A 137,225-nucleotide genomic window follows, 5' to 3' on the forward strand; every position below is an offset into this window, starting at 1 on the left:
GCATTGCCACCATCTTCCTGCTCACAGCTCAGGCACAAGTCCTACCTCGGACTCCAGGAATCCTGTAGCTCAGTGGTTAGAGCACTCGCTTTGCAAGTGAGAGACCTGAGTTCAATTCCAGGCAGAGGGCGAAACCTTGGGCAAGTTTCCTTACTCCACACAGAGCCTAATAATAATCCTCCAAAACCAAAAACAATAATAAATTGGTCATTTTCAATCCACGACTGTTTGTGGGACATTGCTGTGCGCAATTGGCTGCCGCGTTCGCCCACAAATTTACAGTCACTTCACTTTACAGTGTGTTCTGTGAAGCGCTTTGGGACGTCCTCCCGACGTGAAATGCAAGGATTATTATTATTATAGTCAAGACACCTGACCAAGCAAGAAAGAGCCAGGTAGCCACGCACTGGGCGGGGCTGCCACACACTGGGCGGGGCCGCCACACACTGGGCGGGGCCGCCACGCACTGGGCGGGGCCAGCACACACTGGGCGGGGCCAGCACACACTGGGCGGGGCCAGCACACACTGTCACGGGGAGGCGGGGTTTGCTTGGAACCTACATCTGCGGTTGCGCAATAGCCGCTCAACCTGAGAGACGGAGAGAGACCCCACACACTGAGCGGCCGAGACACAGACACTCACAGAGCGCGGGTCTGAGGCACTGAGAGCCGCACTGAGGGACTGACTGACTGACTGACTGAGGGACACAGTCGACACACAGAGGCGGCAGCGGGAGGCCACAGAGAGGCGGGACCGGCGATGGGCTCCCGGGCGTCCTGCCTGCTCCGGGAGGAGGAGATCGAGGAGATCAAGAAGGAGACGGGCTGTAAGTGAGGCCGCGGCGGCGGCGGGGCCTGGGGCACGGCAGCCACTGACCCACCCACTACCCCCCACCCCCAGAACCACCCCACCCCCCCACCCCCCAGAACCACCCCACCCCCCCACCCCCAGAACACACCCCACCCCCCACCCCCAGAACACACCCTCCACCCCCCAGAACACACCCCACCCCCCTCCACCCCCCAGAACACACCCCACCCCCCTCCACCCCCCAGAACACACCCCACCCCCTCCACCCCCCAGAACACACCCCACCCCCCCACCCCCAGAACCACCCCCCCACCCCCAGAAAACACCCCACCCCCCTCCACCCAGAACCCCACCCCCCAGAAAACACCCCTCCCACCCCCAGAAAACACCCCCCCCCAACCCCCAGAAAACACCCCCCCACCCCACCCCTCCTCCACCCCCCAGAAAACACTCCCCCCCCCCCTCCACCACACAGAAAACACCCCACCCCCCTCCACCCAGAACCCCCCCTCCACCACCCAGAAAACACCCCACCCCCCCAGAAAATACTCCACCCCCCCCAAAAACCCCCACACATGCCCCCAAAATACTCCCCGCCACACAACAACCCCCCCACCCCCCAAACGCACCCCCTCAAGACGCACACCTGTCCATAAAACAACCCCCACCCCCCCCCAACCACACACACACAAAAAAAACCCCACATTGCCCTTTAAACCTCCATCCGTGCCCAGACCGGCTCAGCTCCCCCCACCTCTGCCCTCAGACCCTTATCTACGCCTTCATTACATCCAGGCTCGACTGCGCTAACTCACCCGCTTTCCAAACTTCTCCGTCGCCCTCACCGTTCAAAAGGCCCCGAACAGTCGTAATCTTTCCTCTCTCCCGTGACCTGTTAAAACCCTCCCCCCCCCCACCCACCCCGGAGGGCACTGACCTGCTCTGGATCCTGCACACCCTGCCCGCTCCACCAACACCAGCCTTTCTGCTGCCCCCACCTTCCCCAACTCTGGAGCTCCTCCATCCCTGAGCCCTTTTCTGTCTCATCCCCTCACTCGCCTTTGGTCATCCTCCCTAACCCCCCCCCCCCCCCACCACCCCCGCGCCACATGAATCCAACCCCAAGATCGGGTGCAAATCCTCGTCTATCCAGCGCCTTGGGCTGTCCTCCCAATGTGAAGGGTGCTGTGTAAATAGAATTTGTGGTCTATTGTGCACGGCTCATTCTTTAGCTCACACACAGCGCCCACCTCACACGCACGCACTCGCGCGCAGCGCAGAATGTTCGGCCGGGAGCGAGAGTCTGTGAGGCTGAATGCAGACACCGTAAAACACATAGCTGTCTTTGTGTGCGATCGATGAGCCTAATATGCTGTTTCCTCAGCCTAAAATCTGTGTCTTGCCCCCCCACAGTCTCTCACAGCCAGATTACCCGGCTCTTTAGCAGGTTCACCAGCCTGGACAAGAGCGAAAATGGGGCTCTCAGGTAAGGCCGGGCAGGAGGCAGGGTTGGGGCCAGGCATGGCAGGGGCTGAGGGCAAGGCAGGGGCGATTGGATGGCATCGAGCTGGATAGGCAGTCGAATCTTGCTCAGACTGGCTGTTGGCTTGTTCATTCTGTGGAGCGAATGCGTTTAGAAAATATACATATAGAAATCCCAGAGATAGTTTATTGGAATGGAATGCGCACTCTCTCTCTGCTTACCTAATTCCAGAGAGGATTAGGCATAGGTTGGCAAGAGACAAGGCTTGGGGACCCCAGAGTGTGCATTGGGGTGACTGCTGGAGTCTAACCAACTAAAACCACATAGCTTGCCATTGAGAGAACTGCCTGGCAAGCGCTCCCACTGCTTGTCCAGCAAGTTGGGGCTTTGGCTTGCAGGGCGAACAGGAGGATTCCCTGATTGCAAGACCACCACACTGCAGTTGTGACCAGCCCTATATAGCTGGAGCTACATAACTCTGTATGTTTGCACCTCTTCTGTTATATTAAGACAGTAACGTGAACATACATATCTTGCAATGTTTCATAGTGATGGGCTTAGACTCCAAGCAAGGCAGAGGGGCAGAAAAGTAGGAGTAGAGGCGTGGCTGAAGTTTGAAAGTGGGATTTATAGTCGAACAGTGTGGCGGGGGGCTACTGGCTGCTGTTCTGGAGTAACCTCTGTCTGTCTGTCTGTCTGTAGCCGGGAAGATTTTCAGCGAATCCCAGAGCTGGCCATTAACCCTCTGGGTGACCGCATCATTAACGCTTTTTTCCCTGAAAGGTAAGAAGATGTGAGAGCCTCACAGATTCTCCTCTTACACTCGCAGCATTCCAGCACACACCACACCGGGGGGGAGGGGAAACTCACGATCTCGACCCATCCAGAAACCCATCGCCGTGCTTAAGCATATCCAAACCACACTGAGATTTCAGAGATAGATTGCTGGAATAGAATGCGCACTGTCTCCCTGAAGGAATGCTTCATGCTTAGCTAATTCCGGCGTAGGTTGGCAAAAGCCGAGGCTTGTGGAACCCAGAGTGGATATTGGGGTAGCTGCTGGAGACTAACCACATAGTTTGCAATTGATATTGCTGGCTGGCAATCTTTCCTGCTGCTTGTCCAGCTAGGATCACCCTACCCATTAAGGCTTTGACTTGCAGGGTTAACAGGAGCTGACTGGGATGATTCCCTGCCCCCAGTGACTGGTCTGCCGTTCCAGATCCTGCCGATGAGCCGGGCTGGGCTGTGCTGTTATCAGCCGTGCCCTGTAGTATTGCAGACCCGATTGGCTCAGGAACCGAACTAGAGACTGTCACAGAGGGTTGGCTCGATTCCAACATTCTGTTGCCAAACATGTCACCTTGGAGCCAGTTCAACTCCGAGGAGACCCCACTTTGCCCCCCCCAGAAGGACAGTAATCCCCCAAATAAACCTGGCCGCTTTATGGGTGTTTGTGAGACAATGCGTTATGTAAATTGATTTTCGTTTTTGCGACAAAATAAACAGTTACTGCACAAGAATGTGTACAGAGCGCTGAGTGAGTTTCCCTGTTTCTCCTCACGGCTCAGCGAGGATCAGGTGAACTTCCGGGGCTTTATGCGGACACTGGCCCATTTCCGGCCCATTGAGGACAACGAGAAGTCGAAAGACCCCAGGGAACCCGAGCCCCTCAACAGCCGCAACAACAAGCTGCTCTGTGAGTCCACGTGCCTCGCCCTCACATGTGCCCCTCCCTGAGCTCTGCCCCCAAACTCTTAACAATCGCTCTGTTTCTTCCAGTTGCTTTCAGACTGTATGATCTTGACAAGGATGACAAGATTTCCCGGGAGGAGTTGCTACAGGTAACAACCCTGCCCTTGGGACCTCATCCCCCCCCATCTACTGGAGTCCCCTCTGCCCACTTCCACAACGCCCCCTCCTGCTCACTGTCCCCACCTCACTCCACGCTCCCTGCTCCCTCGCCCTGCCCTCGCCCTGCCCTCCCTCGCCCTGCCCCCCCCGCTCCCTCCCCTGCCCCCCCCCCCTCCCCCCCCCGTCCCTCCCCTGCCCCCCCGTCCCTCCCCGCCCCCCCCGCTCCCTCCCCTGCCCCCCCCGCTCCCTCCCCTGCCCCCCCCCGCTCCCTCCCCTGCCCCCCCCCGCTCCCTCCCCTGCCCCCCCCGCTCCCCCCCTGCCCCCCCCGCTCCCTCCCCTGCCCCCCGCCCCCCCTGCCCCCCCCGCTCCCTCGCCCTGCCCCCCCCCCGCTCCTCGCCCTGCCCCCCCCCCGCTCCCTCGCCCTGCCCCCCCCCCCGCTCCCTCGCCCTGCCCCCCCCGCTCCCTCGCCCCGCTCCCCCGCCCCGCTCCCTCGCCCCGCCCCCTCGCCCCGCTCCCTCGCCCCGCTGCCCCGCCCCGCTCCCTCGCCCCGCCCCCCCGCTCCCTCGCCCTGCTTCCTCTTAGGCTCCCAGAACCTGGGGTCCACCCCCGCTCCCTGGCCTTGCCCGCTCCCTGGCCTCCCTATCCCTGCACCTGGCCCTACCCCCCCCTCCCCCATTTTCGCTCCCTGTTCCTGCCCCTGCACTCTCACCCTCTGCTCCACTCCAATGGCAGGTACTTCGGATGATGGTTGGAGTGAACATCTCTGATGAGCAGCTGGGCAGCATCGCCGACCGCACTATTCAGGAGGCCGACCAGGACGGGGACTCCTCTATCTCCTTCACCGAGTTCCAGAAGGTAGCACCCCGCTCTCCCCATGTCGCCATGTCTGTTACTGTGGTGTCTGTATGTGTGTCCCTGTTTCGCTTGCTCTATCTCTCTTGCCTCGCTCTCTGTCTCTCTCTCTCTGGGGCTCTCTCTCATACACTGCCTCTCTCATTTCAGGTTCTGGAGAAAGTCGATGTTGAGCAGAAGATGAGCATCCGTTTTCTTCACTGAGATTCTCTCCTCACCAGCACCCCCCACTCGCACACTGCGTACATCCCCCCCCCCCCCCCCGTCTCCGCTGGAGGCTGCCGGGACCTGGAACTGTGTGTGGAGGGAGCTGTTGCCTCTCCCCTTTGCGCTGGGCTGGGCTGCTTTACCTCCCCTATCTGGCCCAAGCCAACCTCTCTCTTCCCCCCCCCCCACCACCGCCCCCTCCGGCGGGTCCCTTCCTCCACCCCCTCCCATGGGTCCCTTCCCCCACCCCCTCCCGTGGGTCCCTTCCCCCACCCCCTCCCGCGGGTCCCTTCCCCGCCCCCTCCGGCGGGTCCCTTCCCCGCCCCCTCCCGAGGGTCCCTTCCCCCACCCCCTCCCGCGGGTCCCTTCCCCCACCCCCTCCCGCGGGTCCCTTCCCCCACCCCCTCCCGCGGGTCCCTTCCCCCACCCCCTCCCGCGGGTCCCTTCCCCCACCCCCTCCCGCGGGTCCCTTCCCCCACCCCCTCCCGCGGGTCCCTTCCCCCACCCCCTCCCGCGGGTCCCTTCCCCCACCCCCTCCGGCGGGTCCCTTCCCCGCCCCCTCCCGCGGGTCCCTTCCCCGCCCCTCCCGCGGGTCCCTTCCCGCCCCCTCCCGCGGGTCCCTTCCCCGCCCCCTCCGCGGGTCCCTTCCCCGCCCCCTCCGGCGGGTCCCTTCCCCGCCCCCTCCCGCGGTCCCTTCCCCGCCCCCTCCCGCGGGTCCCTTCCCCGCCCCTCCCGCGGGTCCCTTCCCCGCCCCCTCCGGCGGGTCCCTTCCCCGCCCCCTCCCGCGGGTCCCTCCCCCGCCCCCTCCGGCGGGTCCCTTCCCCGCCCCCTCCGGCGGGTCCCTTCCCCGCCCCCTCCGGCGGGTCCCTTCCCCGCCCCGGATGGTGATTGTGGGTTATTGATCACAGGTATTTATTGATGTGGTGAAGGATTGTGATTGCTGGTGTGTCTGAGCTCCTCACCCGGTGACGTCGCCTCTTTCCTGTCAGCTCTTCGGTCTCAATTTTCATCAATTAAAAAAAAAGTGTTGAATCTTCGTCACGTGCTCTTTGTGGGCGGGGCCCGGCCCGGCAGCTGACCAATGGGGAAGGTGGGGGGGGCGCGGGAGTGATGGCGCGGGCACTTCCGGTCGGACTGAGCGAGTGACGGGCCCGCGGACCAATCAGCTGCGCGCGGAGCGTGGGCCGGCGCTCAACTTCCGGCGGTGGCGGAGCGGAGCCAAGATGGCGGCGGGAGAGGACCGAGGCCTCGGGGGCGGCCCGGGAGGGACACTACCTGCCAGGATGGTAACCCCGCGCTCCCAACCCCGGGGACGGTAGCGGGTAGGGCGGCCCTGTCCGGGTCAGCAGCGGGAAAGCTCGCCAGGGAGAGCTCCCAACCGCCAGCGATGTGGGTATAGTGGGTTGGACTCCAGCAGTTGCCCCCAACACACACTCTGGGGGGAGGGGAGGGAGGGGGTCCCCCAGGTCTCGGCTCTTGTCAACCTGCGCCCAATCCTTTCTGGATTGAGGTAAACAGGATACGTCCCTCCGGAGAGGGGGAGAGGGAGAGAGAGAGAGAGAGAGAGAGCGCGTGTTCCATTCCAACCATCTGTCTCCGGGATTTCCATGTGTTGATGGGAATGTCTGGAGTTCTCGGTTTGGTTTGGATGCTCTTGAGCGACGGCGATGGGTTTAAACACAATCCCCATCCCCCCCCCCGCTCCCTCCGAACATGCCCCCGCCCCGCCCCCATCTTCCTTCACAGGGCCGGTGGTCCCCTCCCCTCCCCTCTCCTCCCCGGCAGCCCTCTCCGCGCCCTCTGCGCTTGCCGTCCTCCCCGACACTGTGCCGCGCTTCCCAGGACATTGTTGGATGTGACGGTCGCTGTGTTAAATGTGGCTGAACAAAGTCATCTGTTTCGTGGACGGCTGATTCATTCCAGCTCGTGCCGTTCCCTCTCTCTCTCTCTCTCTCTCTCCCAGTCTCCCTCTCTCACTCACTCTGTTATTGCACAGCCGGACATTACACAGCCCGGAACTACCCGTGTTTAAAGCTGAGGAGGAGACCCACCCCCCGCCCCGGTAGCTCCAGCGGCACCGTTATCGACCTCGTTCTCTCTGCACTCAGCACGTTGGAGCAGCGATGGGCAACCTGGGGTTGGAAGTGGCCCCCGGGGCCATCAAGCAGCGGCCCCTGGACATCCGCACGAGTCTCGGTCAGTCCGTGTTCAGTCATTTCTTGATTTAAGGCACTGTTGTCAGTGTGTGAGTATGACTTGTCAGGATGTCAAGCAGTCGGTGTGAGTGAGTCTGTCAGGGTGTGAGTGTGGCTGTCGATGTTATTGATTTTTCAGCTTGACACATGCGAAACCAAGCTGAGAATTACACAGATTGTTGAAATTGAATGTGCACTCTCTCCCTGGAGGGACGCATACTGCTCACCTACTTCTGGGAATGTATTAGGTGCAGGTTGACAAGAGCCAAGGCTTGGGGACCCCAGAGTGTACATTGTGGTAACTACTGGAGTCTTTCCACTGGCGGGTGGGTTGGTAACCCGAGGGCACCGATTTAAAATATTTGTTAAAAGAAACAGGTGAGGTAAGGAGAAATTTTTTCATACAGCGATTTGTTCAGATCTGGAATGCATTGCCTGAAAGGGTGGTGGAAGCCGATTCGATAACAACTTTTAAGAGAGAAGTAGATAGTTGTTTGGGGAGGACAAGTTTGCAGGACTATCGGGAGAAAACTGGGGCTGATTGAATTGGATAGCTCTTTTCAAAGAGCCGGTACAGACACGATGGGCCGTGTGATTCTATGATTAACCAGCTAAAACTGCATAGCTTGCCATTGATAGCACTGTCTGGCAAGCTTTCCCACTAGGACCACCCTACCAGTTAGGGCTTTGGCCTGCAGGGTTAACAGGAGCTGAGTGGGATGACTTCCTGCCCCCAGTGACTTGTCAGCCTTTCCAGACTTTGATTAGCCTGTGCTGTCAGCGGTGCCCTGCTAAATACTGCGGACATGCCAGTTCAGCTCCAAGGAGACCCGACTTAAGTGTGAGTGTGACTGACAATTATCAGGGTGTGAGTGTGACTCAGGGTGAGTGTGTCTGTCAGGGTTTCATTTGTGAGTGTGGCCACCATTTGCCCGCTGTGTAAAGTGCTGTGCTCTCTCTCAGGTTGGGGCTTGTGTTTGCTCTCTCTCTCAGGTTGGGGCGTATTGATGGTGTAGATGCCTGGGTCCCTGCGGCTCCCAGCTTCCTGCATTAGGCTGAGCTTTGCTGTTGATGTCCCGGGAGCTGCCACCACCGTCAGCTGTCATCAAAGCGATTTCCCGCGAAGCAGAGTGACCCTGGAGAGGCGGCTCCTCCCCCCCACCTGAGACTCGTCCCCTACCAAGGCTGTTCCCTCTGCCAAGGCTCCTCCCCACCCAAGGCTCCTACCCCATCTGAGGCCCCTTCCCTGCTGAAGTTCCTCCCCCTCACCAAGCTCCTCCCCTGGAGGCTGTTCCCCTCCCCCTGTTTGTCTGTCTGTGATGTGGGAGTGACAGTGAATAGAATTACTAAGTGACCAGAGGGCAGACCCCTCAGCAGGGTGTATATCAGTCTGCACAGCTCCGAGATGCTACCTGTGTGAAAGGCACTATATAAATGCATGTTGTTCTGTCTGTCTGCATGTGTCTCTGTCTGTGTCTCGTGTCTTTCAGTGTCTGTCTTTATTTGTTTCTGTCTGCTTCTCTGACTATCTATGTCTCTATGTCTGTCTATCTCTGTCTCTCTGTGTCTCTGTGTTGCTCACCTTCAGTACTTGGGCCTTTTACACTGAAGCTCAGCCTCACACCTCACCATCCCGACAGTCCATTAGATTCTGAACAAGTAGCAGCCACAAACAGCGACCCCTCCCTCACCCTCCACGCCCTCCAGTCTTATCCTCTTCCTCCCTGCCTCCCCTATCTATGTCCTTCTCCCTCCCCGACCCTCCCCATATCCTCTTCCTCCCCCCCCACCCCCAGTCAATGATTGAGTCACACAGGCGTGACAGTCTGTAATGTGGTGGCGAGTGGACTGGGAACAGGAGAGGGTTTGTGAGGAGACTAATCCTGGTCTTCCCCCCTCCCCCCCACCCCCTTTCCCTATGTGATCAGCACTGATACCATTACTCCCAATGCTCTTGTCTCAGTCTGTCCTGTGGTAACCAGGCTCTGCACTTCCAATTGTTCAGTCTTTGAAAATGACAGAGCCCAGGAAGGAGTGGGGGGGGGGGGTCTGTATTTCTGGAGGACGATCTCTGGGTGGGGGCAGGGAGCCCCAGAAATCCCTCCCCCCCACCCACCACCACCAGCGAGCTCTGAGCCAATCATATTGCTGTATATAGTGTTTTGCTCCCGCTGCGCGAGTGTTCCCTGATTTTGTTGACCCAGAAGCTTTACCTGTCATTTCACTAACCTTCGGGCTGTGCAATATTGTAACGTGTAAACAAGCCACGTCAAGTTTAAAAAAGAACAACAAAATCACAATGTCTTCCATTCGGAGATGTACAGATCCACGCCACGTTAGTGCTTAGTAGCAGCAACAGTAGTATCAAGTATAGAGCAGTGCATGAGGTTAGCAGAGCTTGTGACAAACATATTAAACTAGGCTAGAACCGGATTAATGAACTAATGACTTTGATAAGCCACCGAATGAGTGACTACAGCACATCCCAGCCTGGAACCATCGCCCCATCGCGTCTCATTTTCTCCTACTGTTTGTGTTGGCTTCAGTGCCGAGGCCCAGAGAGAGGGTGTGATTGTCTCTCGGGATGACAACTGTTGGAGCAGTGGGACGGGAGCAGAGTTCCCGAGCAGCAAATCTCTGGAAGGAAATGGATTTCAGCGAACCAGGAACCCGAGCAGCTGGTAACCAGCTGGAGTGAGGGGAGTGGGTGCTGCGCCCCAGAGACCTGCCGGTACTGACTGGAGAGGCAGAGGTGAATGTGGCAGTGATGGGGGGAGAGAGAGACGAGTGCCAGCCCCAGCTAAAACAACACCACTCTGTGCTCTGAGCCCCCACCTTGTGACTTTTCAAATCAACACCAATGTCAGCACCCCAACTGCAGAACTACACAGCATAGCCGCGCGGGGGGAGTGTGTGCTCATTCTCTGAAAGGCGTGTGCTTAGCGGAATAACTTAGCTTTGGATAAAATAACAAAATACCTCCTGAGTTTCTAAAGCCATAAAATATTAAGCATTACTAACTATTACTAGCAATAACTTTTTGTGCATGCATCAGTACTTTATGCTGTATAACAGAGGTGTAGAAGGAAGTGGCTGACTTATTTGGCCAAATAATCTTGATCTTAATCTAACCCTTAGGCACGGATTTAACTTAACAGCATTTGTTTTTTGTCTCTTAAAAAAAACTTTTTATCGTTTCTGAAGTACAAAATGGCCGACTTTTGGGGTCATTACCACTCAAAAGTCGCCATTTTATACATAAAAAATGATAATATTAACAAATGCTGATATTGTGTCAATCTTTTTATTTCAAAAAATTGAAAGCTGGTTACAGTAAGTAAGTGGGAACCGAGCCTCGGTGGACGCAGGCCTCAGATGGCTGGTTTGTTGGTTCAGGTCTGCCCCCAGGCCCGATCCCCACCTGTCACAGGAACCACAGCCAAACCAGCAGGTTACCATTCAACATGGTGTAAAGTGTGTTCGGTCAGGAGCTAGATGGAGGGAAAGTCAGGTTAATGTTCTAAGTCTGAGCATTCAGCAATAAGGATGCAATTTAGATTTCCTGCATCTTGCAGTCAATGGGAAACGGGTTGTGATATGGCCACTCTGTCCTTGACGTGACTCTGTAAACCTGCTCCCAGCGGTGGGGGTGGGGGTTGTTATTTCCTTGTGCGGTTGTGGGACTGGAAAATGTCGCATTAGAGTGGACGAGAGTCATTCTGAAGTTGGACTTGTTAGAGAACAGTGAAGAGGGAGCTTTACTCTGTGTGCAACCTGTGTTGCTGGAACTGGGTGCTCTGTACCTGGATGTGGATTAGCTGGTTAGTGATCGAGTAACTTGCTCTCACTGTTCGCATCCAAGAATTGAGGTGGCAGCTGAACCAGTTACTCTTTTTTGTGAGGAGGGGAGCTGAATCCTCTGGCTGCCCCGATCGGTGTGTTGTCAAGGCATATCCTGTCTGTAACCTGCTTTCTATATTATATTTTAATGGGGAGCGGAGTTAAAATGCAATGATTACAGTGCATGAGGCAGCTTGCATTAAACTATGCATTTCTGAGAGATGAGCAGGTTTGTGTGACTCATTCACTGTTGTAGAATGAGCTGTGGAGCAGTGATTGCTCTAACCTCACCTCTGTACAGAACAAACAGCAATAAAATACCCGAGTGCCAAGGGTCACTAGAGTTCAGTGTTTGTGCCTCAGCCTTTATTTGCTCCAAGATGGTACCCTGCCTGACGGCTGCTATATTACTGTAACTGCATGTTGTTAATTCTCTAAACCCTGGGCCGAGTGGAACATGGTACCCACACACAACTCCCAACTGATACCATAATCCTTTCAAGGGCATCTCAAAATGCTGCACACGATTCACTGCAGAGTGTAAAAACTGTTTGTGGGCAAACACGACAGCCAATTTACACACAGCAAAGTGGTGAAGTGAATGACCAATTTAATTTGGGGGAGCGTCAGTCACGGACACTGAGAAACCTTGTCTTTTGAAAGAGCATTACGGGTTTGAAGATTTCCACCCGATTTCCACCTTGGTTTCACCAAGGACGGCATCTCTGACAATGGGGCGGTCTCCCTGCACTGGAGGGTCCGCCTGAACTGGAGCTCAGATTCCTAATGTGGGGCTTGAATCTACAACCTTCAGACTCGAGACGAGAGTGCGGGAGACTTAGCCAGGCTGAGTGCAAATGTGAAACACTCCCTTCTTTAAATATACATCTTCAGACTTGGGTGTATTTGTGTCATGATCAGCTGCTCAGACAGCCATTGTTTGTGAGATGGGCAAGAAGTAGAGATCACTGAAAAGCCCACCCTGTCCTCACCCACCTACCGCTCAGGAAGGGGCGGCAGCCACTGGATAGCAATCAGGAGCAACATCTCCTGCTGATCTCTTCAGTTACACCCACACAGACTGATAACACACAGTCACATCTACAGTCACACAGTGTCTCTCACACCCACCGACAGCCACACACACAGTCACACACGCACACACAGTCACTGACACACACTCTCTCACACACTGACAGTCACTGACACACAGTCTCACACACACTGACAGTCACTGACACACAGTCACACACACACAGTCACTGACACACTCACACACTGACAGTCACTGACACACACACTCTCACACACTGACAGTCACTGACACACACTGACAGTCACTGACACACAGTCTCTCACACACTGACAGTCACTGACACACAGTCCCTCACACACTGACGGTCACTGACACACAGTCTCTCACACACTGACAGTCACTGACACACAGTCTCTCACACACTGACAGTCACTGACACACAGTCTCTCACACACTGACAGTCACTGACACACAGTCCCTCACACACTGACGGTCACTGACACAGTCTCTCACACACTGACAGTCACTGACACACAGTCTCTCACACAGTCACTGACACACAGTCTCACACAGTCACTGACACACAGTCTCTCACACACTGACAGTCACTGACACACAGTCACTGACACACAGTCTCACACACAGTCACTGACACACAGTCTCTCACACACTGACAGTCACTGACACACAGTCTCTCACACACTGACAGTCACTGACACACAGTCTCTCACACACTGACAGTCACTGACACACAGTCCCTCACACACTGACGGTCACTGACACACAGTCTCTCACACACTGACAGTCACTGACACACACTGACAGTCACTGACACACAGTCTCTCACACACTGACAGTCACTGACACACAGTCTCACACACACTGACAGTCACTGACACAGTCTCTCACACACTGACAGTCACTGACACACAGTCTCTCACACACTGACGGTCACTGACACACAGTCTCTCACACACTGACAGTCACTGACACACAGTCTCTCACACACTGACGGTCACTGACACACAGTCTCTCACACACTGACAGTCACTGACACACACTGACAGTCACTGACACACAGTCTCTCACACACTGACAGTCACTGACACACAGTCTCACACACTGACAGTCACTGACACAGTCTCTCACACACTGACAGTCACTGACACACAGTCTCTCACACACTGACGGTCACTGACACACAGTCTCTCACACACTGACAGTCACTGACACACAGTCTCTCACACACTGACGGTCACTGACACACAGTCTCTCACACACTGACAGTCACTGACACACACTGACAGTCACTGACACACAGTCTCTCACACACTGACGGTCACTGACACACAGTCTCTCACACACTGACAGTCACTGACACACAGTCTCTCACACACTGACGGTCACTGACACACAGTCTCTCACACACTGACAGTCACTGACACACACTGACAGTCACTGACACACAGTCTCACACACTGACAGTCACTGACACAGTCTCACACACACTGACAGTCACTGACACAGTCTCTCACACACTGACAGTCACTGACACACAGTCTCACACACTGACAGTCACTGACACACAGTCTCTCACACACTGACAGTCACTGACACACAGTCTCTGACACTCCCGGAAGTGACGCGGCGGTGCTGGAGGCCCCCGGAAGTTGGCATGTGGTGGCCGCGGTGGTGCCGGGCGCTGCGCCTGGAGATGAAGATGAGCGAGAAGGCGGCGGCGGCGGCGGCGGGAGGAGGAAAGAGGAAGGAGGCCGAGGCCGGGACCGGGGAGCAGCCGCCGCCCGTGAAGAGGCCGCGCGGGACCGGGGCCCGAGTGGTGCCGCCTCCCGTCAAGAGGAAAGCCGGGTTCAGCCTCCAGCAGCTGTCAGGTCAGAGCTCCCTCCTCACTCACTCACTCACTCACACTCCCTCACTCACTCACTCACTCACTCACTCACTCACACTCCCTCACTCACTCACCCTCACTCACTCACTCACTCACACACACACTCACTCACTCACACTCCCTCACTCACTCACTCCCTCCTCACTCACTCACTCACTCACCCTCACTCACTCACCCTCACTCACTCACACTCACTCACTCACACTCACTCACTCACTCACCCACACTCACTCCCTCACTCACTCACTCACTCCTCACTCACTCACTCCCTCACTCACTCACTCACTCACTCACTCACTCACTCACACCCTCACTCACACTCACTCACTCACTCACACGCACTCCCTCACACTCACTCACTCCCTCACACTCACTCACTCACTCACTCCATCCCTCCCTCCTCCCTCTATCACACTCACTCCCTCACACTCACTCACTCACTCACACTCACTCCATCCCTCCCTCCCTCCTCCCTCCTCACACTCACTCACTCCATCCCTCCCTCCTCCCTCACACTCACTCCATCCCTCCCTCCTCCTCCCTCCCTCACACTCACTCCATCCCTCCCTCTCACACTCACTCCATCCCTCCCTCTCACACTCACTCCATCCCTCCCTCTCACACTCACTCCATCCCTCCCTCCCTCCCTCCGCCCTCTCACACTCCCTCCATCCCTCCCTCGCTCGCTCACTCACTCTCACTCACACACTCCCTCCCTCACTCACACACTCACTCACTCACTCACTCACTCACACTCCCTCACTCACTCACACTCACTCACACACTCACTCACTCACTCTCACTCACACTCACTCACACCCTCACTCACACTCACTCACTCACACTCACTCCCTCACACTCACTCACTCCCTCACACTCACTCACTCACTCACTCACTCCATCCCTCCCTCCTCCCTCTATCACACTCACTCCCTCACACTCACTCACTCACTCACACTCACTCCATCCCTCCCTCCCTCCCTCCCTCCTCCCTCCCTCACACTCACTCACTCCATCCCTCCCTCCTCCCTCACACTGACTCCATCCCTCCCTCCTCCTCCCTCCCTCACACTCACTCCATCCCTCCCTCATCCCTCACACTCACTCCATCCCTCCCTCACACTCACTCCATCCCTCCTCCTCACACTCACTCCATCCCTCCCTCCCTCCGCCCTCACACTCACTCCATCCCTCTCCCTCACACTCACACCATCCCTCACTCACTCCATCCCTCCCTCCTCCCTCACACTCACTCCATCCCTCACACTCACTCCATCCCTCACACTCACTCCATCCCTCACACTCACTCCATCCCTCCCTCACACTCACTCCATTCCTCCCTCACACTCACACCATCCCTCCCTCCTCCCTCACACTCACACCACCCCTCCCTCCTCCCTCACACTCACACCACCTCTCCCTCCTCCCTCACACTCACACCATCTCTCTCTCTCCTCCCTCCCTCCCTCCCTCCCTCCCTCCACTCTCTCTCTATCCATGACATTCTCAGCTCGGTTTGGAGATTGTGAATCATGGCGATGGGTTTCCACCTGTGCCAAGACCCCCTGTTGGCTGAGCCATCACCAGGCTTCACAGCCTCCAAACCACAAGGGGATGAGAAGTCCCTGTGTCCCTGTGTCTACACATGGAAATCCCAAAGAGAGATTGTTGGAATGGAACGCGCGCTCTCTCTCTCTCTCTCTCTCCTTCTCCCTCCCTCCCTCCCTCCCTCGCTGGAGAGACACAATCATCAACAACAACAACAACAACAACAAGATTGCATTGATAGAGCGCCTTTCACGTCGGGAGGACGTCCCAAGGCGCTGGACAGTTGGGTCAGGACCCGAGCATTGGGGGGAAATGGTCAGGGGGAGGGAAGGGAGGGAGCGAGGAGGGGGGAAATGGTCAGGGTGAGGGGGGGGGGAGAGTGGAGAGGGGAGCTGAAGGCTCGGTCAAAGAGAAAGGTCTTGAGACCGGCCTTGAAGGAAGAAAGGGAGGAGGCGGCGAAGGCACTTGGGGATGGAGTTCCAGAGCCTCGGGGCTGAGAGGCTGAAGGCCCGACCACCGATGGTAGGGCGGTTGGGGCGGGGGATGTGGAGCAGACCGGAGCCAGAGGAACGGAGGGTACAGGCAGGTAGGTAGGGGGATAGTATTAGGGCTGAGGTCGGCGAGAGCCAAGGCTCGGGGTTTGGGGGGACGACCCCAGAGTAGGTGTTGGGGTAACCGCTGGTGTCTAACCAGCTAAAACCACATCACTTGCCATTGATATCACTGTCTGCCGAGCTTTCCCGCTGCTCGTCCAGCGAGGACCACCCGACGTGTTAGGGCTTACAGGGTTAACAGGAGCTGAGTGGGAGGATTCCCCGCCCCCAGTGACTGGTCTGCCCGTCCAGGTCCTGCCGATCAGCCGGGCTGGGCTGTCATCAGACAATACTGCAGACACACCTGGCTCAAGGAACCAGACTGGAGACAGTCACAGAGACGTGGCTCAGTTCTGACATTCTGCTGCTAAACATGTCACCTTGGAGCCAGTTCAGCTCCAAGGAGTCCGCACTTACCTGTCCCCCAAGAAGGATTGTGACTAGTTGGTCACTCGACACCTGACAAGCGCAGGTGTTAGCCCTCACTCGGTGGATGGTAGGTACCAGGAACTCCCTGCGAGCTTCCAAGTGGGCAACACAGCTCAGCATGAAATGCGTGAGAACATTGCCACCATCTTCTCACTCTCACTTGCCGTTTCTCTTCTCACTTCTTCTTTCTCACTTTTCTCACACTCTCTGTTTCCTCCCTCTCTTCTCTCACTCTTTTCTCACCCTCTGTCTCTTTTCTCATAATTCCTTCTCTTCCTCTCTCTCTTTTCTCATTCCATCTCTCTTACTTTTTCTTTCACCCTGTTTTCTCACTCTCTCTTTCTCTGTGTCTCAGAGACCCGCTCGTACCTGGAGGGTGGGCTGCGGAAGGTGGAGCCCTATTACTTTGATTTCTGTTCTCACTGTAAGGGCCGCTGGGTCGGCCAGTCTTTGCTCCACGTTTTCTCCAACGAATTCCGGGCGGAGCCCATCGAGTATTACCATCAGGCGGCCGCCGCCGGACGCATCCGGCTCAACGAGCAGCCGGCAGACCTCAGCACCATCTTACAGGTAATATAACCCCAACACACACATACCCTTCCCCCCCCCATATACCCCACCAACACACCATATACCACCCTGAGACACCCGCCCAACTCACACATAAACAAATTACATTTGTATAGTGCCTCACACCCTATGACTGTTACGGGGGTGTGGGGAGGGGGGGAGAGAAACCATGAAAGGTTTTGTTTGGTGGAGCCTGTGAGGGTGGGTGGGTCAGGGCTCACTGGAGATGGTGGGGGCTCCGGTCACGCCCTCTCGTCCTCTCCACAGAACAACGATTTCATGAGGAACACGGTTCACCGGCACGAGCCGCCGGTCACTGCTGAGCCCATCCGGCTCCTGGCCAACACGGAGCAGGTGGTGGTGGTGGACAAGCCGGCCTCGCTGCCTGTGCACCCCTGCGGCCGCTTCCGGCACAACAGCGTCATCTTCATCCTGGCCAAGGAGCACGGACTGAGCGGTCTCCACACCATCCACCGCCTCGACCGCCTCACCTCCGGGGTCCTCATCTTCGCCAAAACCCTCGCCGTCTCCAAGAAACTCGACCAGCAGGTTCGCGATAGACAGGTGAGCGTTCCGCCCAGCCCCCAACCCATCCCGCAACCTAGCCCCCCAGCTCGCAACCCAGTTCCCAAATCCCTGAGGATGGGGTAGCCGAGCTACTGCAGGTGGACACGTATCTGATGAGTGCAGCTAATATAATCCCCCACCCCCAATATACCCCAACACACACATAACTTTGAGACGTCTTGAAGATATAAGGTGCTATATCAAATTCTATGATTATAGTATTATTATAAATACCCTTATTCCCCCCCCCACTCTAAATACAGAGTTGTCTTACAGGTAATATATATTACCCCAGATTTACTCTCCAGACACTCCCCAAGCACCCCACATACACCAACAACAAATTACATTTCTATAGCACCTTTCATGTCAGGGCGTCCTCAGGCCCAGCCCCGCCCCGCCCCCAGGCTGACTCGCTTAACCACGCTCTCTCTCCCTCTCAGGTTCATAAGGAGTATGTGTGCCGAGTGGAGGGAAAGTTCCCGGAGGGTGAGATCACCTGTGAGGAGCCAATCCTGGTCGTCTCCTACAAGCTGGGCGTGTGCCGTGTCGACCCCAAGGGCAAGCGCTCGAGGACTGTATTCCGGCTGGTGTGTCATAGCGGGAGCTCCAGCCTGGTACGCTGTTTCCCCATCACCGGCCGCACTCACCAGATTCGTGTCCACCTGCAGTACCTTGGCCACCCCATCCTCAGTGACCCTGTGTACAACAGCCCTGCCTGGGGGCCCGACCGAGCGCGCGGAGGACACAGGGACAAGAGCGACTCCGAACTGCTGGAGGCCCTGATAGCAGCTCAGCGTGAGAAAGAGGGGCTCGACCTCCTGGGAGAGGGGGGGCTGTGGGGCGAACAGGGGAGCGGGGGGCTGGCGGGGAGTGAGGGGGTGGGAAAGAGTGGGGTTGTGCCTGGAAGCGAGGGGGCTGGGAACGAGGGGGCGGGGGCTGGGAGCGAGAGGGCGGGGGCTGGGAGCGAGAGGGCGGGGGCTGGGAGAGAGGGAGTGGGGGCTGGGAGCGAGGGGGTGGGGAGCAGACCGCAGGGGGTTAAGGACCCACTGTGTGGGGAATGTAAGCTGGTCAGGACGGACCCCTCCCCCGGGGACCTGATGATGTACCTACATGCCCTGAGGTACAAAACACCCGACTGGGAATACGCCACCGAGCTGCCCTCCTGGGCTCGAGAGGACTGGCCCGGGGACTGACCCTCACCACCCATCCCCCACATTCTCCACCCCTGCCAGGGCCACAGGACTGACGCCTCTCCCCCCCCCCCCCCACCCCACCCCACCGCTCTTTACACCAATATCAACAACTTTCATAAAGGGTTAATGTAAACCGGCTGGAGCTGCTTCCTGTGCTGGTACCGAGGCCAGTCAATCAGTGCCGGTCGGTCAATTAATGCCAGTCGGTCAATTAGTGCCAGTCAGCCTGTCAGTCAGGCCGCCGCCGGTGTCAGTGTGGGGATGTCTCGGCTCCGAGGCCGAGTGTTGTTGATGTAATAAAGCCTCACGTTTATGATTTGCTCCTTTGTCACAGAAATTTACATTCCAGAAACAGGCCATTCAGGCCAACCCGTCTGTGCCGCCCTCTCCCTGCTCTTGGGAGGAGGTGGAATCCGCACTGTGAGGGCAAATTAATCCTGAGTTCCTAAAAGCTGCTCAGTGGGGTGGAGGGGCGAGGGAGGAGATGGAGAATGGTGAGGCTAAACCAGGAACCTCTGACTCGCCTTGGAGCTGCCTTCCTAGTGCTGGTCAGCAGGACTATCTGAGGCTCGTCAGTGGTCCAGAGTGCAAACAACGGTGGTTTCTATCCACAGGAAAGTGGACCCTAGTGAGACTGAGAACCTACAGGCCCAGGAGCTCTAGTCCAGCGCCAGACACACAGTCATCACAGAGCCCGGCCAGCCCTCCCCCACCCACCCCAACAGCGGAACTGACCTCAGTCAGGGCTCCCTGCTCAGGATCTCTCTAAACATCCCAAAAGACAGTCGTGGTTGTAAATCAAGTTACACAGACCTGTCACTGAGAACACCATCACCAGCCGGAACCAATCTGACCCGTTAGCAATTTGGCTTACAGACATGACAACAATTTACATTTACACAGCGCCTTGCACGTCAGGAGAACGCCCCAAGGTGCTGGGACAGTCGATGGTTTGTACCCGAGCTGGGGGTTGGGATCAAGAGAGTGGGTGGGGTGTGAGGATGAATGACTGGAGTCCTGCAGCTCAGTGGTTAGAGCACTCGCTTTGCAAGCGAGAGACCTGAGATCAATCCCCGGGGGGTCAGGGCGAAACCTTGGGCAAGTTTCCTTACTCCACACAGAGCCTAATAATAATCCCTCCAAAACCAAAAACAATAATAAATTGGTCATTTTCAATCTATGACTGTTTGTGGGACATTGCTGTGCGCAATTGGCTGCCGCGTTTGCCCACAAATATACAGTCAATTCACTTTACAGTATATTCTGTGAAGCGCTTTGGGACGTCCTCCTGACGTGAAAAGCGCTATATCAAATGCAAGGATTATTATTATTATTTATTAAGGTGCGGGGATTGGTGGGGGGAGGGATTCTGACCACAACCAGCAAATCAGGTTATAATTTATTAAACAACACAGATATTAACAAGACTCACAAAGTGGCCAGTGAGTGAAACACGGGAGTGTGAGCACAGCACAGCGGCCCGGGGCCCAGGGACAGTCAGACACGCCTGGCCCAGGCCAGCGAGACAGCGGGTTCCCTGGGATTGGGCCGTGTGAGCTACAGTAACAGCAATCGCTGCACTCACTGCGGTGTGGGACAGAGTCGCCACCCCATGAAAAAGAACGAGAAAGAGACAAGAGTGAGTGACAGTAAGTGAGAGAGACAGAGTGAGAGGTGGAAATGAGAGACGGGAGAGAATGAGAGACGGAGAGAATGAGAGACGGGAGAGAATGAGAGACGGAGAGAATGACAGACGGAAACGGAATGAGTGAGAGGGAGAGAGGCACAGTGAGAAAGACACAGAGAGAAAAACACAGTGAGAGAGAAGTGTAGTCGCTGCTTGTGATGGGCAGGTGACCAGGTATAAAGTGACAAGAGTTAAATCCACAATTGTAAACAGTTGTACATGCTCTGCCTCCCCCTGGAGTGGGCTTGACCAGCCGCTTCCTACTCCCCCCTCTCGCCAGGTTGCGCCACCCGCTGCCTCCTGACATCATCACGACAAGAGTGGGGAGGGGGGTCGGGGGGTGGGTGTGGGGGGGCCGCTCACGTCTCGGCAGGACATGCAGTCCGGTCCTTGCAGCAGAAATAGTGAACGACCACAGCGTTGGGGTAACGAGCAAACGCACTGTGGAGAGAGAGAAAGAGAGTGTCAACACACTGCCACCCGCATCCACTCCGCGGGTCAGGGACAGGGGGTGCCAGGGTCAGGGGTGGGTGCGTGTGGGGATCAGGGGTCAGGACGTACCTGTTTCCGATCTTCTTTTTACAGACCCGACATATTTTCTCCTCGGTGATGATGCATTTCACCTCCTGATGGTAAATCCTCTCCTCCTGGATCTGTGTCACACACAGCGTCACTTACAACAGCTCCCCCACACACATGTATACCCCCCACACACCCCAACCGCCATATATTTACCTCCCACATATATACCCCACTCCACACACACACATTCCTCATGTCCAAATGACATGCCCCCCCACCCCCCACCACCCCACCTCCACCAACGAGAGACGAACCCGGAGAAACTCGGCTTGCAGCAGACTCTTGAGGATCTGGTTATATCTGCGCCGCTGAGCGTTGGCTTCCAGAACATTCTCCAGGAACAGACGAATTTCCTGGATATGAGTGTTGGCGGGGAGAAGGTTTAACGTCTGGGGGATGAGAGTGAGAGAAAGAGGGAGTCAGTGAGAGTGTGTGGGGGCAGGGTGCGGGGACGGGGCTGGGAGGCAGGGCTGGGGGTGAGGTGGGTACCTTGCTGGTGTCCAGCTTGCTGTATTGAAGAGCCAGTACGCTCAGGGCTGCTGGTAGGTTGGGCTGAGGCTCGGCCACCTCCACCCGCACAGGGCCTACACACTGCGGCTCGGGGGGAGACAGGTACATCCTCAATAGCGACAGGTATACCTGAGAGAGAGAGAGAGAGAGAGAGCATCATACCGTGTACATGCTGCCTACACACATCAACCTGAGAGAGAACATCACACCATAAACACGCAGGGTCACTGTGTGTACACGCACTTGCGCAGGGTGATTGTAAACACACAGGATCACTACACACAAACACACACTGCACACAGACCCACCGCTGTCCTCACAGTCCCTCGGCTTCACTTACGTCACGGTTTGTATCGTCGTTCACGTCGTAGTGCTTGTGGCAGTAACTGCGGAGAGCGAGAGAGGGAGGGTTACACACGGCGCTGTACCCCGGGGGGGAGGCACCTGGGGGTGGGGGAGGGAGGGGTACAGTACCTATTCCTCAGCCAGGCGGGTGTTGTGTATGGGGTGGGTGTTGTGTGTGTGGGGGGGGGGGGGCAAGGGGGCTGTGGTGGTGGGAGGGCGTGTGGGTGGCATTTAGTGTGTGTGCATGGGAGAGGGGTGGGGAGAGGGTGTGCGAGGGGGTTACTCACTCCTCGGCCAGGCGGGTGTTGTGGAGGATGTGGACATAGATGAAGAGCGCCTGCTCGTGCAGCCCCATGCGGCCGAGTAACAGCGCTCGCTCCTCCAGCAACCCTGTAATACAGGCAGGTTAGCCCAGCCCCTAGCTCAGCCCCTCCGCACCCCCCACACCCCCCCCCACCACCAGCTCAGCCCCAACCCAGGTCAGTCCTCGTCACCTCACACAAACACCCCCACCCTCGCTACGAGTAACAAGGTCAGCGACAGACACTCTTTTACGAGCCCCCACCTCGCTCATAGCTCCCTTCAACCTGATCAGCACTGAGCACCAAGGTTAGCCCTCCCCGCACCCCCACCCACCACCCACCACCACCCCACCCCCAGCTCAGCCCCTTCACACAACTCCCTGCTCCCCCCGGTGCACACACACGTGGGGAAGTGGCTTACCATCGAAGGGGAAGTCCGTGATGAGCCTGCTGGGCTGGTAATGTGTGGAGATCTCCAGGAAGCTGAGCAGTTTGTTCCTGTACTCGCCGAGCTCACCTTCCTCATCTCCTGCACTCACAGCACTCTGCCCTGTGAGAACCACACACACACACTCACAGCACTCTGCCCTGTGAGAGATATACACACTCACACACACACTCACAACACTCTGCCCTGTGAGAACCACACACACTCACAGCACTCTGCCCTGTGAGAGACACACACACACACACACACACTCACAGCACTCTGCCCTGTGAGAGACACACACACACACTCACAGCACTCTGCCCTGTGAGAGATATACACACTCACACACACACTCACAACACTCTGCCCTGTGAGAGACACACACACACACACACACTCACAGCACTCTGCCTTGTGAGACACACACACTCACAGCACTCTGCCCTGTGAGAGACACACACACACACACACACTCACAGCACTCTGCCCTGTGAGAGACACACACACACACTCACAGCACTCTGCCCTGTGAGAGACACACACACACACACACACACACTCACAGCACTCTGCCCTGTGAGAACCACACACACACACTCACAGCACTCTGCCCTGTGAGAGACACACACACACACTCACAGCACTCTGCCCTGTGAGAGACACTCACACACACACTCACAACACTCTGCCCTGTGAGAGACAAACACACACTCATAGCCCTGTAGCCGCAGCCCTGCGCACACAGCGCAGGGAGGGGATGGCGTGGGGCAGGGAATGGGAGGAGATCGCTGAGGGGATGGGAATGGGAGAGAGGGGAGTTTGAGCAGGCTCACCCTGTGGCAGTGAACACAGATATTCCCTCATGAGCGTCTGCACTCTCTCGCGGAGCAGCTGGATCAGCCAGTTGTGGAAGCACGGGCCTGTCTCGTCCCACTGGTGGATGATGTGTTCCTGGGGGTATGGAGGGAGAGAATAGAGGTCACAGGTCAGTCAGGAGGGCAGCCGGAGGGAAATGTCAGAGGAGTGAGGGGTATGAGACGGGGGGGGGGCGGAGTGGGGGGAGTGAGGGGTATGAGACGAGGCGGTGGTTGTGGCTGGCACATGTTCTCACCAGGTAAGGAATGGCCAGCTCCTTACAGTTGTCCCTCAGGAATTCCAGCACCTTGTCTCGAGGCAGATTCTCCACCTCAATCAGGTCCTCAGTGAAGATCTGTAACAGAGACGAACATAGGAACATAGGAACAGGAGGCGGCCATTCAGCCCTTTGAGCCTGTTCCGCCATTTAATTGGATCATAGCTGATCTGCACCTCAACTAATCCTTTCAATTCCAATTTCCTGCTTTCTCCCCATATCTTTTATGGAAATGAGAGAGAAGGAGACTCTGAGACTGAGGGAGTGAGACAGAGTGAGCGAGTGAGACAGACACAGAGTCAAGAGAGAGAGAGTGTGAGAGGGAGGCTGAGAGAAAGAGAGTGAGCGAGATCACTGAGAGAGACAGAGAGATGAGGAATGTAGACCAGGTTACAGTGAGAGACGGAGACAGACAGTGAGAGACAGAGATACACAGAGAGAGAGATGAGGGAGTGCAGACCAGGTTACACAGAATTGGCAGCACGGAGAGGGGAAGTTTACCTTCAGCCCATCCTCAGGGCAGGCCTTCAGCACCCAGAGCGAGAACTCAAATATCACACTCAGGCTCTCCTTCCCTGCCAGAGCAAAGAGCACACAGCACACTGTCAGGGTGGAAGGTGCAAGGGTGGGGGTGGTAATGGGGGGGGGGGGGGCGGAAGAGGAGGGTGGGGGAAAGAATAGGCAGGTGGGAGGAGTAGGCGGGGAGGGCATGCAGGGCAGGAGGGGTGGGAGGTATAGGAGTGACAGGGGCATGGGGTGAGTGGGTGGGGCGGTGACAAGGGCAGGGGGAGGGTAGGCGGGTGTCTTACCCAGTTGCTGTAAGTAATGGATGGTGAGGAAGAGGCTGGGGGCTGGCGGGGGTGGTGTCGAGGGAAGGGGGGGGTGTTTCTTACCCAGCTGCTGTAGGTACTGGATGGTCCGCTCGTGTCCTTTCAGGGGGGAGTTGGCTTTGGTGGCCTGATCCAGTAACACCAGCAATGCTGCCGGGAGAGAGCGACAGTGAGGAAGAACAACAACAATACCAACCACAGTGAGAACAGCAGCAACAACAGGAGGGGCTGAGATGGCTGAGCGTCAGCTTATGGATAGACAAGCAGAGGGACAGAGCCCTGAGCAACATGACAGGTCACCTTCAAGGGTATTCCTCAGAGCTCCATTCCTGCCTGTCACAATCCACACACCCCCTCCTGCCCCACACCCACTGCTCCAGCCCCTTCCCCCGCTGCCCCGTGCAACCCCACCTTTCTCATGCAGCCCCTTCTTCTCGTACAGGATGATGAGCTCGCTGTACTTGTGAGCTTTCTTCAGTATGTGCTCGCTCTCCTCGATGTGACAGTGATTGTTCTCCAACCGCAACAGCGGGGCCACCAACGCCACATTCGTCTGTAACAGCAATAGCCAGAGGCTCAGCGAGGAGGCAGCGGGGTCCTGGGGACAAGGGTGGGTGGGTTCGTGCTGTGTGTGTGTGGCGGGGGGAGAGGACGTTGCTATCCTGTATGCGGGGCGGAGAGGGTTCGGGGGTGTGCTGTGTGTTTGGGGGTGCAGTGTGTGGGTGCAGTGTGTGAAGGGGGGGATGCTGTGTGTATGTGTATGTGTGTGGGGGGGTGGAGGGTTCTCGCTGTGTGGGGGGGGATCTGACTTACGTGAAGGTAACACTTGAGTAAGGTGGTGTCGATAATCTGCAGCAGTTTTTTTTTGGACTTGATGGTGGGCGTCCCCTCCACCAGGGGCGAGGTGCTGGAGGGCTCCGAGTCGTGCAGCTGCTTCACCAGGTGGGCACGTTTCTAGGGAGAAGGGAGGGAGTAAGCACCGTACACATGCAAATCTGTCACACTCACATTCACACCATCACACATGCAAATCAGTCACACTCACACCAACGCACGCACACTAACTCTGGGGCAGGGAACTTATCAGAGCGAGGGAGGTGTGGTACCTGGGGCAGGTAGTCCATCAGAGAGGATGTTACCTGGGTAAGGTAGTCTATCAGCGCGAGGTGAGCTTTCTCCAGCTCGGCAGTGGAGAGCGTGGGCAGAGGGTTGGGGTATTGCAGCTGTTTCCTGTAGTCCGCAGGCAGCAGGTCTGGGTACAGCCCGATTACGTGCGTGGGGTCTGAGGAGGAGTCACACGGCAGAGAATCAGAACATAATAATCTTACATTAGATACAGCACCTTTCAGATCAGGAGGAGGTCTCAAAACACCGCATAGGATTTAGTGGAAAGTGTAGTGTCTGTGTGTTTTGTTGCCGAACGAGGCAGCCAATTTGTGCACAGCAATGTCCCACAATCAGCCAAAGAGTGAGTTACCAATTTTATTGCAGGATTGTTGGCCAGGACACCGGAAGAGAGAAACTTCCCTCTCTTTTCCAATAGCGTCACGAGACCTTTAATGTGCAAATGAACAGGCAGACGGGACCTCACCTGAAGGAAGGAACCTCTGCATTCCCCCAGCACTGCGAGCTCAAAGTCTCCTATAATAATAATAATCCTTGCATTTGACAGAGCGCCTTATCACATCTTTGAGATGTCTCAAAGCGCTTCACAGAATATACTGGGTTGAGTGACCAAAGTATTATTATTTTTTAATTTTTCTTGAACACACAACCTTCTGACTCAGAAGGTGTGATTCTCTCACAAATACAGAACTACAAAGGCATTGTGTCTCTCCCCATCGTGTCTGTGCTGGTGCTCGCTCCCCCACTGGAGCTCTCTACTCTAACCTCATTCCCCGCTCTCTCTCTCTCTCCCCATCGTGTCTGTGATGTGTGCGTGGGAGTGCTGGTTGATGAGGTACTGACCTATGGGAGGTGGCACTGACTGACCTGTGCCCAGTTTGGTGAAGACCTGCATGGAATCGTCAAAGCGTTTCTGACAGAAGAGGTTGAAGGCGAAGAGGTTCTGGATGTGGTGAATCTGCTGCCATTTGTCACTGTCTGTGTCATCCTTCATTCTCTGTGTGACAGAGAGAGTGTGTGTGATAGAAAGACAGAGAGAGAGAGACTGTGTAACACAGAGAGTCATAGGCAAAGTGAGAGTGATAAGAGTGTGAGTGAGAGTGACAGAGTGTGAGTGAGAGTGGTAGAGTGTGAGTGGTAGAGTGTGAGTGAGAGTGGTAGAGTGTGAAAGTGATAGAGTGTAAGAGTGATAGAGTGAGAGTGACAGAGAGAGAGGGTGCAGGCGTGGTCTTACCGCCAGTTGCAGTGCCAGTTCAAACTGCTTGTCTGGGAGCAGCTGTCGGATCTGAGCGGCGATGGAGACCGGAACCAGGCGCCACACAAAGTGATTACTGGCCACGTACACAATATTCATCCTGAGAGAGAGAGAGAGAGAGAGAGGAAGGGAGAGAGTAAAAATTTGCGAGAGTGAGAGAGACTAAGTGAGAGAGAATGAGGGAGAGGGAGTGCGAGAGCGAGGGAGAAAGTGGGAGAATGTGTGAAATCGAGTCGGTGAGAGAGCGTTAGGGAGAGATGAGAGAAAGTACACTTACCCCCCCGACGTGATGAAGCGGGGTCTCTGAAGCTCTACACTCTGGACCAGGAGTCGGGGATCGATGGTGCGAATCTCCACATAGCGCGGCAGCACAGCAATGATGTATGGTGCCTGGTGCTCTGTAACACACACATACACAGTCACACACACGCACTGAAACACACACACACTCTCCCACCCACCCACCCACTCACTCACTCACTCACTCAGATCGAGCACACACACACACACACACACACGCACGCACTGAAACACACACACGCTGTCAAGACACCCAGATAAACAAGCAGTGCCTCCTTTGGACACCACAGGGGTAGTTATCAGTACTACCCCCCACCCACCCAACACCCAGACATACCCATGGCGATGGGGATGTCAGTCCAGTTGAGGGCACACTTGGTGAGGACGCCCATTTCGCTCAGCACCACGGTCAAGTCATCCTGTCCCACTGCAACCTTCCCTTCCCCCAGCGACGTCACCAGCGGCTCCAGCTGCTTCCCCGTCGGGAACAACTCCTTAATGGAACCTTTGCCATCCAGCTGTGTGGGGAGAGAGAGGGGGAGGGAGTATGAGCGAATGAGTGTGTGAGAAAGGGAGAGTGAGAGAGTGTTTGTGAGAGAGTGAGGTGGGAATGAGAGAGAATGAGAGAGAGAGAGATTGAGAGAGAAAAAGAGAGTCAGGCTGGTATAGAAAGGCATCGCTGAGGAGCAGAATGGGGGTCAGAAAAAGAGGGGGAAGAAGAGACGGACAAGAGGGGGTCACAGACACACAGACAGTGTGAGATGGGAGGGTAGGGGGGGTGCGGTGTGTGAACTTACCCGGATCAAGTAATAATCTCTCTTGAAGCCAACACAGATAGAGCTCTCACACCAAGCCATAGACTTGGGCACATCGGGAACACTGAAATCAGCCTGTAACAAACAGACACTGTACATCACAGCCCGTAACACACAACCATACATCACAGCCCGTAACACACACACACACATCACAATGTGTAACACACACACACACATCACAGCCCGTAACACACACACACATCACAGTGTGTAACACATACATCACAGCCCGTAATACACACACATCACATCACAGTGTGTAACACATACATCACAGCCCGTAACACACACACATCATAGTGCGTAACACACACGTACACATACATCACAGCCTGTAACACACCACCATACATCACAGCCCATAACACACACACACACACATACATCAGTGCGTAACACACACACATATCACAGCCCATAACACACACATCACAGCCCCTAACACACACACATACATCACAGCCCATAACACACACACACACACACACATACATACATCACAGCCCGTAACACACATACGTACATCAGCCCATAATACACAAACATACATCACAGCCCATAACACACACATACTGTACATCAGTCTGTAACACACTGAGAGAGATAGAGAGAAACAGAGAGAAAAACACAGAGAGAAATACACACACACAAACATAGACAGAGAGACATCCAGATAGAGACACAGAGAGAGAAAGACATATACATACACACAGACACACAGAGTCAACCCCAAGCCTGACCTGAACATCATGAAACTCCCGATCTTTCCAGTAATAAAGCTGTAGCTTCTTCTTCACAGCCACACACATCCTCAGCTGGGCGTCCTCGCCGCCAGCGCTCTGTAACACACCACATGTGTGACCAGGGAGCACAGTAACAACACACGTGTGACTGGGGAGCGCAGTAACAGCACATGTGTCAGCAATGCCGGAACGCAAGACGTGTATCACTGGGGAAACAGAGACAAACATACACACACATAGGGACACAGACAGACGCACGCACACACACACAGGGACACAGACACAGACAGATGCACGCATGTGCACATAAACACAAAGGGACACACACACACACTCTTACCTGCACGTTACAGGAGAAGAGGCTGCTGCCCTTGGCCTTGGTAACCATGGTGATTTGTTGGAAGGTGAGCAAGTCATGGACATAAATATTATTTTCTGGAAGGAAAGAAAGACTTTCCTGTATCTGTCACAGGGCAAACGCCAACAACCCATCTCCTCAACACAATTCCCTCAATACAGCCAGACACAGGTATGATAACAGAATGTCAGAACCAAGCCCATCCTCTGTGATGGTCTCCAGTCCGGTTCCTGAGCCAGGAGGGTCCGCAGTATTCCAGGGCACTGCTGATGGAAGGGCAGACCAGTCACTGGGGCAAGGAATCGTCCCACTCAACTCCTGTTAACCCTGCGAGTCAACATCCTAATGGGTAGTGTGATCCTAGTTGGACAAGCAGCGGGAAAGCTTGCCAGGTAGTGCTCTCAATGGCAAGCTCTGCGGTTTTCGCTGGTTGGACTCGAGCAGTTACCCCAACGCACACTCTGGGGTCCCAGAGCCTTGGTTTTCGAGGTGAGCAAAGGGAGTGCGTATTGCTTTCCAGACACAGGAATTTCCGTGTGTAAGTGACAGACATATGCAAACTCTATGGTTCGAAAGCACAGAGATGGGTTTTGTGCGCGTGTCAGACACCCGCCTGATCACGGTGATGGGTTTCTGTGTGTGTGTTAAGGCACACGTCTGATCACGGTGATTGGTTCAATTTCAGAACCAACAGTGACACTGAAGCAGACGGGGAGAAGTTCAGCCGCTTGGTGTTAATCACAGTCTGACTGACATACACACACTGCCATTGGAGAGAGCTGAGGAGCAGGCAGTCTGGCTGATCTACCCTGGCTAATCTGGCCTGAGATCACTGACCAGCATACAGTGGGGATGTGCCTGGAATGGTGATGGGATCTGGGCATCAGTATGTGACAGGGGTGACTGCAGCCCAAAGCACAACACACAACAACAACAACAACAAGATTTCATTTATAGAGCGCCTTTCACGTCGGGAGGACGTCCCGAGGCGCTGGACAGTTGGGTCAGGACCCCAGCAGTGGAGAAATGGTGAGGGGAGGGAAGGGAGGGAGCGAGGAGGGGGTAGAGAGTCGAGAGGGGAGCTGAAGGCACGGTCGAAGAGAAAGGTCTTGAGACCGGCCTTGAAGTCTCCGACAAATCAAAGCTCCCCCAGCTCTGCACTGGAGTGTAAGACTAGATCTCCCACCCCCCCCACCCCCACCCAGACACACAGTGACTTACCCAGGAGAGAAACCAGGATTTTATACTGTGGCACCACACACAGCTGTAAAACAGAGACACACACATCATCAGTACGCAACTCCTCACATTCACACACAGCCGCACGCACACACACATTCTCTCTCCCCTGAACTCACACAGCCCCCTCCCCACACACACAGCCCCTGCACAATCTCATAGCATCCCCCCCACCCCGCAAACTCACACAAACACACAGAGCAGTGGGGGACGGCTTGGGGTTAGGCAGTGGGGAGGGGGCTGGTGGTAGCGAAAGGGCCGGATTGGGGGCTGGACGGTGGGGATGGGGCTGATGGAAGGGGAGGGTGGTGGGGGAGGGGTTGGGTAGTGGATGAAGGGCTGGGCAGTGCGGGAGGGTCAGAGGATGGTGGGTAAGGGCCAGGGGAAGTGGGGGGGGAGCTAATCACACCTGTTGAATTTTCTTCGAGAAGTTTTTGTGGGATTTCTCCAGTAAAACTTCAAATCTGTTGGACCCTGTGAGAGAAAGGAGATTAGTGATGCCTCACAGCTCCCACCTCATCCCCCCACTCAACCACCACCTCACCTTCATCCTCCCTCTCCCACTATAATAAATAATCATCCTTGCATTTGATATCGTGCCTTATCACGTCGTCGAGACGTCTCAAAGCACTTTACAGGATATACTGTAAAGTGAATTGACTGCAAATTTTGTGGGTGAAACGCAACAGCCTATTGAGCACAGCAGTGTCCCACAAACAGTCATGGATTGAAGTGACAAATTTATTATCTTTTTGGAAGCAATTATTACCCCCGGAAAAGTGATCCGCCAATCGAGTAACAATTGGGTTTCTATTTAGTGCTCCGTAAACAGAGGTGTGTGGAGTAAGGAAACTTGCCCAACATTTCGCCGTCGGGAATAGAAACCAGGTATCTCGCTTGCAAGGTGAGTGCTCTAGCACAAATGTTCCCTCTCACCCCCCTCACGCTGCCCACCCATTGCATCATTCCCTACCCACCTCAGCCCCCTCCACCGCAACTGTTTCCACCCCACCCCTCCCAAAGCACCATCTCACCACTAGCCCCGACCTCAGCCCCACACACCTGGCTCCTTCTTGATCCTGTAGAGCAGGAGGTGGCCGGGTTTCGTGCCAACGAGAAGCCAATCATCTGAGAGACAGGAAGAAAGTGTCAGTCACTACACCTACAATCAGCACCAAGAAGTTTACACCCAGGACCAGCACCAGGAAAATAAGCTCCTGAAAGAGTTGTCATGTGTAGTTATAGTTTTTGTAAGAAACCACAGCTCTCACCCCCCCCAGGATGGGACACACAGACAGAGGTGTCTCTCTGTATTGGGGGGGGGGGGGGGGGTCAGACACACAGAGGGCGAGCTGCTACAGACTCCGTCACAGACCAGGGAGATCTTTAAACTCTGTGAGTGTCAGACACCGGCTGATCACGGTGATGGGTTTGTGTGTGTGTCAGACACCGGCTGATCACGGTGATGGGTTTGTATGTGTGTGTCAGACACCGGCTGATCACGGTGATGGGTTTGTGTGTGTGTCAGACACCGGCTGATCACGGTGATGGGTTTGTGTGTGTGTCAGACACCAGCTGATCATGGTGATGGGTTTGTGTGTGTCAGACACCGGCTGATCACGGTGATGGGTTTGTGTGTGTGTCAGACACCGGCTGATCACAGTGATGGGTTTGTGTGTGTGTGTCAGGACACCGGCTGATCATGGTGATGGGTTTGTGTGTGTGTGTCAGGACACCGGCTGATCATGGTGATGGGTTTGTGTGTGTGTGTGTCAGGACACCGGCTGATCATGGTGATGGGTTTGTGTGTGTGTGTCAGACACCGGCTGATCATGGTGATGGGTTTGTGTGTGTGTCGGACACCGGCTGATCACGGTGATGGGTTTGTGTGTGTGTGTCAGACACCGGCTGATCACGGTGATGGGTTTGTGTGTGTGTCGGACACCGGCTGATCACGGTGATGGGTTTGTGTGTGTGTCGGACACCGGCTGATCATGGTGATGGGTTTGTGTGTGTGTCGGACACCGACTGATCACGGTGATGGGTTTCTACGCCCTTTTATATATCAGAGAGACACCTCTGTCTGTACACGGACGGTGTCAGAGACTTCACACCAGACATAGAGTTCTCCATCTCCTGCATCAGGTCAGTGTGGGCAGGGCAGGGCTGGGCCGGGCAGGGCTGGGCCAGGCAGGGCAGGGGGCCAGGCAGGGCAGGGCCAGGCAGGGCAGGGCCAGGCAGGGCTGGGCAGAGCTGGGTTGGGCAGGGCAAGGCAGGGCAGGGGGCAGGGCAGGGCAGGGCCGGGCAGGGGGCAGGGCTGGGCAGGGGGCAGGGCAGGGTAGGGCAGGGTTGGGCAGTGCTGGGCAGGGCAGGGCAGGGTTGGGCAGTGCTGGGCAGGGGGCAGGGCAGGGCTGGGCTGGGCCGGGGGCAGGGGGTAGGGCAGGGCTGGGCAGGGGGCAGGGCAGGGGGCAGGGTAGGGCAGGGCTGGGGCAGGGCTGGGCCGGGCTGGGCAGGGCTGGGGGCAGGGCAGGGGGCAGGGCTGGGCAGGGCCGGGCCAGGCAGGGCTGGGCAGGGCCAGGCAGGGCTGGGCAGGGCTGGGCAGGGCCAGGCAGGGCTGGGCAGGGCAGGGGGCAGGGCAGGGGACTGGGCAGGGCAGGGCAGGGGGCAGGGCTGGGCAGGGCAGGGCTGGGCAGGGCAGGGCTGGGCAGGGCCAGGCAGGGCAGGGCAGGGGGCAGGGCTGGGCAGGGCAGGGCCGGGCAGGGGGCAGGGCAGGGGACTGCGCAGGGCAGGGCAGGGGGCAGGGCTGGGCAGGGCAGGGCCAGGCAGGGCTGTGCAGGGCTGGGCAGGGCAGGGGGCAGGGCAGGGGGCAGGGCTGGGCAGGGCAGGGGGCAGGGCTGGGCAGGGCCGGGCAGGGCCGGGCAGGGCAGGGGGCAGGGCTGGGCAGGGCCGGGCAGGGCAGGGCAGGGGGCAGGGCAGGGGGCAGGGCAGGGGGCAGGGCAGGGCCGGGCAGGGGGCAGGGGGCAGGGCAGGGGGCAGGGCAGGGGGCAGGGCAGGGGGCCGGGCCGGGCTGCCCAAGGCTGGGCTGTCACCAGCAATGCCCTGCAGTACCGCAGCCCCGCCGGGGGAACAGGACTGGAGACCGCCGCAGCCGCTCCCTAGGCCCCGGGCTCTGTCCGTCGCTCTCTCCCCGCCCTCCCGCTGACCCCGGGCTCCGGTCCCGCGGCCCCGCTCCGCCCCGCCCCCCCCTCCCCGCTCACCCCAGGCCGCCAGACAGTCGATCTGAAGCGGCAGCTTCTCCAGGATGGGCAGCGGCTCAAAGGCGTCATGCATCACGGCCTCACGTACTGCGCCTGCGCCGCCCGCCGCCTGCTGGGAACTCGCGGGGGCGACACAAAGGGCGGGGCTTATACCAGGGGCGGGGCTTACACCGGGCGCGGGGCCGACACAAGGGGCGGGGCTTACACCGGGGGGCGTGGCCGACACGGGGGGCGTGGCTTGTGCGGGGGCGGGGCTTAGGCAAACTGGGAGGTACCCCCAGTGTGTGTCTGTGTTCACAGGGCAGAGAGGGGGAGTGTGTGTGTGAGTGAGTGACCGCTAGAGGGCGGGTGTGGTGGAGGCTGTGCGGCCGCTGTGGGGGGGAGTGTTGTTCGGTGTTTTTCTGTCACCGTTTCAGTGACTCTTTTGAGCGTCTCTCAGTCCCGGGGCCCCGGGAGGCGCCGCCCCGCCCGCCGCCCGCCCGCCCCCCGCCCTCCCGCCCGCCATGAGCACCATCCTGGATGAGTACGAGGACTCGGTGGCCCGGGCTCGGGCCGGTCTGCACCACCAGCAGCAGCAGCACCGCGGGGGGGCGCCCGGCATCGGCCTGACAGGTAGGCCATGGCGGGGAGGCCTCCGGGGCCTGACAGCGGGGGGGGGGGGCTCTCCTGTGGGGGGAGAGGGTTTGGGGTTTGGGGTGGGGGGGGTGAGGGGAGGGGGTGTGAGGGGAGGGGGGTGTGGGGGGTTTGGGGAGGGGGGGGTGAGGGGAGGGTGATGGGGGGAAAGCAGAGGAGGTCGAAGAGGAGGGTCTTGAGATGGGTCTTGAAGGGAGGGGGCGGAGGGTCTGTGGGATGGAGCTCCAGAGGGTGGGGGGGCGGAGAGGTAGTGGGGCGAGCGAGGCGGGGGACGTGAACAGCCCGAGGGTGGGAGGGAGGGAGGGAGGGAGGGGGATGATTCTGGATGGTCCGCAGCCTGTGTGGGGGGGCGGTGGAGGGGGTGTGTGGGGGGCGGTGGAGGGGGTGTGTGGGGGGCGGTGGAGGGGGTGTGTGGGGGGCGGTGGAGGGGGTGTGTGGGGGGCGGTGGAGGGGGTGTGGGGATGCAGCGCCTTATCACGTCTTCGAGGCGTCTCAAAGCACTTCACAGATTATACTGTAAAGTGCAGTGACTGTGTATTTTGTGGGCGAAACGGTGACAGCACAGCCGGCCCGGCTCCCCGGCTCCCCGGCAGGACCCGGCCCGGCTCCGCGGCAGGACCCGGCCCGGCTCCCGGCAGGACCCGGCTCCCCGGCAGGACCCGGCTCCCCGGCAGGACCCGGCCCGGCTCCCCGGCAGGACCCGGCCCGGCTCCCCGGCAGGACCCGGCTCCCCGGCAGGACCCGGCTCCCCGGCAGGACCTGGCCCGGCTCCCCGGCAGGACCCGGCCCGGCTCCCCGGCAGGACCCGGCTCCCCGGCAGGACCTGGCCCGGCTCCCCGGCAGGACCCGGCCCGGCTCCCCGGCAGGACCCGGCTCCCCGGCAGGACCCGGCCCGGCTGCCCGGCAGGACCCGGCCCGGCTGCCCGGGAGGACCCGGCCCGGCTCCCCGGCAGGACCCGGCCCGGCTCCCCGGGAGGACCCGGCCCGGCTGCCCGGCAGGACCCGGCCCGGCTCCCCGGCAGGACCCGGCCCGGCTGCCCGGGAGGACCCGGCTCGCACTGGTTTGATGGGGGGCTGCAGTGGTTACTGTAGGTGAGTGAGTATTGCGGGCGGTGGAGCTTTGTAACGCTCTCCGTGTCCCCCCCCCCCCACCCGCTGTAACGCTATGTATTCCCTCCCCCCCACACACAGGTTATGTCAGCGCGCGGCTGGAGGAGGAGAAGCCCATCTTCTCCAAACAGAGGATTGACTTCACACCCCCAGACGCCATCACTCACCTGGTGGTGTGTAACAACCAGCTTTGTCTGAGCCTGGGCAAGGACACGCTGCTCAGGTATGGTGGGCGTGGGGTGGGGGGAGTGCTTTGAGTGGTGTCTTTGGGTGTCAAGAAGGGTGGGGAGTGCCTGGGGGTGGGAAGGGGAAGCTGTTCTCTTTGTCAGTGAGTCGGGATCTCGCTGTTTGTGTGTCAGTGCCCGGGATCTGTCTGCCAGTGTGTGTGTGTGTGTGTGGGGGGGTGGGGAGTGATGGGTCTGTCTGTCTGTTAGTGACCATTTTGTGTGTGTGTGTCAGTGACTGGGGTCTATTTGCCAGTGTGTGTAAAGGTGACGGGTCTGGCTCTGTCCATCCGTCCATCCTTCTGTCTGTATTAGTAACCGTGGTCTGTGTAGTCTGTGTATGTGACGGGTCTGTGTGTGTGAGAGAGAATGACCGCAGTCTGTGCGTGTGAGTGTCCGCAGGTTGTGTGTGTGTGAGTGACGGGGTCTATCTGTGTGAGTGTGTGTCAATGGCCGGGGTCTGTATGCGTTTGGGTGTGTGAGTGCCTGGGGTCTGTCCGTGTCTCTCACCCTGTGTGTGTGTGTGTGTGTGTGCAGGATTGACCTGGGGAAACCGGAGCAGCCAAACCAGATTGAACTCAGCAGAAAGGACGATGCCAGGATTCACAAACTCTTTCTGGATTCTACAGGTATGTATGGTGTGTGGGTGGGGTGGATGAGGAGGAGTGAGTGTGAGGGATGGTGCTATGTTGAGGTGTGATGGTGAGTTCGAGTCCTGCTTCGCCCCCATTTCTGCTTGTCTGTCAGACATCAGGACCTGGATAAGCACAAACTTCCTGCAGCTGAACGTCAACAAGAGGGAAGCCATATTCCTTGGCCCTCAATGTCCTGCAGCTCTGACCTCCTTAATCTCCCCGGCCTTTCCCTAAGACTTACTAAAGCTGTACGTAATTGGTCCCTAACCAAGACCACTTCCCTCCACCTCCGTCACGTTGCCCAAGCGTACCTCACCCCCAATGCAGCCGAAACCCTTGCTCAAGCCTTCGTCACCTCCCTCCTCGACTACAATGCCCTCCTCTGCGGTCTCTCCAACTCCACTTGCCACAAGTACTACTGATTAAGAACCCCCCCACCCATTTTCTCACACACATTGAACTCCATACCCCCATCACACCAGTCCTCGCCAGGCTCCACATCCACTGTCAATTTCACGATCTTCACACTCGTACACAAATCCCTTCATGCCCTGGCACCTCACTACCTCTGCAGCAACTACCTGCTGCCTCCGCTCGGCCCAGCTCCCACCTGCTGCTTGTCCCTCGTCCCCTCCATTCCACGATCGGCGGCCGCGCTTTCAGCCACCAGTCCTGAAACTTTGGACTCTTCCCCTCTATCCCTCTGTCTTGCCCCCCCCTCTCCCCCTTTTTTAGATCGCCTCCTCCCTCCCTCAGCTCGGCGTCATGCTCAGCCACTGTTAAGCGCTCCGAGACACTGCCCTGCGTGAAGGGCGCCGAGTAAATGCAAGTGATAGTTGTTGTTGATTGCGTCTCTCTCTCCGTCCTCAGGATCACACCTGCTGATCAGCCTGACGACCAGCGAGTGCCTGTACCTGAACAGGAACACTCAGAAGGTGCGGAGCCTGTCGCGCTGGCGGGGACACCTGATCGAGAGCGTGGGCTGGAACAAGGTGGCGGGCACGGAGGCGAGCACAGGGCCCATCCTGGTGGGTACCAGCCAGGGCCACGTGTTCCAGGCGGAGCTGTTGGCCAGCGAGGAGCGCTTGTTCACATCCAGCCCTGACCAGTACTTCCGGGTGGTGTACAGCCTGGAGGAGGAGGGGCTGCCCACCCCAGTCTGCAGCCTGGAGATCGAGAAGGGCATCGACGGCCGCTTCTTCATCATCGTCACCACGCGCAAGCGGCTCTACCAGTTTGTGGGCCGTCCCCTGGAGCCCACTGAGCAGATGGTGTTTCAGCCGATCTTCAGCCAGTACGCGGACGCCCCTCCCAGCTTCCAGGAGTTTCCCGTCAGCCTGGGCTACAGCGACGTCTCCTTCTACACCCCCCGGCTGCGCTCATCGCCGCGCTGCTTTGCCTGGATGATGGGGAACGGGGTGCTGTACGGGACCCTGGACTACACCAGGCCCGACTCCCTGCTGAGTGAGGTGCAGGTGTGGGAATATCCCCCCGAGCTGGAGCTTCACACACAGCCGCCCAGCGCCATCGTGCTCACTCAATTCCACTTTGTGCTGCTCCTGCCTGATCGGCTGAAGGCCGTGTGCACGCTGAATGGGCAGCCGGTGCACGAGGACATCTTCCCCGACAAGCAGGGCCGGCTGGTAGGCCTGGTCAAGGACCCGGTGTCCGGGCTGATCTGGGTTTACACCGATCGCGCCGTCTTCCGCTACCACATCCAGCGCGAGGCCCGGCACGTGTGGCAGATGTACATGGACATGGACAGGTTCGACCTGGCCAAAGAATACTGCAGGGACCGGCCCGAATGCCTGGACGTGGTGCTGGGCAGAGAGGCCGACTACAGCTTCCACAAGCAGCGCTACCTGGAGAGTGCCCGGGCCTATGCCCTGACACACCGGCACTTTGAGGAGATTGCGCTCAAATTCATCGAGGTGGAGCAGGAGGCGGCGCTCAGGGAGTTCCTGCTCAGGAAACTGGGAACCCTGAAGGCTGAGGACAGGACCCAGAGGATACTGCTGATCACCTGGTTGGTGGAGATCTACCTGAACAAGCTGGGGGAGCTGGAAGGGCGCGGGGCAGGGGAGCTCCAGGCCACTCGGGAGGAATTCCGGGCTTTCCTGAGCAACCCGCGGAATCGGGAATGCCTGCAGGAGAGCCGTGCCACCCTGTACCAGCTGCTGGCCAGCCACGGCGCCCGCGAGGACGCCCTGTTCTTCGCGGTCATCATGCAGGACTACGAGCGGGTGGTCGCCCACCACTGCCAACACGAGGACTACAGCGCTGCCCTGGAGTGCTGAGTCGCTATCGCCACCCGGGCCTCTTCTACAAGTTCTCCCCCCTCCTGATGCAGCACCTCCCCCGTCAGGTGGTGGATGCCTGGATCCAAATGAGGAAACAGCTGGATCCCAAGAGCCTGATCCCGGCCCTGGTCAACTACAGCCAGCTGGGAGGCTGGGAGCAGGAATGCCAGGCTGTGCGTTACCTGGAGTTCTGTGTGTGTGAGCTGGAGGTGACGGACCAGGCCATCCACAACTACCTGTTGTCGCTTTACGCCAAGTACCAGCCCTCAGCCCTGCTCAGCTACCTCCAGCAGGCCGGCCCGGCCCCCAGCCCCGGCTCCACCCCCGGCTCTGCCCCCGCCGGCCTGCACTACGATGTCAAATACGCCCTGAGGCTGTGTGCCGAAAGCGGCCATCACCGGGCCTGTGTCCACATCTACAGCATCATGGGCCTGTACGAGGAGGCCGTGGGCCTGGCCCTGCAGGTACTTCACCCAGGGTGGGGCGGGGGGAGGGGTAGGGGGGCGGGGGCGGGGGGGAAGGCACACACTGCAGGTACCTCACCCCGGGTGGGATGGAGACACACACACTCCAAGGCTTGGGGACCCACGACTGTGCGTTAGAGTAACTGTTTGGGAGTCTAACCAGCTAAAACCACACGGCTTGCTATTGAGAGCTGTGTCTGACGAGCTTTCCCGCTGCTTGTCCAGCTAGGACCACCCTATCTGTTAGGACTTTGGCTCGCAGGGTTAACAGGAGCGGAGTGGGAGGATTCGCTACCCCCAGCGACTGGTCTGCCCTTCCAGGTCCTGAGCCAGGCTGGGCTGTGCTGTCATCAGCTGTGCCATGAAACTTATAAATAGATGTTTGACAAGTCCGGCTTTGCACCCAAGCAGAGGCTTGTAGCCAAGTGTTTCACCTGGCAGCCAACTCAGCCCAGGGAGAACCGCTGCTGAATGCCTGACCTCTCCCACGCTCGCTGATCCCCCGCCCCCTCCCCCTGTGCCCCTCACTGAGCCCCTGTTGCTGTCTCTTTGAAGGTGGATGTGGACTTGGCCAAGGCGTGTGCGGACCTGCCTGAGGAGGACGAGGAGCTGAGGAAGAAGCTGTGGTTGACGATTGCGCGTCACGTGGTGCAGGAAGAGGAGGATGTGAAGAAGGCCATGGTGTGTGTGAGCAGCTGTCACCTGCTGAAGATCGAGGACATCCTGCCGTTCTTCCCCAACTTTGTCACCATCGACCACTTCAAGGAGGCCATCTGCACCTCTCTGGAGGAGTATAACCAGCACATCACTGAGCTCAAGCAGGAGATGGAGGAGGCCACAGAGAGCGCCCGGCGCATCCGCGAGGACATCCAGGAGATGAGGAACAAGTACGGGGTGGTGGAATCCCAGGAGAAGTGCGCAGCCTGTGACTTTCCTCTCCTCAACCGCTCCTTCTACCTCTTCCTGTGCGGCCACATGTTCCACGCTGACTGCCTGCTGCACGAGGTCCTGTCCCACCTCTCGAGCACCAAGAAAACACGGCTGGAGGAGCTGCAGCGCTTGCTGGTAGCCATGGCACAGCCCAAGGCTCGGCTCCGCTCCAGGCCCGAGGAGGGGGCCCCGGAGACCGGATCGGAACCACCCTCCCGAGAGACGATCAAGAGCAAAATCGATGAGGAAATCGCGAGGGAGTGTGTGTACTGCGGGGAGCTGATGGTCCGCTCCATCGATAAACCCTTCATTGATCCCCTGCGCGATGAGGAGGAGAGGCGCAGTTGGCTGTGAGAGAGGCCACAGCCTGTGTGTTGTGTTTGTGTGAGAGAGCGGACGCAGCCTGTGTGTGTTTGCGTGTGTGTGAGAGAGAGAGAGACCATAGCCTGCGTGTGTTTGTGTGAGAGCGCGGCCGCAGCCTGTGTGTGTTTGCGTGTGTGTGTGAGAGAGAGACCACAGCCTGTGAGAGCGCGGCCGCAGCCTGTGTGTGTGTGTGTGTGTGTGAGAGAGAGAGAGACGAGGTGGGAGATGGTGTCTTCCCGAGGCTGAGAACTGCTGGAAATGTGTCTACTGTCCGCCCCCCACGACAAATTGCTTGTATATTGTTGTTGTGTCTGAGCATAAAATGTCACAAAACCTCTCATCGTTAGCGTGTGGCCTTTATGTGGGAAAGGAATGAACTCCCGCGAGCCCATCCCAATTTCTTTCTGTCCACCAGCACAGTTCCCATCCCCTTCAAAACAGCCACCAACACCCCCAGCCTCAAAAGGTGTGGGAGCGGGTGGGAGGAGGAGGGTGGGGAGGAGGAGAGGTGGGTGCGTGAGGGGGAGAAGGTGGGTGTGGGAGCTGGTGGTTGTGGGAGCGGGTGGGCGTGGGCGTGGGAGCAGGAGTGGGAATGGGGGTGCGAGCGTGTGAGTGTCACAGACGAGGACAGGTGGTGTGTGCTGACAGCGAGTGGTTTATTGTAAACAGACATTGCTGCCGATGCGTCAGCCGTGACGGCAGATTCCTGCAGAGTCACCGAGACGGTGGCTCCACTGGTTACGGTAGCTCCTGAGGTACTCGTCGCGAGCGAGTGAGCGAGCGCTCCTGCCGAGGCGATGTGGTGATCAGTCTGAGGTCTGGGTGTTCAGTGTGAGGTAATAACCAGGCACAGGAGAGAGAGAGAGAGAGAGAGGGGTGGGAGTGGGGGGGGGGAAGCACAGAGCAGCCTTCGCTCCACACACCTGGGTTCTTCATGCATACATGGTGAGCTGCAACCACTGTGGATAGAACACCGGGGATGAGGAAGAGCGAGGGTTGACGCGGTGGGTTGACGTGAGGACAGACATTGATATCACTGACTGGCAAGCTTTCCCGCGGCTTGTCCGGCACGGTCACCCCAGCGTTTAAGGCTATGGCTTGCGGGGTTCACAGGAGCTGAGTGGGACGATTCCCTGCAATGCTGCAGACGCACAGACTCTGCTCCTTTTAAGTGTCATTCCGTAACCAATCCTGTAAAATTCCTGTCTCACCTCCTCCACAGCGGCACCTGATTGTGGATAAAACCCCCAAACTAAAGGAGAAGTTGCTCACCCCCACTCCTCTCCCCCTCTCCCTCTCCCCCTGCTTCCCTCCCCTCGGAGCTCAGTGTAATGACAGTAAAGGGCCGCCTACCTCCAGGACACTGAGTTTAATGATTCCGTCTCCATCTTTGTCGAACGCTTGGAAAGCTCCTGTAAAGTTCAGAGTGACAATCAGTGCACATCACCCCTCGTAACCCCCAGTTTAACCCCACCCCCTCACTCCCTCATTCTCCCCTCATTCACCCCCAATCTAACCTGTCTCCCCTCGCCCCCCCATTCTCCCCTTGTTCCCAGTCTCCCCTCGCCCCATTCTCCCCATTCCTCCAGTCTCCCCACGCACCCCCCCTCACTCTCCCCTCATTCCCCGTCTCCCATCGCTCCCCCTGCTCCCCCACCATCCCTTCATTCACCTTGTCTCCCCTTGCTCCCCCAGTCTAACTCCACTCCGCAATCTAACCCATCTCCCCTTGCTCCCCCACTCTCTTCATTCCCCCCCCCCCCAGTCTCTCCTCGTTCCCCCACTAATTGAAAGACAAGGAGAAAGGCACAGGGAGACACACTCAGTTGGAGACTGAGTGACATGAGCAGGAGCTGTGGCTGGATGTTGCTGGTGGCTGAGCTTAGGGGCTGAGCGGGGAGTGACTTACTGAACATGCCCTCCAGCCTGACCAGGCAGCAGATAAAGCTGTCAAAGCTCAGGTTCATGTCCTCGTCTGCGTAGCGCATGGAGATGATCTGATACAGCTGGTTATTGAGATGGAAACCTGGGAACAGACAGAACAACAACACATTACATTCACAGAGGACCGAGGCACTGGACAGACAGGGATTTGGATCTGAGCTGGGGGTTGGGATCAGAGAGCAGCACTGTCACCTCAACACAGCCTTCGCCCAACGGCCGAACATCGCAGGACCGGGGGCCAGGGCAGGGGAGAGGCCAGAGATCAGGGCAGGGCCAGCGAAGTGCGAATCGAGGCAGAGAGAATAATTGGACACAATAAATATATTTTTTAAGTTTTCCAGTGCTTCCCAGGATATACTGTAAACTGCAGCGGCTGTGTATTTTGGGCAAAGCGCGGCAGCCATTTTGCACGCAGAGGTGTCCCACAACCAGCCACGGAGAGAGTGAGTTGGCCAGGACGTCGGAAGAAACTCCCTCCTGTTTTTGAATAGTGCCCACGGAATCTTTAACGTCCACCTGAACGGGTACAGATGGGACCTCGGTGTAACATCTCATCCGAGGCACGGCAACTCTGGCAATACGACGTTCCCCCCGGCTCTGTGCTAGAGTCAGCCTGGTCTGTGGGGCTGATGTGGGGCTCGAACTCATGACCTCCTGACTCAGAGGGTAGAGTTGTCAGCACAGGAGTCGCTGACCCCTTCCCCCACCCCACTGACCTGCAGCGTTCACTGCCGTCCGCATCTCATAGCTGTTGATGGTTCCTGTCTTGTCCTTGTCGTATTCCCGAAAGATTCCCTGCGAAAGGCAACAGGAGAGAGTGAGAGCAACGGGAGAGAGAGGGCAATGGCAGAAGGGAGAGCAGGGGTGGGGCAGGGGGTGAAAATATTCTTTGAGGTGGGGGGGCTGAGTAAAACCCAGTTAAAAGGATCAGTCCCCTTTAAGACAGGCCTGACTGATAGATCCATTGGCCATCAGAGGTGAGTACTCCCGCCGAGCAACCCATTGGACAACGAATGGCAGAGAGGCAAGAGGGTCCCATGGGTGCCGTGGGTTGGGGTCTGCTCAGACGACTGGCTTCCCCCTCCCAGCTCCCCTTAAAAAGTTGATGGTGGGTGCTGACTCCTCCAGCCTCATCCGTCCGCTGTCACCGCGAGGTAAGGAGGAGAGCAGGGGATGGGGCCAGGGGTCGGTCCTGGAATGTTCTGCAAGGTGTAGAGTTGCCGGTCACCTGCCACTGTTTAATCTTGTTCCACAGATGTTGGAATTCCATCAGGTTGAGTTTTCCCGTTCCGTCGGTCTGAGATCAGGGTGTTAAGGAATATTACAATGGATTCAGGTCCCCAACTGCCCACCCACTCTTAGAGCTGTTGCTCACTCAGTCTCTGCCTCTTCTCTCCATCTCTCCTCTTCACAATATCAGTCCAGATGAAGAAGAACCTTCGACCCATCCAATCTCCTCCCTCCAGAACACCCACCGGACCGTCCACCCCACCCCTATCACAGCATGGAGCTGCTGTTTCAATGAGTCCCAGTGTCCTGACCTCAACCTCCCTTCCTGGTAACCTGTTTATTACCAGTACTCACCAGTAAAGTCCTGGCTGAGAGTTTAGTTCAGCTCGAGCTCCAGTTGAACGCACTGAGCCAGTGTCCTGTTCAATACTTAACCATCCTTTAAACCACACATCCATGCCATGACCTGTTCTGCCTTCCCCACCTCCTCAACATTGCCCGAATCCGCCACTGCCTCTCCCCTCAGGCCACCGAGACCCCTGTTTACGTATTCATAACATCCAGGCTTGATGATGCTAGCTCCCAGCTTGCCGGACTTCCTATCTCTTCCCTTCACAGGCTGCGGGTCCTGACCCAACTGTACAGCGCCTTGGGACATCCTCCCGACGTGAAAGGTGCTCTATAAATGGAATCTTGTTGTTGTTGTTGCAAATCATTCCGAACTCTGCAGCTCATGTCCTCTCCCGCACCAGGCTCCGTGTCCCCATCACCCCCACTCTCACCCGGCTCCAGTGGCTCCCTGTCCTCCAGAGAATAGTTCAAAATCCTCATCCTCGCCTTCAAAGCTCTCCACTTTGCTCCTCCCTACTTTTCGGACCTACTAAACCTTTACCAACCCTCACGGGCATTGGCCTGCTCCACGTCTCCCGCCCTGCCCTGTGGGCGAGGGGTGGGGCCCGACGTGTGAGGGGCGGGGTCCAGACGGGAGGATACATCCATCAGGGCGACCATACTGCGGCAGGACTCCAGCGTGAAGCCTTCGGTCTTCATGTTGTCTGTGAGGAGATGGTATCAGTCAGCGGATCCGTTGCTCCGTGAGCTTGCCTGGCTTCACTGGCTCCCTCTACCTTCTATCCCAGATCTCACTCCCCCTCTCCTGATCTCACTGCCCGATGTCGCTCCCACTCCACTCGCACCCTGCACTGGGCTACGCCTGGTTTGCTACACGCCCTCTCCCTACCCCGAGCCACCATCAGCGACAAGAGCTTTCAGTTATGTAGCTCCTCACTTCTGGAACTCCCTCCCTCTCTGCATCTCGCCCCTCTCTAAGGCGTTGGCTACGGCCCCCTCCTCCCACTCTCAACCGGAAGTGCAGATACTTACACTTCTTCACCACACGGTTCAGGATGGACATTAGCTCTGCAGCTGTGATCTGCATATCCTGGGGCAAAAAGAGAGTGAAGTGAGTAATGGTGGGAGAGAGGGAGGGAGGGAAGTGAGCAGTGGAGGGAGGGCGTGACTGCTCACTCATTATATGTACCATGACAGAGTCACTCACCTCCCCTGCGATCTGCTGGAAGATTTTCTGGAACTGTTTGTCCTCCTCATTGTTTTGTGTGTCTGTGACCGGCTGGGGCTGCCCGGGAGAAACGGTGCTCAGCGTTATATGGAGTCACAACCAACTCCCAAGAGCATGCTTCAAAACACAATCTAAACACGAGGCCTCGCGAACGCTGGATAGTCCATTGGACAGGAAGGACGGAGTCCTGTAGCTCAGTGGTTAGAGCACTCGCTTTGCAAGCCAGAGACCTGAGTTCAATTCCAGGCAGAGGGCGAAACCTTGGGCAAGTTTCCTTACTCCACACAGAGCCTAATAATAATCCCTCCAAAACCAAAAACAATAATAAATTGATCATTTTCAATCTACGACTGTTTGTGGGACATTGCTGTGCGCAATTGGCTGCCGCGTTCGCCCACAAATATACAGTCAATTCACTTTACAGTGTGTTCTGTGAAGCGCTTTGGGACGTCCTCCCGACGTGAAAAGCGCTATATCAAATGCAAGGATTATTATTATTATTAAGGTAACCTCACACACAGCCTGGTCAGGAGGTCTCACGCACAGCCGGCTCACATACAAACTGGCCAGAAGGCCTTACACCACAGCCTGCTCACATAGGCAGTACTCCATGCAGCGGCATAGCTGTTAGGAGCATGTTTGGAGTAAGCTGCAGAGTAACATTGCTTTAATGAAACCGACACGTCTCTCTGCTCGAGAAGCATCCCTCCTCAGCCACTGACAACATGAACTCTGCCTCTCTCCCGCGATGAGGCTCGGGCTGAAGCCCCCACCCAGCAACATGCAGGCTGCAATCCTCAAAAACAGGCAAAGCCTTTACTCAAGAGTCCAGCCCGTCAGCGATAGCCTGAGGCAGACACACACAGACATAGCGGCCCACCACGGAGGGTCCTTGCAGGTGGACGATGACTGTCTACAACACTGAGAGATGGCAGCAATTCCGCCGTCCAGACGAAGCAATCACTGGGTAAATACAGAGCTAGACACGGCCTCACAACACCCGCCTGTATGGTCACCTCAACCTCGTCTCTCTCCTTCTGTGCCCCTCACTCTCTTGCCACTGCCCTCTGTCTCTGATCTGCGACTCTCTTTCTCTTCCACGCTCCCTCTTGCCCACTGCTCTCCCTCTTTCTGTCTCTCTCTTCCACCTGAACGCTCTCTGGCGCTCTCTCTGTGCCTCTCACTCTCCGTGCCCATCTCTCGCTATGCCTCTCTCTCTTTCTGTGCCCCGCTTTCTCTCCCTTGGGACTGCGATGGACGCTGGCAACAGTACAGTGCAGCTGAAGCATGCAAGCGGGCTGAGAGTGAAGGGGAGACCTGGCCGGGCCCCTTGTCCTCGCTCTTGGTGCTGCCGGCATCTATGAGGACCTTACCACGGCCTCTATCAGATATAAAGATGATTGGCTGAGGGAGAGAGAGTGCGGTTAGACAGGCGGCACGGCAGAGCCCGGCACCAGCACCGGGGGTAACGCCATCCTCTCTCTCTCTCTCTGTGATCAGGGTTCCCTCTGCCTCCTCATCCTCCTGGTCCTCTCTGCCACGTTCGCCAGTCAATCACTCCATCCTCCTCCACCGCCTCACCTCCCACATCCACTTCAGTGGGACTGCTACAGCCTGGTTCGAGTCCTACTTCAACAAACCGCCTCCACTTTGTCTCTTCAAATAGTTTCTCCTCCCGCCCCCCGCCAGCCCTGTACCCCAGGGGTCCATCCATGGCCCCATCCACTTCCTCATCTGCATGCTCCCTCCTGGCAATGTCATCCGCAGACACTGGGCAAACTTCCACATGTATGCAGATGACATACAAAAGTACTTCTCCTCCTCCAGCTGCGACTCCTGTCCTGCCTACTGTCCTGGTTCAGCCCCTAACCAGGACAGCTTTTCTCCACCTCCGACCGTATCTTACCCCAAACGCAGCTGAAACACTCGTCCATGCATTTGTCACCTCCCGCCTCGACTACTCAAACGCCGTCCTCGCTGGTCTCCCCAGTTCCACCATCCTCAAAATCCAGTTAATCCAAAACTCATGTACTCACTCGCACAGAATTCTGACCCACATCACACCAGTTCTAACCAGGGTCCACTGGTTCCCTATCACCAAACAGATCGATTTGAAGAACCTCACGCGACTTCAAATCTTTTCACGCCCTGGTACCTCCCTACCTCTCGGACCTACTTACTCCTCCAGCTTTCCCTCGTGCCCTCCGTTCCACCATTAGTGGCCGCCCTTTCAGCCACTATGCCCCGAAACTCTGGAACACTCTCTCTCTATCCCTCCACCTGCCCCATCCTTCCCTATTGTCAGTTTGCGCCTGAAGACTTCCTCTTCTTCCATGTCTACTTTCATCTCCTCCCGGCCCCTACCACCACCCCCACAGCTCAGAGTCATGCACCGCCACTGTCAGGAGCCCTGGAACGCTATCCTGCGAGTGTGAGTGGGGGCCGAGTGTGAGCGGGGGGCAGGTGGGAGTGGGGGGGGAGTGAGAGCGGGGGCCGAATGTGAGCGGGGGGCGACTGTGAGTGGGGAGCGAGTGTGAGGAGGGAGCGATTGTGAGGGGGGGCTGAGTGTGAGCGGGGGGGCTGAGTGTGAGCGGGGGTCGAGTGTGAGCGGGGGGCAAGTTTAACCGGGGAGTGAGTGTGAATGGCACCTTGGACCCTCCCTCCCTGCCGCCCACCCAAGACCATCAACACACAGAGACAGACACTCACACACCTGCTGCTCCCAGGCCAGCACCGAGAAGAGAGAGAGAGACATGGAGAGGGAAGGAGAGAAAGCCATGGGGGGTTGGGGGGGGGAGTGAGAGAGAGAATGAGAGGGAGAGAGAGAGAGAGACGAGGGAGAGAAAGGGGGAGGGAGAGAGATATTACTATACAAATGGATATTGTGACACAGACATCCACGCAAACACAAACATACTCACACACACACAGACACACACACAGACTCATATACAGACATATACCCCCCAAACATACTTACACACACAGATGCACTCAGACCACACAGACAGACACACACACAGACTCATATACAGACATACACACAAACGTACTTACACACACACACAGATACACTCAGACGCATACAACAACAACAACAACAACAACAAGATTCCATTTATAGAGCGCCTTTCACGTCAGGAGGACGTCCCAAGGCGCTGCACAGTTGGGTCATGACCCGAGCATTGGGGGGAAATGGTCAGGGTGAGGGGAGGGAAGGGAGGGAGCGAGGAGGGGGGAAATGGTCAGGGTGAGGGGAGGGAAGGGAGGGAGAGAGGAGGGGGGAAATGGTCAGGGTGAGGGGAGGGAAGGGAGGGAGCGAGGAGGGGGTAGAGAGTCGAGAGGGGAGCTGAAGGCACGGTCAAAGAGAAAGGTTTTGAGACCGGCCTTGAAGGAGGAAAGGGAGGAAGCGGCGAAGGCACTGGGGATAGAGTTCCAGAGCCTCGGGGCTGAGAGGCTGAAGGCCCGACCACCGATAGTAGGGCGGTTGGGGCGGGGGACGTGGAGCAGACCGGAGCCAGAGGAACGGAGGGTACGGGCAGGTAGGTAGGGGGATAGTAGGTTGGAGAGGTAGGAGGGAGCAAGGCCGTGAATGGCCTTGTAGGTGAGGATGAGGATCTTGAAATCAATCCTCTGGGGGATGGGGAGCCAGTGGAGGCGAGCGAGGGTAGGAGTGATGTGGTCCCGAAGCCTGGTGCGGGACAGTACACGAGCTGCAGAGTTCTGAATGACCTGCAGCTTGTGGAGGGAGGTGGCGGGAAGGCCGGCGAGGAGAGAGTTCCCATAGTCCAGCCTTGAGGTGACAAAGGCGTGAACCAGGGTTTCAGCAGCGTGAGGGGTGAGGTAGTGCCGTAATCTGGCGATATTCCGGAGGTGATGGAAGGCGGTGCCAGTTGTGGTGCGGATGTGAGGGAGAAAGGACAGCTCAGGGTCGAACAAAAAGAAAGGACAGCTCAGGGTCGAACAAACCCGGACACAGACTCACATGCAGACATACACACACACATATCCGCACAGATACACACACAGATGCACATAGACACAGATAATCAGACACACACACACGAACCTCGGGGTGGTCAGCCACGATCTGATTCTCCAGTTCTCTGAAATACACAAGTAAATCAGGCCTAGAATGATTATTATCACAGCCGCTGGCAGACGTGGGGGTCAGAGTGAGGGTGGGAGGCGAGGGGAGGGATACTCGAGGTGGGATGGTGAGCAAAAAGTCTTAGTTCGGGGTAAAGATCTTGGGAGGCTCCTGAGGCAGCGGTCTTGGGGGAAGAGATAGGGTATGAGTGTGAGCTGTCTGGGGAGGAGGGGGCCAGGGCTCGAGGGGGTCTCGGGAGGGCGAGTTGGGTGGGGGGTTGTTAGGAGCTGACTTACTCTGATAAGTTCTGTTTCTCAGAGAAGACCCTGAGGATGAAGTCTCCCTCCTGGTGTGGCTCGTACGTGGAGGGGACGATGACGTACTCCCCAGGCGCCAGGCGGAATCTCTGGGACACCTCCCGCAGGTTAATGTAGGATTTGCTGCGCGTCTTGGACGCCTGGTGCAGGAAGAAGTCCTTCGGCAGGTGTTGTTTGCTGCCCTGTAGCTGGTCAGAGGAGCCATCAGAGCTTCGTAACCCCTCACCAATAACGTCACCCCCTCCCTTCACCCACTTATCAGTAACATGACCCCCTCCCCAATAACATCACCCCCTCCCCGTCAAACCCCCTCCCTCCCTCCTTCCCCATCACCCCTCCTCTCGTCACTCCCTCCCCCCTCCTCTTCCCTCCCCACAAATCTACTTCTCTTCCAGCTTCAACTCCAAGTGTTCTGTCAACTCATTTGTCTGACATCTGGGCCTGGATGAGCACAAGCTTCCTTGGCTCTCATCAACGTCTTCTCTCCTGCAGCTCTGACCACCTCAGCCTCCCCGGGCTTTCCCTACGACTTACCAAATGTAGGGAAAGATGCGCTAACCTTGTGTGTCAGGTTCGACCCCCAGCTGTCCTTCATCCCCCATATCCAGTCCCTGATCAAGACCGCTTTTCTCCACCACTATTGCCCGCCTCTGACCGTACCTCACCCCCAACCCAGCCGAGATCCTCGTCCAAACCTTCGTTGGTCTCCCCAGGTTCACTACTCACCAACTACAACCGATTCAGAACCCCGACGCCCACATGCAAACCCACACTAAGCTCTGTATCCCCATCATACCAGTCCTCGCCAGGCTACACTGGCTCAATATTGCACATTAAACTCCTTACCCCCATCATACCAGTCCTTGCCAGACTCTACTGGCTCCCCATCACACATACTAAACTCCGTACTCCCATCACACTAAGCTCTGTATCCCCATCACACCAGTCCTCACTAGGCTCCACTGCCTCCCTATCACTGAATCGATCGATTTCAAGATCCTCACACTCGGCTTCAAATCCCTTCACGCCCAGGCACTCTAACTCTCCGACCTGCTTACTCCCCAACCCACTACCAGCTGCTTCCAGTCGGTTGGCTCTGGCCTCCTGCTTGTCCCTCGTGCCCTCCGCTCCAGCATCACCGGCCGCACTTTCAGCCATTACGCCCCGAAACTCTCATTCAATCCTTGCCCCCTCCTTCCCCTTTTTCGATCACATCTGAAGACCTTCCTGTTTGACCAAGAGACCTCTGACTCTCACCTCCTTTGGGACCTGGAATAAAAAGACAAAAACATTTACATTGAAAGTGGGGGATCCCTGCCCGACCTCTGGCCCCCGCGGCCCCGCCTGATCTCTGACCTGATAGATGGCGAAGCCGATGGTGAAGAAGCTGGCGCCCTGGCGACGCTCTCGCCGGCGGTGTTTCTGCATTAACGCAACCACGAAGGTGCAGAGCACCGCGGGGTCATCGGGGTCATCATCCTCTTCCAGCAACTTCAACCAGAACTGAGGGTTTGTCCAGAATGTCTCTGAGAGAGAGAGAGAGAGAGAGAGTGTGAGTGAGTGAGTGAATGAGAGAGAGAGAGAGCACAAGTGAGAGGGTGAGTGAGCGAGTGAGTGAGAGAGCGAAAGGGAGCGAGTGAGCAAGAGAGAGTTAGTGAGCAAGAGAGTGAGCAAGAAAGAGCGCGTGAGAGTGAGCAAGAGAAAGAGTGAGCAAGCGAGATAGTGCGAGAGAAAAAGCGAGTGAGCTAGAGAGTGAGCGAGAGAAAGTGAGTGAGTGACAGAGGGAGTGAGTGAGAGAGCGAGAGAGAGTGAGAGAGAGACACAAAGGAAGAGTGAGAGAGACACAGACAAAGAAAGAGAGAGAGAGAGAGAGAGTGTGTGTGTGAGAGAGAGAGAGGTGGGATGGAGGAGCAGGTACTGGGGTAGTTACCAGATTAGTTACCAGTTGGTTAGTGGGTGTTTACCAGGGTGGTGACCAGTTGGTTACTGGGTAGTTACCGGGGTAGTTGCGGCAGCCGCCGGCAGAGCAGCCCCGCAGCCAGCGGCCCTCGTTGATGGATACCGTCCACTTGTGCAGTTTGTCGTCCTCCAGCGCATCCGGCGTCAGGTTACAGATCTCCAGCTTAGTGAAGCTCTTCTTAAAGTCATCAAATGACATCCTGGGGGAGAGAGCCCGACAGAGAGACTGACAGACCCAAAGAGAGAGAGAGAGAGAGAGAGAGAGAGCGAGAGAGACGCTGACAGACCACGAGCGAGAGACTGAGACTGAGAGAGCGCGCGCGAGAGAGAGATTAACAGACCCCGAGAGAGAGAGAGACACACGGACAGACCCCCGAGAGAGACAGAGACACTGACAGATCCTGAGAGAGACGCACTGATAGACCCCAAGAGAGAGACACAGACACTGACAGACCTCAGGAGAGAGAGAGAGAGACACACACACACACACACACACACACACTCTTACCAGAACTCCCCATCCTCCTTTTTCAGGTGTTGCAGTCTCTGTTTGTCCGGCTTCTCGATGCCCGCCCACTCCCGGGAGCTGAGGGAGCAAACAGCGGGTGTGAATCCGTCTCAGCCTCCCTCCCTCCCTCCCTCCCTCCCTCCCTCCCTCCTTCCCTTGCTCACCCCGTTGTCTCGTGCAGTGTTCCTCAGGACTCTCCTCGGTGCTACTCCTCTTCAACCTGTACATGCTCCCTCTTGGTGACATCAACCACATACAAATATAATTTTGAGCTGCTGCTGTTCAAATGGTCATCCTGGCCTCACACCTCATTCCTGGTAACCTGTTCCAGTCATAAGTTATCCTCTGGGTAAAGACACACTTCCTTGTGTCTGTCTAGAAATTGCCCCTTTTCAACTCTAACCTTTGGTCGTTCTCCCACCTCTCTGCTTTCCCTCATCCCTACACCCCCCCTCCCCCCCATGCTCGGGCCCCAACACCTGACTGTTCAGCGCTTTGGGACGTCCTCCCGGGCGTGAAAGGCGCTCTATAAATGTAATTTTGTTGTTGTTGCTGTAATTCTCTGCCCTCGTTCTCCTGCCGTGATACACCCGAAAGGCGTGATCTGGGTTTACTTTTTACAATTTTGCACAGCTCGAAAAGGTTGTCTTCTCTCAAGACTGAAGAGCCCGAGTGTGTCTAATCGTAGCTCACAGCTCATTCCTCTAAAACTGGGATAGCCTTGTTGTTCTCCTCTGCACTGTCTCATGCCGCGGTGACCAGAACTGTCTGCAGCATTGAATCTGTGGTGTCCTCTAGCCTCACCCTCTCCCTCACGACGGAGGCTGCCCGTCACTCCAGCCCCGTCCGCTGGGCTCGTCACTCACAGGTGACCTCACCTGTCACTCCAGGGCCCTGTCCACTCCACTTGTCCCCAGGGATTCCGCAAACGGACTATCTTTATCTTTTGGTTCTTGTAGGTGACCTGGAGATCAAGGAGTAAGTGTTACTGTCCCCCACACTAGACGCACAGATTCCTCCACCCCCAACAAGCTCAACCCCTGGGATTCACCCCACTCCGATCCCCTCTTGTGCCCCACCCTCCGGGTTTCCCCTCGTGACCCCTCCCAGGACTTCCCCCCCACTCCCCTCTCCGCGATCCACACCTCCTGGGACCCTCCTCCAATCCCCACCTCACAGATTCTCCCACCCCACAGATTCCAGAATTAGATTCCAGCCTGTACCTCACTCCTGGGCAGGTGTATGTGGTAGTCTTTTGGCTGCTCTATTTTGGTCACTAACCTCCCCCCATCCCCGACATACCTCCTCCAAGCCGGTGACGGAGTAAGCGTGACCTTTCACCAGCCCACTGGCCGTACGAGTCTCAAACAGCACCGGGACATACCCCTGTTACAGAGACACAGAGAGAGAGTGTCAGAGAGAGGGTTAGAGAAAGTGTGACAAGAGTCTGTCAGAGAGAATGACAGAGAGTGTGAGAGAGTGACCAAGAGTGTGTCAGAGAGTGTCGGAGAGAGTGAGTGTGTCAGAGAGAGAGGGACAGAGAGAGTGTCAGTGAGAGAGTGACACATGCGGAAACCCATCACCACGCTTAAGGGTATCCAAACCAATTTCATGCATCCCACCTAAAAATCCGAGAGATAAGATTGTTGGAATGGAATGTACACTCACTCCCTGGAGGGATGCGTCCTGCTTACTTAATTCCAAAGAGTATTAAGCACAGGCGAGCAAGCGATAAGGCTTGAGGACGCCAGTGTGTGCATTGGTGTACTGCTGGAGTCTAACCGTTAAAACCACATAGCTTGCCATTGATAGCACTGTTTGTCCAGCTTCTCACTGCTTGTCCAGATAAGACCACCTGTACCCATTAGGGCTTTGGTTTACAGTGGCTGGGTGTGAAGAATCCCTACCCCCAGCGCCTTGCCCCTCCCTTCCACACGCTGCCGGTGAGCCAGGCTGACTGTCCTGCTAGCAGTGCCCTGGAATACTGCACACTATCCTGGCTCAGGAACAGAACTGGAGACCGTCGCAGAGGGCCGGCTCGATTGTGACATTCCGTTGCCAAACTTGTCACCTTGGGGCCAATTCAGCTCCAAGGAGACGCCACTTACCCCCACTCCTTCCCCCAGGAGGATAGTCACAACTTGGTCATTTGATATCCAACAAATAAGAGTTTGAGCCCTCACTAGGTGGAGGGTAGGTACCAGAGATCTCCCTGCAAGCTTCTTGGTGGGCAGCACAGCTCAGCATGAAACTCGTGAAAGCTTTGCCACCATCTTCCTGTCCGCATCTTGGGCGCACGTCACTTCCCTTTGAGCCATGGTCCCTTTGAGCCATGAGGTACAGAGTTTAAGAACCAGCTGCTTGCATCTCTGCAAATCAATCAAGGTGGACTCCAGGCACTGGATGTACAAACGTGTGTACACAGATTCAGACTCCAGGTAATGCCATCCAGCAGCTGTCACCCTAAGCCTCAGAGTTTCCTCATCAGCTATCTGGCTGACATCTGCCTTCAGCGTAGTGGGGCGACCTTCACAGGACAGCTTGTGCCTCTCCATTGCATCTGCAGAAATTCGGATCCATAAAGAAGGATAGTTTAAACGTAGATTTTATATGCCACAAGCTTGACCTGCTTTGGGATCCTGCTGTCCCTGAAGTCTCACTCCCTCAGTCTCTCTCTGCCTCACATACCATCAACCGAATACCTATACCTGCCCATCAACACAGGAACTGCACCTGCCAATCAACACAGCCCCTGTACCTGCCCATCACACACAGGAACTGTACCTGTACATCACACACAGGACCTGCCCATCACACACAGGACCTGTACCTGTACATCACACACAGGACCTGTACCTGTACATCACACACAGGACCTGTACCTGTACATCACACACAGGACCTGTACCTGTACATCACACACAGGAATTGTATCTGTACATCACTCACAGGACCTGTTTGCCCCACACAGCGGGGGGAGGGAATGCCTATCACATGCAAGCATGGTCAGGCTGTGGTTTGCATGCAGCTCACATCGTGCAGCGACATACAAACCCTGGTAGGCAGGTCCGTGGGCTGTCCCTGGGACTGAGCCCTGGCCCCGGACTCCCCCTGATCAGCTGGCCTCACATTCCGAGCCAGGAACCGCTGGATCTGCGACTGGGGCGTCATTCCCTCCCCAAAGGATATGCCATCCTGCAACAGACATAGTTTGAGAAAGCACACAGCAACCGCACACACAGCACACAGTGAGAGCACACACAGCACACAGTGAGAGCACACACAGCACACAGCAATAGCACACACAATACGCAGTGAGAGCACCCACAGCACACAGCAACAGCACACACAACACAGTGAGAGCACACACAGCACAGTGAGAGCACACACAGCACACAGTGAGAGCACACACAGCACAGTGAGAGCACACACAACACAGTGAGAGCACACACAGCACACAGTGAGAGCACACACAGCACACAGTGAGAGCACACACAGCACACAGTGAGAGCACACACAGCACACAGCAACAGCACACACAGCACACAGCAACAGCACACACAACACACAGTGAGAGCACACATAGCAACAGCACACACAGCACACAGCAACAGCACACACAACACAGTGGGAATACACAACACAGTGAGAGCACACACAGCACAGTGAGAGCACACACAGCACAGTGAGAGCACACACAGCACAGTGAGAGCACACACTACATACACAACACACAGTGAGAGCACACTCAGCGCACACAACACAGTGGGAACACACAACAAACACACAGTGAGCACACACAGCACACACAACACAGTGGGAACACACAACAAACACACAGTGGGAGCACACACAACACAGGGATGAGTTGAGGTGAATGTCAGCGTGAGGATAGAGTTGGGAGAGAATCAGGGTGAGGATGGGGAGCAAGGGGAGTGAGGGAGGGGTTGAGGGTAGGGAACGAGTGGAGTGAGGGATGGGTGGGTTGGGGTTAGGGTGTGAGGGTTGGAGGGGGCTGGGTTGATCACCTCTATGGAGCAGCCCATCAGTGAGCCTCTCTGATTGGCTTTCCTCATGATCTTGAAGAGCTCCCGCGGGGCTGTCTTAATCTCAATAAACTCGGTCACTCCCCCCGTGAAGTCCTCCATCGCCTCTGTCGTGTTGCCCCCCTTCAGCGCCTCGTACGAGCCATGCACCCTGCAGGACACTGAGAGTGACACAGAGAACAACAAAGAGAGTGACACAGAGAGTGACACAGCGATACAAAGAGGGTGATACAAAGAGCGACACGGAGACTGACACAAGAGAAATACAGTGACAGAGACTAACACAACACAGAGATTGGCAAAGAATGATAGAGAGCGACAGAAGTGTGACACAGAGAATAACAGAGTGACACACAGGGCGACACAGAGTGACAAAGAGTAACACAGAGTGACAGAGACACATAGAGTGACACACAGTGTGACACAGAGATTGATCTCCCTCCGGCCCCCCTCACTTGGCGTAGGCCTTCTCCAGCAGTGCGCTCCAGAACTCATTGCGCTCAGCAGATTTGGTGAAGACGAGCTGATTGTTGTAAGTCGGCAGCCGGTCATCGATGATCACATCCACCCAGTCACCAAACCTCCAGAACTACAGAGAGACACAGCGGCAGTGATCAGCACAGTGAGAGTGACTACAGTGAGAGTGACCGGCACAGTGAGAGTGACCGGCACACAGTGAGAGTGACCGGCACAGTGAGAGTGACCGGCACAGTGAGAGTGACCGGCACAGTGAGAGTGACCGGCACAGTGAGAGTGACCGGCACAGTGAGAGTGACTGGCACAGAGAGTGACAGGCAGTGAGAGTGACCACAGTGAGAGTGACCGGCACAGTGAGAGTGACCGGCACAGTGAGAGTGACCGGCACACAGCGAGAGTGACCAGCACACAGTGAGAGTGACCGGCACAGTGAGAGTGACTGGCACAGAGAGTGACAGGCAGTGAGAGTGACCACAGTGAGAGTGACCGGCACAGTGAGAGTGACCGGCACAGAGAGTGACCAGCACAGTGAGAGTGACCGGCACAGTGAGAGTGACCGGCGCAGAGAGTGACCACAGTGAGAGTGACCGGCACAGAGAGAGTGACCGCAGTGAGAGTGACCGGCACAGTGAGAGTGACCGCAGTGAGAGTGACTAATTTGTGACAAGGCCTCAGTGCCGTGCCTGGTGGGGGCATCAGGGCCGGATTAACCAATAAGCCAGGTAAACCATGGCGACTGGAAGAGGGCAGTAGGTAGTCAGTCCTCCAGGAGGTCAGACCAGGTAAGAGGCAGCTGGAGAGCAGGAGCAGGTTGGCAGGGCCAGTTGCCCAGGCTGGTTGTCATGGCTGGTTGCTGGCGCAGGTACCTGGAAGTGGAAGATTCCAGCGTAGTTGTCGGTGAAGCTCTGGTCTTTCGGGATGACTCGGTAAAGCAGCTTCTCGTTCAGAGTCAGACAGGCGATGGCGGCCAGGAACCAGCAGTCACCTGTAACGCAGCCAGGCTCTATCACTGCCTCTCAGCGCAGAGCCCATCCCCACCACCGTGAACCCCATCCCCCCTCCCCCCACCCCAATGTGGCAAGGGAGAGATGAAGGGTTTGGCCACATGGTGATGTAACCAGGTGAGACGGTGACTTGGAGAGACACTCACCTAAATCTCCCTGACATATATCAGTCCGCGAAGCTCCGCCAATGATGAACTGCGGATTCTCACAGATCTCCTGCAACAAGAACAAGAGTCAGCCATGACCTGCCCCCAGAAACCCCCTTCCACATCAACCCCTAATCTCAGCCCAAACCCAACCCCACCGCTACCCCCAACTGACCTCACCCCAACCTCACACTGACCGCAACCTCACCCTCACCCCCCCACCTCGACCTCAAGCACGATCTCAGTCTGATATTAACAGTGACACCAATATATAGTCTGATATTAATAGTGACACCTCTATATACAGTGGAAGCTGCTTAAGATGGTGACATCAGGAACCGAAGTTCCCCAACCTCTTCCCGCCCTACAGAGGAGGGGCGGCACCTCCTCCCTCAGGTTGCCGTTCCCACTCGGCGTAAAAGGGACCAATTAGCGGCAGCTCCGAGGTGATTGACAGCCTGAAGCTGCTTGTGCTTTGAAGGAGGCACGGGATGGAGGAAGATGAAGGGCCTGTAAGATGGAGTTCCAAAGGATGGGGACAGAGAAGCTGAAGGCATGACCCACAATGGTGGGGTGGGCTGGGTGGGGGACGTGGAGCAGGCCAGAGCCTGCTGATCGGACGGAGCGGACAGGTTGATAAGGGGTTAGGAACAACAACAACAAGATTACGTTTGTATAGCGCCTCTCATATCGGGAGGACATCCCAGGTCACAGAGGTAGGAAGGAGCAAGGCCGTGGAGGGCCTTGAAGGCGAGGACGAGGATTTTCAACTCTATCCTCTGGGAGATGGGGAGCCAGTGGAGCCAGGCCAGGGTGATAGGGTCACATAGTCTGGTGTGGAAGAGGACATAAGCTGCAAAGTTCGGGATGATCTGCAGCTTGTGGAGGATACAAGCTGCAGATACAAATATATGGAAATTTGAGAGATGTTTATTGCAATGGAATGCGCACTCTCTGCCTGGAGGGAAGCATCCTGCTTACCTAATTCCGGAAAGTATTTCGCACAGGTTAGCAAGAGCCGAGGATTTTCCTCGGGGTAATTGCTGGAGTCTAACCTCCCGACGTGAAAGGCACTCTACAAATGTAATCTTCATTGCTGTTGTTGTTGTAAACCACATTGTTTACCAATGAGCACACCGTCTGGCGAGCCAAGTGGGAAGAGTCCCTGCCCCGAGTGACTGGACTGCCCCTCCAAGACCTGCCGATAAGTCGTGGTGGCTGGTCTGTCACCAGAAGTGCCTTGGAGTACTGAGGTCCCGCCTGGCTCAGGAACTCGACTGGAGTCCACCACAGACGGCGAACTAGATTCCAACATTCCATTGTTAAACATGTGGAGTCCTGTCGCTCAGTGGTTAGAGCACTCGCTTTGCAAGCGAGAGACCTGAGTTCAATTCCAGGCAGAGGGCGAAACCTTGGGCAAGTTTCCTTACCCCACACAGAACCTAATAATCCCTTCAAAACCAAAAACAATAATAAATTGGTCATTTTCAATCTACGACTGTTTGTGGGACATTGCTGTGCGCAATTGGCTGCCGCGTTCGCCCACAAATATACAGTCAATTCACTTTACAGTGTGTTCTGTGAAGCGCTTTGGGACGTCCTCCTGACGTGAAAGGCACTATATCAAATGCAAGGATTATTATTATTATTATTATGTTACCTTGGGGCCAATTCAGCATCAAGAAGACCCCACTCACCTCCCCTCACCAGGACGATAGTCACTAGATGGTCATTTGACATCCAACAAGCACGGGTTTGAGCCCTCATTAGGTGGATGGTAGGTACCAGGAACTCCTTGCAAGCTTCTTGGTGGACAACACAGCTCAGCATAAAATGAGTGGGAGCATTGCCACCATTCTCATTGCCACAGCTCGGACACATGTCCCTTCCCATTGAGGGATGGTTCCACCAGTTGGAGGTGCGGAGCTTAAGCAGCAGCTGCCTGCCTCTCTGTAAACCAATCAAGGTGGTCTCCAGGCACTGGGCATTCACAAACTCGGACACCAGGTAATGGCTTCCAGCAGTGGTCGCCCTAAGCCTCAGAGTTTCCTCATTAGCTATCGGGTGGACATCTGCCTTCAGTGTGATGGGAGGACCTTTACAGCACAGCTTGTGATGTGTCAGCCACCTTGATGTTCTCAATGTCCAAGTGCAATGCTGCATACCAAGGCTTACTCAACACTAGCTGCTTAATTCAGGTTGTCATACGAAGGGCCTTGGCAAATAGACGTGCCCCACTATGAAACCGACTCCATCTCCAGGGTGCTCAGCGAAAGGTCAGTGTAGGCTGCAGCCCTCTCTCCTTGCAGTCCCGTGTTTGCCACAAATCCACCTCACTGCTTGATCCTGGACTTTGCAAATGGGTCAGTGGAAGCGTCTCCACTGCATCCTCAGGAGGTTGGATACATAAAGGAAGACTGTTTCCACACAGGTCTTGTGTGCCACAAACTTGACCTGCATTGGGGCCTTGCTGTCCTTGAAGAGGGATAAGCATAACCAGAGTACCCTTTCCTTCTTCTCTGCGCAGTTCTTCAGGAGAGTGCCCAAGCAAAAATTGATATCGACCTTAACCCTCAGAGGTTTTTCTCTTTTCGATGGCTACAACTCCCCCACCACCACATATTATTATAATAATATAATCCCTCAAGGAAAAAACAATAATAATTTGGTTACTCGATCCAAGACTGTGGGACACTGCTGTGCGCAATTGGCTGCTGCGTTTCACCTACAAAATATACAGTCAATTCACTTTATCATCTATTCTATGAAGAGCTTTGAGACATCTAGAAGACGTGAAAAGCGCTATATCAAATGCAAGTATTATTATTATTATATACACGAATCTTGGAGAAAGAATACACATTGCGAATAAAATCCAAGATTTAGCCATGTATTCCCATGGGTTCCAGTTTCATCATGAGAGCTTCATGAGGCACTAGATAGAAAGCCTTGTGGAAATCAATGCATGTAGGCAAGTGGGTATCATAGCCTTATGGCATTCCACAATCTCATATAGAACTACAATCTGACCCTCACATTTCTCATCAGAACGGAAGCCGGTTTGCTCCTTCCTGATCAAACCACAAGCCTCCAATGTGTGCAATACCCAAAGTTTCACTTTAACAGCCACTGGACTCAATGAAATATCTCACTAGGGTCACCCTTCTTGTGGATAGAAACACAATATCATTCTGGAAAATTCATGGAGGTGTACCCCAGAGAGCATCCTACTGACTAGAGCTAGGCCAGCAGCTCCAAGGCGAGTTGGAGGTTCCCAGCTTGGATATATAAGATCCTCACTGTTCTCTGTTTCACCCCCATTCCCCTCAGAGCAGCTTTTAGGAACTCAGCTTTCAGGAACTTAGCTTTTAGGAACTCCGCTTTCAGAAACTCCACAGCACGGAATCCACCTCCTCCCAACAGACTGGGTCATTAAGGTCTTCAATCTGTCCCACGGCTCCCACCAACTTTTCCACTCTCAATGCAGATGGATTTCTGATATGAAGTGGCATCTCTCTACAGTCTGATATTAAAAGTGTATAACACGTAACTATATAGCCTTATATTCACAGTCCCACTCTACATACCCTAATATTAGCAGTGATTTGATATTGCATCATCACATCATCAAAATGTCTCAAAGTGCTTTACAGGATTTACTGTAAAGTATAGTGACTGTGTGTTTTGTAGGAGAATGCAGCAGCTAATTTACGCACAGCAACGTCCTTTCAAACAGCCATGAAGTGAATGACTGATTTTATCCGGGGAGGCTTGTTGGTCAGGATACCGGAAGAAACTCTTCTTGGTTTAACATCTCACGTCTGAAAGACAGCACCTCTGACAATGCAGTGCGCACCCACCTAGCACTGCACTTAAGTGTCAGCCTTGACTGTGAGCTCAAAGTCCCGATGTCGGACTTAAACCCACGACTTCTTGCCTTTGTGGTGACAATAAAATACACTCCTGACCCCGCGACCCCCCTTCCACTAGCACTGGCCATGGAAACCTTTGACCTCCTACCTTGGGCCTTTTCCACCCGATGTTCTTGATTTTCCCGGATTTCTGGCTGAGCTCCTTGTACCCGAGAGACTCTGCCGAGGCTGGGAAGGTGCTATCCTCAAACAGGAGCTTCCTGGTCAGATGTTCGCGTCGCAGGGTGGAGAACTCCTGCTCCGCAAACTTCACCGGCTTCAGGATAGAGCCTTCCCCGTCCCGCCTCTGCCGCTCCTGCATCAGGCGGTCACAGAAATAGCCCGAGGGCGTGTACGGCATCTTACCAAACACGTGGCTCTCTCTCACACTCTTTCGCTTGCTCTATTGCCTCACTCTCGCTCTCTGTCTCTCGTTCTATCTCTCGTCCTCGCTTTCGCCCTCTATCTCTCTATCTTTCTCTCTCTCTATCTATCTGTCGCTCTATCAGTCCCTTTGTTTCGCTCTCTATCTCACTCTATCTCTGACTCGCTCTATCTCGCTCTGTCGCTCTCTGCTATTGATGAGCCGTGGTCGGACACATACAATAGATCAGCGTCCGACAGGGTCTGGCATAAATCCAAGACGGCGGCCAATCAGTGCCAGGAGCTCAAACCTGGCCCTTTGGGAGGAAAGGAGGCAAAGGACCGGCCTCTGTGATTGGCCCCGGTCAGCGGAGTCTGGGCGGTTGGCCAGAGCATTGACAGAGGGGCTCTGGTTGGGATAAAGCCGGAAACACACACATAAACACTTTCTCTCCTAAAGAAGTGTATCTGCCTCAGCAAATGGTATTCAGGTCTAAACCTGCTGTGAATGGCGAGTGTGTGCAGCACTCTATAGACCCTAATCCTATAGAGACACAGGCTCATTGAGCACACACAGCCTGATGTGCAGCTCAGTCTAAAGTCCTCTCGTCAATGAGCCTCTCCAATTCCTTTCATACAAGCCACAGACTCAGATAACAGCTCCATTCCCCCCTCTCTCCCCACCCCAAATAACTGGTCTCACCCCTGGCCCCTCACTCTTCTATTCAACTTTTTCTCTCCGTCTCTCACAAGCTCGCCTGACTTCCTGGGTTTAAGCCACCATCTCAGGGCTTTGAGTTCAGTCCAGACTGACTGTCCTCCAAGGTCTGCCCCAGAACTTAGTCTGGTTTGGATATTCTTAAGCATGGTGATGGGTTTCCGCATGTATCAGACACTTCACTGATCATGGTGATGGGGTTCCAAGTGTGCACCGACCGCTGCATTGTCAAAGCTGCTATCGTTCAGATGAAACATTTAGCCATGGTCCCATCTGCTCCTTTTCACATGGAATCCTATGGGACTATTCAAAAATGAAGGGACTTTCTCTTTTTCTGTGTTCTGGCCAACAATTTGGGAGACAAAATGAGTCACTCACTTCATGGTTGTTTGTGTATTGACATTGCTGTGTGCAAATTGGCTGCTTAATGGCTTAATGGTAGCGCTCTCGCTTCTGAGTCAGAAGTTCCATCTGCGGGTTTAGGTGGACGTTAATGATCCCATGGCACTATTCAACAAGAAAAGAGAGTTTCTACCAGTGTCCTGGCCAACAATCCTCCATGGCTGTTTGTGGAACATTGCTGTGCACAAATTGGCTGCCACGTTTCACTCACAAAATATATAGTCACTGCACTTTACAGTATATGCTGTGAAGTACTTTGATATATCTTGACAACATAAGTCACTATATCAAATGCAAAAATTATTATTAAATACACAGTCACTACACTTTACAACACCACCATAAATTATATTTATATAGCACCTTTCACGGCAGGAGAACATCCCAATACACTGGACAGTCTAGGGTTTACACCCGAGCTGGGAGTTGGATTCGAAATAGGTGAGGGCCAAGGAAGTTGGGTTGATAAATGCACAGATAAAGGGCTTATTTTATAGTAAATCCTGTGAAGATGTTTAAACAACGTGATAATTCTATAATCACGTGCAAGATTATTATAATCATGCTAAATCCAGTCATTAGTATTTGTGCTGATGCTCGCTCCCCACTGACACTCTCTACTCCACTTGCTACCTTTATACCCTTTAACATCCCTCCTCTTCAAGCCTCTTGCCAATTCTATTTAAAAGACCTGACGGATTCTGTCTGAACGTTAGTTTGTGGCAGAGATTCCCACATTCTCCGTGGAAGGATAAGACTCATGACCTTCAGGTGTCAGTCTGGCTCAGTCTCTCACAATCTCGCCTCATAGTCTAAGCTGATGCTCCAACATAGCTCTGCGTGTGTTGCATTGTTGGAGGTGCCGTCCTTCGGATAAGACGTTAAATCAACGTCCCTCTATACCTGTTCAGGTGGATGTTAAAGATCCCACAGTAACAAGTGAAGAGAGTTTTTTCCTCCTGATGCCTTGGCCAACAATCCCCCAAATAAAAATTGATCACTGCCTGAATGGCTGTATGTGGGACATCACTATTTGCCACCTGCTGCAACGTTTCATCCAGAAAACATACAGTCACTACACTTTACAGACAATCCTGTGAAGCATTTTGAGACATCCTCCTGACATGAAAGTCGCTATATCTAATGTATGATTATTATTATATACAACCCCGTTTAATTTCTGCAATGAATTTGTTAACCTGCCAATCTGTTTTCACAGACTCCTTTGTAAAACCTGCTGGAAGCGTGTGTGGCCTCGCCCCAGAGTCGAGTCCCCATTTCTAGCAAAGTCACTCACCGGGGGTCTCATCCATTTCAGGGTAAAGGGCAACGGCTGTGTGGCAAAGAGAGAGGAGTCGTCTGCAGGGAATTCAGGGTCCTGGTACAGAGAGCTGCTCCTCACACACTCCGCCTTCAGCTGCTGAAAGGCCTCGCTCCTGCTCTGTGCCACTTTCTTATTGCGGCTGATGATGGGGTACATGCCGTCCATCTTGAGGGGCTGTGGCTGTGTCTCCGTTGTTTTACGAGCCACTCCACAAGGTTTCTGCATTGTTACTGATTTCACAATCCCTGAAATAAACCACAGATCACAGCCTCAGCACAGCCCATGTACAGTGCAGCAAACATTGCTGTGTCTGCTGCGAGCTTCCTGCCCTCCCGGGAGCAGTGAGAGCCTGGCTAAGCACAGGCCACCTGCCAATGCCTGGCAATCAGCAGATAGAGGAGCGTGGCATTGCCTGGCACCACATGGTATGTTGCCGAGGGACCAGATGGATAGGCAATGGCCTCACTCAGTGGCCGACCACAGCGTCCCCAGCTAAAAGAAATTAAAAATCTTTTGACAAACATCAACTCACTCACTGTGAGTTCTGATTGAAATCTCCAAATATGTTTCTCTCTCTCGCCCACTCTCTCGCCTCCACCCAGCCTCTCAGCTGTGGTTACAGCTGCTCACTCTGTGCAAAAATGAAACCAACATAATTTCAAGGTTAAAAATAACCCTACTCAGATCTTCTGCCTCTAATGGCTCAGGTTATTAATTACAGATTCCTTGTCCTGCAGCATGTATAGGTCATCTAGAGTGTAGGGAGCGTGTGCCCAGTTTGGGAGTGTGTGTCCAGTGAAGGGACTGGGCACACACTCCACGCACTGGGCACACACTCCACGCACTGGGCACACACTCCACGCAGTGGGCACACACTCCACGCACTGGGCACACACTCCACGCACTGGGCACACACTCCACGCACTGGGCACACACTCCACGCACTGGGCACACACTCCACGCACTGGGCACACACTCCACGCACTGGGCACACACTCCACGCACTGGGCACACACTCCACGCACTGGGCACACACACACCTTACATTGTGCCCCTTGTAGTGAGTGTGTTCCCAGTAACTGGTGAATCCTTCAAGAGGAAACACGCAATTAACTGGGAACCAATAAAAGAAGACCAGTAAGTATTATGATGGGAATGTTTTGAGCTGAGAATTAAGTAGGTGCATGATACATTTGTGTTGTGAGAATCACAACACGGAGTCAGAAGTGAAACTGAACTTGGGTTGCGACAGACTACGAGATTGAACACGAACGATAAAGAAACAAAGGATTCACCAGTTCACTCACTGCTCCCGGGAAATGGATGCCTTACCAAGGTAAGTGCGAATTCTGTGACCATTACAATTAACAGGTAATTCAAGTCACAACGGGCAGTGAGATTTTGAAATATTTACAACCGCATCAATTGTGTTGCAACTGCTGCAAATGTAACTATAAATACACGTTCCTGAATGTGGCAGGGGAAGATACAAGAAATGATTTTGCAACTCTGGGGAGAGGTGTGAATGTGCCATTGGATGATGTAATGACTATTATGTGGGCGCAAAGTTGTGGTCAAAACAATGTCACAATCGACAGGTACAAATTCGGGGCAAGGAAGCAAGAGCTGACGGAATAATTTCACCAATACGGTGAAGGATTACCATTGTTAAGCAAAGCATAACAATTACGGATCTTTAAAAGAGGAAATGATCAGGGACCAGATTGTAATTGGAATAAAAGATAACAAAATACGCAGGAAGCTCTTGATGCTGCAAAACAGCTTTACCGATAGTACGTGTGGAAGAGATGCCTAAAATACACGAGGCCTTGAGAAAGACGCAGAAAACTGGTTCGAAGAAGCTGGAATGGTTCGGGTGAGGAATATGGAGTGCAAAGGATTTACAAGTGGTGTATTTATCTTTACATACGGTGGCCTAATATAAAGGATACCTGTGAGAAATGTGGATTAGCACAGCCTTTAAGGAGATGTCAAGCACAAAATTCAACTCCGTAAATTCACTGACACAACATCCGTAAACCATAGAAGACAAAACCGAGGAAAGTTTTGCCCAGTATGGAATACCAATGCAAGTAATTAGTGTTAATGGCCACTATTTACGAGCATTGAGCATAAGACATTCACGGGGAAGTGGAGAATAGAGCACAAAACAACTTCCCCGGGGAAAACCCAGAGCAATGGTATGGTAAAGCAGGCAATGCAAAAGAAAATTTGGGAGAAGCCAGATAAACACCAAACAGAACTGGCTTACAGGAACACGCCAAGACAACAAGGGGCAGTCACCAGCACAAATACTGATGTCACGATGGTTGAGAGACTTGTTAATCATGGAAGACAAGACATTGAGGCAATAGGCACAGCACAACAGATATGAAGGGAAATCATGGAATGAACCGGGGAAGGAGAAAACTTTCACAAGAGGGGAAAGAATTTGATTCAACAAGATTCCATTTATAGAGCGCCTTTCACGTCAGGAGGACGTCCCAAGGCGCTGTACAGTTGGGTCAGGACCCGAGCATTGGGGGGAAATGGTCAGGGTGAGGGAAGGGAGGAGCGAGGAGGGGGGAAATGGTCAGGGTGAGGGGAGGGAAGGGAGGGGCGAGGAGGGGGGGGAAATGGTCAGGGTGAGGGAAGGGAGGAGCGAGGGGGGGAAATGGTCAGGGTGAGGGGAGGGAAGGGGGGAGCGAGGAGGGGGAAATGGTCAGGGTGAGGGGAGGGAAGGGAGGGAGCGAGGAGGGGGTAGAGAGTCGAGAGGGGAGCTCAAGGCACGGTCAAAGAAAGGTCTTGAGACCGGCCTTGAAGGAGGAAAGGGAGGAGGCGGCGAAGGCACTGGCGATAGAGTTCCAGAGCCTCGGGGCTGAGAGGCTGAAGGCCCGACCACCGATGGTAGGGCGGTTAATGCGGGGGATGTGGAGCAGACTGGAGCCAGAGGAACGGGGGGTACGGGCAGGTAGGTAGATTCAGAAAGAAAGACCTAACAATCGAGGGTTCGACAAACGGAGAACTGTGGAAAGCGGAAAAAAATTCAAGGTCATATTGGGTTAAAGGTAGAAAAAATATATTGAAGAAAGTCGTGGGAGATCTGACAAAGAAGGGTGGAGGAAGAAAAAGAAGAGCCGAAGGAATATCAGGGGATGGCAGACACATCAAAAATCACCAGGTCAGGAAGAGCAGTAAAGCACGTGGAGTGTTGTATTTTGTTGCCATTGCGTGTGAAGTGTTGTCCCCAACGACTGCAGGGGGTGAGTGGGGGGATCTCAATGATTCGGGTGTATTTCCCAATCCAGGTCAAGCTTGTAGAATATTTCACAGTTCCGAGCTCCCGGGGATGCAGTGGATGGAGTGAGGTGGATTTGTGGCAAAACAAGGGAAGCGGCGAGAGAGAGAGCTCCGGCCTACACTGACCTGTCGCTAAGTACCCCGGAGGTGGAGTAGGTTTCCCAGCGGCCATGTCCATTTGCCAGAGCCCCTCGCACGAGGACCTGGATTTAAGCAGCTGGAGCTGAGTAAGCCTGGCCCGCAGCATTGGACTTGAACCTCGAGAACATCAAGGCGGCTGGCACGTCGCAAGCTGTCCCGCGAAGGTCCTCCCAGCACGCTGAAGACAGATGTCCGTCAGAAAGATCACAAGATTGGTCTGGATGAAGAAGAAGACTCTTCGGCCCATCTGATCTCATCCATCCAGAACATCCACCCTACCGTTCCCTCAGCCCAGCGTCAAGTGTCCTGGCCTCAACCACCATACCTAGAAATAGAAAATGGGAGCCCACGGGCGGGAGGCTTCGCAGAATTCGCGAAAAAAGTCGCCTCCCCTGAAAATACCCTGCTCCCCCTACCCCCCCCCCCGCAAATACCCTGCTTCCCCCCCCTGCAAATACCCTGCCCCCCCCTGCAAATACCCTGCTTCCCCCCCCTGCAAATACCCTGCTTCCCCTCCAGCAAATACCCTGCTTTCCCCCCCTGCAAATACCCTGCTTCCCCTCCAGCAAATACCCTGCTTTCCCCCCCCTGCAAATACCCTGCTTTCCCCCCCCCTGCAAATACCCTGCTTCCCCCCCCTGCAAATACCCTGCTTCCCCCCCTGCAAATACCCTGCTTCCCCTCCAGCAAATACCCTGCTTTCCCCCCCCTGCAAATACCCTGCTTTCCCCCCCCATGCAAATACCCTGCTTCCCCCCCTGCAAATACCCTGCCCCCCCCCTGCAAATACCCTGCTTCCCCCCCACACAAATACCCTACTTCCCCCCCACACTGTCACGCCCTCGGGGGGGGGGGGGGGGGGGTGTGTCTGGGTGTGTGTCTCTGGGTGTGTGTGTGTGTGTGCTGGGCCCCGAGAGGCAGGAGGTGGTAACCTGTAGCCCCGCAGTCAGACCACTGGTGATCACGGCGAGAGCAGTGCTGGTGTTCTACGGATCTCCAGACCTTCAAATTCAGTGTGGGGTGAAACCGGAGCGTTTAGCCCTTTGGTCTGTGCTTCTGTTTTTGCCCCAAAGTGGGCTACCCCAGTTTTCGTTAAAGGAGCATTAATTTTTGTTTGCAATCTATGTTTAGTTTTTTTTTCTTCATTGTGTTCTTCGTGTTTAGTTTTGGTCAATAAAGTGACAAAATGTGCTTCTCAGTAGCATTAATGAACTCTCCGCAAAAATTTTCTGCAAAATCTGTCAAATTTCCCCTCAATTTCCTGCAAAATGACCAGAGCTGGACACAGTATTCCAGGTGCGGCCAGACCCGAGCTGTGGAGTGATTTCAGATTGGGAAAGAAAAGCTTTAGAAAGGAGATTTGAGGAAGCTCTCTGTGCTGTGAGAGGAAAACCTTTGTGGAGACTTTTAACCAATTCGGTTCATGACACACAACTGACGAGAGGCTCTTATGAAATGGACAGAGGAAGGACAGTGACTGGGCAGCAAGTCCCACAAAGACAACGACACCTTTCGTTTATAAATTGCCCTTCACGTGGAGTAGTGTCTCGGAGCCCTGAGCTCGACAGGGCCTGCAAATCAGCTGAGGATTGGCAAATTCAATTTAATACAGAAAAATGCAAGGTGCGACATATAGCAGGTAAGAAACATTCCCCTGTGCGAAGGGGACTATGTCAGGCTAGCTCAGACTGAGCACTCGTTTCGGAGTCAGAATGCTGCGGGTTCAAATCCGTCAGGACTTGAACTCGCATAGTGTAAGCTCACACTTCAATGCTGGGGTGTTGCGTCGTCAGAGGTGCCGTCCTTCGGATGAGATGTTAAACCGAGGTCGCATCTGCTTGTCCATGTGGATGTTAAAGATCCTGCGGCTCTATTTGAAAAAAGAAGGGAGTTTCTCCCGGGGTCCGAGCTGACAATTCCCCAAATAAAATTGATCTCTGGCATATTGCTGTGCGCAACTGGCTGCTGTGTTTCACCCGCAAAATACGCTTCACAGCATATCCTGTGTGACTCTTTCAGACATCTCGATGACATGATAAGGCGCTGTATCAAATGCAAGGATTATTTATTAATAAATAGTGACTACACTTTTACAACAACAACAAATTACATTTAATTAGCACCTTTCGCATTAGAGGACATCCCAAGGAGCTGGACATTATTATATAAATGCAAGTAGATGTTAAGAAACAAGTACTCCCAAAGATAGGTTAGAACTTGACAAGGGGGAACCTGAAAGAGATCTACGGGTGAGTTAATGCGTCACTCGCTTAAGTCATAGCAGTGTGAGGCAGCAATACACGAGGCAAACACAAAACGTCTCATCAAATGCAATGAATTATTAAAAATTTTGGTGTCCATTTTCTGAACATGCTGGACATTTGTTATGTAAACAACAGAACAACCCTATCCAAGGCACTGACTTTCCATAAACTGCACACAATATTCCAGCAACATACAGAACGAATTACACTTAAACCTTCGCCGGGTCTCCAAACACTTTATAAAGACTGAGTATGAGCCCAGCTGGACGGGGGAGGTGGGGAGTACAGGAGAGCTGTCTAAAGGGATCAAATTTTGGAAAGGGGGAGGGGGGTGGTTACAACCAACATCATATAGATTCGTCATCGCCTCTACTGTGTATAGTGGGAGAGCGAGCATCAGACAGACCCAACGGGGAGATAGCAGGGAATGGGATTAAAGTGGGGAGTGAGCACCAGCACAGACACAATGGGGAGCGTGTGGGGAGTGGGATGAATAAAGAGTGACTTAAACAATGTGGAGTGCGAGCGACAGGCTGGGCTGTTGTTGATAAGGATGGACTCTGAACCCTGTGGGGCCCCAGCTTAGTCTTTGTGAAGCATCATCACTGACAAACTGCTGAGCTGTCGTTTCTATAGACTGCTTGTTGCTCCCTGGATATCCGATCATCACAACATGCGCGGCTCTTCCATATAACACACATTCTCCCCTTTCTTCGTTATCTTGCAGCTAAACTGCATCTGCCACCGCTTTGCCCAGCTTGGCAAGGATTGCAACTCTTCCTCTGACCACACTCACGCTTGGTTCTTACCAAATGTTCTGATTTCCAAATCCATCTTTCCAACTACGTTGTGCTTCTAAATCGTTTCCCAGGAGCTGGTCGCAGCTTCCTGTCCTGGGGGCGGGTGGGCGGTAGGGGGGGGGGGGGGGGAGTGGGAGGAGGGGTTGTGTGTGGAGCGAGCCGATCTGAGACTGGGGGTGTTCAATGCCAAGGAGTAAGCGTGCCGCGGCGTGTGCGCTGTGTTGCAGATGCACGTGCTGTTTGTTCCGCAGTGCGTGTAAGTGGAGTGATGGGTGTGACAGAGCGGTGAGTACGACTGAGCAGTGAGTGCGAATGAGCGGAGGGTGTGAGGTATCGGCGGGGCTCAGTGATGGAGGCTGAGGGACCAGTCGCTGCCGGAGGGAAGGGCTAAGTTGCTGATGGTTAAGAAGGAAGTCAGAAGCTCGTAGGTAAAATTGACCGAGTTCGTGGGACCATCTGTTTGGGGATGGGGGGGGAGGAGGGGGAAAGCACATGGTCAGAACTGCACCCAACATTGTAACCTAGCACCTCCGCCACCCCCCACCCCGGCCAGTGTGACTGACCCTCATACACAGTGTGACTGACGCCCCCCATCGCTCCCACACTCACAGTGTGACTGACGACCCCCACCGCCCCCACACTCACATTGTGACTGACCCCCCCCACCGCCCCCACACTCACATTGTGACTGACCCCACACACAGTGTGACTGACCCCAGCAAAGAGTGATATCATGGCTACTGCAGTAAATCCATACATCCTAATCGCAACTCTGCTCTCTCCTTGACCCTCCGAATCCCCCTCCCTCCCCGTCCTGAATCCTCTGAAGAGCTTTGAGACGTCCGACCGAAGTCCTCCGATAAGATTCTTGGAATGAATTGACTGTTCCTGACCTTGGGCAGCGCCTGTTCGGCAGGTCACTCGCCTGTAGAGGGCGTCACAGCCGAGCTGGCCTCTCCCCACCCGCAACCAGCAGAATGAGTTGTAGGGGGACCAGGAGCACGAGCCCCAGCTATCCTCACGCTGACCATGGGAAATGGGAATGTCAGGAACAATTCAGCCGGGGTGGGGAGTGGGGGGGGGGGGGGGGGAGAGGGTGGCGCTGCTGGTGTGGGAGCTGTGTGACCTGGCCTGGGTGGAAAGGGGTGGGGTGTTCCGTGACCGCCTGGAGTCTGCGGCTCAGCCACGGGTTGAAGCCGAGCCAATGAGTCACCGGACATTTCTGTCTTTGAAAATGTACTTGTGATGTTGGCGTGTGGACTCACTGCCTTACCTGGGATGTTGGCCGTCACAGAGTAAGGCTGGGCTACACCCACAATAACCACAACCTCCACAGCACAGCCACAGTAGAAGTCACCCCGCGTGTCCGCACACCTAGCCAAGAGCACACAGCACGCATTACACCCAGCAATAACGCACACTTACACTGTCAGCTCTCACTCACTCACTCACTCACTCACTCAATCTCGTCTACGGGGGGTTGTGGGTTCAAGCCCCACACCAGGACATTGAGCTCACGGTCCAAGCTGGCGCTCCAGTACAGCGCTGGGAAAGGTGCCATCCTTTGGACCAAAGTCCCATCTGCCTATTCAGGTGGAAGTTAAAGATCCCGCAGCACAATTGGTGACAAGAGAAGAGCATTTTCTCTCTTGTGGTGTCTTGTCCAAAAATCCCCTGAATAATTTTGGTCGCTCCCTTCCATCGTTGTTTTGGGTCATTGTTTTGCGCAAACCAGCTGTTATTTACCCTGTAGTGAGGAAGGTATTTTCCCTACAGTGAAGGGGTGGGATATTTACCCTGTGGTGAGTAGGGTATTCACCCTGCAGTGAGGGAGTTTTCACCCTGCAGTGAGGGGGTATTCACCCTACAACGAACGGGGTATTTATACTGTGGTGAGTGGGTATTTACCCAGCAGTTAAGGGGGTGACTTACCTTGCAGTGAGCGAGCTGCTGGCGGAGCCGGTGAGATAGGTGAAGCTGCGGTGACAATATTGTTGCTGGTTGCGGTAGGCAAACGAGTGACCGTCATCAACATACAGCTGGCCCCTCGCCGAGCCCTGCAACAGCAACAGCCATCAGCACCAGGACTCACCGCAGACACAGCGCGCCACTGTCACCACACCCACCTCACACATCCCAACATCACCACACACACCCCACCGCATACTAGTCTGCACTCCTCTGTCATTCCCTGCTAATGTGGAGGTTACCTGTGTGTCGAGGGCCACATACAGGGCATAGGGTGAGGTCCAAAGCTCTTCGGTTGATCTCCCGATACAGATTTTCCTTGGAATGATTGTTCCTCCTCGCTGGAACACTGGCACCTACAGGGTGTGTGACAAGGTGTGCGTGTGACAGGGTGTGGAGGTAACTATGTGTGTGTGAGACGATGTGTGTGTGTGTATGTGTGAGATGGGGAGGGTGATTTTCTCACTGGTTCCATGGTGACAGTGTGTGTCCGTGTGTGACAATGTGTATAATGGTGTGTGTATAATGTGTGCGTGTGATGGTGTGCGCGTGTGAAGGTGTGCGCGTGTGTGAGACGGTGTCCGTGTGTGTAACGGTGTGCGGGTGTGTGACCATGCGTGTGTGTGACGGTGTGTGTGTGTGACGATGTGTGTGTGACATGGAGGGGGATGTACTCACTGTCTCTATGGTGACAGGCAGACGCAGTTTGTACGCCCCCGGGAAGCGCTGGTTGGTGCTGAGTTGGTACCAAACCTGGAGCAGAGACAATCACCAAGAAAAACATGTGGCTGCATTTTATTACAAGGGGGGTACGGGGGGAAGGTACCGGGGACAGGGCAGTTTCAGAGGGTCCAGGGTGGGGCTGGGTGTACAGTCAGGAGTTACACAAAGCAACAACAACAACTTGCATTAATACAGCGCCCTTCACACTGGGTAGGGTCGTGTTCGCTGGTCACACGTCAGGGGCAGAGAGGCCAAACCAGACCAGGGACAGGGAGGTGTGTTATGGCAGAGCAAAATAAATATAATTGACATTAATATAAGGAGGATTAGAGCGTGATCAGAGAATTATACAGCACAGAAGGAGGCTGTTCGGCCCATCGTGTCTGTGCCGGCATTTTGAAAAGAGCTTTTCCAATTCAATCCCACTCCCCGGCTCTCTCCTCACAGCCCTGCAAACTTGTTCTCCCCAAATAATTATCTACACTCTTAAAATTTGTTATCGAATCTTCTATTAAGCCTCCTCGTAACCTTCCCTGCTTCAAGGAGAATAATCCCAGCTTCTCCTGATAACTGGTACCATCCTGGTAAATCTCCTTTGCATTCTTTCCAATGCCTTGACATCCTTTCTAGAGTGTGGGGTCCAGAACTGAACACAGTCTCTCGCTGAGGCCTAACCAGTATTTTATAAAGGCCCATCATAATTTCCTGACCTTTGTATTCTATGCCCCTATTTATAAAGCCCAGTATCCCGTATGCTTTTTTAACAGCTTTATCTACCTGTCCTGCCCCCTTCAAAGATTTACTCATATGAACCCCCAGGTCTCTCTGTTCCTTCACCCCTTTAAGATTGTACCATCTATCTTATGATGAATGGACTCACCTCACCGTCACCAGGTAAGAGCAACTCCACGTCCGCCAGCGCTCGGTCAGTAATGGGGTGAACAAGCAGAGCCTCACCTGCCACAGACACACATCACTGTCACTGGCCTGCTCCAGCTCCCACACCCGGCCTGCTCCACGCCCACGCCCGGCCTGCTCCACGCCCCACGCCCGGCCTGCTCCACGCCCCACACCCGGCCTGCTCCACCTCCCACACCCGGCCTGCTCCAGCTCCCACACCCGGCCTGCTCCACGCCCCACGCCCGGCCTGCTCCACGCCCCACGCCCGGCCTGCTCCACGCCCCACACCCGGCCTGCTCCACCTCCCACACCCGGCCTGCTCCACGCCCCACGCCCGGCCTGCTCCACGCCCCACGCCCGGCCTGCTCCACGCCCGGCCTGCTCCACGCCCCACGCCCGGCCTGCTCCACGCCCCACGCCCGGCCTGCTCCACGCCCCACGCCCGGCCTGCTCCACGCCCCACGCCCGGCCTGCTCCACGCCCCACGCCCGGCCTGCTCCACGCCCCACGCCCGGCCTGCTCCACGCCCCTGCCCGGCCTACTCCACGCCCCTGCCCGGCCTGCTCCACGCCCCTGCCCGGCCTGCTCCACGCCCCTGCCGGCCTGCTCCACGCCCCTGCCCGGCCTGCTCCACGCCCCTGCCCGGCCTGCTCCACGCCCAGCCTGCTCCACGCCCCTGCCGGGCCTGCTCCACGCCCCTGCCGGGCCTGCTCCACGCCCCTGCCGGGCCTGCTCCACGCCCCTGCCCGGCCTGCTCCACGCCCCTGCCCGGCCTGCTCCACGCCCCTGCCCGGCCTGCTCCACGCCCCTGCCCGGCCTGCTCCACGCCCCACGCCCGGCCTGCTCCACGCCCCTGCCCGGCCTGCTCCACGCCCCTGCCCGGCCTGCTCCACGCCCCTGCTCGGCCTGCTCCACGCCCCAGCCCGGCCTGCTCCACGCCCCACGCCCGGCCTGCTCCACGCCCCTGCCCGGCCTGCTCCACGCCCCTGCCCGGCCTGCTCCACGCCCCTGCCCGGCCTGCTCCACGCCCCTGCCCGGCCTGCTCCACGCCCCACGCCCGGCCTGCTCCACGCCCCTGCCCGGCCTGCTCCACGCCCACCGCCCTGCAGTGATACATACGTACCCAGCATGTACGTGTCATCAATCAGGAAGGTGTTTGTCTCCCCCGGAAACTCCATCCACAGAGGCCTGTTGAGGGGAGCGTAGACAACATTACTGATACAGCGCAGCAAGGCAGCCCACCCACACCCCCACCCCCACCCCAGGCACTGACCCTAGGCCGGCACAACCCCACACACACCGTGTGACTGCTCCCCCACACTCCCGCCACACACACAGTGTGACTGACGCCCACCCCCCACACACGCACCCACACACACAAGTGTGATTGACCCCCCCCAACCCATACACACACACAGTGCGACTGATCCCCTCCCCACCCAAACACACACACAGAGTATGACTCACCCCCCACCCCCATAGTGTGACTGAACCCCTCCCCACCCAGACACACACTGTGACTGACACCCTCCCCACCCAGACACACCGTGTGACTGACCCCCCCCAACCCCACACACACGCACAATGACACCCTGGAGGTACCTGATGACAGGCTGTGCTGTGGTGTGGGCAATGTAGAACAGTGAGTACCAGTACGGCAGCAGGCTGTAGCGCAGGTGGATGGCATTCCTGATCAGTGCCGTCGCTGTATCCCCGAACAGCCAGGGCTCGCGCCGCTCCATGCGGATGTGGGAATGTCCCCGGAAAAAGGGCTGGAATGCCGCTGCCTGGTACCAGCGCACCAGCAGCTCCCAATCCGGGTTCCCAATAAACCCTCCCACATCCGCTGCCGAGAGAGAGAGGGACGGTCACATTCACAGCGTCTCACACAGACGCGCAGCCTCTCACACAGACGCGCAGCCTCTCACACAGACGCGCAGCCTCTCACACAGACGCGCAGCCTCTCACACGCGCGCAGCCTCTCACACACATACACACAGCATCTCACAAACACACACAGCATGCTCACACACACAGCATCTCTCACACCCACATACACAGCATCTCACACACACACACGTGCCCAGCGTCTTACAAACACGCTCACACACGCGGAGCTGTAATGTGAATGTGCTGGAGAAGGTTGTTACCTCCACACAAAGAGAGGCCAGTGATGCTGAGACACAGTAACATGGGGATGGAGATCTTCAGGTAGCTCCAGTCAGCTACATTGTCGCCCGTCCACACCGCTCCTGCCACACAGTCACCGAGAGACACACAGTCACCAAGAGACAGAGACACAAACCCATCACAGTGCAACCCATCCCAACCCACGGCATCCCAGTCTGCCCACCCACCTGTCCCCCTCTCGTCCCCACCGACCTACCACTCAGTCCTACCCACCCACTCCGCTCCCCCTCCGCCCACCTGCCCAGCCCTGCCCCACCTGCCCAGCCCTGCCCCACCCGACACTGCAGTCACTGACCAAACCTCTGGGATCCGGCAAAGAATGACCTTGTCAGCACGAAGGGACGCTCAGCTCCTCCCGACCGGCGCAGCAGCCCCTCAGCCGTGGCCCAGTGCTGAGAGACAGAAAACAGAGGTCACCAGCAACGCGGCCCCTCAGCCCCCCTCCCCCAGCACCCCCCCGTCGTAAACACCCCATTCCCCCAGCCCCCTGACACCCCGTCACAGACACCCTGGGGCCCGGTGTGCCGGTGAGAGCCCTGTGATCCCCGGTTACCTGGTAGAAGCCGTACAGGTTGTGGAGGTGCCGGTGTTGCCAGCTGCCCCAGTGCACGGCGTCTCTGGGTATGGTGAGCTCCGGCCCGCTGAACACCGAGGGTTCGTTCATGTCATTCCACACAAAGAGGATATCCGTGGATCCCTGCCCGAGACAGCGTCGAACACGCTCCAACATGGTTCAAACATGGCTGCCCAGCCCCACCCACCTGCCCTGCTCAGCCCGTATGATCATGTGGGAGCCATGTTTGTGAGATGTGGGTGTGTCGCTGACATGCGTGTGAGAAACGGGCAGCGATTGCGTTTGGACCCACCTGGTACTGGTCCAGGGCGTGTTTGCTGGCGTACCAGTCCCGCACGGCGGGGTTCGTGAAATCCAGATACGCGGACAGACCTAGAGACAGATTGTCATGTCTGAGTGTGACACAGTGACAAATATCTTATATATAAATATATATTGATGATATACATCATAAAACCATTAAAAAAATAATAAAGCTCACGTGATTACATTACATTTAGCACTTAATAATAATAAAGCGATCCGCCACTCAACTAACAACTGGGTTCTTATTTACTGCAAGGTAAACAGGCTTGTTAAGTGAGGAAACATGCCTAAGGTTTCGCCCCGTCTGGGAGCCAAACCCAGGTCCTCTCGCTTGCGAGGCAAGTGCTCTAACCGCTGAGCTACAGAGGAAGGAGGGGAGGGAGCTGCTCACCTGGCCAGCACAGGCCCTGGTACTCGCAACCCTTGTTGTCCTTCACGAAGTAGCCGTTGGCGTTGGCCTGAGAGTACAGCGGGTACTCACTGTCCACCTTAATGTGAGGGTCACTGATCACCACCAGCTGCCAAACAACACAGTCAGTGTCAGCGGGCACCAACTACCACCCAGCCTGTCCCCCTGCACAGCCTGTCCCTCCTCCCACAACCTGTTCCCCCCCACAGCCTGTTCCCCCCCCCCACAGCCTGTCTCCAGGCCCCAGCTTGTTTCCCCCCACCCCACCCAACGGCCATCACCCCCCCACCCACAGCCTATCCCCCCAGACTGTACCCCCTGAGCCCCCACCACCTTGCGCTTCTGGCACCGCAGGTGTTGCTGTAGCCGCTGTGGCGTGGGGAAGGTCAGGGGATCCCAGGTGAGGTAGCGCCTGCCCGCTGTGTGCTCGATGTCCAGCCAGATGGCATCGTAGGGAATGTGGTGAGCGTCGAAGCCGGCGTCCACCTTCTCCACCTCCTCCTCGTCGCGGTAATTCCACCGGCTCTGGTGATAGCCCAGCGCGAAGAGCGGCGGCAACATAGGGAAACCTGCACAGGAGAGCAACGTGCGTGACTGTGTGTGCGCGTGTCACACTGTGCACGTGTATAGGTGATGTGTGTTTATGTAGATTTGTGTGTATGTAGGTGTGTGTGTATAGGTGTGTGTAAATAGGCGATGTGTGGGTCTATAGATGTATGTGTGTATAAGTGTGTATGTGTACATAGGAGTACGTGTGCATAGGTGTGTGTGTGTGTAAGCGTGTATGAGGTCCACACCTCAGGTGCTGACAGCATCACCATCCATGGTTGCACATTCCACCTTACTAAGCCAGTGCTTGGCATCTAACCCTCAACTATCCTTTCTACCCCACATCTGTGCCATGACCCGCTCTGCCTTCCCCCACCTCCGCGACATCGCCCGCCTCCGCCGCTGTCTCACACCTCAGGCCACCGAAACCCTCATACACGCTTTCATTACATCGAGGCTCGACCTCGCAAACTCCTTGCTTGTCGGCCTCCCCAACTCCTCCCTCCATAGGCTGCAGATCATCCAGAAATCTGCAGCCCTTGTCCTCTCCCGCTCTAGGCTGAGACCCTATCACCCCCATCCTTGCCCGACTCCACTGGCTTCCCACCACACAGAGGATACAGTTCAAGATGCTGGTCTGTACCTTCAAAGCCCTTCATGGTCTTGCTCCCCCCTACCTCTGCGACCTCCTAAACCCCTACCATCCCGCACTCTCCCTCCGTTCAGTGGGCTCCGGCCTGCTTCACATCCCCCACCTCGCTCACCCCACGATTGGCGGGAGGGCCTTCTGCCACTCTGCCCCCACCCTCCCACAATCCCTCCACATGGCCCCCTCCCTGACCCATCTCAAGACCCTCCTCTTCGACCATGCTTTCGATCACCCTGCTTCCCCACCCCGCCCTCTACCCTCCCCGATCCTGACCCCCAGCTCGGGTCCGAAACTCTGACTGTCCAGCGCCTTGGCATCCTCCCGATGTGAAAGGCGCTGTACAAATGTAATACTGTTGTTGTAGTAGGTGTGTATGTGTATGTAGGTGTATGTGTGTATAGGTATGTGTATGTATAGGTGTATAGGTATGTGTATGTATATAGGTCTACGTGTCTATGTATATAGGTCTACGTGTGTATGTATATAGGTGTGTGTGTATATAGGTGTGTGTGTATAGGTGTGTATGTGTATGTAGGTGTATATGGGTATATAGGTATGTATGTGTATATAGGCGTGTTTGTGTACATAGGTGTGTGTGTGGATATAGGTGTGTGTGTGGATATAGGTGGGTGTGTATAGGTGTGGTGGGCAGGGTTCGGGTACCTGTCAGCCTGGCATACTGCGCACACACCTCCCCCGCTGTGGGTCCCAACAGCATGTACACATCGATGACTCCACTCTCAGACATCCAACGCGCATCAGTGCCAGGCTTCACAGCCTGCGCTCCAGCCTGTACACACAGCACAGCAGTTACACACCAGTCAGTCACACACCATCACAGCAGGTCACACTCTCTCTCATACACTCACCCCCTCTCTCACATTCACCTCTGCCTCTCACTCACTCTCTCAATCTCTCTTTTCCGCTTCTCACACTCCCCACACCCACTCCCTCTCTCACTCCCCCTCTTTCTCTCTCCATATACACTCACCTGACTCTCTCTCTCTCACTCCCTTTCTTACCACCTCTCCCCCCCTCTCTCTCTCACACACACACACACACACCTGTTGCCCCTCCTGGGGCTGGGGGCTGATGTGGATCAGTGTGTCGGAGGCGTTGAGCCAAAGCAGGCCAAGGCTGCTGTGAGGTTTGTGAGCGAGGAGGAGAGGCACCGAGCCATACAGCCCCATCCTGCTGTGCAGCTCACAGGCAAACACGTCCAGGTTATACAGGCGGTAAGGCTCCCCCTGGCTACAAGCAACAACACACTTACTGACAGCCCGCTTACCCTCCACAACACTGTGTCACTGACTGCGTATGTCCTCTACAAGTGTGTACCTGACTGTATATGCGTTGTAACAGAGACCCTTTATACGTGTCTCTTTACACGTGTATACCTGACTGTATGTGCATTGTAACAGGGACCCATTATACCTGTGTGTGTATATAGGTGTGTGTGTGTGTGTATATAGTTATATATGTCTATATAGGTACGTGGAGTCCTGTAGCTCAGTGGTTAGAGCACTCACTTTGCAAGCGAGAGACCCGAGTTCAATTCCAGGCAGGTCAGGGCGAAACCTTGGGCAAGTTCTTTACTCCACACGTCTAATAATAATCCCTCCAAAAACAATAAATTGGTCATTTTCAATCTACGACTGTTTGTGGGACATTGCTGTGCGCAATTGGCTGCCGCGTTCGCCCACAAATATACAGTCAATTCACTTTACAGTGTGTTCTGTGAAGCGCTTTGGGACATCCTCCGACGTGAAAAGCGCTATATCAAATGCAAGGATTATTATTATTATGTGTGTGTATAGTGTGTACCTGACTGTAAGTACCCTGTAACATAGGCCCTTTGCATGCGTGTACCTGACTGTATGTGCTGTGTATCGAGTCCCTTTAATAATAATAATCCTTGCATTTGATATAGCGCTTTTCACGTCTTCTGGATGTCCCAAAGCGCTTCACAGAATATACTGTAAAGTGAATTGACTGTATATTTGTGGGCGAACGCGGCAGCCAATTGCGCACAGCAATGTCCCACAAAGCGTCGTAGATTGAAAATGACCAATTTATTATTGGGTTTTTTTTGGAGGGATTATTATTAGGCTCTGTGTGGAGTAAGGAAACTTGCCCAAGGTTTCACCCTGACCTGCCTGGAATTGAACTCAGGTCTCTTGCTTGCAAAGCGAGTGCTCTAACCACTGAGCTACAGGACTCCACTTTACACACGTGTACCTGATTGGCGTGTGCTGTGTACCTGGTGTTGTCCAGAGGCAGGTGGCCCGTGTGCTGGGGAATCCCGTATACGTGATGGTAACCGTGAAGAGAGAAATCCAATCCAACCGAGCAGGGCCCTGTAACACACAGTGTACATAAATAGAAGTACACACAGACAGTGTGTACACTCACACAGTCAGTGTACACACACACACACACATACAGAGTCAGCGTACACACGCACACACAGTCAGTGAATATACCCACACACATACAGTCAGTGTACACACCACTTCCCCTTGCTGTCTGGCCCCAACATGCTGTGCTGGCAATGGGCCTCTAGTCCGGTTCCTAAGCCAGACGGGTTCGCAGTATTCCAGGGCACTGCTGATGCCCGCACAGCCAGCTTGGATCTGGAAAGGCAGACCAGTCACTGGCAGCAGGGAACCTTCCCACTCAGCTCCTGTTAACCCTGCAAGCCAAAGCCCTAAAGGGTTGGGTGGTCCTAGCTGGACAAGCAGCGGGAAAGCTTGCCAGGCAGCAATATCAACGGTTTTAACTGGTTAGACTCCAGTAGTTACCCCAACGCACACTCTGGGATCCCCAAGCTTTGGCTCTTGCTAACCTGGGCCTAATACTTTCCGGAATTAGGTAAACAGGATGCATCCCTCCAGGGAGAGAGAGAGCGCATTCCATTCTAACAATCTGTCTCTGAGATACATGGAAATCTCAGCCTGGTTTCTCTTTAGCAAGCGATGGGTTTGCATGTGTCTGACACCTGGCTGAGCAAAACTAAACTGTCCCCCCCGTTTACTCGTTCCCAGCCCCCCCACCCACCTACGACTGTTTGTACACAGCACCTTCCAGGCCCCTCACCCACTCCCGGTGAAATTTACCATCGGTTTTTATGTCTGTAAATTCCCCGAATTTCTCCTCCCACAATTCCTTCTCATCCTCCTGAAACCAAACATAAACAGTGATACACCAACCCCCCCACCCCACCACACACAGCACCCCCCCCCACCCCCATTCCGGGCACAGACATCGATCCCGACACATACACTCACCTCCTGCCAGCCACTCTCACTGTTTGTCTGTGCTGCGCTCTGCCTGTGTGTAAAAGAGCTCAGTTGTTGTGGCTGTACAGGCTGTATGGGGGGTACAGGCGCTTTGCACAGGTTGTCAATGTGGCTTTGCTCTCACCGCTCCTCCCATTCCCTCCTCGAGCCCCTCCAGTCTGGATTCCACCCTGCCACAGCACAGACAGCGCTTGTTAATGTCACAAACGACGTCCTCTTTCTATGGGGCCAGGGGTCCCTCTGCCTCCTCGTCCTCCTGGACCTCCGCTGCGTTCCGACAGTCGCTCACATCACCCTCATCCACTTCAATGGGACCACAGTCGCATGGTTCAAGTAACAAACCGCCTTCATTTTGTGTCTTCAAACGGTTTCCCCTCCTGCCCCCGCCCGGTCACCTGTGGTGTACACCAAGGCTCTATCCTTGGCCCCCTCGTCTTCCTCATCTATATGTTCCCTCTGGGCGATGTCATCTGCAGACACGGGTAAACTTCCACATGTATGCGTATGAAACACAAATAATAATCCTTGCCTTTGGTATAGCACCTAATCACGTCTTCAAGATGTCTCAAAACGCTTCACGGTAATTACTATAAAGTGAATTGACTGTATATATTGTGGGCGAAAGGGCAGCAGCCAATTGCACACAGCAGTGTCCACAAACAGCTGTACATTGAGTGACAACATTTTCTTTAAGGGACTATTAATCTTTAGATCATGTGTCTGCTGATGTTCTTTTGGTTTGTCTGAAGCGCACACTTCCTGCAGCTTAATGTCGACAAGACGGAAGCCATATTCATTGGCTCCTGACAAGGTCTTCTGACTTGCGGATCTGACCTCCTCAACCTCCACGGCCTATCCCTTAAACTCCTGAAGCTGTACGTAACCCAGGCATCAGGTTCGACCCCCAGCTGTCCTTCCTCCGCCACATCCGGCTCCTGACCAGTAACGCCTTCCTCCACCTCCACCACATTGCCCGCCTCCGACCGTACCTTACCCTAGATGCAGCCGAAGCACTTGTCCATGAGTTCATTACCTTCCGCCCCCAACTAATATTATATTATTATTATTAACTATTCAACTGCCCTCGTCGCTGGTCTCCTCAACTCCACTATCCACAAAATCCAGCTGATCCAAAACTCCACCGCACGCACACTCACCTGTACTAAACTCTGTAATTCCGTCACACCAGTTCTAGCCAGGCACCATTGGCTCCCTATCACCAAATGGATTGATTTCAAGATCTCTCACTCGTCTGCAAATCTCTTCATGCCCTGGCATCTCCTTAACTCTCCGACCATCTGCCCTCGCTCGACTAGCTCCAGCCTCCTGCTTGTCCCCCGTGCCCTCCATTCTACCACTGGTGGCGGCACTTTCAGCCACTACGCCCCGAATCTCTGAAACACTCTTCCTCTATTTCTCTGCCTTGTTCCCTCCTTCCCCATCTTCAGGTCACGCCTGAAGACCTTCCTCTTCGACGGTACCTACGGTCACCTCCCCCCTCCCCCCGGCTCGGCGTCAGGCTCCACCACTGTCAAGCGCTCTGGGACGCTGCGTGAGGGGCACTATATAAATACAAGTTGTTGCTGTTGTTGTTGATGTGCATGGTGACTGTGGTGACTTACGAGCATGGCTCAGGCCTGAGCCGGAGATGTTCGAAGTAGAGCAGGCCGCGGGCGTTCACGCTGAGAGGACCCTCGTTGGCCTCTGCCCCAGGCCCGTGCCCCGCCCGCAGAACCTCCAGTATGAACGGCTGAGCCACAATCCGGAGCCGTGTCTCACCCTCCGCCACCGCCAGCATCACACACGCGTCAGTCACAGACTCCACCCACAGCCTGCAACAACATTTGCAAAGCGCTTTTCACATCGGGAGGACGTTCCAGGCCCTGGATAGTCAGGCATTTGAACCCAAGCTGGAGGGAAAACAGCTTCTATATTCGGGAACTGTGCCCTCAGATTGGAAAATCCTAAATGTCACTCCATTATTTGAGCAGAGAGGGAAGGAAAAACCAGGAAACTGTCAGCTTAACTTCAGTTGTGGGGAAGTTACTGGAATCTCTCATCCGGGACAAAGTGACTGAGCATTTGGACAAGTATGAGCTAATCAAAGAGAGTCAGCATGGATTTGTGATGGGTATGTCATGTCTGACAAATCTATCTGAATTTTTTTGAGATCACCTACATGGTGGATAAAAGAGTGTCCATGGATGTCATCTACACGGACTTTCGGAAGGCTCCGCACAGAAGGTAATTAGCAAAAATGAAAACGCATGGAATCGGAGGGAACTTTGTGATGTGGCTTGGTAATTAGTTGGGAGGCAGGAAACAGAGAGTAAGGATAATAATAGTCCTTGCATTTGATATAGTGCCTTATCACATCTTTGAGTCGACTCAAAGGGCTTCACAGAATGCAGTGTAAAGTGTAGTGACTGTATATTTTGTGGGCGATAAAAGGATCATTCTCTGATTGACGGGAATGTGACAAGTGGTGTTCCCCAGAAGTCTGTACTGGGGCCTCAGCCTTTTCACCATACATACTTACATATATATAATATAAATATATAAATAACTTGGACGAAGGAATAGAGTTTATATTGAAATTTGCAGATGACACAAAGTTAGGAGGCACGGCATGTTTTGTAGATGGGAGCTGGAAGTTACAAAGGGACTTAGCTGAGTGGGCAAAATGGTGGCAGATGGAGTTCAATGTGGGGAAGTGTGAGTAATCTTAACCCTTAAAGCTTTACACTATGGATGCCGAAAAAACAGAATATTTACTTAATGGTGAGAAACTAAGAATCATGGAGGAGCAAAGGGATTTGGGTTTCCGTGTATGCAAATCATTAAAAACAGGCTCACAAATACAACATGTAGTAAAAATGCAACTTGTTTTTGCTCTCTCAGCTCTCTCACTCTCTCTCTCTCTCAGTCTTTAGTATCTCTCACTCAGTATCTCTCTCTCTCTCTCACTCAGTCTCTCTCTCTGTGTCTTTGCTATCCTCACCTCTGCATGACGGGCTCCGCAATAATCACATCAGGTACCTCGTATCTTGCTTTGATTGGCTGTAGCTCGGTAATTTTGATCCTGATCACAGGCCCCTGAGCTGCCCACAACTGCACCAGGAGCGGCGGCTGGGAGAGAGCACAGTGAGGGAGTGAGCCAGACCCAACAATATCCCCTCCGTAAACAAGCCCCTCCAAGCCAACCACCCCATCACAGCATCAAACTTTTGTTAATCAGTCCCGGTGTCCTGGTCATAACCCCCACTCCCTTTCCTGGCAACTGTTCCACTCATTAATTTCCCTCTGAGTAAAAAAACTACTATCGTAATTTCTGTGTTTGTGTATCTTGAGGTCGAATGCGGCAGCCAGTTGCACACAGCAATGTCCCACAAACAGCCATGGAGTGAGTGACCATTGTTATTTGGAGGATTGTTGGACAGGACACTGGGAGACAGAGAGAAACTCCCTTCTCTTTTCCAATAGCACCATCTGATCTTTATCATCCACCTGAACAGGCAGATGGGACCTTGGTTTAATGTCTCATCCAAAAGATGGCACTTCTGACAGCGCTCTCTCCCCAGCACTGTCAGTCTGGACTGTGAGCTCAAAGTCCTGACCTGGGGCTTGAAACCACAGTGTTCTGCCCAGGGATTGAGTCAGGCTGACTTCCCAGGGTTTGTCCTGAAACTGTCTTCCATACCCTGAAGGGTTAAAGCTCTGCAACAGCCCCTCTGATTCCATAGTATCTTAGGTAGTAGGACCACTGCTATTTTTAATATATATTAATGACCTGGACTTGGGTTTCGGAGGGCGTGGAGGGCGCTATATAAATCTAAGTTTTTGTTGTTGTTGTATCGAGAGCAACATTTTGAAGTTCGCAGATGGCACAAAACTTGGAAACATAGTAAACAGTGAGGAGAACAGTAAGCAGACCACAGGAGGACCTGAAAACCTACCAAGAATAGAGGGGAACCAAGAAGAAAATGTTAACGAGCAACTTGGAGGAATTAATATTAGTAAAGAAATGGTTTTAGGTAAATTATCAGGTCTTAAAACTGATAAATCTCCTGGACCTGATGGCCTACATCCTAGGGTTTTAAAAGAGGTGGCTACTGAGATAGTGGATGGCTTGTCTTTGATCTTCCAAAATTCTCTGGATTCTGGAACGGTTCCCATTGATTGGAAGATTGCAAACGTGACACCACTATTTAAGAAGGGTGGGAGAGAAAAGATGGGGAACTATAGACCAGTTAGTCTGACTTCAGTGGTAGGGAAAATTCTTGAGTCCTTAATTAAGGATGTCGTTATGGGATTCCTGGAAGACCATAACAAGATTAGGCAGAGTCAACATGGCTTTACAAAAGGGAAGTCATGCTTAACTAATCTTTTAGAGTTTTTTGAAGATGTATCTAGCAGGTTAGATAGGGGGGAACCAGTAGATGTAGTATATTTAGATTTTAAAAAGGCATTTGACAAAGTGCCACACAAAAGGCTATTGCACAAGGTTAAGGCCCACGGGATTAATGGGAACATATTAGCATGGATTGAAGAGTGGCTAACGGGTAGAAAACAGAGAGTAGGGATAAACGGGTCATTCTCGAATTGGCAGGATGTGACTAGTGGAGTGCCACAAGGATCAGTGCTTGGGCCTCAGCTATTTACAATTTACATCAATGATCTAGACGAGGACATTGAATGTAACGTATCTAAATTCGCGGATGAGACTAAACTCGGTGGGAGAGTAAGCTCTGAGGATGATGCAAAAAGATTGCAACAGGATATAGATAGGGGAGGGGAGCGGGCGAGTAGGTGGCAGATGGAATTTAATGTGGGGAAGTGTGAAGTTATTCACCTAGGTAGAAAAAATAGAAAAACAGATTATTTTCTAGAGGGGGAGAGATTAGATAGTGTTAGAGTGCAGAGGGATTTGGGTGTCCTTGTACACCAGTCTCAAAAAGTTAGTTTGCAGGTGCAGCAGCAACTAAGAAGGCAAATGGCATGGTAGCGTTCATTGCTAGAGTATTGTGTGCAGTTTTGGTCTCCTTATTTAAAAAATGACATACTTGCCCTAGAGGGGGTGCAGCGTAGATTCACTCGGTTAGTTCCTGGGATGAGGGGACTGACCTATGAGGATAGGCTGAATAAACTCGGGCTGTATTCTCTAGAGTACAGAAGAATTAGGGGAGATCTTATTGAAACATATAAGATTCTTAAAGGGCTGATAAAGTAGACACTGAGGGTCTGTTTCCCCTGGTAGGAGAATCTATAACCAGGGGTCACAGTCTTAAAATTAAGGGTCAGCCTTTTAGAACAGTTAAGGAAACATTTCTTCACTCAGAGGGTAGTGAATTTATGGAATTCACTACCCCAGAAGGCTGTAGATGCTCAATCCTTGAACATCTTCAAGGCTGAGACTGATAGATTTTTTAAAAACAGAGGCATTAGGGGATATGGGGATAGGGCAGGTAATTAGAATTAGGTCTGAAGATCAGCTATGATCTTATCGAATGGCGGGGCAGGCTCGAGGGGCCGAACGGCCTACTCCTGCTCCTAATTCTTATGTTCTTATGACATAGACAGGCTGGTGAAATGGGCAGATGCAATTTAATGCAGAGAAGTGTGAAGTAATGGATTTTGGGAGGAGGAATGAGGAGAGGCAATATAAGATAAATGGAACAATTTTAAAGCAGGTGCAGGAACAGAGAGACCTGGGGGTTCACATACACAAATCTTTGAATGTGCAGGACAAGTTGACAAAGCTGTTAAAACAGCATATGGCATCCTTGACTTCATAAACAGAAGCATAATGGATCAGAGCAAGGAAGTTAGGTTGAACCTTTACAAATTCCTGGTTAGGCCTCAGCTGAGTATTGTGTCCAATTCTGGGCATCACACTTTAGGAAGAATGTCAGGGCCTTGGAGACGGTGCAGAGAAGATGTACAAGAATGATACCAGAGATAAGGGACTACAATTACGTGACGAGCTGACCCCCTGCCCGCTGACCCCTGCCCGCTGACCCACTATCCGCTGACCCCTGCCCACCGAACCCTTGCCGCTGACCCCCTGCCCGCTGACCCTGGCCCGCTGACCGCTGCCCACCGAACCCTTGACCCTGACCCCGGCTCGCTGCCCCCTGCCCACTGATCCCAGCCCGCTGAACCCAGCCCGCTGAACCCCCGCCCGCTGACCTGTGGCTTTTGGCTGTGCAGCTGGAAGCTGGCTGTGCCCTCGGCCACCTGCATGGTGCCCAGCGCCGCCCGTACTGCCCGCCAGCCAGCCGCTGCTGCCTCCTGTAACAGCACAGAGATCACAGGTCACAATACAGGTACGTGGGCACACTCACACGCACACTGACACGCGCACACTGACACGCGCACACTGGAAAACACGCACAGGGGGACACCATGTGAGGCTGTGCTGAGGGAACACGTTACCTGTAGAAAGTGATATCTTCAGTTGTCTTGAATTTGCTCTTTCCGACATCCTCAGAAAAGGCGCTGGTGTGAGAGAGAGAGAGAGAGAGTGTGTGAGAGAGAGAGAGATATCACCCCCGACACTGTCAAAGCCTGTCACTATTACTGTCTGCGTCACTGTCTGTGTCACGGTCAGTGTCTCGGTCAGTGTCTCGGTCAGTGTCACGGTCAGTCACGGTCAGTGCCTCTATCACTGTCTGCGTCTCTGTCACTGTCTGCGTCTCTGTCACTGTCTGCGTCTCTGTCACTGTCTGCGTCACCGTCCCGGACACTGCCCGCCAGGCAGAGATCTCGTCATTAACCCTTTCCACGAGGGACGCTGCTGCGTAGAAAGAAAAATGGCTCTGCCACGCTTCGCCCACAAAATACCGGCAGCACGCGACACGTTCGGCGAAGCGCCTTGAGGCGTCTCGGGAGAACGCGGTCCGGCGCCGCATCGAACGCAAGAATTATTAGCGTTTACGGGTAACCCACACTCCCCCCCCCCCCCCCCCTCTCTCCTGCTCTCTCTGGCGGGCGCCCGCGCGCTCCCCCTCGCTATCTCTCCTGCGCTCCCCCCCCCCCTCGAATGCTCTGCTGCTCAGCCGCTGACCCAGTCGTATTGAGCCGGCCTCGGTAGCCCTCTAACCTCTCCCCGAGCCCGAGCCCGAGCCCGAGCCGCGGGTACCTGGGCCCCTGCTTGTTCTCAGTCTCTGTCTCCATCTGCCTGTCGCTGCGGCTGCCCCCTCTGCTCTCTCTCTCTCTCCCTCTCCCTCTGCCGCTGACTGCGAGCCTTCAGTCTGTCTCTGACACCGGCACTGCCTCCAAAGCTGATCACAGCTCCTCGCACAGCGCCCTCTCCCTGCAGTGGAGTGGGTCAGTGCACCCGCCTCGCCAGCGAGAGGACCTGGGTTCGATTCCCGGGCCGGGCAAAGACTTAGTCTCCTTACTCCGCCCGCCCCTGTTTACCCAGCGGTGAGTAGGAACCCGGGGCGGTCAAATATCAGGGTCTTGAGATGGACCTTGAAGAAGTGGAGTCCTGTAGCTCAGTGGTTAGAGCACTCGCTTTGCAAGCGAGAGACCTGAGATCAATTCCAGGCAGAGGGCGAAACCTCGGGCAAGTTTCCTTACTCCACACAGAGCCTAATAATAATCCCTTCAAAACCAAAAACAATAATAAATTGGTCATTTTCAATCTACGACTGTTTGTGGGACATTGCTGTGCGCAATTGGCTGCCGCGTTCGCCCACAAATATACAGTCAATTCACTTTGCAGTATGTTCTGTGAAGCGCTTTGGGACGTCCTCCCGACGTGAAAAGCGCTATATCAAATGCAAGGATTATTATTATTATTATTATTAAGGTGAGGGGGCTCTCCAGGATGGAGTTCCGGAGCGCTGGGGCAGGAAGGCTGAACGCAGTTTGTATAGGGAGGTGCTAGGGCATTGGGCGAGGGTCTCAGTTGCCTGAGGGGAGAAGTGGTGGTGGAGGTGGGGTAAAGCTGAGTGTGTCGAAGCACGGATAGGGAGTTTAAAGGACAGTTGAGAGTTGAACAGGACGTCAAGTTCTGCGGTACAGGTCAATGCTGACAGCGCCTGAGGTGTGGAGGTGCTTTGTCTCGCTAACATTCAACTGGAGAAATTTTGAGCTTTTCCAGGACTTACAATACAAGATTACATTTGTAAAGCGCCTTTCACGTCGGGAAGAAGTCCCAGAGCGCTGAACAGTCAGGGATTAGGACCTGAACGGGGACCGGGGTCGGGTGGGAATGGTGGGGGTATGAGGGTGGCCGAAGTAATGTCCTTTGGTTGCGTCAGACCAAGCTTCTTTCTCATGGTTCGCCCAAAGCCAGGCACCGGTACTTGTTCAGTTTGTGATCTTGAGGCTGTACCTCCTTCCACTCTTTGCTACAAAAAATCCGGTAGGAATCGTTTCCATACTTCAAAATGCCACGCAGCACAATCAGCTATTTCCACGGTTTATTCAGGAACTCATCAGGAAATTTGACGATAGCTTTGGCTCTCAGTTCATTTAGGCCGAGTGGTTTCATAAGCTCTGCAATTTCCTTCCAGTCAGCTGCTCGGGCCACTTCAGCACAAGCGTATTGCTCCAGGAACATCCCACACCTTTTTACCAGAGGTTTTGTTGAGAAACATGGTTGCAATAAGAAGCTTCCATGGATCATGAAAGAGCGTCTCTAGCACCAGGTTGAATGGGGATCGAGGAAGCGTCCACTTACTGAATGCTTTCCACCATGGAGGGCTTGGAGCTCCTTTAGAGTATTTCTTAGAAAAGTAAGGAGTGGTTTTCCTCCTGTCAAGTTTTGCTCTTGGATGATAATTCTCTTGGGACACATATACATGTGGAAGTGAACCCCGTGCCTACAAATCACATCGCCGAGTGGGAAAATGTAGATATTAAAGAGAGGAGCGAGAAGAGAGCCTGAGGAGAGACCCTGAGGAACGCTGCACTTGTTGTGGGGCAGGAGAAGCCAGCAGAGTGAAGTAGTCAACAATATCAAAGGCAGCAGAGAGTTTGAGGAGAAGCAGCAGCCGAGAGAGCTGGAAGAGGCAGAGGCAACGGAGCTATCTTCAACCTCCTCACAGTTGGAGAGGATGGGCGGGGCATGGGGAAGTGAGGAAAAGGAGCTGGTTTATGGTCTTGAAGAGCCCACCCTCCGTAGCGGTCTGCAGTCTGGTTCCTGACCGCAGTATTCCAGGGCACTGCTGATGACAGTCCAGCCCATCGGCAGAACTTGGAAGGGCAGACTAGTCAATGGGTGCAGGGAATCCTCCCACTCAGCTCCTGTTAACCCTGCAAGCCGAAGCCCTAATGGGTAGGTTCGTCCTAGCTGGACAAGCAGCGTGAAAGCTTGCCAGACACTGCCGTCTTAGTTGGTTAGACTCCAGCATTTACCCTCAATGCATATTTGGGTCCCCAAGGCTTGGCTCTTGCCTACCTGCACCTCATACTATCTCTTGACATTAAAGATATTATATAAATGTAAATTTGTTGGTTGGTTTGGAGACTGTTTGGCACTGAGATGTTCTGATGTGAAAGGCGCCACACCATATGGTAAAGATTATTCTTTATTTTGATGCAAGTTTTAGCTGTGGGACTAAAGACAGAATGGATCTCTCTGCCAGCCCTGGATTCCGCTATGAGCAATGAGATTTAACAGGTGCACAGCATGAAATAACAGAAAACTATACTAGTTTAAAGGACTTTGCAAAGTAACATATTTATTACCAAACTACACACTGATTATGCCTTTCCTTCACAACTTGCTGAGCCAGCCAGTCAGTCAGTCAGTTCTTTGAAAAAACACATGCTGCAGTCCTGCGCTGCTCAACACCTGAACACAGGCAGTGAGCTGTGTGCCGGGATCACAGAGCGACAGGGCACTTCCTCAGTCTCTGCTGCCTCACATGCCTTAGTGTGGAACCGTCACCGAAAACACAGGAACTTTTCATGAGCCCCTAATACAGTTCTGGGCAGCAGATAACATGATCAAAATAAGCAACAAAACCAGGGTAAATTGCAGAGGTGTGGTAGGGAAACTCCGGGTGGGACTGCATTGTGCTCAGCGCCGGGCTGCACCTGGAGGCTGTTGTCCCTGACCCTGGTCTAGCATGTTGGACGCCAGCCCACTGTCCTCACCAGCCAATTCATCCAACTTCTTCACTGCTGCCATCAGCCGACAATGAGCCACCACAATCTCCTTCTTCAACTGAGAGGAAGGCAGGAGTCAGTCAGCCAGAGTCACACACAAACACACACTGCCTATGCACCACACAGTCATTATATACCCCACACACTAAACTCTACTCCACACAATATTGCACTCCACATACTACACCACACAATACACACACCACACTACACCACACACAGTGCACTACATGGCCTGGGTTATATCTTGATTTAAAGGTAAATTGTGGGCTAGGGAGAGAATCATGATAATAATAAATAATAACCCTTGCATTTAATATAGCGCCATATCACATCTTTGAGACTTCTCAAAGTGTTTCACAGAATATACTGTAAATAGACATTCATAGCACAGAAGGTCATTTGGCCCATCAAGTCTGCACCAGCTCTCAGAGCAAGATGACCCCACAGCCCTGTCTAATCCCCAGACCCCTTCAAGCTCCCCACTCTCTCTCTCTCTCTGTCTCTCATACCCCAGTCTGCTTCATCATCATGCCAAATTAGACCTCGCTCTAAGGACTAGCAATAATGATATTTGAGCAAAGTCAATTTAAGAGGGGCAGCAGATGTTCGCCAGGCCGGAGATGCTGCCACCTAATGGTTGGTAACAAATGTTGGCCCACAAGATATACAAAATTTACAGTATTTTCTGTGAAGCGCTTTGAGACTTGAAGACGTGATAAGGCACTATATCAAATTCAAGAATTATTGTTATTATCAATTCAACAAATTACAAAGCTGCACACTTGACCCCTCTGCTTTCACCCTCAGCTACAGCAAGAACATAAGGGAGAGGATGTACTTTGATTACCTCTCCTAACATCTGAGTCACACTCGGACATTCCAGGTTTAAGTCTGACACTTCCACCATTGAATTGGACTGCAACACATAACTGTAAGAGAAACCGCATCAGATCAGAGTCAGCTGCAATAACAACTTACATTTATACAGCAACCCTCACACAGGATAGTGTTTCCGAACATTATAAGAACATAAGAAATAGGAGCAGAAAAGAGAGAAAGAGAGAAAAAGAGAAAGAAAGTGTCACAATTGGGCGCTCAGCAACAGCAAAGGGCATTGACCGTAAAGCAGCGTTTCTCAAACGTAGCCCCCCGGCCCCCCACACTGGCTTAGGTGTGCAGCTTCCATTGGCCAGCTTTAGCAGCTACCCTGCATGAGGAGTGCTATATGTTGTTAAGAATACAGTGCTGGTTGTGCAAAGCGATAGATTTTATATCGCTCTTAACCACTGAGCTGATTACAAGCTTCCGGTCAATTCTGACCCCCTGATAATGATCATTTTTATTAACATCTCAAAATGATTTTCATTTATTGTGCTGTTCTTGTTACCCTCTATGCAAGGTTTTGTGAAAAAAAGGCTTTTCTCAGATGTGGTTGTCAAATGTACAGAAATAAATGAAAACTATTTGGCCGCACATTGAGGTCGCTCCAAACAAATGAACCACTGGCCTCGACGCTTTTAAAGAGGTAGGTTTACAAGTGGGATTTAAACACGAGGCAGAGGGATTGAGGCATTCATTGAGTTCCAGAGTTTCGGGGCAGAGTAGCTCAAAGCACAGGTCCTGATGGTGGAGCAGGGGGACGAGGCACAAACAGAGGCAGGGGGTGGGGAGAGGGAAGACAGGGACCTGGGAAGAAGATGGAGTGAGACTCGTGGAGTCGGCATGGACTAGTTGGCTTGAACAGCCTATTTCGATGCTGTAACATGTATGTGAATTGAGGTCCCGTGTCTGTCTGTCTATTCAGGTAGATGTTAAAGATATAACTGGAAACTTTCTCCTAGTGTCCTGGCCCAGATACAGAGGAAGAACCCATGGCTGTTTAAACGACTGTAGTCACCGCATCTGCTACCTCCCATTCACCGCCATACACACTCTAAAATAAAACAGTTACTTTGTACTAACCAGTGCAGGCTCTGCTTGAACAGACAGTACAGTCCCCGCAGGTGAGCCAGACTTGATGCGGTGCAGACAGCAACAAACCCCACGGCCTTTTCACACTTGCAACAGGAGAGGGTCCTGTGGAGGCTGAAGAAGACATTAAACAGCAGAGAGCCTCAGAGAGCAAATGCATTTCAAATGACTTCAAACCTGACTTCAAGCATTCAGTGTAAAAGGACCTGATTATCTCTCCGTCTCTCTGATCTAGCTAACTCAGGCTTGCTGCATCCTCCGCCCCACCCACAACACAATCAGTGGCCGAACTTTCCAATTCTACACAGCTAACCTCTGGGACTCCCTGCCTTCCTCTTCAGCTCATCCCCTTTCTATCTGTCTTCAAGTCCTGCCTCAAAACTTCTCTTTGCCTATGCCTCCTTCCCGCTGCTCGGCATCCACATCAGCATTGTACAGCGCTCCGAAATGGTATTCTATGCAAAGCTGTTGATGATGTTGAAGCTGTTTGTGGGCCAACCTGGCGCAGTGGTAGCACTCTCGCGCCTGAGTCAGAAGGTGGGCAGAGGAGTGGGGATGGGTGGGCAGGGCAGTGGGGATAGATGGGCAGGGGAGTGGGGATAGATGGGCAGGGGAGTGGGGTTCATACTGATAGTTTTTTAAAAAAGTTATTTAATTTTAAATTAAATGTTTTTGTGTTTTTTTATTCATATATATAAAACACCCTTCACACAGGATAATGTCTCAGAACACAGAGTGTCACATACAAATAAGTCATTTACAACCTCCCTCACCCGGCCTCGAGTCAAATCATCAACTCTCAAACCTCGGCGCATCGTCGGTGCTACTCTGTGAAAGAATAATCTATTCAGACCCATTGAGCTATGCCCCCACACACACATACTCCACCTCTTTACATGTCTATCTCATTGCCTTTGAAAACTGATGGATCCTTCCTCATCCATCACACCCGACAGGATATACCTACCTGGGATCAGACCGTTGCTCCGTCCCCCTAACAGCAGGAACTAACCATTCGAGCTCTGGTCAATGTGATTTTGAGTCAGTGCGGGTGGGTGAGGGGTGGCACGGGGGGAGTGCGATTACAACTTGAACCACTCACCATTCACACGTGGGGTCGACAGAGCCTACTAAGATGTGGGGATCCAGGGCCAATTGGTCACTCACATCTGCAACCAAGATAAGCAGAAAGATTTTCATCAATGGAACTGGAATTGGGGGAGGGGATAGATGACGAAAGCATGGTCAAACTTTGTGGAAAGCTAAGTGGGAAGAATCCCTGCCCCCAGTCTGCCCCTCCAAGCCCTGCTTAGACTACCGAGATCACCACAGACAGTTGACTTGATTCTGATTTTCTGTTGCCATATTTATTTCGGATCCAGTTCAGCCGCCAGGAAACCTGCTTCCCCCCCCCCCCCACCACCCCCGAAGTCACTATTTTTCACGAGTCATTGCTTCACCAGCTGGACTTTAAACTTCCTCCGAATGCCCCTTCGCTCAGCTGGCAGACCTGCTGCGTGTCGTCTTGCATCACTATCTCTGGCTATTCCTTCAGCTACTGCCCCACCAACATCTGGAGCTTCCTGCTTCAATAATAATAATAATCGTTGAATTTGATATAGCGCCTTATCACGTCTTCGACAGGTCTCAAAGCGCTTCACAGAATATACTGTAAAGTGAATTGACTGGATATTTTGTGGGCGAAAGGCAGCAGCCAATTGCGCGCATCAGCGTCCCACAAACACTCGTGTATTGAGTGACCAAATTATTATTTATTTGTATCCTTCCACATCACCCTCCATCCTCCCACCACTCCACCCTTCTACTTCCTACCCCCCCCCCCATCCTTTCCACTCTTCCTCTTCCCCCCTCTGTATCTATCTTTAAATCCCACTTTAAGACTTCCCTCTTTGACCGGGCCTATGGTCATCTCCCCTTCCCCACTTGCTTGGAGCCCAACCCCATATCTATACAGCGCTCCCAAACGCGAGCCTGCATGAAGGGCGTTGTGTAAACGCAAGCTGCTGTTAATAATAATAATAATAATCCTTGCATTTGATATAGCGCTTTTCACGTCGGGAGGACGTCCCAAAGCGCTTCACAGAACACACTGCAAAGTGAATGGACTGTATATTTGTGGGCGAACGCGGCAGCCAATTGCGCACAGCAATGTCCCACAAACAGTCGTGGATTGAAAATGACCAATTTATTATTGTTTTTGGTTTTGGAGGGATTATTAGCTGCTGTTAAAGAGCCTGAGCACAGCCACGTCCTGGACTGACGAAACCTCCTGTTGTCCGTGTCGGAGCCCATCTCAGACTTAACTGAGCACTTACCGAGAAACACCAGCACATTGAACGATGAATTGGAGCCGCAGTACTGCACGGAGTCCGCCAGCACAGTGTTGCAATTCCGGCACTGGAAAATCACACAGTGCTCCAGCTTCAGCATCCCAGCTGGTGCCTCTGGAAAGCCCGAGCGGTCAGGAACCTGCAATCACACCCCAGGCTTGGCTGTCAGATCAGTTTTGGGGCGAACTAGATGGATCTTGGTCTTTTTCCGACGATGTTTCCTCACCCCCCCCCACCTCCCGCCTCTCACCCCACCCGCCGCCCTCCCCTCACCGCCTCCCTCCCCTCACCGCCCCCCGCCTCTCAGCCCACCCACCCACCTCCCTCCCCTCACCCCACCCACCTCCCTCCCCTCACCGCCCCCACCTCTCACCCCACCCGTCTCCCTCCCTCACCGCCCCCCGCCTCTCAGCCCACCCACCCACCTCCCTCCCCTCACCCCACCCACCTCCCTCCCCTCACCGCCCCCCACCTCTCACCCCACCCGTCTCCCTCCCCTCACCGCCCCCCACCTCTCACCCCACCCGCCGCCCTCCTCAGCCCACCCACCCGCCTCCCTCCCCTCAGCCCACCCGCCTCTCACCCCACCCGCCTCCTCCCCTCACCGCCTCCCTCCCCTCACTGCCCCCACCTCTCACCCCACCCGCCTCCCTCCCCTCACCGTCCCCCGCCTCTCACCGCCCACCCGCCTCTCACCCCACCCACCCGCCTCCCTCCCCTCACCGTCCCCCGCCTCTCACCCCACCCGGCCCCTGCCTCCCTCCCTCCCTCAACCACCCCACCGCCCCTCAACCCCCGCCTCCCTCCCCTAACCGCCCCCCCCTCAACACTTCACCTCCCGCCCCTCCCCTCAACCCTCTGCCTCCCGCCCCACTCTTCCTCTTCCTTCCACTCTCCCCACTCCTCCCCACTCCCCTCCTTCCCACTCCCCCCCCTCCCCCCCACCCTGGCTCACAGAGTGACCGTTGATCAGAAGCTGCATTCAAACGGGAGATCCCGCGCTCTTGTGGCCCGCGCTGATTGCTGGGCGCGCACGCCAATCACCGCCTCCTCCCGTCCCGCCGCTACGCCCTGCCGATTGGATGAAGGGGGACGTCACTCAGCGCCCTCGGCACCTCTGATAGGCTCATCTGGGGGAGGGGCAGAGGGGCGGGGACCGGATGCGGTTCCTGACCAATGGGAGGCGAGAGCGGACATTCAAACCGGGTGACAGTTATTGGAGACGCGGAGAGTGAGTGAGCGCGCGCGAGAGAGGCGTGGGCATGGACAACAACAACATGGGGCGTGTGGACCCTTCCCAACGGCTGGACAGCTTGAAGTACGTGGAGCTGCAGCATCTGGCCAAGACGCACGGTCTGAAGGCCAACCTGAAGGTGAGAGCGGGGCTGGGCTTGGCCGGGCTGGGCTTTGCTTGGCCTGGCTGGGCTTGGTTTGGCTGGCTTGGCTTGGCCAGGCTTGGCTTGGCTTGGCCAGGCTTGGTCTGGCGTGGCTTGGCCGGGGTTGGTCTGGCTTGGCTTGGCCGGGCTTGGCTTGGCTTGGCTTGGCCGGGCTTGGTCTGGCTAGGCTTGGTCTGGCTGGGCTTTGCTTGGCTTGGTCTGGCTGGGCTTGGTCTGGCTTGGCTTGGCCGGGCTTGGCTTGGCCTCTGGTTTGCGAGGCCACTGCTCTGAGCGCCGCGCTGCAGCGCTCCACAGTTGTCGTTCAGCTTCTCTTTCCCCTTCTCCACCGTTGTGTGCCCCTCCACCCCAACCCTTCTCTTTGACCGTGCCTTCAGCTCCCCTCTCGACTCTCTTCCCCCTCCTCGCTCCCTCCCTTCCCTCCCCTCACCCTGACCATTTCCCCCCTCCTCGCTCCCTCCCTTCCCTCCCCTCACCCTGACCATTTCCCCCCTGCTCGGGTCATGACCCAACTGTGCAGCGCCTTGGGACGTCCTCCTGACGTGAAAGGCGCTCTATAAATGGAATCTTGTTGTTGTTGTTGTTGTTGCCCTCCGCCTCCTTTGATCCCAACCCCCAGCTCGGGTCCAAGCCCTCGACCCTAATCTTATTTGGTCCGTCCTCCCCGACATCCCAGAGCCGGTTAGGATTGACACATAAATGCAATGTGTTGTTCAGGTGAATGGCAATGGTCTCCCTTCACACTATTCAAAAGAAGAGGAGAGAGAGTTCACAAAACTCAGTCACTGTCACTTTACAGTAAATGGTGCCAAGTGCTTTGAGATGTTTTGGGAATATAAGCCGTTGTATGAAATACCAGGATTATTGCTGTTTGAAACAAAAAAAGGCAAAACGCTGCAAAGCACTGGCAATCTTAAATAAAAGCAGGAGTCTCTGGGAGCATTCAGCAGGTCGGGCAACATCTGAGTCCTCCAGCTCAGTGTTAGAGCACTCGCTTTGCAAGCGAGACACCCGGGTTCAATCCCCGGCAGGTCAGGGCGAAACCTTGGGCAAGTTTCCTTACTCCACAGAGCCTAATAATAATCCCTCCAAAACAATAATAAATTGGTCAGTTTCAATCTACGACAGTTTCAATCTACGACTGTTTGTGGGACATTGCTGTGCGCAATTTGCTGCCGCGTTCGCCCACAAATATACAGTCAATTCACTTTACAGTGTGTTCTGTGAAGCGCTTTGGGACGTCCTCCCGACGTGAAAAGCGCTATATCAAATGCAAGGATTATTATTATTATTATCCGTGGAGGGAGGAAAGTGAGTTCATGTTTCAGGTCCATAACCTTTTGTCAGAACTCTTGTTTGTTGTTATTTGGCTTGGCTCCACTGCATTACAGTGAATACCATGAGGTGTTTGGGGATCGTGACAGGTTTTGTGCTAGGAGGAATGAGAAAAATTCAGTGGGATAGATGGCCTGTGATAAATGGTCTGTTTATCTTTGATTTGTTTAATGTATGAATCAGATACTTTGTTGTATTGATGTACATTTTTAATTTATATAACACGGGTGTGACATCTACGTGTCATTTTTCTCACCTTATTTGCTGAAATAGAAATGCACAGAAGTCTATAGCTCTTTGCTACTTCACCTAAAGGGATTTTTATTGATTCACCCCCTGCCTCTGAAGCAGAAGGTTGTGGGTTCAAGCCCCATGTTGGAACATGAACTCCTTCAGTTTGAAGTGCATTTAATGCTATATGTGTGTGGTCTTTGACTCTTCCATTTTGTTTTGAACAGGCTGATAAATTGGTAAAATCTTTAAGAGAATATTTTCAACAAGAGAGAAAGAGGGAATCCATTCAAGAGGTAAGGATGTGAAAAGTAAAGCTGTGATAGTACTTAATTTTGATGCCGGTTTTCTGCACCAGGATAGTAAATTCAATAATGTGTCCAATTCTAGCTGTTATAAAATGCTGTATAAAGAGGATAAAGTCTAACCTCGCTGAAATTTCTCTCAATGGTCTCCTTCTCCGCAATGTTCATGTGTGGCAGGTGGAGGGAGTCCTGTAGCTTAGAGATTAGAGCCCTCTCCTGGCAAAGCGAGAGGACCTGGGTTCAATTCCCAGCAGGGCGAAACGTTGGGCAAGTTTCCTTAATCCACATGCCTCTGTTTGTTTACCCAGAGGTAAATAGAAATCCGGTTGTTAGTCGATTGGCGGATCGCTTTTCCGGGTGTAATAATTTCTTCAAAATAAATTTTAAAATAATTAGTCGCTCAATCCACGCCTGTTTTGGGGACGCTGTTGTGCGCAATTGGCTGCCGCGATTTGCCTACAAATTATGCAGTCGTTCACTTTACAGAATATTCTGTAAAGTGCTTTGAAACATCTCGAAGACACGATTAAGTGCTACATGAAATGCAAGGATTATTATTTTGGTTCCACCAGACCCGGTGATAGTAGTCCTTCAGCCGAGATATTAAAGCAAGGTGCCCTCTTCCTGTTCAGGTGCACCCTACTTGAAAAGAGGAAGGAGTTTCTCTGACCCGGCTGACAATCCCCCAGATACAATTCACTTCATGGCTGTTTTTGGAATGTTGCTGTACACAATTTAACTGTGTTCACTTACAAAATAAAGTCATTACACTTTGCAATAAATGCTGTGAGGTGCTTTGAGGCATTTTACATTTTATAATAATAAGTCTTGCATTTGATATAGTGTCTTACAACTCGGTAGGACATTCTCAGGGTATTCTGTAAAGTGTAGTGACTATATTTCTAAGGCTAATGTGGCAGCCATTTTACACACAGCAAAGTCCTATAAACAGCCATGAAGTGAATGAGTGATTTAATATGAGGATTGAGGATCAGGCCATGGTTGTCAGTAATACAGTGCTGTATCAAACGCAAAGGTTGTTGTTGTTATAGTGGGTTACATCCACTGATAAAAGCTGAGGTCATATCCTCCTATTGGAGGGCCAGCTATTCACCAGAAGATCAGGCAGGTGTAGTTCATTGTAAGCAGCTGTCTATCCCAAGCCCACCAGGATCTTGTCTTTCCAGGATGCTGTAACCACTCCTGCCAGCAATGGTACTGATGAGGAAACCATGAGTGATGCAGAGGGAAAGGAGGATGGTATTTGTGTGACTCAGCGGCGAAGTGTAGAGAGGCAGCTGAGTGCAGGGCACACAGACAGTGCCAATGAAACTGCTGCCACCGCACACCCACCACTACCTGCTCAGGTAACAGCGTGCTGCACGGTCAGAGTGGGATCAGGCTGAGCTCTGCTGGGAGGCTCATGGAGTAGAGTGCTGCTGCTGTTTTGTTCCACTCTTAGCAGTGTACAGAAACAAGAGGCAGCTGGGACCTTCTCCAGGCGAAACGTTAAACCAAGGTCCCCTCTGGCCCTGACATGTGGACATTAAAGATCCTCCAGCGCTATTCAAAAGGAGCAGTGAATTTCTGGACAACAATTAACCATTTTATAAAAAAAATTATCATTCACTTCATGGCTGTTTGCGGGATGTTGCTGTGTGCAGCTTGGTTGCTGCATTTGTCTAACAAAACACATAGTTACTGCACTTTACATTAATCCTGTGAAGCTTTTTGGGATGTCCAAGCCTGACCCTCTGTTTAAAATGACCAGGAACCCTTGGTCGCCTCGCCCGATCGGGAAGGATTCAAGATGAAGAGAAGACAAAGGAAGAGACTCTTGGCCATTGAGGTAGTGAAGCCTGAAGGAACACCTGGCCTGAACGGCTCAAATTCCCCATCTTCACACGCCAGCAAGAGGGCCAGATGGACCGGTACATGCTTATTTAATCCCTTTAACAGCATTCTGAGGCTTTCTGAATGTGATCGATGGATTGCCTGAAACCAGTTCAGCCTGGCAATGTCAGTAGCACTCTCACCACTGAATCAGTTGTGGGCTGAATCAGCCCATATTTGGCCTTTAAACTTACATTCCAGGCTGATGCTCCAGCACAGTGTCGGGTCCTACATATCTGTCGGAAAAGAGGAGAGATTTCTCTGTCTGTGTCCTGGCCAGAAATGTTTGTGGCTCATTGCTGTGTGCACATTGGTTCAATGCCCACACATAATACACACCGTCACCAGTGGAGGATTATTACATTTTAGTGTGCTGTTTGCTGAATGTGTGGCTGGGAAAGTGGGAGCTATGTATGGCACAGTGAGCCTTGCCTATGCATTAACTGGATACGACCCCGGTGTGGGTATCAGGACAGCAGGGGACTTTTCTCTTTTCCCTAGCCATGTCCTGCAATAGACAATGAAAGCTGACTGTGACAGCCTGGCAGAAATAATAAACTAGACACTAACTCATCTAACGGGGAGTTTAGGAGGAACTTCTTCACACAGAGGGTGGTGAGAATGTGGAACTCCCTGAGGTTGCAGCAGAAACATGACCATATTAATAATAATCCTTGCATTTGATCTCAAAATGCTTCACAGAATATACTATAAGGTGAATTGACTGTATATGTGAAGTGCATTGAAACGTCTCAAAGACATAAGGCAGTGTATCAAGTACAAGTATCATTATTAAGTTTCAAAGCAGGACATTGTGTCTGTGCCCACACTGCCTCTGTCTTTTAAGTCCTCATTTTTATTAACGCACTTCCTATCTCGATCTCTCGAATGTTTTGCTGCTCAGCTGCTGACCCAACTGTACTGAGCCGCCCTCTGTAGCCTGGTTCCTGGGAATGAGCAGCCTGAGAGTGAGGAGCTGCCCTCTAACCTCTCCCTGACTCTCCCCTAACGAGTCCAAGCCCTTCCCCAGCTAAAGATAGTTGTTTGTCCCTGTCTCCCCTGTCGTGGACCTTCTCGGTCTCCTCTGTTGTAGCTCAGTCTCTTAAATAGATTTTTACCATCTCCCCAATTGCCTGCTGGTAATTGGATTGAGGTGTTTAATAAATGCATTTATCGATAAATGTTGCTTATTCTTTCTTTCCCCTGCCCCATCACTAAATAACTGGTGCTTTCCTTGTTTCAGACACCTCTAGCAATTCTAAACCTGCTCTTCTGAGAGGCAAGATCCCTCGATATGTAGGAAGAGCTGACAAAGCTGCATTAAAGGCTGACACTCCAAGTGGCAAAGCTGGGCTGAAGGCTGGCACTCCAGGTGAGAAACATTCTGTTCTGAAACTATCCATTGATTGTTATCAGATATTATTGTCCTGTGTAGTGTTAGGGTTATGCCAACTTGTGTATAATTTGTGAGTCCAAATACCTTGAAAGTCGGGGTGTGATGGGAGAGGAGATGCGAAGGGATTTGGGGGGAGAATGGTCATTAGGAGGGGGGAGGATGGTACATTAGTAATGGAAATGTGATCATGCCAGGCCTTACTCTGGAAAGCTCATTTTGATTTTCCAGGCTTCCTTTCCCTGGCAATATGCCCTATGGTGCTCCCTGTGCCAGTAGCTGCCTTGAAAATTGCATTGGGCACTTTGGCTGGTTGCTGCAGCTAGTTATTCCTCACCACTAAACCTGGTTAGGCTCCACTGGCTCCCTGTCACAGGCCCACATTGATTTCAAGATCCTCGCACTTAATTACAAATGAATTCCCACACTATTACTTCCCTACCTCTCTGACCTACTTCCACCCCATTCTGCCACCTGCCCCTTCTATTGTCTGACTCCGTCCGAGTTCACATTCCAAACCCCTCTATTCCGCCATCAGCGGTCGTATTTTCACACTACACCCCGAGACTCTGGAACTCTGCTTCAATCCCTCCATCTTGCCTCCTTGCCCTTCTGCAGATCATAGCTGAAGACCTTCCTTTTTGATTGTACCTATGGTCACCTCCCCTCTCCCCAGCTCCGTATCATGCTCCTCAGCCGCACCAGCAGCCAGTGTGTGTGTTGTGCTGCTCTGTGGGCCTGAAGGTTAAACATTCCACGTTGCATTGGCTCCTCTAGACTTAGTCTCGTCTGAGGCAGAAACTTGTGAGTTCCAGACCCATCGACATTGTCAGAGGGCCGTCCTTTGGATGAGACATTTGTTAACGGAGTAGGTGCTTGTGCAGACACTGACTGCGCTAGGTAGGCTGCTCTGTCTCACCTTGGCTGTTCTGGCCTCCGCAGACTGGAAGAAGATTCATGAGGCCAATTTCAATAAGATGGAGTCGATCGACAAGTATGTGGAGCGAAAACGCAGGCGCATCGAGGCCTTTGGGAACTCGATCAAACAAGTCAAGGTGAGTGAGTGAGTCACAGCGTTTCACACCATCACTGACAGAAGTTAGACACTGTCCTCACACACAGGGCAATGGTAACTTGGAATTGTCTGCCACAAACCCCAGTTTGATGGATGGATTTTGGTGTTTGTGTGTAAGCTGTTATTCCTTTTGTTAGATGTTGGCTGAGAAGTCTGTAACACTCAGAGTAACGGAGATGAAGGTTCCAGACAGCGATGTGAAAGTGAGGTTGGGTTTAAAATGTCCCCAAACCTACTATTGAGACCATCATAAGTCACGCTGAGGTTGGCTGCAATGTCCCACACTCCCCTCACATTGCTCTTCTCTTGTTTTCAGCCTGTGAGTGGCCCGGAGCAGCCGACCAAAGCTCTCCCAGTACTGGCAGAGCGTCGGCGCTCACCACGCACCAGCAACTCCATGGTCACCGGCAACGCCAGTAACACTGGTGCCAGCTCCACCTTCAAGCCTTCCATCTTCACTGTCACTAAAATGAACGTCAGGTAATGGCCTCACCCACTCTCAGCATCAGCCTAAAAACCCATCTACTGACTGAAACAGCCCTACCACAACATCAGATTCCACCCTCCCCATCACAGCATCAGAATCTCCCTTTTCATCACAGCACCAATCTAGAAAAATGATTAATGACCAGAACAGGTTGTCTCCCCTGTGTGACAGGCACTGGATATTACTGGTGCTTGTTTTCTGCTGTGTGGGGTCACTGGCCTTTGGTTAAGTGCTGAGAGCTGCCTGGCTGTTGGATGATTACTGCTGTATGACATGGAACTGCTTGAGGTCCTCGCCACCTGGATGGGTATACACTGTAAGCTGTGGACATAATTACAACCGTGCATTTGATAACATGAAAGTGTCTCCCGGTGCTTCACAGGGAATTGCTGTCCAGTGTAGTGACTATATTTGAAGGAGATCCTGTACAAGACAATTCATGTTTATGCAGCACCCATCACAGTGGTAGGCTGAGCAGCTGAGCTGGGGTAGGGGTAATGATAATCAAATCCATAGTCAAAGAGAAAGGTCTCGAGACAAACCTTGAATGAGGTGAGGAGGGACTCGGAAGGATTCTGGGATGGTGTTCCAGTGAGGGAGGCAGATAGGCTAAACGCCTGCCCACCAATGGTGGGGTGGATAGAGAGGGGGACACAAAACAGGCTGATGTCTACTGAGAGAAGGTAGTGACCAGATCAGTCTGGTTCGTGCAGGTCAGGTCGCAGAGAGGGTGGGGCAAGACACTGGAGGGATTTAAAGGTGAGAACAAGGATCTATCCCACATCTAACTGTAACTGGTGGTGTTAGATTCACAGCTGCTACTGAAGGCAAGGAGAGCAAGCTGTCTCTGATCAAGACTCCGGCGAGGCGATCTCCCCTCACACATCCTGTGGACACACCAGGCAGCTCACAGCGGCGAAAGATCAAAGACTCTGTGCCCAAAACAAACCTGCCCAAGACCTCTGAAGGTGAGTCTGGAAATCGCTGTGGCTTCGCTTCACAGCTGCCAGTTGCTGCTGCTCCTGCGCTAGGGTTTGGAGAGGGTGCAGGAGATTTACAAGAATTATACCAGACATGAGGGACTTCAATTATGTGGAGAGACTAGAGAGGCTAGGATTATTCTCCTTAGAGCAGAGAAGGTTGAGGGAAAATTTAATTGATGTGTTCAAATTTATGAGGGGTTTTGATAGAGTAGATAAGGAGAAATTGTTTCCTCTGGCAGGTGAGTCTGCAAATAGAGTACATAGATTTAAGATAATTGACAAAAGAGCCAGAGGGGAAATGAGAGATTTTTTTTACTCCCAAGAGTTGTTGCTGTCTGGAATGCATTGCCTGAAAGGGTGGTGGAAACAAATTTGACAGTAAATTCAAAAGGGAATTAGAGGAAAAAATGTGCAGGGCTATGGGGTAAGAGCGTGGGAAGTGGGACCAGTTGGTAGCTTTTTCAAAGAACAGACATGATGGGACGAATTGCCTCCTGTGTTGTAAGATACTATGATTCTCTTAGCATGGTTTTCATTCCTGAAACCTGTGGTTACTAGCAGTTGGGTGAGCGACATCTGACTCTCACTGATCTGGTTCACCCAAACCACACTTGCTCCCATTCACTCCTGAATGGTGTGGGTGCAAGCCCCGGGTTGGGTGTAGAGCTGACAGTCCAGGCTGGTATTCGTCACCACTTCCTGGGCATGAAACCTTAGTCAAGATCTGCTCAGTGTTCAGGTAGATGTTACAAATCCTACGACCCCATCGGAAGAGAGAAGAGTTTCTCCCTGTGACCTGGCTGACAATCCCCCCAGATAAATTGTGTGGGACTTTACTGTGCACAGTAAGGAGATCTTATCCCGTTTTCTCCACACCCACAGTGACTCCAAAGCCAGTTGATCCACATGGGGGTAGTTAATGTGAATGCTTTGGGTGTTTTCCACATGGGGGAAGCAGTGTAACCTCTCCTTTCATTCTTTTAGGGATCACACCATATACGTTCTGTGGGAACGCCACTCCCGGCACCAACAAAAAGTTTGACTTGAAGGAGAGCCTGTCTCGCCCACTGTCCTACCAGCCCCACAAAGGTCAGTGTCCCCACTTCCTGCTTCAACCTCGCACCTGGGCTTTGGCCTGAGAATCTTATCAGTTTAATCTCACTCCCCATGCTGCTGTTTGCCCCATACCATCTATTCCTGCTCCCCACACTGCTGTCACGTCCTCCTGACATGAACAGGGCTTTACAAATGTATTCCCACTCCCCACACTTGCTATCCTTCTTTTACATATTTATCTCATTCTCATCCATCAGCTTGATCAGGCCTATATTTTCTCCTACTCTGCACGACTACAGCACAGGAGAAAGCCCCTTGTGTCTGGCTCTTTGAGAGTGGAAAACCTTCAGTCTGTTTTCTCCACAGCAAATCCTTATCCATCCCCAGGTGTTAGTCTGCACTCTGCTCTCTGGGTCAGAAGGTTGTGGGGTCAAGTCGCCCGTTGAGACTTTGAGCTCTCTGTCTCTCCTCTTTTCTTCTTCCCTCTCTCCGCTTTCTCCACCATGTGAACAATCACACTGAAGCCTGTCATTGTGCCTCACAGGCAAGCTGAAACCCTGGGCCGAAGCCAAGGAGAATGTGAGCAGTCACTCTCATTGCAAGGATTACAAGCAGCTAAAGTTACAGACCAGGTGAGTCAGGGACCAGTCACTAACCTCTGGTGAATCTCTTCTGCTCCAGGTCAGCACTGAGCTGCCTCTCTGGGGGCGGGGGGAGAGACAGGTCCACATATCCATTCACAAAGCTCCCTGTGCAAACTGAATCCAGCGCTTCGTGTGCGTGGGACTGTCAAGACTGCCTCGTGTAAAGGGTGGGGGAGTGCCCTGCCAAGACTGCTCCCTGTGTGTGTGTGTCTCTCCCTCAGCCCCTCCATCTTGCCCCCCACCGCCTCCTCACTTTCAAATCCCGCCTAAAGACCTTCCTTTTTGATCGTGCTTATGGTCACCTCCACACTCCCTCTCCCCCTGTGAAGCACTGCGGGTCCCTACCCTGTGTGAAGGCGCCATATAAATGCAAGTTGTTGTTGTGGTGATGTGGCAGGGGGTGGGTGCTCGTATGCCAAGGCTTTGCTGACCAGCTGTTTGCTCACAGGGCGGAGCGGCGTGAGCAACATGTGGAGGGACGGAAAGAGAAGAAGAGGCGGCTAGTGGGTGCTCGGCGGGGGCTGGTGATGGCCTGAGGCTCTGCTCGGATCCACAACGTGTAGATATGTTGATATTTGCCATTGACCTCTCTCTCTCTCTTTTTTACAAAAAACTTGGAAGTATTTTGCAATGGAACTGTCTATTTTACATGTTGATCAATGCTTTTGATCTCCCCCTGTTCTTGCTGTTGAAACTAAATGTAGTCGCGCTTTTGTACTCTGTATTAAAATTTTCACATTAAAAATATCCCAAAAAGATAAGTTACGCTGGGCTCATTTCTCCTGTGCCAACAGCTGGTGGTGACAGCTGGTGCCTAGAGCACTGCCTGTGCCTGGCTGCTGAACAACCTGATAGTGCCGCCCCCCCCATCCTCTGCCTAGGATACCCCTACTCACCCTTCGTTCAATTTATGAAAGGTTTAAAGTGATCTGTAAATGACATTTCCCCTCGAGGATAACCCGTGCTGGGTGCACCTCAGTTAAGAGTGCTGGATTCAGGTGTAGGAATGACAGTGTGATGAGCATCACTGGCACCCTCTTTAAGGCTGCTCGAACACCTGGGTTAATGCGGCCGGTGAGACCAAGCTTCTGTTCCATTCCCCGACGCCACTGGTTTCTCATCACACAGGATACAGTTCACGATCCCGGTCCTCGCCCTTACCTCCTCGACCCCCTACCAGCCTGCAGGCACCCTCCACGCAGCAAGCTCCAGCCTGCTTCATGTCCTCCACCCTACCATTGGCGGGCAAGCCTTCAGCCACTCTGCCACCTTCAAGACCCATCCCTTTGACCGTGCCTTCAATCACCCACCACCTCACTGCCCTTCACCGATCCTGACCCCCAGCTTGGGTCCGAAACGCTGATTGTCCAGCACCTTGGGACATCCACCCAACATGAAATGCGCTACACAAATGTAATTTTGTTGTTAGTTATTGGCCGGGGAGGAGGAAGGAATTGGTCCCATCAGTCAGGTTAGAGCTCAACTCAAGTATTTCACACAGAGCTCCTTGACGACGTGGAACTCTATTGTGAGCAATTGGCTGCTGTGTTTGCCCCCAAAATAGTCACTACACTTTACAATATATTCTGTGTAAAAGAGGGGGGAGGTCCGATGCGAGATAGGATGAGGTGCTGTATCAAATGCAAGGATCATTATTTTTTCCCGACTTGGCTGAGCTACTATGTTAAGATGTGAATGTTGCTGCGTTGAACGGGAATAGCACTGCCCCAGGGGACAAGCCACTCCTGGGTGCCTGGACTGGGTGTCTGCATAGCAAAGACAGCCGCCACGTTTGCCTGCAGAAGAGGAACAGGACTGGACAGGAGTCAGTGAAGCAACAAAATAAACTTTATTTCTTGTCCTTGCACCTGTGAGGCACCAACCAGATGAGTGAAGGCTTCACTCACGTACGCGGGGGCACTGCAGGGGGCCACAGGATGACAATGTGGCACTGTGCGAGACCTAAGCCTGGGGAGGTAACAGGCTGCAAGGTGAAATGTTTAACAAAAGAATGTCAGAATCAAATCAACCCTCTGTGATGGTCTCTGGTCCAGTTCCTGAGCCAGATTCGTCTGCAGTATTCTAGGCACTGTTGATGAGTCCAGCCAACCTGGCTCATTGGCAGAGCAGTCACTGGGGGCAGAGTCAGCCCACTCAACTCCTGTTATCCCTGCCAAGCCAAAGCCCTAACAGATAAGGTGGTCCTAGCCGAACAAGCAGCAGGGAAGCTTACCTTACAGTGCTTTTAATGGCAAGCTTTGTGATTTTAGCTAGTTAGACCCCAACAGTTACCCCAACACACACTCTGGGATTCCCAAGCCTCGCCTCTTGCCAACCTGCACCTAAATCTTTCTGGAATTAGATAAGCAGAATCTGTCCCTCCAGAGAGAGAGTGCACATTCCAACAATCGATCTCTAGCATTTCCACGTGAAGGTGGGATAGTTGGAATTCCCAGTCTGGTTTGGGTATTGTGAAGCAGGGTAATGGGTTTCCATGTGTGTCAGATACCTGGCTGATCCTGGTGATGGATATCTGTGTCTGTCAGGCATCCAGCTGATCACTGTGATGGTTTCTGTGTGTGTCAGGCATCCGGCTTATCAAAAAGGAATTGTGTGCCCCTCTCTGGTGGAGCTCAGACCTCTGGGTTGCGTTTGTAGCTCTCGTAAGCAAATGTCTCTGTGTGCGCCCGGTCGTTACACACTCCAATGAAGTCGATCTCCAGCTGGAAAGGGCCGTCCACTTTGTCACCCAGTGTGAAGCCGATGGTGCTGATCTGAGGTGGAGGGGGAGAGAGAGCGCACAGGCGGCAGTGAGAGAGCATCACTCAATCCTACCCCCATAGTTAGAGCGTCGCTCCGCCCCCCCCCCCTCCCAGGTCCAGCCAACACAGTGAGAGCTTTACTTCCCCCACCCACGGCGAGAGCGCCGCACCCCCTCCTGAGCCCCCATTCGTACCTTATCCAGCCACAGGGGCTGCTGGCTGTCCTGCACTCGGCCACGACTGGACAGGAAGAATTTGGAGAACGGGATCTGGGGGTGAAGCAGGAGGAAGGTCAGAGCTACGTTCTCTTCACCACGATCAGCTAGTCAGGACACTACTGTGCTGGGGGGGGGCACTCAGCAGTGCTGGATGTTTGTCAAATGACTAATTCATGCCTGTGTCTCCTTGCAGCTGGCTCCAAGGTGACCTGCCTGACAAGCGAATGTCTATGTGCTAGCCCTCTCTGTCTCACACACACACACACACACACACAACACTCTCCCTCACGCACACCATGCCCACCCTGCCTCACACACACTGCCCGCCCTCTCTCTCTCTCTCTCTCTCACGCACCCGCCCTCCCTCTCTCTCGCGCACCGTGCCCCCTCCCTCGCACGCACCGTGCCCCCTCCCTCGCGCGCACCGTGCCCCCTCTCTCGCGCGCACCGTGCCCCCTCTCTCGCGCGCGCCGTGCCCTCACGCACCCACAATGCCCCCTCTCTCGCGTTCACGGTGTGGTTGTACCTTGACGTGCTGCCAGTACGGGCCGCCGCGGGTGAACAGGAAGTAGTTGTAAAGGTCGTCCTTGTGATGGGAGAAGAACATGGCGGAGCTGATGTTGACCATCCATGGCCGCCCGTCGCCGCGCACACACAGGTGCAGGGTGTTAAAGCTGCTCCAGTCGTGGTGCTTGTTACGCTCGAATGCAGCCTGCAGCACAGACCTCCAGTCAGCACAGCCCCTCGTGCTCTGGGAGCTCCTCAACAACAACAACAACTTGCACCCCACAAGCCGGGCATTGTCAGGGCAACAGGGCGCTGCGCAATCCGAGAGAGGCCAGCACCCAGCCCCGCTCTGCACTCACTCACATAGTAAACCCGCCCACTACCCCAGCCCCTTCCCCCCCACACACCAGCCCACCACTTGCCCACTGACCTGCAGCTCCCGGGAGCGCAATGTGCAGTAGCCGCTGTAGCGAGTCTCGCCGTCACGCGGCACCTCCACACACAGCTCTCCGGATAGCAGCGCCGTCTTGCCGTTGCTGCCCAGCGTCAGGTCCACCCGGCTGCGGCCGCCAATCTCCTGGTCACAGGACACCATCCACTGGCGGAGGCTGTCCTCGCCCCGGAACTGCCAGACCACGCGGGTCTGCTCCAGCAGCAGTTCCCTTAGAGCCCGGCCCCCCGGCCCCTGCAACGGCTCCATCACCTCCTCCTTCAGCAGCCCCAGCTGCTTCCTCACCCCCTCCACCCCCCGCTGCAGGCTGAAGCTAAACCTCTTCCAGGGGGGCACGTTCTCGGGGGGTGAACCTGGCCGTCGGTAGGCACGGCTCAGGGCCAGCCTGGCCCAGGGGGACAGCCGCCCCCACAGACACCCAAACAGCCAGGATCTGTGCAGGGCCAGCGAGGTCATCACCAGGTCTCCCTCTGATCACCAGCGACAGGCCGCACACACAGCCACCAGCCTCACACACACACACACACAGAGCCTCACACACACACACACACACACACACAGAGCCTCACACTCTCACACACACACACAGCCACCAGCCTCACACACACACACACACAGAGCCTCACACACACACACACACAGAGCCTCACACTCACACACAGACAGAGCCTCTCACACACACACACACACAGCCACCAGCCTCACACACACCAGCCTCACACTCTCACACACACACACAGAGCCTCACACACACAGAGCCTCACACACACACACACAGAGCCTCACACACACACCAGCCTCACACACACACACACACAGCCACCAGCCTCACACACACACAGAGCCTCACACACACCAGCCTCACACACACACCAGCCTCACACACACACACAGAGCCTCACACACACACAGAGCCTCACACACACACCAGCCTCACACACACACACCAGCCTCACACACACACACCAGCCTCACACACACACACCAGCCTCACACACACACACCAGCCTCACACACACACACCAGCCTCACACACAGCATTACACCAGCCTCACACACACACACCAGCCTCACACACACACACCAGCCTCACACACACACACCAGCCTCACACACACAGAGCCTCACACACACAGAGCCTCACACACACACACAGAGCCTCACACTCACACACAGAGCCTCACACACACACACACACACACACACAGAGCCTCACACACACACACAGAGCCTCACACTCACACACAGAGCCTCACACTCACACACACACACACACAGAGCCTCACACTCACACACAGAGCCTCACACACACACACAGTGTCTCTCACACACACATCACACACACAGTGCCTCACACACACACAGTGCCTCACACACACAGTGCCTCACACACACACAGTGCCTCACACACACACAGTGTCTCTCACACACACACACAGAGCCTCACACACACACACAGAGCCTCTCACACACACACACAGAGCCTCACACACACACACACACTCACAGAGCGCTCAGCCTGGCACTAACCCCACAGACACTGACTGGGCAGAGGCCCCTGACCCCTGACCCCCGGGGCCGGGCCCGGGCCTGTGGAGCTGAGTGAAACCGGTGTGGAATGTGAGCCCGAGCCTGAGGTCAGGGTCACACACACAGAGAGAGAGGACAGACAGGGAACCGGCAATGGCTGACGCTGAGCAGCCGATGACGCTCGAGTCGCGTCACCCTCAGCGCACGCGCTCGTTTTCCCACGCCGCCGGGGGCCCACCACCACGCCGGCCGATGGCGCGATGGCGTCACGACGTCGGCGGGCGAGCCTGCCATGCGCCGTGACGTCACGTGGGGGTGGGGGGGGGGAAGGGCGCGCAATGTCGGCCGCGGGCGCAGGGTGTGCGCATGTGCACGGCTTCGCTTTTTGTGTACGGCGACAAGAGCTGCGGACCTGAGGCCTAGTCAGCGCCGCCGCCTGAGCAACAGCCCCGAGACCGCGCCGGGACAGCCAGCGCCTTCCACCGGCCCGAGGTGCCAGGGGGCCCCGGCCCGAGTGTGAGCCAGAGCCGCCGCGGAGGAGCAGCCAGAGCCTCCCGGCCCCGGGGGGGGTGGTGGTGGTGGGCGAGCTGCTGACCCCGTGAGCCTCGTCGCGGGCGGGCGGGCGGGCGGGCCGGCGGGTAGAGGCCGGGCTGAGAGCCGCGGCTCCCAGGGGGTGCGGGTCGTGCTGGGAGAGCCGCCGGCCGCTTCCTCTCCTCTCTGGCCTGGCCGGAGCCTCGGCCTCGCCATGGTGAAGAAGCGGAAGGGTCGGGTCGTCATCGACTCGGACAGCGACGACAGCGGCAGCGAGGAGAACCTGGACCAGGTACCGGCGCCTGCGAGCGGGGCGGCGGGCCCAGAGCAGCCAGAGCCCGGGGCTCGGGGTGTCCTTAGCCCCAGGGCCCTGGTCTGGGGATTATTCGATCTCAGTGACCCTGGGCTGGGGGTGTTGTTGGTCTCAGTGACCCTGGGCTGGGGGTGTTGTTGGCCTCAGTGACCCTGGGCTGGGGGTGTTGTTGGCCTCAGTGACCCTGGGCTGGGGGTGTTGTTGGCCTCAGTGTCACTGGGCTGGGGGTGTTGTTGGCCTCAGTGTCACTGGGCTGGGGGTGTTGTTGGCCTCAGTGGCACTGGGCTGGGGTGTTGTTGGTCTCGGCGACCCTGGGCTGGGGGTGTTGTTGGTCTCAGTGTCACTGGGCTGGGGGTGTTGTTGGCCTCAGTGTCACTGGGCTGGGGGTGTTGTTGGTCTCGGCGACCCTGGGCTGGGGGTGTTGTTGGCCTCAGCGACCCTGGGCTGGGGGTGTTGTTGGTCTCGGCGACCCTGGGCTGGGGGTGTTGTTGGCCTCAGTGACCCTGGGCTGGGGGTGTTGTTGGCCTCAGTGACCCTGGGCTGGGGGTGTTGTTGGTCGCAGTGTCACGGGGTTGGAGTATTATTGGTCTCAGTGACCCTGGGCTGGGGGGGTTGTTGGTTTCAGTGTCACTGGGCTGGGGGTGTTGATGGTCTTAGTGTCACTGGTCTGGGGGCGTTGATGGTCTCAGTGTCACTGGGCTGGGGGCGTTGATGGTCTCAGTGTCACTGGGCTGGGGGCGTTGATGGTCTCAGTGTCACTGGGCTGGGGGTGTTGATAATCTCAGTGTCACTGGGCTGGGGGTGTTGATGGTCTCAGTGTCACTGGGCTGGGGATGTTATTGTTGGTAAATAATGCTATGAGTTCTCCCCCCCCCCCTCTCTCCTCTGGACCCCCAGCTGACTGTCGAGCTGATCGCTTTGCCTCCAGTCTCGGTGTGAGCGTTTGGGCTGCTCCTTTGCCCCAAGTCCCCCCTCCCAAAATACCCCGTGTATCAACTCCCCACCGTTCGCTTCTCTCGTTCAGTTCTTCTCTCCCACCGTCCTCCTCGCTCTCTCTCTATGGACCCTCACACAGCCTCCCTCTGCTCCTCCGGTCTTACGAGGTACCAGCCATTGGATATCCCGGAGCAGCCATCCCAAATGCACCATTTTCTCTTTTTTTCCGCAAGACCCTCCTCCCTGCTTCCATCTCCCGACTGGTAAACAACTGTGGAGTCCTGCAGCTCAGTGGTTAGAGCACTCGCTTTGCAAGCGAGAGACCTGAGTTCAATCCCCGGGGAGTCAGGGCCAAACCTTGGGCAAGTTTCCTTACTCCACACAGAGCCTAATAATAATCCCTCCAAAACAAAACAATAATAAATTGGTCATTTTCAATCCACGACTGTTTATGGGACATTGCTGTGCGCAATTGGCTGCCGCGTTCGCCCACAAATATACAGTCAATTCACTTTACAGTGTGTTCTGTGAAGCGCTTTGCGACGTCCTCCTGACGTGAAAAGCGCTATATCAAATGCAAGGATTATTATTAACTGAATCCACGACTGTTTGTTTGTGGGACACTGCGGTACCCAATTGGTTGCTGCATTTCGCCCACAGTATATAGTCAGTTCACTTTACAGAATATTCTGTGAAGCACTTGGAGACGTCTCGAAGAAGTAATAAGGCCCTATGCCAAATGAAAGGATTATTATTATAACCCCAACCTTCCCTTATCAACATCCTTTCCAACTCTTTTCCCCCCCCCTCCTCACACTCGACAGCCTTCTCCCGCCCCACCGCGATCCGCTGTGCCCTCTAAATGTCCACTCCCTCTGAAACAAAGACATCACAATACACGACCTCATCCTGGACAACACCTGGACATTCTTGGGCTCACAGAAACCTGTCCCCTCATTGAAGCCTACCCGGCTGGCTTCACCTTCCCCCACACCTCCCACCCCAACCAACATGGTGGTGTGGTGGCCCTCGTCTCCCAATCCTCTCTCAGTATCTTCCTATTCCTCTTGTCTTTGACCACATTGTTGCAAATCAACTTCACGCTCACCTCTTCCTTCACTCCTTCCTCAAGCCCCTCCAGTCTGGGTTCTGCCCTGCCCACAGCACAGAGACAGCACTCATCAAAGTCACCAATGACTTCCTCTGTGACCAGGTCTCCCTCTGCCTCTTTGTCCTCCTGGACCTCTCTGCTGTATTCAACATAGTCGACCATGCCATCCTCCTCCGCTGCCTCTACTCCCTCATCCACCTTAATGGGACCATACTCGGATGGTTTGAGTCCTATCTAACAAACCGCCTCCACTTCTCTTCAAACGGTTTCCCCTTCTGCCCCTGCCCTGTCACCTGTAGTGTACCCCAAGGCTACAGGCTTGATCTCCTCCTTTTCCTCATTTTCATGCTCCTTCTTGGCAATGTCATTCGCAGCCACGGGCTAAACTTCCACGCATATGCTTATGACACCCAACTCTAGTTCTCCTAACCAGCTGCAACTCCAGGTCCCCTGATGCTCCGTCAGCTTATCTGTCAGACATCAGGGCCACGATGAGCGCAAACTTCCTGCAGCTGAACATTGTCAAGATGGAAGCAATACTCCTCTTCTGTAAAGCGGCTCTGACCTGAACCTCCCTGGCTGTTCCCTTACCGAACCTGGTCATCAGATTTCCAGCTGTCTTTCCTCTCCCACATCCAGTCCCTGACCAAGACCGCTTTCTTCCACCGCCACTGTTCCTCGTCCAAGCTTTTGTCACCTGCTGCCTCGACTACTCCAATGCCTTCCTCACCTGTCTCACCAGTTTCACTACCCACAACTACACTGATTCAGAACTCCCCTGCCCATATTCTCACCACACCAGACTCCGTACTACCATCACACCAGTCCTCGCCAAGCTCCACTGGCTTCCTGTCACCCAACTAAACTGTAACCCCATCACACCAGTCCTCAGGCTCCACTGTCTCCCTATCACAGAACAGATCGATTTCACTCGTAGATTGGCTGGGGGACTGACACGGCCTCGCTCCCTCCTTCCTCAGACCTACTATCCCCCTACCTACCTGCCCGTACCCTCCGTTCCTCTGGCTCCGGTCTGCTCCACATCCCCCGCCCCAACCGCCCTACCATCGGTGGCCGGGCCTTCAGCCTCTCAGCCCCGAGGCTCTGGAACTCTATTCCCCAGTGCCTTCGCCGCCTCCTCCCTTTCCTCCTTCAAGGCCGGTCTCAAGACCTTTCTCTTTGACCGTGCCTTCAGCTCCCTCTCGACTCTCTACCCCTCCTCGCTCCTTCCCTTCCCTCACCCTGACCATTTCCCCCCAATGCTCGGGTCCTGACCCAACTGTACAGCGCCTTGGGACGTCCTCCCGACGTGAAAGGCGCTTAATAAATGGAATCTTGTTGTTGTTACCAGGGGGTTGGGGTGCTGATTGTGGGGTGGGGTTGGGGGTGCTGGTTACAGGGTGTGTTTGGGGTGCTAGTTATGGGGGGTTGTTGGTGCTGGTTTACACGTGCTAGTTATGGGGGGTTGTGGTGCTGTTACGGGTGGGGGGGGGGTGCTGGTTACAGGGGGCGTTGGGTGTTCTGTTACGGGGGGGGGGGGGGGCTGGTTACAGGGGCGTTGGGTGTTCTGGTTACGGGGGGGGGTTGGGGGGGCTGGTTACAGGGGGGCGTTGGGTGTTCTGGTTACGGGTGGGGGGGGGGCTGGTTACAGGGGGGCGTTGGGTGTTCTGGTTACGGGGGGGTTGGGGGGCTGGTTACAGGGGGGCGTTGGGTGTTCTGGTTACGGGATGGGGGTTGGGGGGCTGGTTACAGGGGGGCGTTGGGTGTTCTGGTTACGGGATGGGGGTTGGGGTGCTGGTTACAGGGGGGCGTTGGGTGTTCTGGTTACGGGGTGGGGGTTGGGGGGGCTGGTTACAGGGGGGTTGGCGGAAAGATTGGGATTAACCCTCTCTTGCTCTGTGACCGTAGGAACTGCTGTCCTTGGCTAAACGAAAACGCAGCGAGCCTGAGCAGCCAGCCAGTAAACCGTCCGCCTCGTCTGACTCTGAGACCTCAGATAGCGATGATGAGGTGAGTGAGCAGAGAGTGCACACAGCCATCGGATGGGGGCAAGATGGACCCCAGATTACTACCATTTGTCTATTGGAGTTCCGTGTTTGACAACTTCCTGCGATTGGTGGGTGTGGTGGTGAGGGGGTTAGCTCTGGGGGCATTAATGAATGCTGGTTAGTGGGTGTTGGTTCTGGGTGGAGGGGGGGGTCAGCAATGGTGGCTGGTTCCAGGTTCATTGCTAGACTATGAGGGAGATGATGGGTAACCCCCCACCCCGCCCCGCCGCCACAACCCGTATGTTGCAGAGCTGCCTGGTTGCTGGGGGAAGCTGCTGATTGTCTGGCTCTGCTTGCAGTGGACAATGGGAGGCAACAAGAACAAAAAGAAGGGAAAAGCCAAGGGTGGAGACAAGAAAACGGGCAACAAGCGGGCAGTGAGCAAGGCCGCCTCATCCGGCAGCTCCCCCGACAACAGCTCTGCCGAGAGCTCGGCCCCCGAGGAAGGTAAGTCCAGACATGCGCACATACAATACACACACACAAAATATATATATACACACACACACACACTATATACACACATACACACTATATACACACACTATATATATGCACACACACTCACTATATATACGCACACTCACTATATATACACACACGCACATTATATACACACATACACACGTGCAGGTCATGTGCGCGCCATGTAAGTACACATCCACATAGTCCACATCAGCTCAAAGAACCAGACGATCAATTCTCACCGTCTCCCCCCACCCCAGCGCTGTCCTGGCCCACAATCCCCCAGGTTGATCGCCGGTATCATGGCTGGCTGTGCGTGGAGGGGGGTTGGGGAAGGAGATAACTGAAAGTGCAGTCAATGGGGTATGTCTTGAGATGTGATTGAGCAGTGAAGGTGAGCTCTCTCTCTCTGGATACAGCCTTTCCTCTGCTTTTAAATGTTGATCTCTTTGTTTGTTTCTAGGGGAGGTCTCTGACTCCGAGAGCAGCAGCTCCTCCTCCAGCTCCGAGTCTTCATCCTCCTCCGAAGAGGAAGAGTTCCACGATGGCTATGCTGACGACCTGATGGGGGATGAGGAGGACCGGACGAGGCTGGAACAGATGACTGAGAAGGAAAGGGAGCAGGAGCTGTACAACCGGATAGAGAAGAGAGAGGTGCTGAGGAGAAGGTGGGCTTGCATCAGAGTCAGCCAAGAGCTTCTCCTTATCGGCTGTGGGAATCAGCATGTAACTGCTGGTGGCCATAGGATCTAACAACACCAGGAGGAAGAGAGAGGGCTGAGGGCAGACCTGCTGTAAAATGATGAGGGCTTTGATAGTCGATGGGGAGAAGTGATTTCCACTAGTTGATGAGTCAGTGACCCGCGGGACATCGATTTAAGGTATTTTTTAGAGAGAAGAGAAATGTGAGGCTGTGGAATGTGCTCGGAAGGGGGTTAGGAGGTAAGTAGGTTAGATTTTGAAGGAGAATGAAATAGATATATAAAGAGGAATAATGTACAACTGTGTGTGTGAGGGTGGGGGGTGATGGGCAGGTCAGTGGGACTGAATGAATGGTATTTTCACAGACATGATGGGTCAATTGGCTTTCTTTGCTACAAATTGGCCTGACCCAAGCTGGACACAGGTGTGGGCTGACCAGAGCTCAACACTGCACTTTAGGTGTAGGCTGAGCTTTACATAGCTTGAGCCTGGCGTCCTGGCTCTGGGCTGATTTGGTGGTTCAGCCAGGTCCCAACCTGTGCCTCGCAAGGTGTGCTGGGCGGCCATTTCTCTGGTGTTCTGCTCCACATCCCCCGCCCCAACCAGCCTACCATCGGTGGCCGGGCCTTCAGCCTCTCAGCCCCGAGGCTCTGGAACTCTATCCCCCAGTGCCTTCGCCGCTTCCTCCCTTTCCTCCTTCAAGGTCGGTCTCAAGACCTTTCTCTTTGACCGTGCCTTCAGCTCCCCTCTCGACTCTCTACCCCCTCCTCGCTCCCTCCCTCCCCTCCCCTCACCCTGACCATTTCCCCCCCAATGCTCGGGTCCTGACTGAACTGTACAGTGCCTTGGGACGTCCTCCCGACGTGAAAGGCGCTCAATAAATGGAATCTTGTTGTTGTTGAGTGAATTCTTGCACCTTGGGCAGGTTTGAAATTGAGAAGAAACTGAAAGCAGCGAAGAAGAAAGAGAAGAAAGAAAAGAAGAAGAAAATGGAGGAAGAGCGAGAGAAGAAGATGCAGCACATCCAGGAACCCCAGGTGTGTGCCTCCCCAATTAGTCACCCTCCCCCACCTCCGGCCAGGGCATCTTCCCCCCCCTTCGAAACCCCCGTCATCATCATCTTCTCAGATCCCTCCAAAATCCCCACCTGCCCTTCCTGCGTTTCGCCGACAAAATACACAGTCTTTAGAGTAAATGCTGTAAAGGGCTTTGAGACTTTGCGGTGTGATCGAGCGCTGTGCGTGTGTGTGTGTGTGTTGGGGGTGGGTGTGGGGGTGCAAGTGGGATTGGTTGAGGCCCTGTGGGTGGGAGATGCAGTGCTGGTGGTGGGAGTCTGGCTGGGGTATCACTTTGCTACTTGCTCTCAGGTGATGTCGCACAACAAGGAGCGGAGGTTAAAGCGGGTGGAGAAGCAGGACAAGAAATCTCAGGCGATGGAGGAACTGAAGGCTGAGCGGGAGAAGAAGAAAAACAAAACAGGTCAGTTATTCCCCCCGTGTAAACCAGCTGCTTGTGTTACATAGGCTAAGTACAGTGTTCACAGGTCACAAACAGACATATTTGTTGGTGGTGGGGGGAGGGTGGGTGTTGAGACTGTGTATATTCTCGCAGACACAAGTTGTCCGTGTGCTGTTTGAGGCGGGCGGGTGCTGGTTCCACCTGCCGTTCTTCTCCAAAATCATGGGACGCCCCAAGCAGTGATCCATCTCTTGGCTGTTTGTGGTTTGTAGCTGAGCTGTTGGCCAGGAAGCAGCCTCTGAAGGCCAGCGACGTGTACTCAGATGATGAGGAAGAGGAGGAGGAGGAGCAATCCAGTGTGAAGAGCGAGCGATCGTCCAGGTCCTCATCTTCCGACGAGGAGGAAGAGTAAGTGTGCAAGCCGTAGCTCCCTGTGCTCACTGCGATGTGTGTGTAATAACTACTTTGGGACTTTGAGCTCACACCAACAACTACTACTTGTATACAGCGCCCCTCGCACAGGTTAGCGTCCTAGAGCGCTCACAGTCCAGGCTAACTCTCCAACACAGTGCTGGGCTGTGCTGCACTAGTGGAGGTGTGTCCATCACATGAGACATTAAACTGAGGTCCTGTCTGTACCTGTTCAGGTGGATGTTAAAGTTCTTGCAGGGCTATCGGAAAAACCGAAGGGAGTTTGTCTCACCCGGTGCCCAGGCCACAGTCCTGCATGTTAATTGGTCATCTTGCTGTATACAAATTGCTTCTCATTTGAAGAACGGCACCTGTGACAATATGGCGTTCGCCCTACACTGTACTGCACTGGGCTGTGAACTCAACCGCAACAAGGCCTCAACCCATGGCCTAAGCCTGAGCTGTGATGAAGTTGCCGCTTGTGCTGCAGGCTGGAGGGGATATGGCGAGGTGCTGGGGTCTCTGAGCTTTGGCTGACTCTACCTGTGCTTGTCCAGGAAGGAGGAGGTTGCAGCTCGGTCTCTGCCGGTGGGGTTGCCGGAGGAGCTTAACAAGATCCGCCTGTCGCGGTACAAGCTGGAGCGCTGGTGCCACATGCCGTTCTTCTCCAAAACTGTGGTAGGCTGCTTCGTTCGCATCGGCATCGGCAACAGCAAAGGCAAACCGGTGTATAGGGTGAGTGTGTGTATACAGGATGAGTACGTGTGTGTGTGGGTGTGTACTTGTGTGTGTGTGTATATATAATATATATATACATTTTATATATATATATATATATATATACAGCATGAGTACTGAAGAGGCAAAGGCAAACCGATGCATAGGGTGAGCGTGTGTGTACACAGGTGATAGTACCTGTGTGTGTGTGTGTGTGTGTGTGTACAGGGTGAGTACCTGTGTGTGTAGGGTGAGTACCTGTTTGTATGTGTGTGTGTGTGTGCAGGGTGAGTACCTTTGTGTGTGTGTGTGTGTGTGTGTGTGTGTGTGTGTGTGTGTGCAGGGTGAGTACCTTTGTTTGTGTATGTGTGTACAGGGTGAGTACCTGTGTGTGTGTGTGTGTGTACAGGGTGTGTACCGAAGAGGGAGTGGTTGGCAGGTTTAATGTCTCATCCGAAGGACGACAGCCCTTGACAATGCGGCATTCCAGCAGCCTAGACTCTGAGCTCAGAGGCTGCGACATGGGGCTCAAACTCACAACCTCCTGATCCGAGGCGAGTGTGAGGCACGTGATGTGATGGGTGCAAGGGCGGCTGAGCTTTGGGCTGTGATGTAGTGACTTGCCACTGTGGGCTCTATGTAAATGTCTGGCTGTTGTTCCCTGCAGGTAGCAGAGATAACAGGTGTGGTGGAAACTGGAAAAGTCTACCAGCTTGGGAGCACACGGACCAACAAAGGACTCCAGCTGCGGTGAGTGACGGCTGGATGACAGGTTTCGCCCATATCATACACAGTCACGACACTTTACGGTATATCTTGTGAAGCGCTTTGACATGTCTCAACAACGTGATACGGCGCTATATCAAATGCAAGGATCATCATAATTTTACTCTTAAAGAGCAGCGCAGTCACTAATAATAATAATCATTTCATTTGATACAGCGCCTTATCACGCCGTTGAGACATCTCAAAACACTTCGCAGAATACACTGTAAAGTGAATTGACTGTGTATTGTGTGGGCGAGCAAAATGGGGCAGCCAATTGCGCACAATCTTGTTGAGAAGCAGCGGTGAGGTGCTGTGTGTGGGGGCTGTGTCTGGGCTGACTGCACGTGTGGGGGCCGATAGGGTGCGCGTGGGTGTTGTGTGGTGGCTGACAGTGCTGTGTGGTTTGCGTAGACACGGCTCAGACGAGCGGGTATTCCGGCTGGAGTTCGTATCAAACCAGGAGTTCATGGAAACCGAGTTCATGAAGTGGAGGGAGACGGTGAGCACTCTCTTTACTGTTTATATTTCATTCTGATCGCAGCACCACTGGAGCTTTCTAATCCCTTTCCCTGCTCTTCCCCCCATTGTGTCTCTGCTGGTACTCGCTCGGTGTGTGGGGTGGGGGGGTTTGGCAGGGGTTGTGGTCGGTGACCCTGAGACTGACCGTGTTGGTGCTGTTGGCAGATAATGATGGGAGGAATGCAGTTACCGACTATGGATGAAATTAACAAGAAAGAACAACAGATCAAACAAGCCCTGGAGTATAAATTTAACGACCAGGACATTGAGGAGGTCAGTGCCGTCGCCTGTGTATTTCCCTGTGGCCTGTTCTGTGCTAAACCGGACTCCTTTCTGAGGACTTTTAACTCAAATGATGGAAAAAAAGAATCCTCACAGTCCAGTCTGTCTATGCAAGGTAGTGCTGGGGTGGGGGAGAGCTGCTCTGTCAGATGAGACATTAAACCGAGGTCCCGTCTGCCTGTTCAGGTGGATGCTGTTGCAAAAGAGAAGGGAGTTTCTCTCTCGTGGTGAAGTGAGCCCTTCACAGAATTTACTGTAAAGTGGTGACCGTGCATTCACTTCCCGGCTGTTTGTGGGATGCGGTTGTATGTAATTTGGCTGTCCAGCTCTCCCACCGTGTCTACCACGTGAATGATGGGAGAACACGCAGTCACTACACTTCGCAGTAAATCCTCCCGGGGAGTGCTGGGGCAAGGGCTATCCTCCTGAGGTGACAGGCTCTGGGGTGCGGGTGTATTGACCTCCCGGTTTATTGCATCCGCTGTGAATTTTCAGATTGTGAAGGAGAAGGACCGTTTCCGGAAAGCTCCGTCTAACTACGCCATGAAAAAGACACAGCTCATGAAAGAGAAGGTGAGAAGGGGAAGCTTCGACTTGGGAGGTGGATTCCCTCTGTAATCCGTGTGCAACTGATTGCGGCTTTTCTCTCAGCTCAGTGAGGCTTTGCTAAAGGGCTGGGATAGGACCAGAGAACATGTAACACACAGACTGAGGCGGCCACTCACTGCTGTCTTGAGGGAGGAGGAGGTGTCTGCTGGCCGGGGGGGGGGAGGCGTCTGCTGGCCGGGGCGGGGGAGGCGCCCGCTGGCCGGGGGGGGAAGGCGCCTGCTGGCTGGCGAACGGCAGGAGGTGCCCGCTGGCTGACGGGCAGCAGGAGGTGACTGATTGGCTGTGTTGCAGGCTATGGCGGAGGAGGCGGGGGAGCAGGACAAAGCGCGGCAGATCCAGGAGCAGCTGAACGAGCTGGAGGAACGAGCGGAGGCTCTGGACAGGCTGCGAACCAAGAACATCTCTGCCATCAGGTCAGGGGTAGGGGCTGTGCTCGGGGGCGGGTGAGGGGGGCAACTTGTAATTGTGTAGAGGGCACTGGAGTGTGGAGGATATTAACACTCTATATAACACCCCCCACACACTGCTCTTGTAATTGGACGATGTAGCTTTGCCAAGTGATTTCTGATCCTTCTTTGTCTTCAGTTACATAAACCAGAGGAACAGGGAGTGGAACATCGTGGAGTCTGAGAAGGCTTTACTGGTGAGCATGTCTGTATGTGTGTGTGTGTGTGTGTGAGGGGGGTTCCGCCCTGCCGGGGCGCTATATGCTGTTGTTCTGGAGAAGCTGGTGCTTGATTGGTGTCAGTGAGGTGGGGGGGTGGGTGGCTGTGAGATGGGGACAGGCGATGGCAAAGCTGCAATAATCGATGTGTAGAGGCATCAACAAGCCAGGAGGAGGTGGGTACAGGTGTTAGCAGGATCTCTAACAAGTGATACACACAGGCGCAATCAGGTTTCCAATAACAGGTTGTCAGACTCCACCACTGGCAAGAACTTCAGGACGCTACCACGTGTGAAGGACACTACAGAAATGCAATTTGTTGTTGTGAATGCAGCCAAGTCTCCAATAAGGGGTTACTGGGGAGTCACAGTCAGAGATGGTACAGGGGTCAGCGAGTCTCTGATGGGTAATGTGATGTGTTTGCCTGTGGTTGGCCTGCTCGCTGCTCACCTGCTTGTGCTCTTTCCACAGGCTGAGGTCCAGAATGAGAAATTTAAGCAGATGGATCCCTTCACCCGACGTCAGTGCCAGCCCACCATTGTCTCCAACGTAAGGCTGATTCCCTTTTCTCCCAACTCAGTGCTCATGCCTGTGCCTGGCCCTCTGTGGCCCTGTGCCTGGCCTGGCTCTCTGTGGCTCAGTGCCTGGCCCTCTGTGGCTCAGTGCCTGTGCCTGGCCCTCTGTGGCTCAGTGCCTGGCCCTCTGTGGCTCAGTGCCTGTGCCTGGCTCTCTGTGGTTCAGTGCCTGACCCTCTGTGGCTCAGTGCCTGTGCCTGGCTCTCTTTGGCTCAGTGCCTGGCCCTCTGTGGCTCAGTGCCTGTGCCTGGCTCTCTTTGGCTCAGTGCCTGGCCCTCTGTGGCTCAGTGCCTGGCCCTCTGTGGCTCAGTGCCTGTGCCTGGCTCTCTGTGGCTCAGTGCCCATGCTTGGCTCTCTGTGGCTCAGTGCCTGTGCCCATCAGTGTCTATGTGCTTCCTCCTACAGTCCCGGGATCCCGCTGTCCAGGCTGCTATCATTGCTCACTTGAATGCAAAGTATGGGTCCGGATCACAGGCTGACTTGCCTATGGAATTAAACAAATCGGTAAGCACGGCGATTATTTGCTCTTTAATAAAAATAATAATAATAATACTTGCATTTTGTATAGCGCCTTATCATGTCTTCGAGACGTCTCAAAGCGCTTCACAGAATATACTGTAAAGTGAATTGACTGTATACATTGTGGGTGAATGCGGCAGCCAATTGTGCACAGCAGTGTCCCACAAACAGTCGTGGATTGAGTAACTATTATATTTAATTTTTTAAGGGGTTTATTACCTTTATTTCCTAGTTTGATCTGAAAATTCTCTGGGTTTGTGAGCTTGTGTTGCTGTGACGCCTCTCCTGTCAGAGGCGAAGGCAACGGGCGCTGTTGTGAGGAGAGAGGAGGTCAGAGAGGTAGGGGGGGGGGTGCAGAGGAGTGGAGGGATTTGAAGACAAAGGTGAGGATCTTGAAGTCGATCCTCTCTGGGACAGACAGCCAGTGCAGTCTGACTAAGGCTGCGCCTGCTTATAAATGGCAGACAGTTCATGGTGACACACCCTGTCACCTCTCTTTACACAGCATCTTCATCTAAGCCTGCCTCAGTCACATACTCTCACCTCCCAGTTGGACAGTCCAAACTGAGCTCACAGACAAGCTGACCCTCGGGCAGTGCTGCATTGGCAGATGAGACATTTAATCCGAGGTCTCATCTGGCTGTTCAGGTGAATATTAAAGATCCTGCTGCACTATTCGAGAAAGAGAAGGGAGTTTCTCTCTCCCGGTGTCCTGGCCAACAATCCCCCAAATAAAACTGTTCACTCACTGTTTGTGTGCAAATTAGCTGCCGCATTTGGCTGCAAAATACACAGTCACTACACTTTATAGTAAATCCTGTGAAACACTTTGAGATGTTTCATCAACGGATAAGGCGCTGTATAAAATGCTGAGGCAGGAGAGCTGGGTTGGCTGATCTTTGGTGGAGAGGAACAGGGCAAAAAAGGGCTCTGGACAGCTCTTTGCTGCCTCCTCGCCCTCTTTAATACAATCTGGCAGGGAATCTGGGGCAGGACTGGAGCTCCCACTGCCTGTTGAGAGGAGCTTTGTTTGGTCAGTGACCGACACGTGTGTGTGTGTGCGTGTGCGCAATGAGTCCCTGCCTGTGTGTATGGGGTGAGCCACTGTCTGTGTGCAGTGAGTCCTTGTGTGGGCACGCGCATGTGCAGTGAGCCCATATGTGTGTGTGCGTGTGTGTGCAGTGAGACTCTGCCTGTTCAGTAGGCCAAGGATCTCTGTGCCGGTGCTGTTTGTATTTAACCCCGGTGTGTGTCCGCAGGATCAGGGAGGCAGCAAGGAAAAGGACAGCAATGCGAAGTCCAACTCCGATCTCTCTGAGGACCTCTTCAAAGCACATGACTTCGACATCAAGATTGATCTGCAGGTGCCCAACGCAGGTCAGTCATAGCCATCCCGGGTCCCAGCCAGGGGGAGCGCGGGTCCCAGCCGGGAATGGGGGCGCGAGTCCAAGCCAGAGGTAGAGCAGAGCTGAGCCGGGGAGGGCAGGGTCCAGCAGGGGGAGGCGAGGGAGGGAGAGAGAGAACAGGGACCAGTCTGGGGACGAGCCCGAAACAGGGAGAGGGCCAAACGTTTTACAGTGCGTGCTGGGCTGGGAAGCGCTATGAGATGTCCTCCCAACGAGAAAGACTGTACTTAATGTCAGCTAATTATTTACATTGGCCCCAAGCACTGTGTGTCAGCTCCTGCACCACCAACAACAACTACTTGGATTTATATAGCGCCCTCCACGCCGGACGGCGTCTCAGAGCGCTTCACAGTAACGGGGGGAGGGGGAGGAAGGTGACCACAGGCGCAGTCGAAAAGAAAGGTCTTCAGCTGAGACCTAAAAATAGGAAGAGAAGGGGCGAGGCGAAGGGAGTGAGGAAGGGAGTTCTAGAGCCTCGGGATGTAGTGTAGTGGCACGGCCGTCGAGGGTGGAGCGGAGGATTCAGGAGACGAGGAGGCCAGACCTGGTAGAGCGAAGGGAACGGGCGCTGTTGTTAGGAGAGAGGAGGTCAGAGAGGTCGGGGGGTGCAGAGGAGTGGAGGGATTTGAAGACAAGGGTGAGGATCTTGAAGTTGATCCTCGTTGGGACAGGCAGCCAGTGCAGTCTGGCAAGGACTGGTGATTGGGGAGCGAAGTTTGGTGCAGGTAAGAATTGTGTGCGGCAGAGTTTTGGATGAAACCACCTTCTCCTCTTTGCAGAATCCAAATCGCTGTCTGTCAGCAACAAGACTCCGTCTGTCAAAGATGGCACTCCCCGGCGCTCCCTCAACCTGGAGGACTACAAGAAGCGCAGAGGACTCATCTGATCCGCCCGCCAGCCTGCCCGGGCTGACTGCTGCATGTGCCCTGAAAGCTGGGAGCCGCGGGCGGGCGGGCGTGCAGGAGGACTCTCGGCCAGCCCTCTCTGGCTGTGTGACCAGAGGGGAAGGTAGCCACTGTATAAAAACCCCCCACACATTTTGGTGATTTTTATTTTATTTCTTAGTAAAACTGAGTTGAGTGCTGCTTTCTGTCCCTTTCCTTTGTGCTTTTCCCCCTATGTATAGTAAATCTGCTCTGTACATCGCGGTTCGTACTTTTTTATCAGGTTTGGGATTGATGTTAAATACCTGAGGAGCAGTGGGGTTTGTGTAGATCCTGAACTCCCACCCCTCACAACACTTACACAATGGTGCTCACTCAGATCAGTGAGGTCCCTCTCTCCGCCTGTTTTTCGTGAATGTTCAGCACCAAAAAATACTGCATTCATTGACAGCCTGAGGGCCAGGGCCCCCACAGTGACAGCCTGGGAGCCTAGTTACCGGGCTTTTTAAACGAACAAAATGCTGTGTATCACGTCTCAGAGAAATAGTTTGTCTGATAGCAACTGGCCTCAGTGTTTGCAACCTGTTGACTGTCCACCTACACAGACACAACACACACCTACACAGACACAGCACACACCTACACACACAACACACACCTGCACACACACCTACAGATACGCACACCTAAACATACAGACACACACACCTCAACAGACACACGCAACACACACCTACACAGACATACGTACAACACACACCTACAGACGCATACACACCTACACACGCGCACAGTACACACCTACATACACACCTACACAGACACACGCACAACACACCTGCACACATGGGTGTAGGATGATTTTGTGTTGAATTCTTGTGAAAAGCCAGCTGCCTGTTAGTTTTGAGGCTTGCTTGGCCATTTTGTAAATAAACCATTGTTCATATGCAGCGTTGTGGGAGTGTGGTGAGGGCATTCTAGGGTGGGCGGTGGGAGAGTGGGGGGAATGATGGCGGGGGGTATTCCCTGGGAGCGGGGGGAATGATGGCGGGGGGTATTCCCTGGGAGCGGGGGGTATTCCCTGGGAGCGGGGGGAATGATGGCGGGGGGTATTCCCTGGGAGTGGGGGGAATGATGGCGGGGGGTATTCCCTGGGGGAGTGGGGGGAATGATGGCGGGGGGTATTCCCTGGGGGAGTGGGGGGAATGATGGGGAATGATATTCCAGGGAGGGGAAGAGTGATGGTGAGGGCAACATTGGGCTCTGTGGATATTCTGGTTCTAGTGTAAGATAACTAGTCTACTCCCCACCTCCCCCGTTGCTTAGGGCCGTGCAAATTTACTGGGCAGAGGGTGGCCATGTGGGCAGGGGGAGGGCGATGGGCAGCAGGACGTTGGTTGGAACCGTGTTGGACTGTAACCGGAAGTGACTGTTGCTAGGTGACAGACTGTTTGTGTACAATCTCAGGTGAGAGAAAGAGACCGAGAGAGAAATGGAGACGAGAGACTGTGAGCAAGTGGGAGTCTGAGAGATTGGGAGAGAGAGAGAGTGAGTGAGTGCGTGAGAGAGAGAAACAGAGAGAGAGAGAGCGAGTGGGCGAGAGAGACGGAGAGAGAGTGAGTGTGCGAGAGAGAGACGGAGAGAGAGTGAGTGTGTGGAGTGAGTGTGTGAGAGAGAGATGGAGAGAATGAGTGTGCGAGAGAGAGAGACGGGGAGAGAGTGAGTGCGCAAGAGAGAAAGACGGTGAGTGTGTGAGAGAGAGAGAGAGAGAGAGACAACAACAAAATTCATTTATAGAGACGGCGAGAGAGTGAGTGAGTGTGAGAGAGACAGAGAGGGTGTGAGTGAGACGACACTGAACTCAAGAGAGACCGTATGAAGTGTGGGTGGGCCGCCAGAGGCAGGCGGAGTCGCTCCTTGTTTAGTGTGAGGTGACAGCCGTGGATGGGCCCCTCTGCGGCTCCGCCAGCGACAGACGAAGAGGTGGGGGCCGTCCGGGCTGTGCCCCCAGCTGATGGTCATGGTGAAGAAGTGGCTGAAGGCGGAGGGGGGGGAGAGGCCGAGGGCCGAGCAGAGACCCTCAGACCCTGGGGCCGACCAGGCTCCTGACCCAGCCCTCGGCAGCTTCAAACAGCGGCTGCGTGAAGCCTACGTGAAGACGGCTTCCCTTGCCCTCAGCTTCTCGGAGGACGTGGTGGAGGCCCGGGGGCCGGACGCGCTCCCGAGCCGCCCCTGGGACCCGAGCCGCGTCTTCGACCCCGGGGACGTGGTGCCGCGGGCAGGGTTGGCGAGAAGCCGCAGGCCGCGGGCAAGGACGCGGAGGGTGGGTTTTCCCTCCGTGGCTGACGCCGGGCAGGGGCAGGCGAGGGGGTCTCGCCCCGCCTCCGGCACCGAGCAGCCGGCCGGCGCGGAGCCCGAGTGCCAGGTCCTGGAGGCCGGGGAGGAGGAGTACAGCCTCACGGCGATGCTGTCGGAGCCTGGCGACCAGGACCAGCTGCGTGGCCGCTCGGAGAAGTGGGACGAGTATCTGGTGAAGAGGCTGAGCAAGAACACAGCGCAGTGGTTGGTCAGTCACCGGGTCCCCCCCGGCCCAGCCCGGACCAGGCTCAGCGCCCTCCTCATGCAGCGCTATGGCTCGGCCAGCACCGTGGGGCTGGTGACTAACGAAAGGATGAGCCAGAGCGATTTCGTCCTTTACCAGCAGCGGCCAGCGGCGGTGAGCGAAGAAGCACTGTCTGTGCAGCCACCGCTCCCAGAGATGGGGCTGCCCACCTACTACAGGTAACAGCACAGCACTGCCAATCCCCCAGCACAGCTTGGACCAACATAGCACAGCCCCCCCCCCCAGCATAGCACAGCACAGCCAAACCGCCAGCACGGCACTGCCAAGCCTGGCACAGCCCAACCCCCAGCCTGGCACAGCCCAACCCCCAGCCTGGCACAGCACAGCACAGAATATCAGGTCCTGTTCTGCGTCTCTCTGCTTGTTTCTTTCTGTGGTCTGTGTGTGTGTGGGTGTGCGTGCGTGTGTGTGTTTGACTCTCCCTGTTCCTGATGCCCGACAGGGTGCCCGGCTTTGAGCAGACACAGAGTGCAGACGAGGAGCCGGGGGGGGTGAACCAGACGGCTGCCGGACTGATGGTGAAGCATTTCGACCCGTCCACCCCAAAGAAAAGGGACACCAGCCCCAGGCGCCATGACTACAACTTCATCTCTGACAACCAGTTTCAGCAAGAGCTGTACTCTGGTAAGGTTACACACACACACACACACACAGTGAATGTAATAATAATACTAATAATAATCCTTGCATCTGATATAGCGCTTTTCACGTCGTCTCGACGTCTCAAAGCGCTTCACAGAATAGACCGTAAAGTGAATTGACCGTATATTTGTGGGCGAAACGCAGCAGCCAATTGCACACAGCAATGTCCCACAAACAGTCGTGGATTGAAAATGACCAATTTATTATTGTTTTTGGTTTTGGAGGGATTATTATTAGGCTCTGTGTGGGGTAAGGAAACTTGCCCAAGGTTTCGCCCTCTGCCTGGAATTGAACCCAGGTGTCTCGCTTGCGAGGCGAGTGCTCTAACCACTGAGCTACAGGACTCCACACACACACACACACACACACACACACACACACAGTGAACACACACCCACAGCGAACACTAATATACACGCACATACAGTGAACATACACTCACATAGTCAACACTCATATACACACACACACACACACAGGGTGATGGAGTGTGGTGCTGTGTGCCGGTGTGCGACTGTGAGTGATGGTGTGTTGAGTGTGACGGAGTGAGTTTGATAGTGACAGGGTGATGGTGTGTGACAGTGTGTGACGGTGGGATGCTGGGTCACGGTATGACGGGGTGTGACGGTGTGTGCTGCAGGTAAGGTGAAGATGGTTCACCGCGGCCACAGATACAGGAACCGGATCCTGATGGACAATTACTCCGAATACAAGAAAAACTTGCAGGTGATGTTCCCACAATCACCAGCGAACTGGCGTCCCCAACAGCCTGGGCACGAGGGACTTCTGAGCACAGGTGCGGGGGCGGGGGTGAGGGGAGCGGGCTGGGCGTGATGGGGCAAATGTTTGGGGGGGTGGGGGCTATCTGTGTGTGTTTTTGGAGGTGTGGGTTGGGGGTTGTTTTCGGGGCATCCAGGGTTGTGTGGGGGGTTTGTGTGTGGGCTGGGTTGGGGGACGTTGGGCTGTGGGAGAGATTGTTTGGGGGCGGGAGGGAGTTGGAGGGAGGGGTTGGAGGTGTTTTGGGCAGGTCTCCACAGATGCTGTGGCTGCCGGGATAACGTCTCTGTGCCCCATCCACCACCAGGCCCGCAGCGGGTGGAGCGAGGCGCCCAGCGCTGGAAGGCGCTGCCCACGTTGGCCAATTACACCTCGGAGTCAGGCCTCAGGCCCCCCGAACCCCAGGTCGGACTCAAACACCTGAAGGTCATTCGGGAGCCCTACCAGACTTGGGAGGAGCTGCACACCCTCGCCCACACCCTCGAGGAGTGGAGGAGAGCCTGGAAAATAAGTAAAGTGACCACCGCCCCCGCCCCCCCCCCCACCACCACCACCACCCAAACTCTTCCACATAACTCGCCCCCTCGCATAACCCCCCCAGCATAACACCCGCCGCACATTCTCCCCTCTTCGCACCCTCCATCCCCCCTCTGTAGCCATGTGATGATGGGGCGAGTGATGTGCTTCTGTTCTCCTGGTTGCTCTGCAGACTCTCGCTGGCAGGATGTGACTGTGGAAAGTTTGAAGAGGGACCTCGAGTCACTGTACTACCACATCCAAGTCATCGCCTTAGCAACCTGTGCCAACGCAGCTGTCAACAGGCCCAAGATCATCAATGTAACAGGTTTACAACCTTTTTCCCCCCCCCCCCCCCCTAGCAGTGCAGGTCACACCTGGAAGGCTTAAACCCATTAACCCTGCAAGCCAGGGTTGGGTTGGGTGGTCCTCGCCGGACGAGCAGCGGGAAAGCTGGCCAGACAGCGATACCAATGGCAGGCGATGAGGGTTTAGCTGGTTAGACTCCAGCAGTTACCCCAACACACACTCCGGGTGGTGTTACCCCAACACACACCTTGCCAACCTACGCCAAATACTCTCCAGGATTAGGTGATCCCTCCGCCACCACCCACCCCCTCCCACCCCCGCAGGCTATGTGACCCCCCCCGCCCCGCTGCCTCCCCCACCGCAGGCTGTCTGACCCCCCACCCCCATTCCCCGCAGGCTATGTAACCCCCTGCAGCCCCCTCCCCCCCCACAACTATCTGACCCACTCACCTCTTCTCCCCCCACCCCGCCACTCCCCCGCAGGCTATGTGAGAATGCAAGCGAAGGTGGAGCCAGTGCCGGTTGAGCTGTGGCCGCTAATCGCGGAGGCTCTGAACAGCTGCAACACACACGTGCAGATGGCCGCAGCCCTGTGCCACGCTGTGGTGGGCGACATTAACCCGCAGACCGAGGCCATCCTCCAGGAAGCTCTCCACCGTGGTGAGTAGCTCACACACTACTTTCCCCCCTCTCTCGCCACCTCCCTCTCTCACTCACTGACTCACTCCCTCTCTCACTCACTCGCTCAATTACTCATTCACTCACCCACTGCTTGTTAGCCCCAGGCATTCCTGTGGAAGGTGCTGTGCAGGTATCTGTCAGACAGATTGTGTGTATATCAGGCTGACTGTGTGTGCGTGTGTGTCAGGCTGACTGTGTGTGTGTGTTTCAGGCTGACAGTATGTGTGTGTCAGGCTGACTGTGTGTGTGTGTGTCAGGCTGACTGTGTGTGTTTGTGTGTCAGGCTGACAGTGTGTGTCAGGCTGACTGTGTATGTGTATGTGTGTGTCAGGCTGACAGCGTGTGTGTGTCAGGCTGACAGCGTGTGTGTGTCAGGCTGACAGCGTGTGTGTATGTGTGTGTCAGGCTGACAGCGTGTGTGTGTCAGGCTGACTGTGTATGTGTATGTGTGTCGTGACAGGGAACGAGGCTGATCGCTGGGCTGCGGCACAGTGCCTGGCTCTGAAAGGTGACAGTAGTTACCTGGTGGTGAGCTGCCTGGTGAAGCGTCTGTTCGACAGCCCGTGGCCGGGCACTGTGGAGCAGTGCTGTGTCATCCTGGGGGAGCTCAGCAAACACACCGTACGTACCCCACCCCACATCCACACACACACACCTCTCTTTCTCACACACACACAAACACCTCAGACATCTGTTCTGACGAAGGGTCCTGGACCCGAAATGTTGACTCACTTTCCTTTCTTCATAGATGCTGCCTGACCTGCCGAGCGGTCCCAGCTCTCTCTGTGTTTGTCACAGACGCATCCCCACCCCCACACACATGCACCTTTCACACCTGCTTCAAGACCCGTCTCAAGACCCTCTTCGACCGTGCCTTCGATCACCCTCCTTCCGACGTCCCCCCCCCCCTCCTCCACACTCCCCGATCCCGACCTCTGCTCCGAAAGATTGATTGTCCAGCGCCTTGGGACGTCCTCCTGACGCGAAAGCCGCTTTACAAATGTAATTTTGTTGTTGTTCTGACTCAGAGATGAGCGTGCGAGTGGCTGAGCCGGGCTGACAGACAAACAGCGTACTAACACCCCACTTTGCCCAACCCCCGCCCGCGCACACGCCTCCCCCACCCCCACCCACACTCGTTCGGTGTGCCAGGGTGAGTTACTGTAGTGTAGTGACTGTCTTCTCTCACAGACGCTCGTGCACACGCTATTGGCTGATGAGCTGAACAGCAGTAACTGGAGAAGTAAAGTTTTGACCTTCAGTGTGCTGTCCCGGCTCAATGGGCACATCAACCAGGTGGGTGTCACCATCCCTTCCCGCCAGACTGCACCACACCCTCGCCAGAGTTACGCAGCAGGGTGCAGCCCTCCAGGGGGCAGGGGCTGTTCCAGACACGGGGATTTCCATTTGTGGCTGGCACACGTGAGTTCACACGCGTCACACACTGTCGGTGTGTGTGATGGGTTTCCACGTGTGTCAGACACACATTCACAATTGATCACAGTAATGGGTTACATTACAAGGAAGTTCTTGAGCTGTTTCAGGGAGTGGGGGCAGAAAGGCTGAAAGCCCGACTCCCCTCGGTGAGATCCAGCCTGTCACTCTGCCAGAGGCTCGATCAGAGATGAGCTTTTAAGAGGGTTTTGAAGTCGAGAGAGAAGTGCAGTGAGGGGATTGGGAGTAAAGGTGGCTGAAATCTCGGGCGCTGATGGTGAGGATGAGGAATGAGGAGAGGTGTGTGTGTGTGCACTGAACTGGTTGTGTGTACACTGAGCTGTGAGAGCTCGCACTGAAGTGAGTGAATGTGCGCTGCGCTTTGTGAGCGTACGCTGAGTGTGTACTGTGTGTGAGCTGTGTGAGTGTACACTGAATGTCTGAGTGTACAGTGAGTGAGCGAGCGAACACTGAGTGTGTAAGCTGTTGGCACCGTTTGCAGGATCTGACCAACAAGATGGTTTACCTGATGTGGAACGACTGGAACAGCCACGTGCGTCAGGCGGCTGCCAGCTCCCTGGGGGCCCTCGGGCTGGGCAAGGTGGTGCACGATCAGCTCCGGTACGTTGGTGGGGCGTGGGGGGGGGGAGGGCCACGGTGTTTTGTGTGTGTTGCGTTGGAGTACGTGTAGGGTGTGTATTGTTGGGGTGTGTGTGAGACTGACTGGCTGTGTGTGTGCTTGTGGGGGGTATTGTGTGCGCGTGACTGTCTGTGTGTGTATTGTTGGTGTGTAGGGCCATTATAATAATAATAATCCTTACCTTTGAGGTAGCGCCTTATCACGTCTTCGAGACGTCTCAAAGTGCTTCACCGAATATACTGTAAAGTGAATTGACTGTATATATTTGTGGGTGAAACGCGGCAGCCAATTGCTCCCAGCAGCGTCCCACAAACAGTCGTGGATTGAGTGACCAAATTATTATTATTATTTATTTTTGAAGGAATTATTACCCTCGGAAAAGTGATCCACCAATCGAATAGCAACCGGGTTCCTCCTTACTGCTAGGTGTGTGGAGTAAGGAAACTTGCCCAACAGTCAACCCAGGTTTCTCGCTTGTGAGGCGAGTGCTCTAACCATTGAGCTACAGGACTCCAAATTGTATTTTGTGTGTGTGTGTGTGTGTGAGTGAGAGACTGACTGTGTGAGTGTTGTTGGGCGTATAGGGGGTATATTGTGTGTGTGTGTGTGTGGTACTGACCAGTGCCTTTCCCACCCCAGGCAGCGGCTGGAGAATGGCAGTAATCGGGTGCGTGTGGAGGCGTTGGCACACCTGGGGCAGCTGGGGATGCTGTCGGGGAAGCTGCTGGGGCCCTTCCTGCGCTGCTTCAGTGATGACTTCAACGGGGTTCGGCGCGAGGCCTGCCTGACCGCCACGGCTCTGCGTGTGAAGGACCAGCGGGTAGGAGGGCAGAGGGAGAGGCATTGGAGTGGGGGCATGGGTGGGAGAATGGGGAAGGGGTGGGAGGATGGGGGCGAGGGGAGCAGCGATTGGGCGGCGAGGGAAGCAGCTAACTATTGGGCGGTATTGGGGGTGGGGGATTAGGGGGAACGGGTAGCAGGAGGAGTGGGCGGTCTGGGCTGGGGGCTGACTCTGATCTGGTATCTGCAGGTTCTCTTTCAGCTGAAGCGACTGATACAGTCAGACCCTGTGTGGACTGTCAAAGCGTACGCTATCAAAGGTGAGAGATTCCCCCGCCCCCCCCCCAAGCCCTGGTACATAGATTGGAGTGGGAGGATTCCCTGCCCCCAGCGAATGGTCTGCCCTTCCAAGTCCTGCCAATGAGCCAGACTGGGCTGTGTT

The 137,225-nt window shown here is 54.5% G+C and overlaps 12 protein-coding genes and 1 long non-coding RNA gene across 32 annotated transcripts in view; 7 read left to right on the plus strand and 6 right to left on the minus strand.

Annotated features, from left to right (window-relative positions):
- The first annotated feature begins 511 nt into the window (after positions 1-511).
- Positions 512-5,417, plus strand: chp1 (calcineurin-like EF-hand protein 1). Its single transcript, XM_042338116.1, has 7 exons — positions 512-827; positions 2,225-2,297; positions 2,997-3,077; positions 3,866-3,993; positions 4,077-4,138; positions 4,881-5,003; positions 5,151-5,417. Exons 1-7 carry the CDS (start codon positions 761-763, stop codon positions 5,202-5,204), a joined length of 588 nt encoding a protein of 195 aa, XP_042194050.1. The 5' UTR covers positions 512-760; the 3' UTR covers positions 5,205-5,417.
- A 993-nt stretch (positions 5,418-6,410) lies between these two features.
- LOC103190046 lies at positions 6,411-11,585 on the plus strand. Of its 2 annotated transcripts, none has more exons than XR_006085301.1 (3): positions 6,411-6,493; positions 7,204-7,403; positions 9,949-11,585. It is a non-coding gene; the product is annotated as an uncharacterized LOC103190046 (long non-coding RNA). The 2 variants fall into 2 exon arrangements; XR_006085300.1 differs by lacking the exon at positions 9,949-11,585 and adding an exon at positions 8,396-8,846.
- Positions 11,586-13,952: 2,367 nt separating this feature from the next.
- rpusd2 (RNA pseudouridine synthase domain containing 2) lies at positions 13,953-19,087 on the plus strand. Its single transcript, XM_042338140.1, has 4 exons — positions 13,953-14,167; positions 17,110-17,324; positions 17,592-17,888; positions 18,335-19,087. Exons 1-4 carry the CDS (start codon positions 13,954-13,956, stop codon positions 19,085-19,087), a joined length of 1,479 nt encoding a protein of 492 aa, XP_042194074.1. The 5' UTR covers position 13,953.
- A 2,022-nt stretch (positions 19,088-21,109) lies between these two features.
- Positions 21,110-34,093, minus strand: vps39 (VPS39 subunit of HOPS complex). Of its 2 annotated transcripts, none has more exons than XM_042338257.1 (25): positions 34,001-34,093; positions 31,806-31,871; positions 31,153-31,217; positions 30,726-30,768; positions 29,487-29,581; positions 29,144-29,242; positions 28,383-28,475; positions 27,923-28,103; positions 27,563-27,683; positions 27,265-27,385; positions 26,898-27,027; positions 26,045-26,187; positions 25,719-25,859; positions 25,317-25,458; positions 24,969-25,055; positions 24,577-24,650; positions 24,055-24,153; positions 23,777-23,894; positions 22,935-23,063; positions 22,499-22,601; positions 22,207-22,252; positions 21,846-21,995; positions 21,611-21,745; positions 21,336-21,427; positions 21,110-21,215 (listed from the first exon to the last, which is right to left on the minus strand). In XM_042338257.1, exons 1-25 carry the CDS (start codon positions 34,071-34,073, stop codon positions 21,134-21,136), a joined length of 2,628 nt encoding a protein of 875 aa, XP_042194191.1. In that variant the 5' UTR covers positions 34,074-34,093; the 3' UTR covers positions 21,110-21,133. The 2 variants fall into 2 exon arrangements, with proteins under 2 accessions (XP_042194191.1, XP_042194190.1); XM_042338256.1 differs by having other exon boundaries at positions 26,874-27,027.
- A 410-nt stretch (positions 34,094-34,503) lies between these two features.
- Positions 34,504-40,691, plus strand: vps18 (VPS18 core subunit of CORVET and HOPS complexes). Its single transcript, XM_042338346.1, is given in 6 exon segments — positions 34,504-34,609; positions 35,816-35,966; positions 36,505-36,596; positions 37,473-38,888; positions 38,891-39,366; positions 39,922-40,691. Coding segments are annotated over 6 exon segments (2,970 nt in total). The 3' UTR covers positions 40,651-40,691.
- Positions 40,692-41,296: 605 nt separating this feature from the next.
- LOC103190049 (calpain-3) lies at positions 41,297-68,173 on the minus strand. 14 transcript variants are annotated; one of them, XM_042338216.1, is made up of 25 exons: positions 68,104-68,173; positions 65,214-65,308; positions 64,651-64,922; positions 57,960-58,029; positions 57,676-57,794; positions 56,788-56,921; positions 56,315-56,483; positions 55,341-55,481; positions 53,589-53,672; positions 53,165-53,250; positions 52,287-52,364; positions 51,818-51,978; positions 51,176-51,345; positions 51,077-51,088; positions 49,799-50,001; positions 49,482-49,542; positions 46,730-46,819; positions 45,392-45,469; positions 45,217-45,274; positions 44,827-44,888; positions 43,832-43,900; positions 43,320-43,398; positions 42,569-42,685; positions 42,013-42,071; positions 41,297-41,618 (listed from the first exon to the last, which is right to left on the minus strand). In XM_042338216.1, the coding sequence occupies exons 3-25, from the start codon at positions 64,900-64,902 to the stop codon at positions 41,592-41,594; spliced, it is 2,379 nt and encodes a 792-aa protein (XP_042194150.1). In that variant the 5' UTR covers positions 64,903-64,922; positions 65,214-65,308; positions 68,104-68,173; the 3' UTR covers positions 41,297-41,591. The 14 variants fall into 14 exon arrangements, with proteins under 14 accessions (XP_042194150.1, XP_042194149.1, XP_042194146.1 ...); XM_042338215.1 differs by having other exon boundaries at positions 46,730-46,816; positions 49,799-50,007; XM_042338212.1 differs by having other exon boundaries at positions 49,799-50,007.
- Positions 68,174-71,303: 3,130 nt separating this feature from the next.
- On the minus strand, positions 71,304-90,059 carry LOC103190048 (neutral alpha-glucosidase C). Of its 5 annotated transcripts, none has more exons than XM_042338207.1 (24): positions 89,891-90,059; positions 89,185-89,247; positions 88,939-89,040; positions 85,751-85,878; positions 84,372-84,581; positions 82,738-82,780; positions 82,567-82,627; positions 81,711-81,807; positions 80,515-80,701; positions 80,114-80,240; positions 78,586-78,821; positions 78,235-78,361; positions 77,830-77,909; positions 77,517-77,660; positions 77,259-77,355; positions 76,924-77,025; positions 76,376-76,619; positions 75,897-75,961; positions 74,754-74,830; positions 73,829-73,903; positions 73,393-73,506; positions 73,115-73,239; positions 72,456-72,556; positions 71,304-71,638 (listed from the first exon to the last, which is right to left on the minus strand). In XM_042338207.1, exons 3-24 carry the CDS (start codon positions 88,990-88,992, stop codon positions 71,526-71,528), a joined length of 2,607 nt encoding a protein of 868 aa, XP_042194141.1. In that variant the 5' UTR covers positions 88,993-89,040; positions 89,185-89,247; positions 89,891-90,059; the 3' UTR covers positions 71,304-71,525. The 5 variants fall into 5 exon arrangements, with proteins under 5 accessions (XP_042194141.1, XP_042194142.1, XP_042194143.1 ...); XM_042338208.1 differs by having other exon boundaries at positions 89,852-90,059; XM_042338209.1 differs by lacking the exon at positions 77,517-77,660.
- Positions 90,060-90,936: 877 nt separating this feature from the next.
- LOC103190056 (methyl-CpG-binding domain protein 4-like) lies at positions 90,937-92,675 on the minus strand. The gene is given in 4 exon segments (XM_007910681.1): positions 90,937-91,056; positions 91,058-91,321; positions 91,323-91,583; positions 92,631-92,675. Coding segments are annotated over 4 exon segments (690 nt in total).
- On the minus strand, positions 92,425-98,237 carry oip5 (opa interacting protein 5). Its single transcript, XM_042338225.1, has 6 exons — positions 98,155-98,237; positions 97,185-97,338; positions 95,951-96,017; positions 94,840-94,962; positions 93,725-93,806; positions 92,425-92,932 (listed from the first exon to the last, which is right to left on the minus strand). The coding sequence occupies exons 1-6, from the start codon at positions 98,179-98,181 to the stop codon at positions 92,786-92,788; spliced, it is 600 nt and encodes a 199-aa protein (XP_042194159.1). The 5' UTR covers positions 98,182-98,237; the 3' UTR covers positions 92,425-92,785.
- A 70-nt stretch (positions 98,238-98,307) lies between these two features.
- Positions 98,308-108,753, plus strand: nusap1 (nucleolar and spindle associated protein 1). Its single transcript, XM_042338220.1, has 11 exons — positions 98,308-98,572; positions 100,387-100,455; positions 101,652-101,831; positions 102,236-102,395; positions 103,601-103,729; positions 104,693-104,805; positions 105,142-105,305; positions 106,120-106,280; positions 107,280-107,384; positions 107,896-107,983; positions 108,444-108,753. The coding sequence occupies exons 1-11, from the start codon at positions 98,462-98,464 to the stop codon at positions 108,529-108,531; spliced, it is 1,368 nt and encodes a 455-aa protein (XP_042194154.1). The 5' UTR covers positions 98,308-98,461; the 3' UTR covers positions 108,532-108,753.
- A 1,067-nt stretch (positions 108,754-109,820) lies between these two features.
- Positions 109,821-112,477, minus strand: ndufaf1 (NADH:ubiquinone oxidoreductase complex assembly factor 1). Its single transcript, XM_007884855.2, has 4 exons — positions 111,913-112,477; positions 111,502-111,687; positions 110,952-111,026; positions 109,821-110,769 (listed from the first exon to the last, which is right to left on the minus strand). Exons 1-4 carry the CDS (start codon positions 112,387-112,389, stop codon positions 110,629-110,631), a joined length of 879 nt encoding a protein of 292 aa, XP_007883046.1. The 5' UTR covers positions 112,390-112,477; the 3' UTR covers positions 109,821-110,628.
- Positions 112,478-113,616: 1,139 nt separating this feature from the next.
- rtf1 (RTF1 homolog, Paf1/RNA polymerase II complex component) lies at positions 113,617-129,331 on the plus strand. Its single transcript, XM_042338141.1, has 19 exons — positions 113,617-113,762; positions 113,989-114,286; positions 118,263-118,364; positions 118,702-118,849; positions 119,331-119,535; positions 120,495-120,606; positions 120,937-121,048; positions 121,300-121,435; positions 121,996-122,173; positions 122,823-122,905; positions 123,335-123,422; positions 123,608-123,715; positions 124,220-124,297; positions 124,625-124,746; positions 124,919-124,976; positions 125,469-125,546; positions 125,978-126,076; positions 127,351-127,468; positions 128,277-129,331. The coding sequence occupies exons 1-19, from the start codon at positions 113,617-113,619 to the stop codon at positions 128,381-128,383; spliced, it is 2,376 nt and encodes a 791-aa protein (XP_042194075.1). The 3' UTR covers positions 128,384-129,331.
- Positions 129,332-130,401: 1,070 nt separating this feature from the next.
- heatr4 (HEAT repeat containing 4) overlaps positions 130,402-137,225 on the plus strand; it is an 8,282-nt gene continuing 1,458 nt past the window's right edge. Inside the window, exons 1-11 of the mRNA XM_042338142.1 lie at positions 130,402-131,162; positions 131,447-131,628; positions 132,287-132,442; positions 132,731-132,934; positions 133,133-133,267; positions 133,732-133,908; positions 134,390-134,550; positions 135,121-135,225; positions 135,866-135,984; positions 136,643-136,823; positions 137,034-137,103. Of these exons, the coding sequence (XP_042194076.1) occupies positions 130,402-131,162; positions 131,447-131,628; positions 132,287-132,442; positions 132,731-132,934; positions 133,133-133,267; positions 133,732-133,908; positions 134,390-134,550; positions 135,121-135,225; positions 135,866-135,984; positions 136,643-136,823; positions 137,034-137,103 (2,251 nt within the window). The remainder of the gene's footprint in view (positions 131,163-131,446; positions 131,629-132,286; positions 132,443-132,730; positions 132,935-133,132; positions 133,268-133,731; positions 133,909-134,389; positions 134,551-135,120; positions 135,226-135,865; positions 135,985-136,642; positions 136,824-137,033; positions 137,104-137,225) is intronic.

The sequence above is a fragment of the Callorhinchus milii genome, unplaced genomic scaffold (genome assembly GCF_018977255.1).
Source record: "Callorhinchus milii isolate IMCB2004 unplaced genomic scaffold, IMCB_Cmil_1.0 Scaffold9, whole genome shotgun sequence".
NCBI lineage: Eukaryota > Metazoa > Chordata > Chondrichthyes > Chimaeriformes > Callorhinchidae > Callorhinchus > Callorhinchus milii.

Bases quoted from the DNA above. Each gene is read 5' to 3' on its own strand.
- ndufaf1 (XM_007884855.2), bottom strand. From the start codon at position 112,389: ATGACCTCGCTGGCCCTGCACAGATCCTGGCTGTTTGGGTGTCTGTGG. The intron at 111,688-111,912 runs GTCAGTGGGCAA...TCTGTGCTGCAG, and splicing joins TGCGCTCCCGGGAGCTGCAG to GCTGCATTCGAGCGTAACAA. The intron at 111,027-111,501 runs GTACAACCACAC...CTTCACCCCCAG, and splicing joins CGTACTGGCAGCACGTCAAG to ATCCCGTTCTCCAAATTCTT.
- nusap1 (XM_042338220.1), top strand. From the start codon at position 98,462: ATGGACAACAACAACATGGGGCGTGTGGACCCTTCCCAACGGCTGGAC. The intron at 102,396-103,600 runs GTACATGCTTAT...TCCTTGTTTCAG, and splicing joins CAAGAGGGCCAGATGGACCG to ACACCTCTAGCAATTCTAAA. The intron at 107,984-108,443 runs GTGAGTCAGGGA...GTTTGCTCACAG, and splicing joins CAGCTAAAGTTACAGACCAG to GGCGGAGCGGCGTGAGCAAC.
- vps39 (XM_042338256.1), bottom strand. From the start codon at position 34,073: ATGCATGACGCCTTTGAGCCGCTGCCCATCCTGGAGAAGCTGCCGCTT. The intron at 31,218-31,805 runs GTGTGTGGGGCT...TTTCTCTCACAG, and splicing joins CAGGATCAAGAAGGAGCCAG to GGTCCAACAGATTTGAAGTT. The intron at 26,188-26,873 runs GTCAGTACCTCA...ACTCCTCCTCAG, and splicing joins GTCAGTGCCACCTCCCATAG to ACCCCACGCACGTAATCGGG.
- LOC103190048 (XM_042338207.1), bottom strand. From the start codon at position 88,992: ATGCAGGTGGCCGAGGGCACAGCCAGCTTCCAGCTGCACAGCCAAAAG. The intron at 82,628-82,737 runs GTGAGTGTATGT...GTTTGGTTTCAG, and splicing joins GTGAGAGTGGCTGGCAGGAG to GAGGATGAGAAGGAATTGTG. The intron at 81,808-82,566 runs GTAAATTTCACC...TGTGTGTTACAG, and splicing joins TACAGACATAAAAACCGATG to GGCCCTGCTCGGTTGGATTG.
- LOC103190049 (XM_042338212.1), bottom strand. From the start codon at position 64,902: ATGCAGAAACCTTGTGGAGTGGCTCGTAAAACAACGGAGACACAGCCA. The intron at 58,030-64,650 runs GTGAGTGACTTT...TTCTTGTTGCAG, and splicing joins TGAAATGGATGAGACCCCCG to GAGATCTGTGAGAATCCGCA. The intron at 52,365-53,164 runs GTGAGGTCACCT...TTGCTCCCTCAG, and splicing joins ACAGGGCCCTGGAGTGACAG to CTCCCGGGAGTGGGCGGGCA.
- rtf1 (XM_042338141.1), top strand. From the start codon at position 113,617: ATGGCTGACGCTGAGCAGCCGATGACGCTCGAGTCGCGTCACCCTCAG. The intron at 119,536-120,494 runs GTGGGCTTGCAT...CACCTTGGGCAG, and splicing joins AGAGAGGTGCTGAGGAGAAG to GTTTGAAATTGAGAAGAAAC. The intron at 121,436-121,995 runs GTAAGTGTGCAA...GTGCTTGTCCAG, and splicing joins TCTTCCGACGAGGAGGAAGA to GAAGGAGGAGGTTGCAGCTC.
- chp1 (XM_042338116.1), top strand. From the start codon at position 761: ATGGGCTCCCGGGCGTCCTGCCTGCTCCGGGAGGAGGAGATCGAGGAG. The intron at 2,298-2,996 runs GTAAGGCCGGGC...GTCTGTCTGTAG, and splicing joins AGCGAAAATGGGGCTCTCAG to CCGGGAAGATTTTCAGCGAA. The intron at 3,078-3,865 runs GTAAGAAGATGT...CTCACGGCTCAG, and splicing joins AACGCTTTTTTCCCTGAAAG to CGAGGATCAGGTGAACTTCC.
- rpusd2 (XM_042338140.1), top strand. From the start codon at position 13,954: ATGTGGTGGCCGCGGTGGTGCCGGGCGCTGCGCCTGGAGATGAAGATG. The intron at 14,168-17,109 runs GTCAGAGCTCCC...TCTGTGTCTCAG, and splicing joins CAGCCTCCAGCAGCTGTCAG to AGACCCGCTCGTACCTGGAG. The intron at 17,325-17,591 runs GTAATATAACCC...TCCTCTCCACAG, and splicing joins ACCTCAGCACCATCTTACAG to AACAACGATTTCATGAGGAA.
- oip5 (XM_042338225.1), bottom strand. From the start codon at position 98,181: ATGCAGCTTCTGATCAACGGTCACTCT. The intron at 93,807-94,839 runs GTTAGTACAAAG...TTTCTCTTACAG, and splicing joins TTCAAGCAGAGCCTGCACTG to TTATGTGTTGCAGTCCAATT. The intron at 92,933-93,724 runs GTAATCAAAGTA...CCTTCCTCTCAG, and splicing joins TGACTCAGATGTTAGGAGAG to TTGAAGAAGGAGATTGTGGT.